This window comes from Poromitra crassiceps (assembly GCF_964638095.1).
Source record: "Poromitra crassiceps genome assembly, chromosome: 30".
NCBI lineage: Eukaryota > Metazoa > Chordata > Actinopteri > Beryciformes > Melamphaidae > Poromitra > Poromitra crassiceps.
The window spans coordinates 1,879,011-1,999,010 of NC_139652.1; the positions used below are offsets into that span (position 1 = coordinate 1,879,011).

General features: G+C 45.3%; 3 protein-coding genes across 3 annotated transcripts in view; 2 read left to right on the forward strand and 1 right to left on the reverse strand.

The window, feature by feature from the left end:
• ptprbl (protein tyrosine phosphatase receptor type B, like) overlaps window positions 1-4,410 on the forward strand; it is a 53,118-nt gene extending 48,708 nt beyond the window's left edge. Inside the window, exons 29-30 of the mRNA XM_083663246.1 lie at window positions 2,216-2,336; window positions 3,529-4,410. Coding sequence (XP_083519372.1) covers window positions 2,216-2,336; window positions 3,529-3,551 — 144 coding nt within the window. The 3' untranslated portion in view covers window positions 3,552-4,410. The remainder of the gene's footprint in view (window positions 1-2,215; window positions 2,337-3,528) is intronic.
• A 263-nt stretch (window positions 4,411-4,673) lies between these two features.
• On the forward strand, window positions 4,674-27,352 carry LOC310800477 (fibroblast growth factor receptor substrate 2-like). Its single transcript, XM_083663076.1, has 7 exons — window positions 4,674-5,066; window positions 5,839-5,927; window positions 6,187-6,278; window positions 9,072-9,258; window positions 16,901-17,047; window positions 18,185-18,348; window positions 25,717-27,352. Exons 3-7 carry the CDS (start codon window positions 6,213-6,215, stop codon window positions 26,839-26,841), a joined length of 1,689 nt encoding a protein of 562 aa, XP_083519202.1. The 5' UTR covers window positions 4,674-5,066; window positions 5,839-5,927; window positions 6,187-6,212; the 3' UTR covers window positions 26,842-27,352.
• Window positions 27,353-31,475: 4,123 nt separating this feature from the next.
• Window positions 31,476-90,366, reverse strand: nup160 (nucleoporin 160). The gene is made up of 34 exons (XM_083663070.1): window positions 90,275-90,366; window positions 89,190-89,298; window positions 84,474-84,684; window positions 83,255-83,477; window positions 82,432-82,622; window positions 78,335-78,571; window positions 74,712-74,809; window positions 74,518-74,602; window positions 74,118-74,186; window positions 70,649-70,732; window positions 68,299-68,469; window positions 68,085-68,184; window positions 65,418-65,583; window positions 64,604-64,737; window positions 64,283-64,443; window positions 61,044-61,180; window positions 58,030-58,100; window positions 57,580-57,742; window positions 56,301-56,370; window positions 52,836-52,934; window positions 49,572-49,691; window positions 49,044-49,139; window positions 47,512-47,606; window positions 46,253-46,349; window positions 44,808-44,913; window positions 42,797-42,957; window positions 40,363-40,423; window positions 39,679-39,789; window positions 39,030-39,153; window positions 38,571-38,672; window positions 36,657-36,798; window positions 35,080-35,205; window positions 32,547-32,642; window positions 31,476-31,964 (listed from the first exon to the last, which is right to left on the reverse strand). The coding sequence occupies exons 1-34, from the start codon at window positions 90,363-90,365 to the stop codon at window positions 31,884-31,886; spliced, it is 4,188 nt and encodes a 1,395-aa protein (XP_083519196.1). The 5' UTR covers window position 90,366; the 3' UTR covers window positions 31,476-31,883.
• Window positions 90,367-120,000: the final 29,634 nt, after the last annotated feature.

The window sequence follows — 120,000 nt, forward strand, 5'->3', positions numbered from 1 at the left end:
TATCCATGGATACGTAGAACATCACGTTTCTGAACCAAACTACGTTGCATATCACGTTTAGATATATATTATATTATATTATATTATATACGGTGGTGTAATTTGAGGTTATAATTTATCATTTGAGATTTTTTTCTGTTTGCTCTATCTTCTGCTGTTGATGTGATCATCGTGCTGCATACTTGCGCGAAGTCAAATTCCTCGTTTGTAATCTGATTACTCACTATGGCTACTGTAATCTGATTACTCACTATGGCTACTGTAATCTGATTACTCACTATGGCTACTGTAATCTGATTACTCACTATGGCTACTGTAATCTGATTACTCACTATGGGTACTGTAATCTGATTACTCACTATGGCTACTGTAATCTGATTACTCACTATGGCTACTCGAATTAATCTTGAATCTTGAATCTTACAAAGGCAGCAAGGTTTTCAAATGAACCTGCCGTTTTGTTTCAAATTCACGTTGAGATTGTACGTATCCGTGAATTGCACAAAAACGTACAATGCTGACAGGCGATTCGGTTGGTGTGTGTATGTGTGTGTGTGTGTATGTATGTGTGTGTGGTGTGTGTGTATGTGTGTGTGTGTGTATGTGTGTGTGTATCTGTGTCTATTGATGTAAATGTCAATTAAAAGTTGGGTAAACTACAATCTCCAGTTTGTGATGGAGAGATTATGAAAATATACAGAATGTCTGTATTCTATTTTCTTCTATAGACTGTTTTATCTGTTGGTGGCCCTGGTGGAAATTGGTTCCTGGTGGCCCCCTAACCAATGAAGCCAATGTGGAAGTGCCTTAAACCCACATTCTTTCCAATGGCCAGCAGGGGGCGACTCCACTGGCTGCAAATAGAAGTCTGAATATGTATAGAATTCAATGGGAATATGACCTTACTTCTCACTTGATTTATTCCCTCAGGCCACACTTGCCTAATGAGTTTATGGTCTCAATCACTAGTTTCAAGTCTTTTTCACTGCAGCATGATGTTCATTTTGTACGTTATGGTCCAATTTAAAGTAAAATAGATGACAAAGCAGACGATCTTAGCGGAAATCTGCACTGTAGCTATGTTGTTCCAAGAAGTAGAATACCTAAGTGGTGAGCACCACTTCTTGGAGCACCTGAAGATTTCTAGTTAAAAACAGGGTTCTTGTAAATGATGTCTTTTCAAGTCAACTTGACATCTCAGGGCTTGTGGAGACTTGGATTACGCCAGGTGAACAGTATGGAAGCATTTGACGTTTGTTTTTTCAGATGTTTTTTTTATTTTTATAAATTTTTGCTTGTGACCCTGTTCACACTCAGCAGGCAGCTCTACCTGCCTGATGCTCCAAACTGGGACCGTGCTACATTCTACTCCACACTGACTGTAGGCAAATACCTCAGACAACCCCACGCCAAAAAATAAATAAATAAAAAGATGAACTATTCCTTTCAAGAAACATGTCGAAGATGAAAAGGCGGAATTTGAACAAAAAGGAGGGGGAATTTGGATTGCATATGGCCCTATACTCATCCCTATGCCCCTCGCCCCCCCCCCCCCCCCCCCCCCCCAGGTGTAGTATGGCCCTATATTCATCCCTATCATGCCCCTCCCCCCCTCAGGTGCAGTATGGCCCTATTCACCGTATGTTCAGACCTACAGTGGACCAAATTCTTCCGGGTCCACCTAACACTTCCGGCGGTCACGGCGCAAAATAAAAGAGTTGTTTTTGGAGCGGACAGTGAAGGGGTAAAATAAAGAACGTAGCCTACTACTTTGAGCCGGTACACAGCAAGCAAGCGAGTATCCACTGTTTTCCATGTCAGATAACGTTATCGTCGACAATGACGAGCACTTTCTTGTAAAACATACCTGGACTCCAACAAAGAAAGCTTCGGATAGTTTTCTCTCCTCCGAGGCAGCGCGAGCCATTAACGTCAATAAAGACCCGCAGACGTTAACGTAATTCCCTGGAATGCGAGACTTAACGAGCCAGTTACATGGCGTTGCATTCTTAGACATTGCCGTTTGCTTTTATTTGGTATGTTACATACAATTGGCTAAATTATTAGTTAATTCAGAGTTAGATGATATTGCATTTTTTATTTTATTTTATTATTATTTTTAGCCGGAAGTCGTAGGACGGCCACAGAACCGGGTCAAATGGGCGTGGCTACATAAGGTGAATACTCATCCCTATGCCCCTCCCCCCCCCCCCAGGTGCAGTATGCTTACCTCCACCAGTGTGTCCGTGACGTGCTGAGAGCCAGGAAGCTGCGCAGCGAGCAGGAGAACCTCCTGTATCCCATCTATGAGAATGTGAACCCTGACGTCCACAGAGGTACGTGTCTCTCTGCAGCTGCAGGCCTCCCAGCTTCAAGTGCCTTCACACTTCATGTTGCACCTCACATAGCTCAGTATAGAGAGGTCAGAGTTCACCTCACATAGCTCAGTATAGAGAGGTCTGAGTTCACCTCACATAGCTCAGTATAGAGAGGTCTGAGTTCACCTCACATAGCTCAGTATAGAGAGGTCTGAGTTCACCTCACATAGCTTAGTATAGAGAGGTCTGAGTTCACCTCACATAGCTCAGTATAGAGAGGTCTGAGTTCATCTCACATAGCTCAGTATAGAGAGGTCAGAGTTCACCTCACATAGCTCAGTATAGAGAGGTCTGAGTTCACCTCACATAGCTCAGTATAGAGAGGTCTGAGTTCACCTCACATAGCTCAGTATAGAGAGGTCAGAGTTCACCTCACATAGCTCAGTATAGAGAGGTCTGAGTTCACCTCACATAGCTCAGTATAGAGAGGTCAGAGTTCACCTCACATAGCTTCAGTATAGAGAGGTCAGAGTTCACCTCACATAGCTCAGTATAGAGAGGTCAGAGTTCACCTCACATAGCTCAGTATAGAGAGGTCTGAGTTCACCTCACATAGCTCAGTATAGAGAGGTCTGAGTTCACCTCACATAGCTCAGTATAGAGGTCAGAGTTCACCTCACATAGCTCAGTATAGAGAGGTCTGACTTCACCTCACATAGCTCAGTATAGAGAGGTCAGAGTTCACCTCACATAGCTCAGTATAGAGAGGTCTGACTTCACCTCACATAGCTCAGTATAGAGAGGTCAGAGTTCATCTCACATAGCTTCAGTATAGAGAGGTCAGAGTTCACCTCACATAGCTCAGTATAGAGAGGTCAGAGATAACCTCACATAGCTCAGTATAGAGAGGTCTGAGTTCATCTCACATAGCTCAGTATAGAGAGGTCTGAGTTCACCTCACATAGCTTCAGTATAGAGAGGTCAGAGTTCACCTCATAGCTCAGTATAGAGAGGTCTGAGTTCACCTCACATAGCTCAGTATAGAGAGGTCAGAGTTCACCTCACATAGCTTCAGTATAGAGAGGTCAGAGTTCACCTCATAGCTCAGTATAGAGAGGTCTGAGTTCACCTCACATAGCTCAGTATAGAGAGGTCAGAGTTCAAACTATCACAACTAATTCCTCTCCCCTTTTTTGTTTTGGGCCCACAGATTTGGTGTACACCAGACGTTAAAGATTGTATTGACTACTGAGTGAGAGAAGAGAAAGAAGATTAATCACTTTTATATGTTGAGCACTACAGGGAGACATGGCAAATTTATTTTTCTACTATTTTTGTTTATATTTTTATCACCAGATATTGAATAAAGAAAAGATATATGATTATTTAATTACAACAGAAGATTCATTTCAACAGAATTGTATATACTTACATCATATCTGTGTGTGTGTGTGTGTGTGTGTGAGAGAGAGAGAGAGAGTGTGTGTGTGTGTGTGTGTGTGTGTGTGTCTCTATATTTCTATTATTGCTGCTTTTTTTTTTAATTATGTATTGTCACTGTTTGATAAGCTATAACATTTGCACATTATGGCTGTGACAAATCACAGAGAATTTTGACCAGTTATCAGTAAAGAGATTATGTGGAAGCCTTTCAGGTCATCCATTATTTCCCTTGAGCACATAAAGTACTTAGCCTTCTCTCGACTGAGGTGTATTTGTTTGATAAAGTAGACGTGTTTCAGTAGCCATGGTTGGTCCTTGTATTAACAAATGGGAAAGATGTTTACTTAATCATAAATCTACGTAAGGTATCATATTGTGTACTGTGTATTGTGTCTTTTTATTTGTTTCACTTGTGCTTCACTGTATAAGAGGAACTTGTTCAGAAAGAAGCATAGCATGTGTCAGCAACTAAACATCAAAGAAAAATGTAGAAATCTCTGAAATCTATGAGTATTCATCCATCAACGATGCATACCTGCTCAAACATGACTGTAGCACTCACTGTCAAGGAATGCTAGATGGGAATCATTGCACAAACAACCAATGACAGAGAATCCCATGCACATTGTAACAGTTAGTTCTCAGTCCCATATAAATGATCCTATGTATATGACATATCGTGACGCATTTTCTGTGGGTGTTTCAATAAAACAAGTAATTATGTTTTTTAAGATTGCATGACTGACATACCATTATTTTCTATTACTCATTCATTATGTCCCTCCTGGGAGAGGCCCTGGCTATCCCAAACCACACAGTCGCGCATGCGCACTGAGCAGAGCCTTCACCACATTGGAGAGATTCCTGCCTCGGAACTCTCGGGAAGTTGAGCCAAGTTGCAGTGATTTAGCCCAGCAGGCTAGCGGGAGAAAAGACGCTACGACCGAAGCAAACTGGCTTTTCAGGCAGATACAAGTGGATCTTGACGGACTTTTTTTGCTCTATAGTGAAACACGAAGGATTATCGGTGGATTTAAACCGTTTTCTATCGTTTTGTTTTCGCCAAAGTGAGCGTTAGCCACCTTTGAAAGAAGTTGTGATTGTTTTTTTGGCGCTCTGGCACAGCGCAGAGAGGAAAGATGGTGGCTCTGCTGGTGTAGCTAGCAGCAGGCTAGGCTAACGCTAGCTAGCTTGTTGGTTTACTAAGCTAGCGTCGTTTTGTCATAACTCAGAGCTGCTCAGTAACTAACTCTCCGAATGCCTGAAGAGTCTGGATGTTATCATTCAACATATTAACGCTGCCTCGTAAGTATCCCTGTATTAAAGGCGTTCGTTTATTTACAGGAAGAGACTGAGCACCAAGCTAAACGCGTTGCTGTGTTCTTCTCGGGAGCGCCGAGCTCATTAGTTAGCTGAAATCCACTGTTAGCTTATTCAACCAGAAAGACAGTCAGGTTAGCTTTGTGCTAACTAGCTAGCTGCCATTACACTTATCATAACCTTACCACACTGAGCGAACGGAGCTTAATGCTGTCTGGCTAATTACAAAGTGAATGTAACAGTACGTTAGCTAACTGATATAGCCAGTTTTATCAACTTCTACAGCTAAGCTAGCACGCCAACGACGGTAACGTCAATTAGCTCGCGTCTAATTTGTTTATTTAGCTAACTTGTGTTATTCGAGCTGGTAAACAGCCAGAAGATAGATGGCTAACTGGGAACACGGCTCAGATCAGAGAGCTTTATGTGTGGACCTGTGCAGCTTAATTGGATGTGATATTGATCAGGTTAATTAAATGACTGCATGTATGGACGCTCCTATCCACATATAATGAAACATGACAGGCGGACAACGCAAGGCATTTACAACAACATCACGTAGACTACAATTTGCACGCTTCACTGGCCGATGTATCCCGACCATTCAAATCACTTCCCACGATCACGTATAAATAATAGTAGTTTAGTTTGCTACTTTGAAGAAGCATAAACATTTAAGACAAAAAAGATGAATGTGTAAAATTCACCCCAAGTGCCACAAATCAATAATGGTGCATCCGAATTTTATTCTGTGCAGAATTGCTGTTCATGTTGGCAAAGCAGAAAAAGCATGAGTGTCCCTCAGGCTCTGAGGATGGAACCAGGGGTACGGGTGGCAGGATCTAGGTGAGCAAACCTTGACGGCATCATGTCAACACAACTTGTGTTGTCAACTGTGTTTTAAGCCCATGGCACCACACCAATCAAACATTATACAACAAAACACAGATGTTTGTTTGGTGTGCCATGGCTGTCTGTCCTTGTTTGGAGATGTTTGCTCAGATTTCGGCATGTTCAATCCTTTAGCCCATGGCACATCTGGATAATGTTGTGCTGCTGTGGTTAAACTCTGGTCTAACTGAAATGCTGTTTCCTTGGGTGTCAGACATCAGATGGTGCTCTGAAGAAGCCATGGGTAGCTGTTTAAGCTGTCCAGAGAAAGAGTCAATTCCAGATAACCATCAAAGCAAATTCAAGGTGAGTTCTTGCCTTGGCCTGTCTCAACACCAACCTTGTAGTCAGTAGAGGAGTCCCACACCCTGGATTATTCACTAATGATTGTGGTTGGGAGCTCAGCTGTCTGTCACAATATCTGCTGATTATCCTTGCTCAATTTCCAAAAGTGGTTTCAGAGACCTACATCTGAATACCAATTTGTTTTCTCAGATTCTTGTTTTTGCACAGTTACATTCCTGAGCCCTAGTTGATTAGTTGATGCCACATTCTGTGATTGATGGGTCAATGCATTTCAGGGAATTTATAGTCCACCAGCTTCCACCAGTGTCTAGAGGAGGAGAAAAAAAGCTACTTTAACTATTTTACAAGACAACAAGATTTTCTATTAGAATGTGCTCTTTAAATGCTGTTACCAGAAGAAAATGCCTAGTAGAGTAAACCAACTAGCAGAGATTTGACTTCTGGTTGGTGTTAATTTCTGACCCTGGACATATTTCATTCATAAACGCTGCTTAATATGTACTTGGTTTCCAAAAGAGAATTCAGGGTTTCCCTTACGGATGGCACCATCATATCCACACGTCATTGGTATCGGCCGATAAAGGCTTTAAAATGAAATGCCGGCATCGGCCCGAAACGAACATACAGGCAGATAAAAGGATGCTTTGATTATGCTTGAGTAAATCAGCCCAATGAAGAACATTTTACCTAAAAAATATAGCAGGTTTTACATAACCTAAGTTGAGCTAGTTTTCTTATTTTGGCCAGTGAATGAGTACATTTGAAAAGCATTGTATTTATGTCTGCATCTGCCAGTGGGCCATCATGATGAGTAGGCATCATCATGTGTTAATTCCACTACAGGAGAGACTTGATGTTGTCTGAAATTAGGTGGGGGGGGGAAATGCGTGCATATATCGCTATCAGCATCTGCTTCGGCCAAAAGAGTTGGAAAATATCTGCATGTCGGATACCGGCCCAAAAAATAAATAAACAAATCCAATATCGTGGGTCCAGTGTTTCCCACAGGATTTTGAGTATTTGTGGTGGGGGACCGGAGACCCCCTAGGGGGGTGCGGGGGCAGGCCCCCCCGCGAGATGTTTTTTAAACATTTTAAAGTAAAATGCATGAATTTGGTGTACTTTGAGAAAGCTTAAGAGCAAAATTAAAAGGCTAGATCTATGAAGAACATGTCATCATTACTGTGCTGTGGGTTTACAATGACAAACTAAATTTCTCCCTATAGGTCAGGGATACTCAACTTGCTTTGCCACTTTCGTGAAATGATAGAAGGCGAGGGGCCAGTTAATAAACAAACAATATACATTTTTCTGTAGCGGATTGTAGGATTTTGGGGTGTCAGCCGGAGTTTAGGCTGACAATGTTGTGCACACCGGATAGTTAGTTAAGTTAGTTAGGTTAAGTACATGCATAAGTGCCTGGGTAGCGAGCAGATGGCGTTATTGACAATTTAGCAGCTAAATCATAGATTATTGAAAGATATTCCATATTCCAGACTGAAATGCTATAACAGAAGTATTGGCCAGAATGACATGAACATTTGGACACTTATTCAGCGGGTATCTTGCATGTTGCGTTCAGGTGCACTGTAAAAAAAAAAAAGGTCAACCTCTTTTTGTGGTGGTCAAAATCCTTTTGTGGCGGTGCGCCACAAATTCCTTTATGTATGGAAAACACTGGTGGATCCATAGTTTCCTATTGTACAGGGTTCCCCACAGTAATGGAAAACCTGGGAAAGTCATGGAATTTTAAAATTTTGTTTTCCAGGCCTGGAAAACTCATTATTAAAATCCTTAAGTTCGGGAAAAGTAATGGAATTTTGTGTAATTTGTGTTATGAAATTAATTGTTACAGTAATCTTCCATGGATAACCTTCCATGTAATGTAACAGAACGGCAAATGTATTTATTTACACGTCTTTATATTGGATTTTTTGGATTTGACTTTTTTTATTTCTTGTAAATATGTCTATAAATATGGATACACTCCCCCCCCTGATTTCCCCCATTTTCTCCCCAATTGTACTTGGCCAATTTCCCTCCATGCAGCCCCGGTCGCTGGTCCACCCTCTGCCGATCTGGAGAGAGCCGTAGACTAGCACCATGCTTCCTCCGACACATGCACATTGCCAGCCGCTTCTTTTCACCTGAGAGCGGGGAGCTTCACCGGCAGGACGTAGCATGTGGGAGGATCAATCTATTCCCAGCAGTTCCGTTCCGCCCCAAACAGGTGCCACCGACCGACCAGAGGAGGCGCTAGTGCAGCGACCAGAACACATACCCTTAATCCAGCTTCCCACCCGCAGACTCAGACAATCATGCCTGTATGGACGCCCGACCAAGCCGGAAGTAACACAGGGCGCGAACCTGCGACCCTTGTGTTGGTAGGCAGGGAATCTACGGGTTTAGGTGTAGTAGGATACACCTCTTTATATTGGATGTTAGTGCTGCTTCTTCTTTAATGTTAATATTTTTGTGGAAAATCCATGTTTCAGGGTTCCCACGGTCATGAAATTCCTGAAAAAGTTATGGAATTTGAAAAACGTTTCCAGGCCTGGAAAAGGTTTGGAATTACAGTGCGTTTTGGAACAGTTTTGGAATTTACACTGTATTTTGGCCACCGTTAAAAATGTTTATAAAAATCCTAAAATATGTCTAAAAAAACGAAATACGTTTATTTTATTTTATTTCAATAGCTTGCTTCCATGTAATGTGATGTAGTGACTGTACTTGTTAAATCCTAAGGTCCGGTTGACGCCTCTGACTGTGTTTGGGGTGTGTGTGTGTGTCCAGGTGATCAACGTGGACGACGATGGGAACGAGCTGGGCTCTGGCGTGATGGAGCTGACCGATGCCGAGCTGGTCCTCCACACCCATCGGCGTGACGACGTGAGGTGGCCCTACCTGTGCCTGCGTCGCTATGGATACGACTCCAACCTCTTCTCCTTCGAGAGCGGCCGGCGCTGCCAGACAGGCCAGGGTACATGTCACACTGCTCCTCCTAGTGCTTCAGCGCCACTGGCTTCAAGACAGACATTGCATTGGCACAGCAACAACAAGCAACATAACAAAATAGCATCATAAAGCTGGGGGGCCTCCTGGCCTATTTACATAATAAATGACGAAATAATAGTCTCAACAGTTGGCACAGTAAAGGTCCTTACACACCAGGGGCGTTTTTTCCATGCGATTAATTCGCACGTCAATAATATTTTTCGAGTATTATCAGTCAATGCAACCGTGCATACCAACGGCCAAGTTTTGCTGAGCGTCATTGCGGTGTTTATTATTTCGGACCAAGGTCGATTTTTCAGAAATTCGCTTCCGATGTGTACACACACATCTGTTGCTGTGATTAACAGGTGGGTCAAAATCCGCACCGCAATTTCGTGCTGTATATTCCCATCGCTCTTGGTGTGTAAGAGGACCTTAAGACTTAAGTCATGAACAATAGAGGGTATGCACACCCACTGAAACACGCCCCCTCAATCGGGAATGAGTGTCAAAATGAGTGTCAAGTTCCTCCCTGAGCAGCAGGTGTCAGTTATCTAGGCTGATTACTGCATTCAAGCTCAGTCTTGCTGTGACTCAGTGGGCGTGACCCCACAGTGACTTCTGCCTCTGTGACATCACATGCATACCCTCTATAGAGGGTATGCATGTGATGTCACAGTGACTTCTGCCTCTGTGACATCACATGCATACCCTAGAGGGTATGCATGTGATGTCACAGTGACTTCTGCCTCTGTGACATCACATGACATCACATGCATACCCTAGAGGGTATGCATGTGATGTCACAGTGACTTCTGCCTCTGTGACATCACATGCATACCCTCTATAGAGGGTATGCATGTGTTGTCACAGTGACTTCTGCCTCTGTGACATCACATGCATACCCTAGAGGGTATGCATGTGATGTCACAGTGACTTCTGCCTCTGTGACATCACATGCATACCCTCTACTGTGACATCACATGCATACCCTCTATAGAGGGTATGCATGTGTTGTCACAGTGACTTCTGCCTCTGTGACATCACATGCATACCCTAGAGGGTATGCATGTGATAGGTTAGTAAGTAATAGCATGTGATAGGTTAGTAAGTAATAGCAGCGCCACGCTGAAACAGGAAGTTGGGTTGTTCTGCCTTCAGAGTAAAAGCATAAATTGTGTCACTTATGAGAAAAAAATATATTTTTGAGCTGTGCAGGGCAACAAATGGTTAGAGCAGTATAATAGTATTAAAAAATCTAATCGAAAATCTAATTTTGAGAGAAATTAGTTAATTAAATTTGAGAGTTGTTTTTTTTGCTGATCCTAAAAATCTGATCCATGGCTCAAAATCCGTCACGCGATCCGATCCGTGGATTTTCTGATCCATGCCAGCAGAGCAGGGAATATTTTATTTTGTGAAGCTAGATAGACACTCACATGCTGTAATCTGAATCGTGCTGAAATGAGGAGACTTCTCTGTTTGAGTCGGGCAGCAGAGTCGTCTTTGCATCACAATCTATCATGATGTCATGTTTGTGCTGCAGCCATCATGACCTGCCTTTTGTGCCATTGTTTTTGGATGCCATGCTTTCATACGGAGGAGGTGCAGAGAGCCGGGGCTTTGAGAGGGGGTCTGTAGGTTCCTGGGTACAGAGAGCTGGGGGTTTGTGAGGGGGTCTGTAGGTTCCTGAGAGCTGGGGGTTTGAGAGGGGGTCTGTAGGTTCCTGGGTGCAGAGAGCTGGGGGTTTGAGAGGGGCTCTGTAGGTTCATGGGTACAGAGAGCTGGGGGTTTGGGAGGGGGTCTGTAGGTTCATGGGTACAGAGAGCTGGGGCTTTGAGAGGGGGTCTGTAGGTTCCTGGGTGGAGAGAGCTGGGTGTTTGGGAGGGGGTCTGTAGGTTCCTGGGTGGAGGGGGTCTGTAGGTTCCTGGGTGGAGGGGGTCTGTAGGTTCCTGGGTACAGAGAGCTGGGGGTTTGGGAGGGGGTCTGTAGGTTCCTGGGTGGAGGGGGTCTGTAGGTTCATGGGTGGAGAGAGCTGGGTGTTTGGGAGGGGGTCTGTAGGTTCCTGGGTGGAGGGGGTCTGTAGGTTCCTGGGTGGAGGGGGTCTGTAGGTTCATGGGTGGAGAGAGCTGGGTGTTTAAGAGGGGGTCTGTAGGTTCCTGGGTACAGAGAGCTGGGGGTTTGGGAGGGGGTCTGTAGGTTCCTGGGTGGAGGGGGTCTGTACTACAGACCCCCTCCACCCAGGAACCTACAGACCCCCTCCACCCAGGAACCTACAGACTATGTAGGTTCCTGGGTGGAGGGGGTCTGTAGGTTCCTGGGTGCAGAGAGCTGGGGGTTTGGGAGGGGGTCTGTAGGTTCCTGGGTACAGAGAGCTGGGGGTTTGGGAGGGGGTCTGTAGGTTCCTGGGTGGAGGGGGTCTGTAGGTTCCTGGGTGGAGAGAGCTGGGGGTTTGAGAGGGGTCTGTAGGTTCCTGGGTACAGAGAGCTGGGGGTTTGAGAGGGGTCTGTAGGTTCCTGGGTACAGAGAGCTGGGGGTTTGGGAGGGGGTCTGTAGGTTCCTGGGTACAGAGAGCTGGGGGTTTGGGAGGGGGTCTGTAGGTTCCTGGGTGGAGGAGGTCTGTAGGTTCCTGGGTGCAGAGAGCTGGGGGTTTGGGAGGGGGTCTGTAGGTTCCTGGGTGGAGGAGGTCTGTAGGTTCCTGGGTGCAGAGAGCTGGGGGTTTGGGAGGGGGTCTGTAGGTTCCTGGGTGGAGGGGGTCTGTAAGTTCCTGGGTGGAGGGGGTCTGTAGGTTCCTGGGTGGAGGGGGTCTGTAGGTTCCTGGGTGCAGAGAGCTGGGGGTTTGGGAGGGGGTCTGTAGGTTCCTGGGTACAGAGAGCTGGGGGTTTGGGAGGGGGTCTGTAGGTTCCTGGGTGCAGAGAGCTGGGGGTTTGGGAGGGGGTCTGTAGGTTCCTGGGTGGACAGAGCTGGGGGTTTGGGAGGGGGTCTGTAGGTTCCTGGGTGCAGAGAGCTGGGGGTTTGGGAGGGGGTCTGTAGGTTCCTGGGTGGAGGGGGTCTGTAGGTTCCTGGGTGCAGAGAGCTGGGGGTTTGGGAGGGGGTCTGTAGGTTCCTGGGTGGACAGAGCTGGGGGTTTGGGAGGGGGTCTGTAGGTTCCTGGGTGCAGAGAGCTGGGGGTTTGGGAGGGGGTCTGTAGGTTCCTGGGTGGAGGGGGTCTGTAGGTTCCTGGGTGCAGAGAGCTGGGGGTTTGGGAGGGGGTCTGTAGGTTCCTGGGTGGAGGGGGTCTGTAGGTTCCTGGGTGCAGAGAACCCATATCTTCTGGACATTGCCTTGATGAAAAAACAACGTAGCTAAAAGTAATAAGTGCGACAGTGTCAGTGCAGACAGCGCACAACTTGAATCTCCAGCAATAGGCTACGCACCTTAATCTCTCCCACTCCACACCTGGCACCTGCGGCAGCTCTCCTGCACTCGTTCTCGGCTACCATTTGGCTTTATTTGTGGTAAGCATTTTGATTCATCTCTTCATCATACGAGCGTCAAGCAACAAGCGCAAGCGATTGATTGGTTGATTCGGCCAACGTAGGTAAAAAGGCTTTTTACCTCCGCTAAATTGACAGCCTACGATGGGTCTCTTTCACTTTTGACGGCAGCAGGCACGCTTCTGTTTCTTCTTGAGGAAGAATAGCAGGTGCGTGACGCTTTCCTGCCGTCTTGCTGGCCTCGGCTGAAGTACTTGTCGTTGATCTAGATTAAAAAAAGGACTTGCCTAGCAAGGGATGTGTGTTTTGACGTTTGGGTTTCCTCCTGCGTAAAGTCACAGCGGGTCCAGCGCTGGTCGGCGGGACTGATGTTGCGTGTGCGGCTGCACTACAGTAAAGAAAGCGTCTGCTATATTTTTCTTTTTCACCAAACACTCAACGTAACAGCAGGGGCGGAAAAAATATGATGTAAGTCTCTATTTAAGTCGTAGCTTATTGGCAACATCACTTAGGCTATAGGTCACACAATATTAGGCTATTTTATATAAGGAATTTAATTATCTGGCATATTTTCAACCGCCCACTTGAGCCGGTGACCTTTTAATTTGCCGGCCCACGGCAACAAATACCGGCTAACAGAATCCCTACGATACGTATCACGATACATGGGTCGCGATACGATTGTATCACGATACATTGCAATACAATACATATTGCGATATATTGCAATACTCTACATAATTTACTGAAAAAAAAAAATAGAGCTAAAAATACAACACGCTGTGTACCACCCAGGTAGTTTAATAATCACTTTATATTGACAACTTAGTGGACAAATTTAGTCAAAACTACTGAGTGTTGAGTGTCTGACTGAACGCACTGAAATAAAAAGTATTCTTAATGTGTCACTGAACACACGGCTGTGCAAAAAAATCGATATGGCGATATATCACGATATTTTTCTGAAATATCGATACAGTATTGCGGAAAAAATATTGCGATATATTGCCGTATGGATTTGATTGCACAGCCCTAGTTAACGTTAAGTGAATCAGTGAATAAGCTGCCTCGCATTACCTTAATGTCCCGGACACAGAAGACTGAGAGCTCGTGACGGTAACACTATTAATACAACACATGTTAACAACACATTGTCAATCTACGTTAAAGGAACACTCCGCCCATTTTCAACCAGCTTTGTATCATTAGAACATCAGTAGTATATCGGAAAACTGTAAACTGTTTTGAAGTCTGTCATTTAATTTGACAGTTATTGAGTGTTAAAGTGTGGACCAGTGACATCACTGGTCCACACTAACTCAAATTAATAACTCATTAACTCAAATCAACTCTCAATAACTGTCAAACTAGATGAATGATGAATAGTTTGACAGTTATTGAGAGTTGATTTGAGTTAATGAGTTATTAATTTGAGTTAGTGTGGACCAGTGATGTCACTGGTCCACACTTTAACACTCAATAACTGTCAAATTAAATGACAGACTTCAAAACGGTTTACAGTTTTCTGATATACTACTGATGTTCTAATGATACAAAGCTGGTTGAAAATGGGCGGAGTGTTCCGTTAACACATTCAGTGCCACAGCGCTTCAGTAAAATTGTCTGGAGCCTGTGCCAGATTCACTTCCATTCAGTTGAAAACAGCTATAGAATTTTTTCTATTATGGCTATATTAACGGGGCTGGACTTTAATGAAACATTGAACACTCCTGCTTCTTCCAAAGAAGAAATTTTGTTTCTAGACAGTTCCATTATGAAATTACAGCCTCTCAAAAAAAGTGCACTTTCAAGGGTTTTCTGTCGTTTTTTTTTTCTTTCCAAGATATAGCCCCTTTTATGAATACCTTTTGCACTCTAATTTCGAGCACATTCACTGACTCTGGCTGGTGTTTTCTGATGTGGTGGCGTGTGGTGTGGTTTCTGTGCAGCCACACACCCCTCTCCCCCCCCCCCCCCCCCCCCCCTCTCCACCTCTGAGCTGCGGGCTCCTCCCACACGCACAGAGTTTGCTTTCTCGACTCTGTTTTTGCCCCGGACAGATCCCAGCTTTGCTGCGCGCATCATTTCCTTGATGGGCATCAAGGAAATGATGCGCGCTGGCAAACGCGACTGAACGAAAAGGCTTGGCCCGTTCGGCTTCGGATGCTGGCTTTCTAGGAAATCGTGTGGAGATAGATAGAAGCATAAGAGCTCAGTTGTGAGCGCGGATGCAGCCGAGCCCACTCTCGCTGTAGACGGAGCAATATATACGGCTCTGGCAGAAAGCATGCATCGGTTTCCACGGCTTTCTCCGCTGTCTCCTGTACAAAGTAAAGGATCTGAGGTGGGTGGAGCAGCTCCTGTGACGATGTTTAAGGTGGCGCCGTGTGATCCCTTGAAGGGATTCATGCTCACTGGCTGGGTACGACCTTAAACAGCAGAATTATGGAATAATATGAATTATGATTTTAGGACGTCCACAGACGTCCTTGGCACTGAACGTTACTTTTTTTTAGGACGTGCACAGACGTCCTTGGCACTGAATGTGTTAACATGGATTGAAACTCACTCACATGGAATTCTTTGTAACGTTTACAACGGTGTTCTGCTTTCGGCTTCCCTTTTATTGATAATTAATTCCTCCACATCACATCTTCTCCCACTCATCTCCTCCTTCTGATGTTCCGTTTCACCATGGTGGTGTGGTGCCGGGCGAAACCAAACTTGCTGTTCGCGTCACTAGCACTGCCCATGTCAAGGGATATGATTGGCTGTTTATGAGCGGGGGCAGGTGCACTCGGAGTTTGTCTGTTAAATCATTGGCTGTTTCCGTGTTACTTGTAGTAACAAGGTACATGATTGGCTGTATGAGCCACGGAGCAGAGGGAAGCGCTCTATCGAACGTCCCTATCGAACCATATTTCTATTGTATTGATGACGTCTCTATTGCGATATATATTGCTATCGTTTTATCGCCCAGCCCTACTACAGTGGCCCATCTAGTTGCATATAACATGTAATGAACATGCTTTCTAGGGGTGGGGGGAAAAATCGATACACCATAGTATCGCGATATTTTGCCTGACGATATTGTATCGATATTTGGACGCCAAGTATCGATATTGCAACACAAAAAAAAAAAATGTTTTGCAGGCCATGCCATGCCAGGCCACTGGGCTGCTATAAACTTTAGTTCCAAGGCCAGCAGTAAACAAATGGTAGCATATTTTCATTTTGTTTTAACAGTAACAGTTTTGTCATAACAGTAATTTACAAATTCCCCAGTTACTGAATGGGCTGCACAAGATGTTTTGTGCAAGTGAAGTGAAGTTGCATTGTTCAAAAACTACCTAAGTACAGTAGTCCACACACACATCCAGTTAAGGTGGACTGTAAGTAGACTGTAACAAACAGTTCAGTTTGTCAGGTGCATGCAACTATGACATGACTTTATGAAAGTTGTTGGTCTGTCTACTTGACAATGTTGCTGCAATAAAATGGTTGAAGTCAGATGTACAGACTGGAAAATTGTTCTTATATAAACCAGATGTTGACAAAGTTTTCCTTTGGGGACATCATTTGCAGTTGAAAAAGTAAGAAATCGCAATATATCGGAATATCGCAATATTCAATATATCGCAATATCGCAATACTATCGTATCGTGACTCAAGTATCGTTTTAGTATCGTATCGTGGGCATCTGGTGATTCCCACCCCTAATGCTTTCTCTACAAGGATGATGTTTAGGGAGTAAACATGTTAATTCATATTGCCCACTGATTTACCACATTTGTTTTTGCACCAGGTGACCCCTGGGGGGCTCCACAGTTCTCCTTATTGCACTGTTTATAGATTAATAATGCTGCTGTGTGTTGAAAATTCACTCACTCATTCATTCAGCACAGAAATGTGCCAATTGCTTTTGTTGTTCTTGTCAATGGACTAGTTTTATCGAGAAATAGTGAAATAACTGGTGCGACTGTGATGGTGCAGTGTGCTGCCTGTGCTGCCTGCCAGCACTAGAGAGAGGGGGTGAGCAGAGAGGGGATAGAGAGAGATACTGTATATTATCTTCATTTCAATACAGTCTGTTATTCATCAGATCTCAATCATTGAAAGTATGTTTGTTGTTGTATGCGTGTGTGTGTGCAGGGATCTTTGCCTTTAAGTGTGCGCGGGCGGAGGAGATCTTCAACATGCTGCAGGAGGTGATGCACAGCCACAGCATCAGCGTGGTGGAGGAGGCCGTGCTGGAACCCCACCATCAGGCCACCGCACACACCCCACACACACCCGCAGGTACACACACACACTACACACCCCTGCAGGTACACACACACTACACACCCCTGCAAATGTCTTGAGTGGATTTTTGAATGTTGAGTCACTTCTGACTGGCTGCTGTCTCTTGACCTTGTGTGCTGTGGTAGGGCTGGGAGGGCTGGTAGGACTGGGAGGGCTGGTAGGACTGGGAGGGCTGGTAAATATAACAATATAGTGGTGAGACTAGATCTCATCTTAGATTTTGGATATCATAATAGTGATATGGCATAAGTGGTGTCTTTTTAGTGACAAGGTAATATCACTAAGAAAACATTTATATTATATTATTATTATTATATAAACAGGGGCCGCAGTTCATATAATTGAAGATGTACATTGTTAACTGTTTCAATACACACTTTACTTTGTGATTCAATCATATCCAAGAAGCTCCTTCCTCTCTTTATTGTTACTTTTGGCCTGCTGAGCTTTCTTGTGCCGAACAAAATGTGATGCTCATGTCTGTTCTGCTTATGACATCTGAGGCAGCATGCAGCACAGACACATCTGAGGCAGCATGCAGCACAGACACATCTGAGGCAGCATGCAGCACAGACACATCTGAGGCAGCATGCAGCACAGACACATCTGAGGCAGCGTGCAGCACAGACACATCTGAGGCAGCATGCAGCACAGACACATCTGAGGCAGCATGCAGCACAGACACATCTGAGGCAGCATGCAGCACAGACACATCTGAGGCAGCATGCAGCACAGACACATCTGAGGCAGCGTGCAGCACAGACACATCTGAGGCAGCATGCAGCACAGACACATCTGAGGCAGCGTGCAGCACAGACACATCTGAGGCAGCACAGACACACCTGAGGCAGCATGCAGCACAGGCACATCTGAGGCAGCATGCAGCACAGACACATCTGAGGCAGCATGCAGCACAGACACATCTGAGGCAGCATGCAGCACAGACACATCTGAGGCAGCATGCAGCACAGACACATCTGAGGCAGCATGCAGCACAGACACATCTGAGGCAGCATGCAGCACAGACACATCTGAGGCAGCATGCAGCACAGACACCTAAACCAGTGTGCCAGCTCTGCAGAACCGTTGAATAAAGTGCTTCCTGTGTGTGTGTGTGTGTGTGTGTGGTAGCTCTGGGCTACTCGGTGCCCACGGTGCCAAATGGGGTGACCAGGATCCCCTCGGTTGGCGAGGCCCCGTCTCACCCTTCCACCCGCCACCCGTCTGTTGCGAGCACCCGTCTGCCCTCGGTGGGAGAGGAGTCCACACACCCCCTACTGGTGGCTGATGAGGCGGTAAGAACCACACACCACTCGTTCTATTAGTACTACAACTAGTACTATGACACCTTTACTAGTACTACTTACACTACTACTACTACTACTTATTACTATCATTATTTATTCATCATCATCATCTTCAACCGCTTATCTGGGATCGGGTCGCGGCGGTCGCAGTTCCAGCAGAACCTCAAACTTCCCATTCCTGAGGTGTTCCCAGGCCAGCATCTGCCCCGTGGTCTCCTCCCAGCTGGACGTGCCTGGAACACCTGCCCAGGGAGGAGACCAGGTGGCATCCTTACTAGGGCTGTTGGAACAAATTTCGAGATTTGAATATAATTAGATTTGAATAAATATTAATAAAATTCTATAGGACGAATCAGTGTGACATCACCGCAACAAAAAAGTACCCGGAAATGCGGAAGCGCAGCAGCAGTTAACTACTATGAGTTGTGCTAAACAAACGTTAATATCCCAAAAACTACACATCACATGGCTTATATTTTGACATTTTATTTTATTTTTTTATCATATTTTTTTCCCCGATTTTGTATCCCATTTTTATCCCCCATTAGTGCTAATTTAATTAATTTATCCTGGTTGCTGCTCCACCCTCTGCCGATCTGGGGAGAGCCGAAACTGGCTCCATGCTTCCTCCGAGACAAGGGCAGTTAGCCAGCCGCTTCTTTTCACCTGACAGAGGAAGCTTCACCGGTAGGACATAGCACGTGGGAGGTTCACGCTATTCCAACCAGTTCCCCTCCCTCCTAACAGGTGCCCTTAATGACCAGAGGAGGCACCACATTAGCGACCAGGATATTGCATGTTTTGGTGAAGGGGTTCCTATATGAAGGAAACCCCCGGGAGGCACGGGGAGAACATGCAAACTCCACACAGAAAGGCCCTTTTGATGACCCCACCTGGGCGGTGGGCACTCAAGGACATGCGGACGGGCACGCATTCCTTCAGCGTTCACAGCGTCCTAGGTGGGAATCGAACCCTGGATCTTCGAGCTGTGAGGCGACAGTGCTTACCACTGCACCACCGTACCCCCATATTTTGACATTCTGAGTGAGAGCAGAAGTAGCTCAAGAGACTGATGTATAATATATTAGGGGTGTCACGGTACACAAAAGTCACGGTTCCGTACGTACCTCGGTTTTGGGGTCACGGTTCGGTACGAAAATGGTACAACGGAGAAAAAAAGCAACAAATCCCAAATTCTGTTTTTTTTCCCTTTGAATTTTTCTGCATTCTGTGTTTTGCTTTTTACGCTCATTTTACCATCAGAAATAATGTCTAATAAGTGGGAATTAATAAATGTCCACAATTGAATAAGATCTAGGCAATCCACACAAAAAGGTTTTAGTCAAGTCAAGTCAAGTCAACTTTATTTATATAGCACATTTACATACAGCGGCAGCCGAACCAAAGTGCTTCACAGGCGGGGAGTAAAGTGCACAGATGTAAATAAGTAAAGTGCAAAAATACTAATTGAAAGCAACATAATACAAAGTGCATATATGATGACAATTAAAATCAAAAAGATAAAACAATAAGACAATAAAAGCAATAAAACGATAAATGCCAGGGACCTAACGATGGCTAGGTAGGGGGGAAAGCCAGGGAGAACAGGTGGGTTTTTAAGAGCGATTTAAAAACCGCTCTGCAGTGGTTCTCAAATGGGGGTCCGGGGACCCCCAGGGGTCCGTGGCACTTTGCCAAGGGGTCCGCGAAAAGTTTTCAGGAAAATAAAGATTTTAACAAGGCAAGCACGTTACAGTGGAACCAATTAAGCTTAGCCCAAAATCACAAATCAGGATAAGGGGGTCCCCGGTATCTTTTCTATCTTGTAAGGGGTCCTTGGCTGAAAGAGAATTTGAGAACCTCTGCTCTAGAGCAGTGATTTTCAAAGTGTGGGGTGCGCCTCCCTCTCAGATGTCTGTATTCCAGCTGTTTGACAGGGCAAAGGCATTTCCCCCCACTTTAAATCTTTATTGTACACAAGTTTGTAAACAGAGCGCATGTGTGGAGTAGCCTAATACTCCCACCAACCCAGTGTCTGACAGACAGCGGGGTGGGTTTCACTTTCCCAGTAAGTACGGGAAAGAACCCTGTCAGTGCCTTAACGTTATTGGAGGCGAGTTTTGTTTACCATAATATGATTACGTTCGGTCATCTAATGGATTATTGGAACATGACAAGGAGTCATCCCCTCTTCCTCACCGCATCTTGCTCGTCATCCCACGCCATGTAAGTTTCTTGTTTACAAGTGAACAGCTTTGTCAGTGTTATGTAACGTTTAGCCGCAACGCGCAACTATAAAGGACTTTGTCGTGGCTACGTAACGTTACATTAGCAAGCTTACCTCGTTGGCTTGATGTTGACAGAATTTGCAAAGCAGCTTATCGCCTGAGTCATAAAAGTCATTAGCATACTGCTCTGCACTTTTTTGACGACTGTAACGGGAGAGCAGCTGGACTGGATATTGTTGTGGTTTGTTCTGTCTGTTCTGGAGCGACCCCCCCCCCGGTAATGTTTCCTCTCCACAAAACGTTCCATTCAGTGAACGTGGATTTCTATGGCCCTTGTGTTGTTTTGGTGTCTTCTTCTGTGGCGTTTAATTCAATTAAATTCAATGGCGTTCAAACAGCGTTTAGGTGCTTTACTACCACCTTCTGGGTTTGACGTATTTGTCGTGTCGCTTCACGTACCGAACCGTGATGCCCGTACCGTGAACTCACGGGAAGAATACATATACCGCGACACGACACCCATATAATATTTGTATGTCGTGTTAAAGTTGTGTGAACTGTCGCAGTTTTTAAACTGAACTGAATTTAGTAAACAGCACAGCCTGCTAGCGCGAGACACTCAAGGCTGGCTCCATAGGGTCCCATTATAAAGTTACCCCCAGTAAGCCATTTGTTTACCAACAAGCTGATCGGCTGATCCTGTGTATTATTATTTTTGGATTGATTTTTATTTTTATTGCATTTTTTTTAGCTGAGGGCAAATCTCGCCCAAATCAAATCCTCTTGTCACAGTTTTCTGAGTCTGAATCAATATACAGTAGATCAGTGGTCTGAATCACAATGATCTCCTTAAATCTCATGAGCAATGTCCTTCTCATGCATGATGCCAGCCAGCTAACGCTAGCCAGAACTCTTCTGTGCTGAAGCTGTAGTTTTGTCTCCCTGCATACAACACGATCGTCTGACCATTTTAATTCCATCTCTTTGTGACTCTGGTCGCGTCATCCAGCTAACCTGCTAACGTTAGACCTCTGCACTCCTGTGTTCCGCTAGCGATAAGAGCAATCATAAGGCTCTACATTAGAACAAAAGAAGAAAGAACATTATTGATTATTTTGCCAGATAAATCATATTTGACAGAGAAAAAAATGCAGTTTGACTATTTGAAAAGGCAACTACATGTTTATGCCTCCGCCGGCGATAGCCGGGCCTGAGGCATTATGTTCTCGGGTTGTCTGTCCATCCGATGTTCGTTAATGCGATATCCCAGGAACGCCTAGACAGAATTGCTTCAAGTTTGGCGCAAACGTTAAGATTTTGGTGGTCAAAGTTCAAGGTCACTATGACCTCACGGCCGCCATTTTCATGCTTGTTTACGCAATATCTCAGGAATGCCTTGAGGAGATTTCTTCGAATTTGTCTCAAACGTCCACTTGCACTCAAGGAAGGGGGGCGGGGCTAGTGAAATTAGTTGCGTAGCTAGGGATATGAAGGTTGTAGAGCCGGTAGGGGTTCGAGAGGTGGCTAGAGAGAGTGACTAAGGGGATGTGGGTGGTGGAAGGGGGCGGGGCTAGGGAAATTGAGCCATAGCTAGGGATCGGAAGGGATTCAAGGGGTGCAGTGTTGCATGAGGCGGTATTTCTAGTTCTATTATTATGATCTTTATTTTGTTGAAGAAAAATGCAAAAATGCCCCCAAGAAATCTCAGAATGCCCCTAAAAGCCATGATCCAGGGGCAAAAATTGCCCCAAGATTTCTATGATTTTCTTTTCATTCAATTCATTTAATTTCCATCTCTAACACACTCAACATCTGCAAGCTGGTTGCCAGAAGAAGATGAAGAAAACACACAATGTGCTGTTGTCCACACTACGCTTTAGCAACTTTATGCAGTAATTACTTTTTTTAAGTGCCCCCAAAATGTTGTAAATGCCCCCATTTTTTATACTGTGGGGGCAAAATTTGCCCCCAAAATATTTTTATGCCTCCGCAGGCGAAGCCAGGCCGAAGGCATTATGGATCCGGGTTGTCCGTCCGTACGTACGGCCGTCCGTACGGATGTCCGTCCGTCCGTCCGTACGGATGTTTGTTAACGCCATATCTGAGGAACGCCTTGATGGAATTTCATCAGATTCGCCTGAAACATTCACTTAGGCTCAAGGATGATCTGATTAGATTTTGGTGGTCAAAGGTCAAAGGTCAAGGTCACTGTGACCTCTCGAACGCCATTTTCAAGCTTGTTAACGCGATATCTGAGTAACGCCTGGACGGAATTTCATCAGATTCGCCTTAAACATTCACTTAGGCTCAAGGATGATCTGATTAGATTTTGGTGGTCAAAGGTCAAGGTCACTGTGACCTCTCGAACGCCATTTTCAAGCTTGTTAACGCGATATCTGAGGAACGCCTGGACGGAATTTCATCAGATTCGCCTTAAACATTCACTTAGGCTCAAGGATGATCTGATTAGATTTTGGTGGTCAAAGGTCAAAGGTCAAGGTCACTGTGACCTCTCGAACGCCATTTTCAAGCTTGTTAACGCGATATCTGAGGAACGCCTGGACGGAATTTAATCAGATTCGCCTTAAACATTCACTTAGGCTCAAGGATGATCTGATTAGATTTTGGTGGTCAAAGGTCAAAGGTCAAGGTCACTGTGACCTCTCAAACGCCATTTTCAAGCTTGTTAACGCGATATCTGAGGAACGCCTGGACGGAATTTCATCAGATTCGCCTGAAACATTCACTTAGGCTCAAGGATGATCTGATTAGATTTTGGTGGTCAAAGGTCAAGGTCACTGTGACCTCTCGAACGCCATTTTCAAGCTTGTTAACGCGATATCTGAGGAACGCCTGGACGGAATTTCATCAGATTCACCTTAAACATTCACTTAGGCCAGTGGTTCTCAAACTTTTTCTGTCAGGCCCCACTTTGGAGGAAGAAAATCTTTCGGGCCCCAACAAAATTGAAACAAAACGGTCCAAGTTTAACTTTTATTGACATAATGACCATTCATTTCTATATTCTGGCTGTTTTGCCCTGCACATCTTTTCAAAAACAATAACTATAAAGTGCAACCTCTACAAAACAAAATCAATTCAAATATCTTAATTGTGAGTTCAAGTCACTATCACTGTATTAAGGGCTGCAATGAGCCTGTTTTCCACTGCAAATCGTTTCAAAACAATAATAAGGTGCAACCTGCAGAAAATAATAAGTGCAGACATTTGTGAGGACTCAAGTTTTATCAGTATTAGTGGCTGCAATGAGCCTGTTTTCCACTGCAAATCTTTTCAAAAGAATAATAAAGTGCAACCTGTGCAGAAAATAATAATAATAATTGTGAGGACTCAAGTTTTCTCAGTATTAGTGGCTGCAAAAACCCACACAGTTCTCCCAATTCAGCCCGTGTTGTGTCAGGTAACTGTCCAGAAGCATAGCTCTTCAGCTGTTGCTCTGCTTGTAACGTACTTGCAAAACAGCAAATCCTCACTCAGTGACTCCGACGTGACAAAGCGAACATAGGCGATAAGCAAGCAGTCTTTATTGCTGTCCGTAGCCTCGTCCGGCGAAACGTGTGTCTGTCAGTTTTTCCGTGAGTTGTTCCTCGAGATCATTTGAAATGTCACATATACGTTTTGCAACTGTGTCATTGGACAGCGGGATAGTCTTCAATTTTGCAGCGCTGGTCTCATCCAGCATAGTTTACACCATATGGATAGCTGCTGGGAGTATGAGCTCCTCAGCGATGGTGTGCAGCTTCTTGCACTGTGCAATTCTGTATGCGACCTTGTATGACGCTAGTTGTGCTTTGCTGTTCACTGATGCCACTTTTACAAAGCGATTTTCCTGCTTGCGGTATTCACAGAGTTTCCTCTGAAATAACCAGAGTGGCTTATTGACGAAAGTGGGGTGTGTTGTCTCCAAGTGTCTTTTTAATTTGTTAGGCTTCATGCTGTCCGCTGCCAGAGTTTTCAGACAGAGAACACAGACTGGTCTCTCCTCGTCTCCTACCGCATTGACTGTGAATCCCAGAGCAAGATAGGCGTCATCATATTTTCGTCTCGGTTTTTTTAGTTGACTGCCGCCCTCCGACTCCTTGTTTGTCCCAGCCAAATGTCTCTTCATTGTGCACTAATCTAAAACACTAAAACAGCCTCCAGTCTGTCTGATGAATGAACGTGTCACTACGGAAGCGCGGGGTTTGTTTATTTCCTCACGGGGAAAAGAAGTCCGACCTAAAAATGGCTAAAACATTGGTTCCGCGGATTTCACCCGCGCCCCACCTGTAATACCACTGCGCCCCACAAGTGGGGCGCGCCCCACACTTTAAGATACACTGACTTAGGCTCAAGGATGATCTGATTAGATTTAGGTGGTCAAAGGTCAAGGTCACTGTGACCTCTCAAACGCCATTTTCAAGCTTGTTAACGCGATATCTGAGGAACGCCTGGACGGAATTTCATCACATTCACCTTAAACATTCAATTAGGCTCAAGGATGATCTGATTAGATTTTGGTGGTCAAAGGTCAAAGGTCAAGGTCACTGTGACCTCTCAAACGCCATTTTCAAGCTTGTTAACGCGATATCTGAGGAACGCCTGGACGGAATTTCATCAGATTCGCCTTAAACATTCACTTAGGCTCAAGGATGAACTGATTCCATTTTGGTTATCAAAGGTCAAAGGTCAAGGTCACAGTGACCTAACAAATGCCATTTTCAAGCTCGGTAACGCCATATCTCAGTAACACCTTGACTAAATTTCTTCACATTTGGCTCAAATATCCAATTCTGCAAAGAAACGCCTTGATGCAATTTCTTCCAATTTGGCTCCAACATCCACTTGGACTCAAGAATGAACTAATGGCGGAGGCATAAGTCCGCGTTGCGGTCGTTCTAGTTTTAATTTCCTACACTGTTTAGGTGCCTTAAATTTAGGCTGCAATGCCCAAATAAGTTTTTATTTATCCAATGCCAGAGTAGCCTTGCCTTAAAAATGACTTGATTCCAGGCCTGAGAGTCCACAGTAAGAGAACATCAATTGAATCAATTGTGTTTCTATTAATTCTACTATAGAGTCAATATGAGCTGATGCCCTTTGTGACGGCTGCTGTGTTGTTTGGCAGGTTCACACCTACGTCAACACCACGGGGCTGTTGGAGGAGCAGCCCAGCCCGCTGACGGTCACCACGCCCCTGGAGAGTCCGGGCTCTCCCCAGTCGCAGTGTCCCCCGACCCCTCCGCCTCCCCCGAGGATCCGCGCTGAGCCACCCGCCCCGCCCGCCCAGCCTGAGCCTGAGCCCCAGGTGCTGCTGGAGTCCCAGGGCGCCCGCTTCGTGCTGGGACCCACCCCTGTTCAGAGGCAGCTGATGGCCAAGGAGAAGGAGAAGCAACAGCTGGAGGTCAGGGACTCGGGCGAGGCCGAGGAGCCCAGAGAGCCCAACGGCCACACGGACGCTCCGCAGAGCGCCAGGGAGGCCCCCGCCCAGGCCGAGGCGGAGCCGGCCCCCGCACACTCCAACGGCTCCAACCCGGCCACGGCCCCCCGCCGGCACCGCCCGCCCCCGCTCACCCCCGACGTCCAGAATGTCAACAACTCCGCCCAGCGGCGCACGGCCCTGCTGGACTACGAGAACCTGCCCGCTCTGCCGCCCGTGTGGGAGGCCAGGAAGCCCAGCTCCGAGGAGGAGGAGAGCTGCCGCGGCAGCCTGAAGACACCCTCCCTCAACGGCTACAACCACCACCACCACGGTCTGCTGCAGCACTCCTACTCCCACCCTCTGTCTGCCCACCCTCTGTCCGCCCACCCTCTGTCCGCCGCGCTGGATTCCTCCCACAACTACGTCAACACGGAGAACGTGACGGCGCCGCTCAGCGCCCACCGGCCCGACACGGCCCGGCGGTCCCGCACCGACGGACCCACCGTCTTCAACTTTGACTTCCGCCGGCCGGCGCTGCCCGGTGCTCACCACCCGGAGCCCGCCAAGACGCTCAACTACATCGAGGTGGTGACGGACGGCAGCGCCGGCAACAAGGGCGCCTCGGACGGCAGCGACCCCCACACGCCCCGCACCCCCACCTCCCCCCTGCCCCCCACCACCCCCACGCGCCGCACCGAGCTCTACGCCTTCATCGACATCGAGCGCACCGCCGCCATGTCCAACCTGCAGAAGGCCCGGCCGCGGGACGACGGCACGTCGCGCAAGACGCGCCACAACAGCACCGAGCTGCCCACCAAAAGCACTGTCTGACCACGCACCTTTTCCTATTAACCGTTTTGTTTTTGTTTTTCTAAGTACGATACACAGAGGCACGAAGGCTGCCATCTTTATATTCACATAATGGAGAAGACATCGGAGATGCAAATAAGAGACTCCGCAAGTAAAAGTCTTAAAAAAAAATGAGTTAACTGACTTTTTTTGTGTGGTTACCTGTAAATGAATTCAGGTAGACCAAAAAAATAAATAAACCTAGGTACTTGCCATATACCAATTTATTCCTATGGTAATATAATACCTCTCTTCCTTCACTGCATTTGGGTTGTTTATTATGTTAATAAGACTGGACTGCATTCCTCCTCCTCACCCATTCCCTCTCCTTTAAGGTACAAATCAGTATTACTGAACAAAGCATTCCATTTAGCCTTTTTATATGATTCACTACATGCTGCTGTCATTTCAGTATCTAAGGATTACATGGTACACTACATTATGTTTCTGACTATGTACAGTAGATTCTGGCACAATAAATGTCTGTTCTGTTTTTATTTGTACTTGGTCGATAAGATGCGTTTGTCCCGTGTCGTATGTTCTCTCCGCACGATGTCCCGTGTTGTATGTTCTCTCCGCACGTTGTGCCTCTGCTGTTCCTTCAGCTTTGATGCTGGTTGCCTTGGTTTGGTGGATTTATTTGGGCCAAAGTCTTGGGAAGGTTTTGAGAGAAGTGAGTCAAGAAATCAGATGGATTTGACTCGGTGTCGTCTTAGAACAAGACTCTTTTTCACTGATGGGTTTGTGTGTTTTTAACAGTTTATATTTCTCTCTGGTCTTTTTCTGAAACAAAAATGACACATCCAGGCTCTGGCGGGGCGTCGAGCCATGATAATGAGGCACTGCTCTGATTGGCTGATCGAGAGGCGGGGGGGGTGCCAATGCGGAAAAACTCCAAAACCAACATGGCAACTCTTTGTAGAAGAGAAAACTGACATGTAAAACTAAATTGCAAATGGCTCCTGTTGTGATGTCACAACGGGAGCCAAATGAAAACTGCTTGTCGAACCACGTAGGAGGCTTGGGCAACAGGGCTGCCACTGACAATTATTTTCATAATCGATTAATCTGTCGATTATTTTCTCGGTTAATCGATTAGTTGTTTGGTTTATAAAATGTCAGAAAATGTTAGCAAATGATGATCAGTGTTTCCCAAAGTCCAAGATGACGCCCTCAAATGTCTTGTTTTGTCCACAACTCAAAGATAATATCAGTAAAGAAACCAGAAAATATTCACATTTAGGAAGCTGGAATGAGAGAATTTAGACCTTTTCTCTTAAAATTGTACTCAATGATTAATGGACTAATCGATTAATCGTTGCAGCTCTATGGGCAACAATACAGGCATTCACTTTTCACATGCTGTGGGGTTGAAGGGACATGTCCACACCACTTTTCAACACAAAGTGATGCCCTTGTGTAATAATTTTGAAATGGAAAATGTGTAAGAACCCTGATTTCAGAATGTGAGAGGACTTGGATCTATAGAGAGATGAAATATGTAGTATGTATGTATATCAGGACAGTACATCATTTCTAGGGGTGGGAGAAAAAATCGATTCACCTAAGTATCGCGATTTTTAATGTCACGATTTTTTGAATCGATCTTTTATTCCAGAATCGATAATTGCAACAAAAAAAATTATGCCCACAGTCAGGCCACTCACTGAACAGCAGGCCAGGCGCCGCCTACTGGTTTACTAGTGGTTTTATTACTTTATTAGTTAGTCTGAAGTAATAATTACACTTCAGGGTTAAAGTGGGTGCATCTCATTGTAAAATTGGACTTGGGCCAAATTGGGCTTCAAACGGCCCAAATCTGGCTTCAAACAACCCAAATTGGGCTTTTAACTATCGCCCAGCCCTACTCATGATATAATATACAGTCTCTAGTGTATGATTAAACTTTTCCCATGTTCTAATCTAGTGTAAAAAAGCAAACAAACTGAAAAAATAAAAAAATAAACAAAAATAGCAATAAATCGTAATATCGAATCACAATAATCGTAGAATCGCAATACTTAAGAATCGCAATATATATCGAATCGGCACCCAAGTATCGTGATAGTATCGAATCGGGAGATAAGTGGTTCGGCACAGCCCTAATCATTTCCCCATGTTTTCTGGACTTGTGCATCGTAGACATCGAGTCCATACCTGTGTAGAAACTTTGAATTGTGACGTGACTACTAGTTTAGTTTAATTTAACATCTAGAGTGTGAATGGCTGTCTGAACTCACACAGTTTAATTTAACCTCTAGAGTGTGAATGGCTGTCTGAGGCAAGAGGACAAGGCAGGAGAGAGAGGCAAGAGAGGACAAGGCAGGAGAGAGAGGCAAGAGAGGACAAGGCAGGAGAGAGGCTAGAGGACAAGGCAGGAGAGAGAGGCAAGAGAGGACAAGGCAGGAGAGAGGACAAGAGGACAAGGCAGGAGAGAGAGGCAAGAGAGGACAAGGCAGGAGAGAGGCTAGAGGACAAGGCAGGAGAGAGAGGCAAGAGAGGACAAGGCAGGAGAGAGAGGCAAGAGAGGACAAGGCAGGAGAGAGGCTAGAGGACAAGGCAGGAGAGAGAGGCAAGAGGACAAGGCAGGAGAGAGGCAAGAGGACAAGGCAGGAGAGAGAGGCAAGAGAGGACAAGGCAGGAGAGAGGCAGGAGAGCGGCTAGAGGACAAGGCAGGAGAGAGGACAAAGCCAACCGGTCCTCCACCATCCCTGTCTGACCTCCCTCCTATGTCCCTCCAACAAAATTCCCTCCTCTGCCATCTATCTATGTATCTCCCAGCCTCCTTCCTCTCACCCTGTTCGCACTCAACCACTCTACTACCATCTCTGCAGGGACTGACCCGCAGAGGAGAGAGGGGAGCAGGCACAGTCCCTGCAGAGATGGTGAGAGTGGTTGAGTGAGAACACGGTGAAGGAAGGAGACCGGGAGATGGCAGAGGAGGGGGGGAGGGAGGGGTGGGGGGAGGAGGCCAGGAGATGGCGGGGGAGGGAGGGGGGGGTGGGGGGAGGAGGGAGGAGGGGAGGAGGGGTGGGAGGGGGAGGAGGGAGGGGTGGGGAGACGACTTCAAATCCCCTGCAGGAATCGAACCTGCACCGGGGTTGTTAAGGTGACCGCCTTAACCCCTAGACCATCAGCCTAGGTAACTTACAATGGATCTCTAGGCAGTTTTGTTATGGCTTTCCCAATGAAAGACTTGAAAAGGTGTAAGTGTCCGTACCGGGATTCAAACCACAAACCTTTGGGTTGGAAGGCATGATCTTTCACCACTGGACTACAGCAAACACACAGAACATGCAGCAAGTCAAATAGATGTGGTTAAGATTAGGGTTTTCACCATGACCATACCCTAAAGCCTAAACCAATTGATAGGGGGGGGGGGGGGGGTTGCACCAAATTGCTGCAAACTATTTGGTGCAACACCCCCGGTGTCTCTTATTTCACCATACATGAGTTTGCATCCCTGGCTGATTGTGGTGCTTGGGCTCATGGCTTAATGGATAAGGTGCTTGCCTACCAATCTGATGACTGGGGTTTGATTCTTGGCCAAACAACGTATATATATTGTTTTTAATATTTTGTTTTCAATTATTAATATTATTTACTAATCATTAACCACTCTATTCAGGAATTGACCGACTAATCAGCAACTATCTAATGATTAACTAATATATTCACAAACTGACATGTATTAATCATTAAAGAAACAGTTAAGTACTCTGAGTCTGCACTGAATGCTCATAAGTGTCAAAATAGAAAACCAGATTCATTCAAACATAGGCAGAATGGTTCCAGGTCCATGTTTATCATGTATTAGCACAATACAAAACTCAGACCAGTGGTTTATTGATAGTATTCTGTTAGCCTAGGTAAACCCAGCCCCCACGTGACCTGCTCTCTCAGTTCCCAGTCACTAGCGACTGAGAACAGGTCTGAGAGCAGGTCACGTGGGGGATGGGTTTACCCAGGCTAGTATTCTGTGACATCACCACAGACATCTTGGTCTGATTGTAATCAATTAACAGGTGATTAACAATCTAATTACACACACAGCCAATGAGCTGTGTGTAGTGTAAAGTGCCATATTGGTCAGAAATGCATGTGACATCATGGGAATACTATGAATAGACAAGTCCAAGTGAATCAGTTGTTATTAAGCCTTATGAAGGCTACTTAAACAAGATAATTTAGGATAGATATAAATGTACCAAATGTTATAGCTATGTTATAGCAGACGTTTTGTCATTTCTAAAAAAATAAATTTTTCAGGTTCGCACAACATAGTATTGCATAAGGAGTTGTTCATAACTCTTTTTAAATCTTTAAAGTGTTTTAGTTGCTGTTCTGGGTATGGCATTGCATCCCTGAGAAGGCTACATCGGTACAGCTGGCTTTCATTCAGGTTCATGTGTAAGGATACTCATTCTACAGTGGGTGTTTATATGATATACTGTGCAAATCTATATATTTTTTTATCTCTTAACTGGCCCCTGGCCTATTATTTCACGAAAGTGGCAAAGCAAGCTGAGTATCCCTGGTCTAAGTGTTTTCTTCCTTGTTTAGGTCCACCATCCTCTCTTGTTCCTTCATGCACTGCACACACCAGATTACGCAAGGAAACTTTAATTTCACCACCATTTACAACAACCCTGACGGTAAAAGATCACGGGCAGAGTACAAAAAACAACAACGAAATAACGATTATTACAATGTCGTCCTATAAAAACACACATTCATACAGTGAGGAACACCTTCTGATTCTTACCACATGCACACAAACACAGTATTTACAATATATGTACTTTAAGAGCCATACGCAGGTAAGACCCGACCACGCTCCCTGATGCTTTTTACATTTCCAACCAAAAAGAAAACCATTTAGTACAAACTTTCTTAAACACAGGCGTAGAAAAATACAGTTTTTAAATGTTTAGTTCTCCTGGTGGCATTTGGAGGGTGGGCAGTGTTGAGTGGAGACTGGAGAAGCTGTGGACCTGCTAGAGACTGGAGAAGCTGTGGACCTGCTAGGCCAGCAGGCGTCGCCTCGTCGTCTGATGCACCAGCTTGTGGTAGTCGTCCAGTTTGTCCCGCACTCGGTTGTACATCTGGAGGACGACAGGTTTCACCCAATTATGACTAAACACTATATTTATTTATGTATTTGTGTTTTCCCCCTAAAAGGGGGCGGGATCATATTCCCATCTGATGTATCAGGATACAAGTCTGTTCAGGTTGTTAAACAGGATCTGATGAGATGAAACACACTTTGAGAGTCGTAATTAAGGCAGTTGAGCACAAGTAAACATGTCGTGGTGGTTGACCTTGAATTGAAAGCAGTTCTGGTGCCTTCCTCTTTTCACAGTGTATCTTAATGCTTCATTTAACTGCATCTAGTTTAATTTGATGTGTTTAAGTCTTAAATTCAGTTTTACAACTCTTAAAAAGTCTGAATTTCATGCCATATTTTTGATAGATAATTCAGTTTTCATTTTCATGTTTATTTGAGCTGCAAATCTGCTATTAAATTTAATTCTCGCATCTCAGGTTTAACTGTCAGACACATGGGAATTGAACCCTAAACCCTGGCAGTGTTGGTGCCTTGGCTCCACCTGTTGGGCTCCATTTACCGGACTTGGATCCACGTAAATAGAGAATTTGACGAGGATGAGGATGGAGTGGCAACTTACGCTGGCGGTGGTCTGCGTCTCGTTGAGCGCCTGCAGCAGCTGGTCGATGGCGGTGTACGGCAGCCAAACCAATGGAGCCGTGGCTGAGAGAGGCCTCTGCCAAACAACACAAAACAAACACCATCAGAACACACAACAAACACCATCAGAACACAAAACAAACATCAGAACGCAAAACACCATCTGAACACAGTTTCAAATTTATGAAAATGTCACATTTCTCACCTCAGATAATTCTCCTTCATGCTTTTCTTTTTATCATGCTTTTCTTTTTATGCTAAAAAGAAGCTTGTGGCAGCTACATTTTTACCAGTTTTAGATTATGGAGATGTTCTTTCTGCTCCACCTCACTTCATATACTGGACACTACCTACCATGGAGCTTTAAGATTCATCACTGGCTGTAGATCACTCACCCATCACTGCACTCTGTATTCTAAGGTAAACTGGCCATCCCTCACTGCCCGCAGGCTGCATCATTGGTATATCCTCATTTATAAAGCAATCACCGGTAAGCTCCCCCTTTATCTCTGCTCCTACATCTCCATCACATCAAACTCATCTTATAGTTTACGCTCTCAGGACTTCCTCCATGCCTCAGTACCCAAAACTCGCACAGAGTTTGGGAAAAGGGCCTTCATGTTTTCTGCTCCCTCTGCCTGGAATGAACTGCAAAAAACCCTAAAACTAGCTAACCTCATCACCTATCCTGATTTTAAAACTCTCAAGTCGTGGACTTTTTAAAGAATGTGATGGGTCAATGTCACTGCTTTTCTGTATAAAGTGTTTTAATATCTTGTATACAACCTGTCCCCACCCAACCCCCCTTTCCTCATTCCTACCTTTTACCCTAACCCCCTCTACCCCCCCCCCCATCTCATCTCCCCTTTTTCTTAACTGCTCCAACCCACATTCAATTCTTCTCATGACTGTATTTGCCTTTTATGTTCTTGTTGTGCTTGCGTCTTGTTGTTTTTTGTTTTTATGGATGTTGCCATTTTGGCCAGGTCTTACTCGAAAAAGAGATCTTGGATCTCAAGTAATTTTCCTGGTAAAATAAAGGTGAATAATAATAATCTCCATATATATCATAAAAGGTATGCTGATTCCCGCCCCCCGCCAAAAAAAGAGATTGCCACTCCCTTTTTATAAATGACAAACTAGAAATATTGCACGCTTATTTCTAGTGTGCCTCGCACGCCTCACCGAGCGGAGCGCACGCCCGCCTTGTTCTAGTAGTGAGATGCATGATAAGTAGTATCAGACCGCTCTAAGCAGCATTAAGAGTCTTAAGGAAAGACATGTATAAATAAAACAGCAGCAGAACGTTTGGTTCATACTGGTGGTTGTTGACAGACTGGAGTTGACCCGCCTGTGTATTAACCATTCATCCTGATGTCAGTATGAGAAAGGTGCCTTGAGGTCCTGTTCAGAGACGTCAAACGGCAGAACCGGCCCGCCAGGGGGTTCAATCCGGCCCACTGGATGACTTCATTTGATGCACTTGAAGCCTAAAGCCCAGTTTAGACTAAAGATTCACCACAATTCACCAGTTGCAATTTGCAACTACTTGCAACCAAACCAGCCGCTGAATTGCTGGCTGGAGTGGAGATGAGACGGGCCAGTTTACACTGACGCAACTTACCCTGCAACGTTCTAAAACGGTTTCATCTCATTGTGAATCATTGGTGTAAACTGGGCTTAGGAGCAAGTTAAATATTAGTAGCCTATTCATGTTTTCTGTATTCATCACTAAATGGTAAAATAGTTTCATTACACTTGGACTGTAGAGAATTGCACAGTTGGCGTCAATTTTTACACTACAAGAAGAAACAGGAACATTAGGGGGTGTTGTTATTTATAGGTTATTATTGATTTTCTTTTGTCTGGCCCACTTCAGACCAAATTGGGTCACATGTGGCCCGTGAACTCAAATGAGTTTGACACGCCTGTGTTACAGTGAAGCCTACCTCTATCCCAAAGTACTGGTGTCCCTTTACAGTGAAGCCTACCTCTATCCCAAAGTACTGGTGTCCCTGTGTTACAGTGAAGCCTACCTCTATCCCAAAGTACTGGTGTCCCTTTACAGTGAAGCCTACCTCTATCCCAAAGTACTGGTGTCCCTGTGTTACAGTGAAGCCTACCTCTATCCCAAAGTACTGGTGTCCCTTTACAGTGAAGCCTACCTCTATCCCAAAGTACTGGTGTCCCTTTACAGTGAAGCCTACCTCTATCCCAAAGTACTGCTGTCCCTTTACAGTGAAGCCTACCTCTATCCCAAAGTACTGCTGTCCCTGTGTTACAGTGAAGCCTACCTCTATCCCAAAGTACTGGTGTCCCTGTGTTACAGTGAAGCCTACCTCTATCCCAAAGTACTGGTGTCCCTGTGTTACAGTGAAGCCTACCTCTATCCCAAAGTACTGCTGTCCCTGTGTTACAGTGAAGCCTACCTCTATCCCAAAGTACTGCTGTCCCTTTACAGTGAAGCCTACCTCTATCCCAAAGTACTGCTGTCCCTTTACAGTGAAGCCTACCTCTATCCCAAAGTACTGGTGTCCCTTCCCTAGGAGAGCGTCCACGTACTCCAGCACCAACTCAGCGGCCGCATCCAGCAGGTCGTAGTTCAGGTAGAGGCGGAGCAGAGCGGCCGCGTCCACTCCCTGCACAAACACAACAACGTCACAGCACCACGGAAACAGCTGTCAATCAAACAACACAATGTCACAGTACCACGGAAACAGCTGTCAGTCAAACAACACAACGTTACAGCACCAGAGAGACAGCTGTCAGTCAGTGCTCTACTGTTTTGTAGATGGGGGCTCTAGTAGGTGTTGCAGTATTTTGATCAGCATTCTCACACATTTGCATCAATAAAATTTCAAAAGTCGAAAATCCATAATAGAACTTGCATGTAATGTGATATGAGGGGGTGAATCTGAATCAACACCAGATTACTACACTGGACAGAAAGGACACACCTCTTTATATTGGATTTGAGTGCTTCAGAGTCACTGCATCACATCACATGGAAGCTATTGAAATAAAACAAGAATCTTCCCACAGAAATATTAATATAAAATACAAGAAGCAATAAAACTCCAATATAAAGACGTATGTTCTATTTGTCCAGTGTAGCAATCATTTCTGATATTGATTTTCAGTCACTGCATCACTCATCACTATATATTGTACAGTTTGGCCTCCACTGCCAACAGTTGCTGCTATGTTTTTAAGGCCATTCCAGAGTCCCGGGTATTTTATCTGTCTTTCTGTCCCAAAAGCAAGGTACTGATGGGCTACAGTCTCAGGACACTTTGCTTATGACTAGGGGTGCACCGATCGATCGGCAAGCAATCTGTATCGGCCGATTTTGACCTCAAATATGCGATCAGCTGATTGCTGATATTTCGGCTGATTGTCGATATTTTTTTATATTATTATTATTTTTATATATATAAAAAAAAGCCCTATCACTAATCAGGCTTTCCAACGATATAAAATACAATGTCAATTGGTATTATTAAAGGGGAGAAATAATCAACCTAAAATAACGTTTCCAAACTTTCTTTGAGGAGTTTATATATCGGTGATCGGTGATCGGTGGATGATCGGTTGGGCAGATATTTCCCATAGGCGATCGGTGATCGGTGGCAAAAAACGTGATCGGTGCAGCCCTACTTATGACTGTTCCTAAAGCTCAGACTGGGCCTTGATGTTTTCTGCACCATCTGCTTGGACCAGCCTGCCCTGCAGAACGGGCTTCAACTACAGTACAGCACCTAGTGACTCTCAATGAATGTAAAGGCATTGTAAAGTCCTCTGACTATTAATCATTGTAAATGTTTCAATTGATCATGTGATCGTATTCTCCCCTGCAGCCTTATTGTATTGCTCTCTGAGCTGGATTGTTGTGCTGTTCAACTATTATATTTTCACCCATTCAAATTAAATGTCACTGAGACGAGCACGGCACATCATCGCAAACAAAATATGAATATTGTCCTGATTTATTTATTTAATGTTCCCGTCCTGCAGAATACCTTGACAGCTCAGTAGAAGGCCGTCATGTCTAATAAAACCTTTCCTACATTCCCATTGGTTGATGTCTCACCTTGTAGGCATTGACCAGCCAATCAGGCAGGGGGACACCGTGCGACAGCAGCTTGGTGATGACACAGCGGTAGTGCTGGGCGTTGGGGGACGGATACCTGTCCAGGTAGGAGGCCAGCAGCCGCCACGCCTCGTCTGCAGCGCTGGACACACGGAAAACAGTTAAAACTAGAGACCGCAGAAACCTGAACTCTTCTAAAGCTGTGTTCACACAGAGATATTTATTTTTCTCTCCGTCGCTCGATTCAACCCTTTGGAATCGCTCTGTTTAAATCGCTCGTCAACAGGCACAATAATTGAGACATCTGGGGGCTATAACGTTACACAATGTCATGATGTTTGTCCACTACGAGCCACCGTAGTGGTTTACAAGCTAAGCCTATCAGCGTGCTCCTAACGCGAGCTCTATACCGGTAGTACAGACTTCACTTCATGTCAGCTGTCAGCCTGTCAATCAGCTGTCAATGTGGTTTCTTGCCACACAATAAACCAGCGGTTTGTTCCAAGCCAGTGTGATCCTTGACTCACTCTCACACGGCAGCCAATCAGCGTTGAACAGCGAGCCACTGATGCCAGCGTAATTTCGCTCGAGTTGGGATATTTCATCTCGGGCGACGAGATGATTTTCTCCCTATTGCTCTGTCTCTGTCCCTCGGACGCCCAGCGATTTCTCTCCCGGGCGAATATACGCTCAATCACTCGTTTGCATTGACTTTTGACAGTTCCCCTCGCTCTGAACAGGCGCCCTTAACGACCAGAGGAGGCACCACATCAGCAACCAGGATATTGCATGTTTTGGTGAAGGGGGTTCCTATATGAAGGAAACCCCCGGGAGGCACGGGGAGAACATGCAAACTCCACACAGAAAGGCCATTTTGACGACGCCACCCGGGCGGTGGGCACTCGAGGACATGCGGACGGGCACGCACTCCTTCAGCGTTCACAGCGTCCCATAGGGGTGGGGGAAAAAATCGATTCACCTAAGTATCGCGATTTTTAATGTCACGATTTTTTGGATCGATCTTTTATTCCAGAATCGATAATCGCAAATTAAAAAAAAAAAAAAAAAAAAAAAAAAAAAATTTTTTTTTTTTTTTTTTTTTGGGTGCTTGCAGTCAGGCCACTCACTGAACAGCAGGCCAGGCGCCGCCTACTGGTTTACTAGTGGTTTTATTACTTTATTAGTTAGTCTGAAGTAATAATTACACTTCAGGGTTAAAGTGGGTGCATCTCATTGTAAAATTGGACCCAAATCTGGCTTCAAACGGCCCAAATTTCACGCGCGTTGGCCCATATCGGCCTGGCCTGCTTGGTATCTAATGCCCGGCCTGAATTATGATCCCAGTCCGCCCCTGTTTTTAACTATATCGCCCAGCCCTACTCATGATATATAATATACAGTCTCTAGTGTATGATTCAACTTTTCCCATGTTCTAATCTAGTGTAAAAAAGCAAACAAACTGAAAAAAGAAAAGAAAAAAATAAACAAAAATCGCAATAAATCGTAATATCGAATCGCAATAATCGTAGAATCGCAATAATCGTGAATCGCAATATATATCGAATCGGCACCAAAGTATCGTGATAGTATCGAATCGGGAGATAAGTGAATCGGCACAGCCCTAGCGTCCCAGGTGGGAATCGAACCCAGGACCTTCGAGCTGTGAGGCGACAGCGCTTACCACTGCACCACCGTACTCCCAAAAAAAGCCTTTTTGTCTAAACTAAATCTCCCAAGTACTGATAAGGTATGAAGAAATCAAGCTGGTCTCAAAGTACTCTTCCAAAGATTTACAAACGTTTGAAATATGGAGATATGTAGAACCCCAGAAATCCAACACTCTCGATAAACGAGTAAAGAAAAGAATGAATCACATCCCTGACTGGTTTTTGCAGCAGTGAAAAGCCGACCAACCTTGACTCTTTGGTGTTGACGACTGTTGACAGCTGGTTGGCAGCCAGCCAGCTCCAGGCTTGGTTGTGAGTGTCCTCTCCTCCATACTGCAGCTTGATGCACCTGCACAGAAAGCAGCTGTCAGACTGTGGCGCCTCCTGGAGGTGACGGCTACATAAACCCCACACAGCCCACTCTCCTCTCAGACAGCTTTAATATAGACATATAGAGAGAGACATTTAACCATTTTAAAGACTTTAAGAGCATTTAAATACCAGGAATTGACGGACAACCAATTACGTGTGTATATATATATATATTCAAATTGTTTTGAATTATTGTGCAGCCCTACAAGAAACACCTGGCGTGAGAACCTCGATGCTATTTGCTGTCATTCATTTACTTCAACAAGATTTTCCCAGCAGAGCTTTGAACCGCAGCTACCAGAAAGAAAAAGAACCATGTGGACGTGGAACTTACTTGAAGGCCAGGCCCTCAAAGATGGGTGTCAGGGGCAGTTTGAAGGGTTGGCAGAGTGAGAGGGCGCAGTCAAACAGTCCTGTTTGGACCAATAGGGCCACCATCTCCACAGCAGAGGCACTGCCTACACACACAAAACACTAGTTACAAACTCCACACAGAAAGGCCCTTTTGACGAGCCCACCTGGGAAGTAGGCACTGAGGACATGGGAATGGGGGACACACCCTCAGCATCCCAGGTGGGAATCGAACCCCGGACCTTCTTGGCGTGATGCAACAGCGCTCTACCACCGTGTAAGTTTGTGTGTCTGTTGTAGTCTTTGGATTGTGAGATTGTATTCTTTTCAATTGAGATGTTCAAGAGTCAAATTACAAAATATTTCTAAAGTAAGGGTATGAGGGTCTTCTGTATTTGAAAATGGGCGAAAGATAAAATTTCGAAGACTGTTCCAAACCCTTTTGCTCATAAATAATTTTCAGTGACTTGTCCATATATATATATATATATATATATATGGATATATATATATATATAAATTCCTGAAATCCTGAAATTATATATATATATATATATAATTTCAGGACTTTGACTAGGAATAAACCCCGTCATGTAACCCATCGTTGGTAGTGTAAGCGGAGGTGATGGTACCTGCGATGGCAGCAGAGGGCGGGTGCTGCTGGGCAAGGGTGAGGCGACTGCGGGACAGGATGTACTCCTTCTCCAGGTCCTTGAGCTCCAGGATGTCCACCTGACGTTTCCCTGCAGGAGGAAACACCCAACACAAACACTCCATTTAGCCATTCACAACAGTGCTGCTGTACAAATAGACTTTATCAATCCTGTGACATGGTTTTTATAACATAATAATGTGTCATCAAACTGCATCCTGTCTGCTCGGATGTAAACGTAATACATCTCCAGAAATTGTTCAGGTCTCATGTCATCTTTGTGTCTATCCTTGCCGAGTCACTGTTAATATTATGTAACGTATGTTATTATGATGTAACGTATGTTATTATTATGTAACGTATGTTATTATTATGTTATTATTATGTAACGTATGTTATTATGTAATTATGTAACGTATGTTATTATGATGTAAATTATGATGTAACGTATGTTATTATGATGTAACGTATGTTATTATTATGTAACGTATGTTATTATGATGTAACGTATGTTATTATGATGTAACGTATGTTATGTTATTATGATGTAACGTAGCCTCTTGCATAATGTGTTTTGCGTTGATGTGAGCTCATTTTAAATGGTGTTGGATGATAACAGGTCTCTCATGTGATTATAATGAATCAGCGGATCAGATTAACTCACCTGGATCAGCAGCAAACTCTCCGTCATAGTTCCTCTTTGGCGACGCCCCCGGACGCTCATACTGCAGGAGGGACAAACACATTCAGGTTCCTCTGGGGGTCCACATCATAGGGACACGTGTTTAAAGACTCCCTAAAGTCACATCGTAGGGACACGTGTTTAAAGACCCCCTAAAGTCACATCGTAGGGACACATGTTTAATGACCCCCTAAAGTCACATCGTAGGGACACGTGTTTAAAGACCCCCTAAAGTCACATCGTAGGGACACATGTTTAATGACCCCCTAAAGTCACATCGTAGGGACACGTGTTTAAAGACCCCCTAAAGTCACATCGTAGGGACACGTGTTTAAAGACCCCCTAAAGTCACATCGTAGGGACACATGTTTAATGACCCCCTAAAGTCAAAAATGTTTTTATTCTCGTTCCTTCAGCTTCTCTGTGCAGAATGTCTGTGCAGAGTTTGACACTAGGAGGCTGTTTCCACATTCATCTGCTGAAAGTGGAAAGTTTCTGAGCTCACTCAAAAGGCCATTTTACAACCAGCATGATTCGTGACATCACAAATACTGGGGCCAATCACTGTCCAGTATTCAGCAGTTAAAGTCCTTGTTTGATTGGCTAGTTATTTCCTAGATAGCCCTGATTGGTTGCGTTGGAATGTTTAATGGAGGCAGAAGGACGGGAAGTCACTTTAAGGATGAATAATTTAACCTTTCTTTGCGGGAAAAACCATCAGACACAAATTATTATTCAAAGTAGAGTATTTTATATATTTACATCTTAAAACATGACTTTAGGGAGTCTTTAAGTATATGTTTGTGTAGCTCCTTCTTAACGTGAACTCTGGATTATAACCATAGAATCAGGTCCAGCTATCCCCCACAGTTACCCTGTAAGACATGACTCAATAAACCTCTTTATCTGTTTCTAAACATAAGAGAAGCTGGTTTGGGGCACAGAGTGCTGCTGCCTGCTGTAGAGAACGTATGGAGAGTGCATGAAAGGAACAGAATAGGCTACAATTCTCTGCTCTGGATCTACCGTAAATTCCGGACTATAAGCCGCACCTGCAAAGTTGACTATTTTTTTCTTATATAAGCCGCACCGGACTATAAGCCGCGGGTGTTTTAATGGTATTTTTTTTTTTTTATTGTGTTTTAATGTTTAATTACCATATGTAAGGGTAGCTTACAGGTAGGAAGCTCCCATTTATTAACATTTCAACAAAACAACATAACACAACACCACCTGTGTTGTTTTTTACAGTGCACACAGTGTCATACAGTGTCATACAGTGTGGTGAAAAGAGGGCAAGAGAGGAAATTAAAACTTATTATAGTTATATAGGATTTATAGTTAGAAAGAGTGCTAAAAAAGAGAGATTTTTTTTTTTTTTTTTTGAAAAAATCCATAGATAAGCCGCACCGTTATATAAGCCGCAGGGGCCAAAAAAGGCCAAAAAACGGGAAAAAAGGTGCGGCTTATAGTCCGGAATTTACGGTAAATAAATGTTTCCAATGCATTTATTCCTCTAGTATTCTACTCTTACAGCTCTATAGTCGATCTTTATTCCAATGTTCTCAGAGATCGACTAAGCGAATCTGTAACCAAACTCCATTCAAAAACATGCAGTTTTAACGGAGGAAGACAGCGGGATAACAGGCGACTCACATCCAGAATTGACATTTTATTCACTTACAGTAACCTCTTCCTGGATTATATATATGCAGAATTGAAGAGTGGCGTCTAGTAATACATTTTACGTACCTCTGTATAATCAAGAACCGTTAAATTATTGTGATGTTTTTCATAGTGAGACAACGTGTAACGTTAGCAGCTCAGCAGAGGCAGACATCAGTGCGCTCTCCGTCACCAAACTTTCCATCATGATTTCCTCCACTTCAGTCTAAATATCAGGCTAGGATGTTTTCTCTTTACCTCACATTTATTCAGAGAACGGGGTTATGAACGAGGTTGTATATGATCTGTAGTCACGGGAGCGTGCTCACAACAGAGAATTGATTTTAACATGCAGCCCATTTGACTAAGGTTATGGTCAGGAGTTCACTGCATGGTGAGAAACTGCTCATAAGTAAAGGTAAAGTCCCACTGATTGTCAGACACCTGAGTGTGCGGAATTTGTTGTCCGCATTTGACCCATCCCCTGGGGGAGCGGTGAGCGGCAGCGTGCGCCGCGCTCGGGAATCACATGGTGATCTAACCCCCCAATTCCAACCCTTTGATGCTGAGTGCCAAGCAGGGAGGCAATGGGTCCCATTTTTATAGTCTTTGGTATGACTTGGCCGGGGATCGAACTCACAACCTCCCAGTCTCAGGGCGGACACTCAAACCACAAGGCCACTGAGCTGGTTGTGTAAGTGTTGGTGTAGTGTGTGTGTGTGTGTGTGTGTGTGTGTGTGTGTGTACGTACCACAGCTCCGGAGGTGGGCTGGACGATCCAGGCGTACTCTGGCCTGATGAGGCGGAGGCAGTTGAGCGCAGCCAGGTAACAGTTGACCTGCTTCTGGAGGCCAAGGCGAGTCCGAACCTCACGACCCAGACGCATCCCTAACTCAAACATCACCGTTCCCGCTGCGCGCGCACACACACACACACACACACACACACACACACAGGTTGAGATATTTGGACACATGAATAACACACAAAATGAAGACTAGAATATATGGATATATGCCTCCGCCAACAAGTGAGCAGTTGACATCCATGTCTGTCAAAACTGTGACGTTTGAGTCAAATGTGAAGAAATGCCGTCAAGGCGTTACCGAGCTTGAAAATGGCGTTCATGAGGTCAGTGACCTTGACCTTTGACCACCAAAATGCTGAGATTCTCACAAGTCATTTTTCGCAAGTCCAAGTAAAGTCTCAGGTCTTTGGACACAAGTCCAAGTCAAGTCTCTGGTCTCTTATGGATGATCGATTTATCATCTGCTGGATGCCTTCTGGTCTGCTTAGAACACTGCATAGCTAAAACTAATGAATTCAAAGCATGAACTGTATTATCCTCACTCCTTTATCTATTAGCATACAGTAGCAACCTTGATCAGATGACATTAGTAGACATTTCCTTAATGTTAATGCATCAAAGAAGATAATAAAATAAAATTTGTTCACAAGTCCCAGTCAAGTCTCAAGTCCAAGTCCCCATCTCTGACAAAATGTAGTCAGTTCATCCACGAGTCCAAGTGGACATTTGAGCCAAATGTGGCGAAATTCCATCAAGGCTTTCCTGAGAGAATGTGTTAACGAGCTAGGAAATGGCATTCGTGAGGTCACAGTGACCTTGAACTTTGACCCCCAAAATGTAATCAGTTCATCCCGGAGTCCAAGTGGACGTTTCAGGCAAATTTAATCAAATGACATCAAGGTATTCCTGAGATATCATGTTAATGAGCATGAAACGAGCGGTCGTGAGGTCACAGTGACCTTGACCTTTGACCACCAAAATCTAATCAGTTCATCCTTGAGACAGATTTTTCCATAACTTTCAACAACTAATTTGAAGTGCATCCATGACTGAAAAATGTTATTCATTCCTGTGTTTTGTTTTTCTAACAGGGTTATTAACACTCTGATTTCCACAATAACTTTTTGAAATAAAGTCTTTGTAAGACCTTCTATTTAGCCAATTTTATACTATACAAGTAATCGCAGATACCCAGAGTTGGAAATGTCTCTCCTTAGTGTTTTGGATCAGTGTGATATGGGAGAAAAAGAAACTTATAGTTGTTTTTCTAGCACTATTCATGAGGTCCTGCATGTCCTTGGGTCAGTTAGGACTGTGTTTTGCCTTCATTTAAAACATGTTGTAATATAAAATAGTCGACTATTTAGTGTGTCGCCACTTTTTTAATAGTGTCCGAATTCTCAACTCTTAATTTGATTCACTATTTAGTCCACTATAAAATAACCACAATGCACAGCGATTTCGAGTGAACAGCGAATGGACCCTACATTTTCACCGGTATACCACAATGCAATGCGGCTGTCTTTACCGAAGGAGAAGAAGGTTTTTAAGCAAGATGGCGGGAGCAGGAGAATTAAGGGCTGCCAGCGCTAATTTCGTTTATAAATGTAAGTAATAGCTTCCTTTTCTGTATTTAACACGTTAGTAGCCTAGCTTTGTGTACGTTTTTGTAAAGCCCATTAAGTGCCATTACGTGATACTTCGCGTGGATTGCTTCAGTCACATGAATACCCGGCGCGTCTTGTAACGCAATGATCTTCAGGGGGAAAAAATCTGTGTCCGAAACTCGTTTGATCGTTCCCCATAGTTGACTATATGATAAACACTATATGATAAACACTATATGATTAACATTATATGGGGAATAGTGAGTGAGTGAACGAGTGAACCATTCTGAACACGGCAATTGTCTTCATTTGGTTATGGCAGAGGTCCTACTCTGACATGACATTACCTTTCCTGTAGTTGTGTCTGTTGATGTGGAAGGCATACAGCAGCTCGTAGTAGTTGTGGGCCAGCAGGTCCACGGCTCTGGCCCGAGACTCGATGATACTGACAACCTGACAACAGCCCAGTTTACACTTGAATATCTCAACAGACACATACAAAGACTAAATATAAATACAGCTTCCTTGTTGGCTTTTATTATAGCGTTTGGTTGTTTAATGTGAAGTTTAATGCCGCCGTGACAAATCAAATTTGCCCTCGTGCAGTGGCTTTCAAACTTTTTGTGGCCAAGGCACACCAAAGGGCAAGCCAAAATCTCAAGGCACACCTGTATTCATATCAATCCAAAAGCGTCTGTAAATGCTTATTTACTTAACAAGCATATTCAACAAAATAATTCAAAAGTTAATTTGAAACTTTGTAAAATGATCAAAGCAGCGACATACCATTTAATCAATCCAATTACGGTAATTGTTTAAGCAGAATACAATTTAAACATTCTGTTATTAAACCTGTCAGTTTCTTATCTGACCTAGTCTCCATACATTTCCATCCACCCGTTACTCTGCCATCTGTGCTGTCTGACCCACTGACATATTCTTCATCGAATGCAGTTGTTCCCTCATATCATCCTCCTCTTTCTGTTTTCATGGGCGTTGAAGGGGAGAGAGTCGCTGCTCCCATCAGCAAACAACAAAGTCCATGAGGGGGAAAACGGTAAAAGTAACAAAACCGAAAGTAAAATGATTGCTGTACTTTCCGTCCCCCCTCCCCTTTGGAATCATTTGAAATGTGCCGTGACAACACTGTTAAAATGTTGCCATGTTGAAATGCACCACGTTACCAGGAGGAGTTCATGTTTGCTTCCCCGGCTATGAACATGTGTGTCTGTGCGCCTCCACTCGGGAGTCTGGCTTGACTTCAAGCGCTGCACATGCAAGCTCCACTATAGATAGAAATAGTCCATCGCTTGACAGTGTGTTGGGGGGGTGTCATCGATTGAAAAATATTTTTTATAAACTCTTTCAGACCCTTTTGCACATCATTTCGAGGTTTAATCAGTTAGAATAGTGACATAATTGTATGTTTCTGTTTCATAATAAATCTATTAGCTGTCTGAGGCCCCTTTAGTTGATGGCACCAGGCAGCTCAATTTAACGCCTGGTTGTCACAAAATCCCATGGCACACCTGGACTTGCCTCATGGCACACCATTTGGGAACCACTGCCCTCATGGATGGATAGACCAGTAGACAAATAACTAGGAGCATGCATGTATCTATCTATTCAATATCCATCTGCAGTGACAAACATATCTCCAAAATAAGTAACACAAATAAAAGTGTACATTTCTGAAACTGCTCAGGAGTTACATAAATAAATCAATAGCAGGGATGTGAACGTGTGACCTTGTGGATGTGAGGGGTCAGAGGGGGGGTCAGTGGAGGTTTACCTCGTCGTGCAGGTTGACGTAGGAGAACTGGACCAGGTCCTGGAGCTGGGAGCGTTCACACAGCACCACCACCAGCTGCCGCAGACAGTCCAGCTGCCTGGGTTTACACAGTTAACATATGGAACAATTAAGACTGATTTCACTTCACACTTGAAATGAAATACTTTACTAATTTCTGATGTCCTCAGTGATATCACTCGAGCAATTATTGTAATGTCATCAGTGATGTTACTCGGGCAACTGTGATGTAGTATGAGCCGAAGGCACACAGTTGCACGATGGCGCCTAGTGGAGGAGTGTGTGTGTGTGCATATATATATATATATATATATATATATATATATATAATATATAATATATATATATATATATATTATATATATATATATATATTAGGGCATTCACGACTAGTGAATTTTACTAGTTGACTAGTCGTCCCTAAAGGTAGTCGACTAGTCATTTTTTTTTTTTTTTATCTTTAAGAAAGAACATGGGGTATTTACACGACATACATGGACTATCATATCCTATATCCCCCACAAAGAACATCAAAACACAACAAAACAAAACAAGAAAACTGCATAAGATACACAATAATCCCAGAACAAAAAAGACTATTGGACAAACAACCAAACAAAAACTATGCATTCAGCTCCTATCCTGATAAGCCTAATGACACTGGGGTAAAAAGTTCTTAAAGTCAAACTCTGTATGTGGTTGCCATATTTTGGGGATGTCTAAGAATCTGCCTTTGCTCTTGTAGTAAATGTTATCCAACGTATGGTAGCTTGAGAGTTCATTCCACCAGTGAACTACAGCTGGCGGATTGGATGCTTTCCAATTTAAAGCTATGCATTTCCTAGCTGCCAACAGGGCAAGATCTATGTATTTACTTTGAATGCATTGTTTTTGTTTGGTTGTTTGTCCAATAGTCTTGTTTGTTCTTGGATTATTGTGTATCTTATGCAGTTTTCTTGTTTTGATGTTCTTTGCGCGGGATATGGGATATGATAGTCCATGTATGTCGTGTAAATACCGGTACCTCATGTTCTTTCTTAAAGATTAAAAAAAAAGAAAAGTTTTTTTTTAAACGACTAGTCGACTACTAAGCACAGTGTCGACTAGTGGTTTCTAGTCGACTAGTCTGTGAATGCCCTAATATATATATATATATATATATATATATATACACACACCCTCTCCTGCTTCCCACGTGTGTGTGTGTGTGTGTGTGTGTGTGTGTGTGTGTGTGTGTGTACCTGCTGGAGTCTGGGTTCTGGGTGAGAGCCTCATATGCCTGGCTGTTGTGGCCCAGATCCAAGTGGTGTTTGAATATGCGCGTCCACAGAGCAGCCTGCAGAAAACCACGTTTAATATACTGTATACAAAGTATTATAATTTATAATGAACTTATCTAACATCAAAGTTTTACAAAGAGCTTAACAAAAGGCAAATATTGAGGAATGAAAAATATTGGGAAATAGAATCATAAGAGAAAAAAACAGCAGTCAACTAAAAAGTGTGAAACGTTAAAAACGTCAGAAAGAAGCAGCCAATCAGAGTTGATGTAACATTCTAGGAGTAACTAAGAGCAGAGGTTTTTCAGCCAAGGAGCCCTTACAAGATAGAAAATATACCCCATCATTCTGATTTGTGATTTTGGGCTAAGCTTAATTGTTTCCACGGTAACTTGACTTTTAAATCGATAGGTTTGTTAGATTAGAATGTAATCCATGAACCATTTTAGATTTAAAGCATGAAATAATTTAGTTGAACTATGAAGCTTTTGCAACAAAAAAAAAGTTTTTATTTTTGGTAAATGGTAAATGGCCTGCATTTATATAGCGCTTTTATCCAAAGCGCTTTACAGTCAGTAGGTACATTCACCCATTCACACACCGATGGCGGCAGGTTACCACGCAGGGTGCTGGCACACCAACGGGAGCAATCTGGGGTTCAGTGTCTTGCCCAAGGACACTTCGACATGCAGACTGGAGGAGCCGGGAATCGAACCACCGACCTCTTTTATCCAAAGCGATTAGTGGACGACACGCTCTACCTCCTGAACTACAGCCGCCCAACTTATTTTCCGGAAAACCTTTTGCGGACCCCCTGGCAAAGTGCCACGGACCCCCATTTGAGAACCACTGACTGATCTTTCCACTCAGGAAAGATCGTCTGGTTTAGTCTGATCACTGCTGACTGTAAAGATCGTCTGGTTTAGTCTGATCACTGCTGACTGTAAAGATCGTCTGGTTTAGTCTGATCACTGCTGACTGTAAAGATGCTCTGGTTTAGTCTGATCACTGCTGACTGTAAAGATGCTCTGGTTTAGTCTGATCACTGCTGACTGTAGAGATCGTCTGGTTTAGTCTGATCACTGCTGACCGTAAAGATCGTCTGGTTTAGTCTGATCACTGCTGACTGTAAAGATCGTCTGGTTTAGTCTGATCACTGCTGACTGTAAAGATCGTCTGGTTTAGTCTGATCACTGCTGACTGTAAAGATGCTCTGGTTTAGTCTGATCACTGCTGACTGTAAAGATGCTCTGGTTTAGTCTGATCACTGCTGACTGTAAAGATCCTCTGGTTTAGTCTGATCACTGCTGACTGTAAAGATCGTCTGGTTTAGTCTGATCACTGCTGACTGTAAAGATCCTCTGGTTTAGTCTGATCACTGCTGACTGTAAAGATCGTCTGGTTTAGTCTGATCACTGCTGACCGTAGAGATCGTCTGGTTTAGTCTGATCACTGCTGACCGTTGTTGATGGTCATTCTTCCCAACTGCTTACCTGACTCCTGACATCACTTGCAGACTCTGCTATGGCCACAGTGGCCAGGTGGATGACCAGCTCAGGTAGACCAACATCCTCCAGCAAGCGCAGCACCTAAACACACGCACACCAAAGTATGAGGGTGGACATGGAAAGTATTTCAAAGGCCATTTTGCATCAAAACCTTCCCGTCTGGCACTCCAAGTTGAATAAAACACATCTTTTATTTTTCTTCTTCTTCTTTTAAATAACATCTAGCAAATCCATAGATAGACCATTAGGGATATTGATACTTTAAAATGGTCTAACATCTGTATTGTTATCAGAATTAAAGACATGATGGCGTGTTGCCTCGAGGGGATCATGTGTTTGGTCCTATGTTCTGGTGCGTAAGTGAGTGTGTGTGTGTGTTAACCGTCGCAGTTAGGTTTGGGTTTGGCCATGGTTAGGTGTAGCGTTCCCTGGTGGAGTTCTGCACTCTACCGAGTTCACTTTTCTAGTTATTTCTCATTCATGTAGAGAACCAGGTCATTCATAATTGTGTACCTTGTTGTAGTATTGTAGCCGCGGGGTGGAGGCTGCCTCTTCGTCCTCGGTGCCCGTCAACCTCATCAGAAACTCCTCCTTCTCCACCTCAGTCGCTGCCTCCTGGAAGCACTGCAGAGCCTGGAGGGGGGACAAGGGCAACCGATTCAAAACAAGCTTCTATTAAATCTGCTTCAATGTGTACAGTGGTCGCCAACCAGTAGATCGGGATCTACTGGTAGATCTCAGGGTGCTTCCGTTAGAGATCCCAAAATCACTTTTGGATAATGAGTGTAACTTTGTAGTGTCAGTGTCTCCCATTCAACCAGTCAGTCTGTGCATGTTTATTGCAAATGGACAATTTAAATAGACATGAACAATTACACTTCATTGCTCACTGATTATATTTCTTATTTAAATTATAAACACCATTTAATTTATGGTCATGTCTAAGCACACTTAAATGTAAGTACTGCAGATCTGAAGTGTAAAATTGTTGGGCAGCCCTGGTGTAGAGCATCATATGGCATTAACACTATCAGGGTTAGAGGTTTGAGCACTACTGGGCCTCACATGGGGCTGGTGTAGAGCATCATGTGGCATTAACACTATCAGGGTTAGAGGTTTGAGCACTACTGGGCCTCACATGGGGCTGGTGTAGAGCATCATGTGGCATTAACACTATCAGGGTTAGAGGTTTGAGCACTACTGGGCCTCACATGGGGCTGGTGTAGAGCATCATGTGGCATTAACACTATCAGGGTTAGAGGTTTGAGCACTACTGGGCCTCACATGGGGCTGGTGTAGAGCATCATGTGGCATTAACACTATCAGGGTTAGAGGTTTGAGCACTACTGGGCCTCACATGGGGCTGGTGTAGAGCATCATGTGGCATTAACACTATCAGGGTTAGAGGTTTGAGCACTACTGGGCCTCACATGGGGCTGGTGTAGAGCATCATATGGCATTAACACTATCAGGGTTAGAGGTTTGAGCAGTACTGGGCCTCACATGGGGCTGGTGTAGAGCATCATGTGGCATTAACACTATCAGGGTTAGAGGTTTGAGCACTACTGGGCCTCACATGGGGCTGGTGTAGAGCATCATGTGGCATTAACACTATCAGGGTTAGAGGTTTGAGCACTACTGGGCCTCACATGGGGCTGGTGTAGAGCATCATGTGGCATTAACACTATCAGGGTTAGAGGTTTGAGCACTACTGGGCCTCACATGGGGCTGGTGTAGAGCATCATATGGCATTAACACTATCAGGGTTAGAGGTTTGAGCACTACTGGGCCTCACATGGGGCTGGTGTAGAGCATCATATGGCATTAACACTATCAGGGTTAGAGGTTTGAGCAGTACTGGGCCTCACATGGGGCTGGTGTAGAGCATCATGTGGCATTAACACTATCAGGGTTAGAGGTTTGAGCACTACTGGGCCTCACATGGGGCTGGTGTAGAGCATCATGTGGCATTAACACTATCAGGGTTAGAGGTTTGAGCACTACTGGGCCTCACATGGGGCTGGTGTAGAGCATCATATGGCATTAACACTATCAGGGTTAGAGGTTTGAGCACTACTGGGCCTCACATGGGGCTGGTGTAGAGCATCATATGGCATTAACACTATCAGGGTTAGAGGTTTGAGCAGTACTGGGCCTCACATGGGGCTGGTGTAGAGCATCATGTGGCATTAACACTATCAGGGTTAGAGGTTTGAGCAGTACTGGGCCTCACATGGGGCTGGTGTAGAGCATCATATGGCATTAACACTATCAGGGTTAGAGGTTTGAGCAGTACTGGGCCTCACATGGGGCTGGTGTAGAGCATCATGTGGCATTAACACTATCAGGGTTAGAGGTTTGAGCAGTACTGGGCCTCACATGGGGCTGGTGTAGAGCATCATATGGCATTAACACTATCAGGGTTAGAGGTTTGAGCAGTACTGGGCCTCACATGGGGCTGGTGTAGAGCATCATATGGCATTAACACTATCAGGGTTAGAGGTTTGAGCAGTACTGGGCCTCACATGGGGCTGGTGTAGAGCATCATATGGCATTAACACTATCAGGGTTAGAGGTTTGAGCACTACTGGGCCTCACATGGGGCTGGTGTAGAGCATCATATGGCATTAACACTATCAGGGTTAGAGGTTTGAGCAGTACTGGGCCTCACATGGGGCTGGTGTAGAGCATCATATGGCATTAACACTATCAGGGTTAGAGGTTTGAGCAGTACTGGGCCTCACATGGGGCTGGTGTAGAGCATCATGTGGCATTAACACTATCAGGGTTAGAGGTTTGAGCAGTACTGGGCCTCACATGGGGCTGGTGTAGAGCATCATATGGCATTAACACTATCAGGGTTAGAGGTTTGAGCAGTACTGGGCCTCACATGGGGCTGGTGTAGAGCATCATATGGCATTAACACTATCAGGGTTAGAGGTTTGAGCAGTACTGGGCCTCACATGGGGCTGGTGTAGAGCATCATGTGGCATTAACACTATCAGGGTTAGAGGTTTGAGCACTACTGGGCCTCACATGGGGCTGGTGTAGAGCATCATGTGGCATTAACACTATCAGGGTTAGAGGTTTGAGCACTACTGGGCCTCACATGGGGCTGGGGCGATATGGAGAAAAGAAATCTAGGCTGAATGGCGATATATCACAGTATTTTCTACGAAGTGGGCAAAATGTTCACAAAATATTTACACAAAGATTTTGGATAAATAATCATCAGTAATGTGGACTAAGTAGCTAAAGACAAATAATAGAACAGCTGGAACAGTCTGGTAAGTTCAGAAAATGACATCACTTTACTAAAAATGTAGCCTTTAAAAGCAGGAAAAGACAACACTTATCACAGTATTACATTATCAAACATCTAAGATGATATCTAGTCTCTAAACACAATAATATTGAATATTGAGATAATATTGCAATATTGCCCAGTCCTAGCAACACATTGTTAAAGTATTTGACCTAGAATGGTATGGTAAGCGGTTTGTATAAAAGCAGCCACAAGATGGCATGTTACCCTCACTGTTGTAGCCACTCATTATCAAGCCAAACACAGCACTTTCAGATTGTTGTGACTATAAGTAGTTTTGATTTCACGGTTTCTTTTTGCTTCATATACATTTCTTATGTTATCCATTTGGGCAATTGTGCTGCCTTGTAAAACACTTAGTGATTAACTAATTTATTCACAGAGCGCGTATACAAATGCTTTGCATAAAAACAGTTTGATGTGACCAGAGGAGTGTGACAGGTTTCCCATACCTTCTGCCCCTCTCCGTTAGCCAGGTAACACTGTCCCAGCATGAAGCGACAGGAGCCCACGTTCATCTGGCACCAGGGCCCGATCAGCCTGACGTACCCCTACACAGCGAAAACACGTTACGGATTATTACTGTTACACTCAACTCCCTTTGTGTTCAAACTGTTACACTCAACTCACTTTGTGTTCAAACTAGTGTTCATTTCAATAAATAAATTAATTTATGTTTTAACAGGAACAATGAACCTAAACGTTGTAGAACAAGAAAATATGTACTCTAGCAGCTTTTAGCAGATTGCTATTTTCCGCCTGCAGTCCCGGGGAAAACTATGACGAAAAATGTTGAGTCGACTCCCTATTTCACAGATGAAAACTAGATGTTAACTAAATAACTAGAACGATGATATGTGTCTCCACCAACAAGTGAGCACTCTACATCCATGTCTGTCCAGACTTTGACATTTGAGCCAAATGTGAAGAAATTCCATCAAGGCGTTACCGAGCTTGAAAATGGCATTCATGAGGTCACAGTGACCTTGAACTTTGACCACCAAAATGTAAGCAGTTCAAATTTGATGAAATTCATGCTAGAGTACCATAGCCCATGACCAGCTGTAGCTGCAATGGTCTTTCTGCAACAGGCTCTGCCACCCAAAAGTTCAAATGCAGCAAACGTTTGACCAATTATGCTACATGATGGTTAACAATACATAATGTTTCTCTGATGATACAAGTTGAATGGACTTGCAGCTAGTGGTTTCTTGAGTTGCTTGTTGTGTGAACAGTTACAGTGTGGGGTGTGGCTGGACTTTGGAGAAACATGAACAGTTACAGTGTGGGGTGTGGCTGGACTTTGGAGAAACATGAACAGTTACAGTGTGGGGTGTGGCTGGACTTTGGAGAAACATGAACAGTTACAGTGTGGGGTGTGGCTGGACTTTGGAGAAACATGAACAGTTACAGTGTGGGGTGTGGCTTACAGTGTGGGTGTGGCTGGACTTTGGAGAAACATGAACAGTTACAGTGTGGGGTGTGGCTGGACTTTGGAGAAACATGAACAGTTACAGTGTGGGGTGTGGCTTACAGTGTGGGTGTGGCTGGACTTTGGAGAAACATGAACAGTTACAGTGTGGGGTGTGGCTGGACTTTGGAGAAACATGAACAGTTACAGTGTGGGGTGTGGCTTACAGTGTGGGGTGTGGCTGGACTTTGGAGAAACATGAACAGTTACAGTGTGGGGTGTGGCTGGACTTTGGAGAAACATGAACAGTTACAGTGTGGGGTGTGGCTTACAGTGTGGGTGTGGCTGGACTTTGGAGAAACATGAACAGTTACAGTGTGGGGTGTGGCTTACAGTGTGGGTGTGGCTGGACTTTGGAGAAATATGAACAGTTACAGTGTGGGGTGTGGCTGGACTTTGGAGAAACATGAACAGTTACAGTGTGGGGTGTGGCTTACAGTGTGGGTGTGGCTGGACTTTGGAGAAATATGAACAGTTACAGTGTGGGGTGTGGCTTACAGCGTGGGGTGTGGCTGGACTTTGGAGAAACATGAACAGTTACAGTGTGGGGTGTGGCTTACAGCGTGGGGTGTGGCTGGACTTTGGAGAAACATGAACAGTTACAGTGTGGGGTGTGGCTTACAGTGTGGGGTGTGGCTGGACTTTGGAGAAATATGAACAGTTACAGTGTGTGGGGTGTGGCTGGACTTTGGAGAAATATGAACAGTTACAGTGTGGGGTGTGGCTTACAGCGTGGGGTGTGGCTGGACTTTGGAGAAACATGAACAGTTACAGTGTGGGGTGTGGCTGGACTTTGGAGAAACATGAACAGTTACAGTGTGGGGTGTGGCTTACAGTGTGGGTGTGGCTGGACTTTGGAGAAATATGAACAGTTACAGTGTGGGGTGTGGCTTACAGCGTGGGGTGTGGCTGGACTTTGGAGAAATATGAACAGTTACAGTGTGGGGTGTGGCTTACAGCGTGGGGTGTGGCTGGACTTTGGAGAAACATGAACAGTTACAGTGTGGGGTGTGGCTTACAGCGTGGGGTGTGGCTGGACTTTGGAGAAACATGAACAGTTACAGTGTGGGGTGTGGCTGGACTTTGGAGAAATATGAACAGTTACAGTGTGTGGGGTGTGGCTGGACTTTGGAGAAATATGAACAGTTACAGTGTGGGGTGTGGCTTACAGCGTGGGGTGTGGCTGGACTTTGGAGAAACATGAACAGTTACAGTGTGTGGGGTGTGGCTGGACTTTGGAGAAATATGAACAGTTACAGTGTGGGGTGTGGCTTACAGCGTGGGGTGTGGCTGGACTTTGGAGAAACATGAACAGTTACAGTGTGTGGGGTGTGGCTGGACTTTGGAGAAATATGAACAGTTACAGTGTGGGGTGTGGCTTACAGTGTGGGGTGTGGCTGGACTTTGGAGAAACATGAACAGTTACAGTGTGGGGTGTGGCTTACAGTGTGGGGTGTGGCTGGACTTTGGAGAAACATGAACAGTTACAGTGTGGGGTGTGGCTGCACTTTGGAGAAACATGAACAGTTACAGTGTGGGGTGTGGCTTACAGTGTGGGGTGTGGCTGGACTTTGGAGAAACATGAACAGTTACAGTGTGTGGGGTGTGGCTGGACTTTGGAGAAACATGAACAGTTACAGTGTGGGGTGTGGCTTACAGTGTGGGGTGTGGCTGGACTTTGGAGAAACATGAACAGTTACAGTGTGGGGTGTGGCTGGACTTTGGAGAAACATGAACAGTTACAGTGTGGGGTGTGGCTGCACTTTGGAGAAATATGAACAGTTACAGTGTGGGGTGTGGCTTACAGTGTAGGGTGTGGCTGGACTTTGGAGAAACATGAACAGTTACAGTGTGGGGTGTGGCTTAGCGTGGGGTGTGGCTGGACTTTGGAGAAACATGAACAGTTACAGTGTGGGGTGTGGCTTAGCGTGGGGTGTGGCTGGACTTTGGAGAAACATGAACAGTTACAGCGTGGGGTGTGGCTTAGCGTGGGGTGTGGCTGGACTTTGGAGAAACATGAACAGTTACAGCGTGGGGTGTGGCTTAGCGTGGGGTGTGGCTGGACTTTGGAGAAATATGAACAGTTACAGCGTGGGGTGTGGCTTAGCGTGGGGTGTGGCTGGACTTTGGAGAAACATGAACAGTTACAGTGTGGGGTGTGGCTGGACTTTGGAGAAACATGAACAGTTACAGTGTGGGGTGTGGCTTACAGCGTGGGGTGTGGCTGGACTTTTGGGCCCAGCTCAATGGCCACCGAGATGAATCACTTCAATTTCTCCAGCACTATAAATGCAATGCTAGCAGTATGAACAGTTGGGCTGTGTTGTGGATGCTAGCAGTATGAACAGTTGGGCTGTGTTTTGGATGTTAGCAGTATGAACAGTTGGGCTGTGTTTTGGATGCTAGCAGTATGAACAGTTGAGCTGTGTTGTGGAGGGAAGCCCACCTGTAGTTGGGTGTACTGGCAGTTGGCCATCAGACACTCAGGGAACTGGAAACCCGGGTTACTGGGCCAACTGGAAGGTACTGGTTAAGGCACAACTGTTACAGGACATACAAGTAACCGCTGGTGAAGAGGGGGGATGTCACTGGAATAAAAATGATAGGGTTTGGTCACGTACAAACTGCTCTATCATGCCACTGGGCTTTTGAGCAGGGGTTTTCAAAGGCTGAGACTGTGGGCCTCCCCCAAGACAAAGCTCCACCCCTCGCTCTATTGCTGGATGGGAAAAACTGTCAAATTCCCCAACCTACTGTATCCCTGAACTATCTCTTTAACCAAATCACACACATCATGTAGGCTATTCTATGAGATCTACGTTTCATAACGAACGTCATATTTTTTCACTTCCATTCACCTCCCCTGAAACTGCTTGGAGCCCCCCTGGGGATGCCGCCTCCCACTTTGAAAACCTCTGCTTTAGAGCATGTCAACACACACGCTAAGATGAATGTCCAAACATCCTCTCTCTCTCTCTGACAGTGTTGCTCTCCCTCTCTCTGCCTCCTCTGACAGTGTTGCTCTCCCTCTCTCTCTCTGACAGTGTTGCTCTCCCTCTCTCTCCCCCTCCTCTGACAGTGTTGCTCTCCCTCTCTCTCTCCTCTCTGACAGTGTTGCTCTCCCTCTCTCTGCCTCCTCTGACAGTGTTGCTCTCCCTCTCTCTCACAGTGTTGCTCTCCCTCTCTCTCCCTCTGACAGTGTTGCTCTCCCTCTCTCTCTCTGACAGTGTTGCTCTCCCTCTCTCTCCCTCTCCTCTGACAGTGTTGCTCTCTCTCTCCCTCTCCTCTGACAGTGTTGCTCTCCCTCTCCTCTGACAGTGTTGCTCTCCCTCTCTGACAGTGTTGCTCTCCCTCTCTCTCCTCTGACAGTGTTGCTCTCCCTCTCTCTCCCTCCTCTCACAGTGTTGCTCTCCCTCTCTCTCCCTCCTCTCACAGTGTTGCTCTCCCTCTCTCTCCTCTGACACTGTTGCTCTCCTCTGGATTGGGCTTTTACATGTGTTTTACCTTGGACTTTGGCACAAGGGATAGTAACATCTTGTCCTGTGTATTTATGATGATTTTTTTTATAGTTTTTCTATCTAAGTGTGAATCATCGTCATTTATTTAGATGATTTTAGAAGTCCTATGAGGCGTCTTTGTATGTATTTGGTCTTTCATCATTTGAGTGGGATGTTTTTGATGCTGCTCTGTGTCTTGTCTTAGTGCAAAGTGTACATGGAGGATACAGGAGCTGTGCTAGTAGGTTGACCACGTTGGAGATCATGTGGGGCCAGTGGAGCAGGGCGTTGCCTGGCAAGGGGCTCTGCTGCTGGGTGTAGATCTGGGAGATGATGGTCTTCCTGGCTACCGTCTGGTAGAACAGCTCCACCACCGTCTGGGGACTGAGAACTGCGAGGAGAAGAAGTTGGACCTCTGTCACACACTGAAAACAATGTGAGGTTTTTAGCTACAAAATGAGAGACAACATTGGACAAAAAAGTCTTTTTGGAGGGAAAGAGTAAAGCATTGAGTCTAGCGCTGCTCTGGGCAGCTTAAGCATAAATATGGTGAGAAATGAAGTAAAACTCTCGGTTGTAACAGTTGACTGCCACACACACTTCTAGGACTGTGGATTGAATAGTGTGTTGCACGGTATACCGTGCATGCTAGCTGGGTAACGTCACTGACTCACTGACCTGATCTGTTGGTTGCGAGGGCCGGAGAGTCGGACAGTTCCAAAACTGCCAGGTGCTGCAGGTTGGCGTCTCTGGAGGAACACAGGAAGTATAACTGCCATGAAGACTTTTACTGCCATCATACTTCTTTCATGCCAAGCTGTAAGAAAGGCTCATAGGACAGGACTGTATGCCAATCATAGAGACGCCGCCCCCTGGGGGCCTAGACGTCACTGCTCCTGCTAGTACCGTCATCATAGAGACGCCGCCCCCTGGGGGCCTAGACGTCACTGCTCCTGCTAGTACCGTCATCATAGAGACTCTGCCCCCTGGGGGCCTAGACGTCACTGCTGCTGCTAGTACCGTCATCATAGAGACTCCGCCCCCTGGGGGCCTAGACGTCACTGCTCCTGCTAGTACCGTCATCATAGAGACTCCGCCCCCTGGGGGCCTAGACGTCACTGCTCCTGCTAGTACCGTCATCATAGAGACTCCGCCCCCTGGGGGCCTAGACGTCACTGCTCCTGCTAGTACCATCATCATAGAGACTCCGCCCCCTGGGGGCCTAGACGTCACTGCTGCTGCTAGTACCGTCATCATAGAGACTCCGCCCCCTGGGGGCCTAGACGTCACTGCTCCTGCTAGTACCGTCATCATAGAGACTCCGCCCCCTGGGGGCCTAGACGTCACTGCTCCTGCTAGTACCGTCATCATAGAGACTCCGCCCCCTGGGGGCCTAGACGTCACTGCTCCTGCTAGTACCATCATCATAGAGACTCCGCCCCCTGGGGGCCTAGACGTCACTGCTGCTGCTAGTACCGTCATCATAGAGACTCCGCCCCCTGGGGGCCTAGACGTCACTGCTCCTGCTAGTACCGTCATCATAGAGACTCCGCCCCCTGGGGGCCTAGACATCACTGCTGCTGCTAGTACCATCATCATAGAGACTCCGCCCCCTGGGGGCCTAGACGTCACTGCTCCTGCTAGTACCGTCATCATAGAGACTCCGCCCCCCGGGGGCCTAGACGTCACTGCTCCTGCTAGTACCGTCATCATAGAGACTCCGCCCCCTGGGAGCCTAGACGTCACTGCTCCTGCTAGTACCGTCATCATAGAGACTCCGCCCCCTGGGGGCCTAGACGTCACTGCTCCTGCTAGTACCGTCATCATAGAGACTCCGCCCCCTGGGGGCCTAGACGTCACTGCTCCTGCTAGTACCGTCATCATAGAGACTCCGCCCCCTGGGAGCCTAGACGTCACTGCTCCTGCTAGTACCGTCATCATAGAGACTCCGCCCCCTGGGGGCCTAGACGTCACTGCTCCTGCTAGTACCGTCATCATAGAGACTCCGCCCCCTGGGGGCCTAGACGTCACTGCTCCTGCTAGTACCGTCATCATAGAGACTCCGCCCCCCGGGGGCCTAGACGTCACTGCTCCTGCTAGTACCGTCATCATAGAGACTCCGCCCCCTGGGGGCCTAGACGTCACTGCTCTTGCTAGTACGGTCATCATAGAGACTCCGCCCCCTGGGGGCCTAGACGTCACTGCTCCTGCTAGTACCGTCATCATAGAGACTCCGCCCCCTGGGGGCCTAGACGTCACTGCTGCTGCTAGTACCGCCATCATAGAGACTCCGGCCCCTGGGGGCCTAGACATCACTGCTCCTGCTAGTACCGTCATCATAGAGACTCCACCCCCTGGGGCCACTCTGAAACTAAGGTCGCTGTGACATATCGGCCGTTTGGTCGCTTTAACCGCGCCAGAGTTTGTTTCCTCGGATAGTGCACTTTGTTTGGGATGGTGTGAAAGCGCAAACGAACTCTGTTGCGGAACAAACAAACTCAACTCTGGTCCGCTTGAAAACGTGAGTCTCGGTTCGTTTGCAAGTGAACTCTAGCGCGGGTTGTTTGTGGTGTGAAAGCAAACCGAACCAAACACAAGAGCAAATATAGGAAAGGCAGTGCATCATAGAGTAGAAGGCGGTAGAAGGAAGCAAAACACTGCAGGTCGGTGCGCACCGCGCTGCCTCCCTCGTCTCGTCTATAGAATATTTATTTGATAGTAACACCAAAGTAAAACCAGAAATCCCAAGATCACATAAAGGTGGTGTTTCTCTATGGGTTGTGTTTGGTGGATTCACTTGTGTTGTTCAGTCAGCCCTCAGCAGGCAAGGAGGCAGAAGAGGAGAGATTTCCCCTCTATATTCTGTCCAATAGACGAGTGACAGTTTGGACCATGTGACATTGTTCAGAAAGGTTGGTGCACTTGTGATAAATTGCTGTGTGAAAGTGAACCAGACCAAATGAAAAGTGAAACAATGTTGCAATTTCACCCCCCTGAATCACACCGAGTCCACCAGCTTATATGTGAAAGAGACCTAAAGCTGTGTTCACACAGAGATACTGTATTTTTCTCTCTGTCGCTTGATTCAACCCTTTGGAATCGCTCTGTCGTTCTGTTTAAATCGCTCATCAACAGGCACACGAATTGACGGACATGTGGGGGCTATAACGTTACGCAATGTCCTGATGTTTGTCCACTACGAGCCACCGTAGATGTTTACAAGCTAAGCCTATCAGCGTGCTCCTAACGCGAGCTCTATACCGGTAGTACAGACTTCACTTCATGTCAGCTGTCAGCCTGTCAATGCGGTTTGTTGCCACACAATAAACCAGCGGTTTGTTCCAAGCCAGTGTGATCCTTGACTCGCTCTCACACAGCAGCCAATCAGCATTGAACAGCGAGCGACTGATGCCAGCGTATTTTCGCTCGAGTTGGGATATTTCATCTCGAGCGACGAGCGTATTTACTCCCTATCGCTCTGTCTCTGCCGCTCGGACGCCCAGCGATTTTTCTCCCGGGCGAATATACGCTCAATCGCTCGTTTGCATTGACTTTGTATGTAAACTCGATGCCAGCGAAAAACTTTAATAGGTCGGTGTGAACGCAGCTTAAGTGTGTAAGAGTGTCTGAAGCGTGTGTGTGTGTGTGTGCGCGCGCGTGTGTGTGTGTGTGTGTGTGTGTCCTTCACTCACATGGTGTCCAGAGGCACGGTGGATGCCAGGCTCTGGCTGATGTGTTTGAGGAGGTAGTAGGAGGACAGGAGGAGAGAGCTCCGGGGAATCAGATCCTGCTGGAGCTGCAGCAGCTGAGCACCCCCACCCAGAAATACCTGGCGCACGCACGCACGCACACACACACACACACACACACACACACACACACACACACACACTATAAGGAGATGTGTATAGCAACTTTGATGTGTTAATTAAGCGGTTACTGCTGCTGCTTATTTTCACTGCTCAACCAACTACCTAGTTCTTCTTCTGTTGATTCGAAATCTGTTGTTGAAACTTATAACGCATCACTTCAAGTAGCAGATGAGACATTTATTTCTATGTAAACATCTACATACATGTATACATATATACATTTATATAATAAATGTGTGCTGCATGAAAACCATGTTTATGAGTATGAGATATTAGAACAGAATACATTTAACAAGTTTATAATTTATCACTATGTCTAAAAATGCAGGATTCTTTCTCTACAGCTCTTAATCATTTTGTCAACGAAGGACATCATTTACATACGATCCTTACAAAGTACTGTTTTTCTGTTTTGCTAAAATATGTTAAAGGGGAATTCCAGTCTTTTACAACCTGGACATTAGTTCCAGGTTTAATTATGATTTTTGACTCACTCTGAAAATAATTTTTTGAAATTGATGCACTACTGTACAGTGTTATCGATGCACTATAATGCGGCGAGCATCCTAAAAGGCATCCCCAACAAACTCATCCCGAACTCTGCAGCACAGATCATTACTGGCACAACATCCACTGATCATGTAACACCCCTGCTGATTCAACTACACTGGCTCCCTGTATCACAACATATCCATTTCAAAGTTTTATTATTAACATTTAAAGCTCTCCATAACCTATCCCCCTACTTAACCTCACAGACCTCCTCCAGTCTTACACTCCCTCTTGTTCCCTCACTTAACCTCACAGACCTCCTCCAGTCTTACACTCCCTCTCGTTCCCTCACTTAACCTCACAGACCTCCTCCAGTCTTACACTCCCTCTCGTTCCCTCACTTAACCTCACAGACCTCCTCCAGTCTTACACTCCCTCTCGTTCCCTCACTTAACCTCACAGACCTCCTCCAGTCTTACACTCCCTCTCCTTCCCTCACTTAACCTCACAGACCTCCTCCAGTCTTACACTCCCTCTCGTTCCCTCACTTAACCTCACAGACCTCCTCCAGTCTTACACTCCCTCTCCTTCCCTCACTTAACCTCACAGACCTCCTCCAGTCTTACACTCCCTCTCGTTCCCTCACTTAACCTCACAGACCTCCTCCAGTCTTACACTCCCTCTCCTTCCCTCACTTAACCTCACAGACCTCCTCCAGTCTTACACTCCCTCTCGTTCCCTCACTTAACCTCACAGACCTCCTCCAGTCTTACACTCCCTCTCCTTCCCTCACTTAACCTCACAGACCTCCTCCAGTCTTACACTCCCTCTCCTTCCCTCACTTAACCTCACAGACCTCCTCCAGTCTTACACTCCCTCTTATTCCCTCCGGTCTTCATCAGCAGGTTTATTGGCAATAGCCTCCATCAAACTCATCACAATGCATGACAGGTCCTTCTCCCATGCTGCACCCAAACTCTGGAACTCCCTCTATCCCCATATTTGTACACTGAACTCCATTTCTGAATTCAAAACACATCTCTTTAAACTTGCCTATTCTCTCTCATTCCAATAATGGCCCATTTCCACCGCAGGTAGTAGCGCGATCCGGCTCCGCTCGACAAATGGTCTCATTCCACCACTAAAAACTATCCCAGCCCGGGTTGTATTGGGGTCGAGTCGGGCTACTTTTAGTACCTGCCTCGTCGTGGTTCTATTCTGTGAACCCGGGTTCATACGGTGACGTGAAAACATTGTTGACGACTGATTGGTCAGGCAGAATCGTGTTTACTCTGTCTACTGACTGTCAATGCAGTGCAATGCTGGCGGCTGCATACCAGTTTAGTGGGCTTACCTTCTCTTCTGTTATTTATATTTCCATCAGTCTTTTGTGTTGCTGCCTTCGCCTCCGGTGAAATAAAATCGTGGCGGGTGTTCAATTGTCTGAAATTCCGCTGCTCAGGAAGCTCTGTAGCTGAGTGCAGGCTGCAGCGCTCCGCTAGGCCGCAGCGGGTGTTTGGTGAAGCCGCGGTCTTGCCTGGTGAGAGGCCGCGGGGTACAGGCTTCACTCTGTTGCGCCTCTCCCGTCCCCGCACAGCGCAGCGCATGCCTGTGAGTTTGACTAACTACAAAGTGATATCCATTCTCCTGGTCGATTGTCACATTTGCCCATGTACACTGTAGGTCATTTAGAGGCACCAGTATTTCATAAACAGTTTAAAAGTTCTGTGGATGGATTTAATTGTAACGTTATGTTATAGCCTACTTCGGCTATAAGCGAAGGACAGATATGCGGTCGCTATGACGACCAGTTGTGGGTGGGGGCAGTTGATCCGCGGTGGAAGCAAAACGTCCATCGAGCCGAAACGATTAGAGCCGAGTGGTGACGAGCTGTGCAGGGCAGTAAAATGTGGTGGAAATGAGCCATAACAGACCTTACTAATCTCACCAACCTCTCCACTCATAACTGCTGTTTTCTTACCGTTGTTTACATTGTTGTTTATTATATTACTATTGTGTATCTTGCTTGCTGTTTTATCGTTTTATTATGTATTCTGTTGTGGATGAAAGGTGACCTTGAGTGTCGTGAAATAAAATAAAATAAAATAAAATGTATTATTATTTATTATTAGCAGCGGCCTGGAACAGAGGAAATAGGGGAGTTGATTTTCTCATTGCCTCTATGCTATAATAAGGATATGAGCCGCTGCATGTCAGAAAATAAGCTATTTTTTACAGGACGTAAATACACACATTACACATGCCCCTATTTCCTCTGCTCCAGGCCGCTGCTCGGTGCGTTGTAGTCCATCGATAACGTTGTAGTGCATCGATTTCAAATTGTTCTTTTCAGGGTGAGGTAAAAATCATAATTAACCCATTGATACCTGATGCAGCACTTGTGTGTGTATCCCTTTAAGACCGCGAACCGCGCCACGTGGTCTTAAAGGGATACACACACAAATGAGGGATATACACGCAAATGCTGCATCAGGTATCAATTGGTTCAAGCTGGAAATAAGGTGCAGGTTGTTCTCCTTTCATGCATGTGTGTGTGGTGAACGTACGTTGTCTCCGAGGCGGAGGTAGAGCTTCTGCAGGATGAGCAGGTCTCTACAGAACAGTGCTCGTGTCATGGCCATGTGGCAGACGGCCTGGCAGACCACCGTCACCGCCACGCTGCTGCCATAAAGCTGGGACAGGCTGATCCGCACGTTCAGGCTCTGGCCTTAACAAAACCCAGAGAAATCCATTTAACCACCTTTTCAATGAAGGCTTTCATTTCAAAATGCTATTCATATTTTTTTATCTTTATAAGGGGAAAAAAGTAGTTTTATTTTTCAGATTTCTTGGAGCACCCAGCCAGAAGGCCAACAAGACGTTCCTACCTGGTGCGATGGGTGCTTCCCCCCCGGCCTCCGAGTCCACGTCCAGATCCATCTCCCTCAGCAGGACCATCATGGCCGTCGTGGGGTTACGGATGTCCTGCAGCTTGTTCTGGATGTCCTCGATCATGTTGTCACTGAGTACATGAGGGAGGAAATCGATTTACGGAATCAGAAGAAAAGAAGGTTTTAAAATCACCTTTTTCCCCTTTTTGTACTCAGACTAAGTTTTATAGTTATCCAACTTTTAGTCTTTATTCTCTAATTATTAGAGAGTAAAGTTTAATACTGATGACATAAAGAGGATGAAAATCAGTATCAGATCACAATCAACTTAATGACGAGGCACAATTAAAGTGTATTGAGGGATTAGGGAATTGTCTTGGTGATATTGGTGCAGACACATTATACACCTTAGATAAGTGCATAATGGTGCAACTTCATACATTTTTATTTTTATTTGTGAAATTAGTATTTAGTGAGTTTGCCAAGCATTATTAGTTACTGTTATAAAGATTTACTAATGTTAAAACAATAACAACGTGGCAGGGCAACTACGTCTTATTACTTGATAGAATATTCTTGTAAAACTTTTACAAGTTTTTAACTATAAAAAGCATTTAAAACGTTTTTCATACTTTTCAAGACTGGTGTAGGAAAACTGCATTATAGTCATAATATGAAAAACAAAAAGAAAACAAAATACTAATTCCAATTAACAAAATCCAATTAACACTTATAATAACATAAAAGCAAGCTCCGAGCGCAATAACTCGACCGTATTGGTCACAACATGTGTCAGCCAGTGGGTACTAACTTGTCATTGGCCAGCATGTTCTCCAGGACGAGGTCAGCGGCTCTCTCAGGTGACTGCAGGTGTTCCAGAGCTTTCTCCATCTCGTAGGCCATTTCCCCCGAAACCGTGTCGCTCACCAGCCGCAAACACTGGACCAGCTGCAGGACGTCCCGGCTTACCTCTGGCTCTGCAAACATGACAATAATAAATAAAATATAACAACAATAATATATACACACAATTTACCCACTGTTGGATGGAGGTGATAAGAATAAAATCTCCAGCCCTCCCATAAGGAGTTTTTTCTGACATACATTATTTACCGTAAATTCCGCACTATAAGCCGCACCGGAGTATAAGCCGCAGCAGCAAAATTGCCTGTTTGTTACATATATAAGCCGCACCGGACTATAAGCCGCAGGTGTTTTAATGTTTTTTTTTTTTTTTTTATTGTGTTTTAATGTTTAATGTAAGGGTTCATGCACAGAGGGGATTGTCGGAAAGAGATGGCTGTTTGAGGAAGCTCCCATTTATTAACATTTCAACAAAACAACATAACACAACACCACCTGTGTTTTTTTTTACAGTGCACACAGTGTCCGCGGTGTGGTGAAAAGAGGGCAAGAGAGGAGATTAAAACAGAAGTGGATTTATAGTTAGAAAGAGTGCTAAAAAAGAGATTTTTTTTTTTGAAAAAATCCATAGATAAGCCGCACCGTTATATAAGCCACAGGGCCAAAAAACGGGGAAAAAGCCGCGGCTTATAGTCCGAAATTTACGGTACTTGAAGGGAGTGGTGCATATTTAACGCCCTAAGCGTGAGACCTTATACAAGTATTAAACGTATATCATGCTTCATTTGAAATGTGCAAATATAAATGTGTATGCTTAAATGGGGGTTCAGCAAATATGAAGATCTTGACTGTTAGTCACAGTACAGCAGAGTGACTTGACACTCAGCAGGAAACATTTGCTTTCAGGAAGTTGTTTTTGTAAAATGGATGCCTATGGAAACTGTCGTGCTCAGCTCTTGCTCAACAGGATATTGCATAGTACAAATTATCTTACGTATGACTGATTATATCAAGCTGACTGATTATATCAAGCTGAAAGTACAGGTTTTATACTTTGTGGTTGCAAATGAAACTGCGTATATCAGGGGAACTTTCCACCGCCTATGTCAGAGGGACATTCCCCGCTTCATCAACTTTGGGACAGGAAGTCTAGAAGAAAGTCACAGTTTGTTGTCAAACTGAAACGTAGGGGTTAGTTTCGTATAAAAACTACATAGCTCGTGGAAGCTCGTGGCATGTCGCCGGTCTTCAGCTTTGCCGGTAGAGAAAGTGACGTCATTTAGGCGACAGTGCATGTAGTCTTTCTGATTTATAACTTCTAGTGCAACAGTTTGGCGACAAACTGCGACTTTCTTGACATGCAAAGTTACGTTTTAAATTGACAAAATTGGCGTTGGCACCCCGTGGCACAATTCAAACAGGATAAAAAAAGTAACCTTATTCTCCGTCCACCCCCATATTTTTCACAGCGCTGGTACAGGGAGAAAGCAGGAAGTGACGTTTCACTTTGGCCCTATATCAAATCATTGTAGATATTTGTATAGAACTTTGTAAAGCAGTTTTCAAGTTAGAGTTTCATAGTCATGCAAGTGGAAGTAAATACAAAAACAATTAATCTTACATCTAACAATCTATCACCAATTTATCACCAAATTCATTCATTCATTAATAAAATCGCAAATAAAAAAAACACCTTGAAAAACTTGATCAAAGTAAGTACAGTATACCGTACTATCTTTCTACCAGAGGGGGAACTGTGTCAAGTCAAGGCTTCAGTTAGAGACTTTAAAGTGCCACTCTGTGCTCTACAACCCCCCTAGCTACTGGAGAAGCTTGGGCCATAACTTACGCCCAGGGCAAGGGCAAGCGCAAGGGTCGTCTTTGCTAGTTTCTAGCACTCAAAATCTCCCTTTTTTATTTTCTTTACCACTGGGTCGCTGGAACATGTCCTTTGATGTACTGACCAGTGTTGGGCAAGTTACTTTCAAAATGTAATATACTACATATTACTAGTTACTTTCATTTGAAAGTAATAAGTTACTTTACAATATTACCTTCTGTGTAGAGTAACTCGTTACTTATTACACTACTTTTGCATTACTTTCACCAAAACAACAGCAGCAGCAGAATGACATCGCCGCCCCGGAACCATCCCGAAAAATAATTTCAACCATCTTGAAGTCAGTGTAAATAAATCCAAAATTCTAAATGTTATTATTTTCCTTTCTTATTGTCATCTATAGTGGTTATTTGCATAAAAACACACAGTTTGATTAGGAACTTATTGTATATTTTTTAAATATGTGCTTTGATTTAATAAAATGTAACTCAATTTGTAACTTGAGTTACTTGACAAAGTAACTGGTATAATATTACTGAAATCCTATAAGTAATAAGTTATATTACATTATATTAAAAGTAATATATTACATGTAATATGTTACTTTTGTAATGAGTTACCCCAACACTGGTACTGACCCAGTGGTAAAGAAAAAAAACAAACATGTTGAGTGCTAGAAACTAGCAAAAACCATGCTTGCCGTTGCACCAGGCCTAAGAAAGGGCCCGTTGATTTGTAAAAACCTTGTTTTTGGCAAACAAAAGGTTTTGTTACCTTCAGCTATTGGAGTCTCCTCCTCAGAGAAGAGGTACTCGTCAGAGGAGAGGTAGAGGTGGTCCACAGCAAAACAGGGGAGGAGGAAGGACACAAAACCCTGGAAAAGACCATTTGAATATGCATTTCAGACTGCAGTGTTACCACAGGTTAGTAGCAGAACGCTCCAACTCCATTTTCCAGGATAGAAACAGTGTGTTTTCTCCTTCTGTACCTTCTTGAGCAGGCAGGCCATGGCGCTGTGCGGGCTGACCGCCAGGCCCAGGGGCATGGCCAGGGCCTCCTGGTACTGCAGGCAGCAGGCGTAGAACTTGGACCAGAACTCGACCTGGAGCTGCCGGTACTCCTCCTGAGAAAACTCAAACTCTGTCACACTGCTCTGAAGCTGGAGAGAGAGAGGGGAGAGGAGGGTTAGTGCACAATCCCACGCAGTTTCATTTCAGCGTCCTTGTTAACAGGCCAGTCCATTCACACCAGCTGCACGCCACGGCACGCTGAAGCCACACCAAACCCATAGATTCAGCTTCTGTTCTATTTTCCAAGCGTGCTGCGTGCTGATCCTGAGCTGCCAGGCAGGCAAGTCAATGCAATTTGTGAAAGGTGGGGAGGGGCCGGAGCAGCAGCTCCGAGCCCAGCGCTGAGGAAAAGAGACACTGCTCCTGGTGTGACCGGTAAAGCGTCAGATCAGCTTGAGCCTGCATCAAGCTTCAGTTCTGCATGGCTTTGGCGTATGGTGTGTTTGGCCACTTAGAAACAACTTCTTGTCCCGGGGGGGGGGGCGAGATGGGTGAGGGAGAGGGGAAGACTTTTTAGGAGAAGCTTAGTCTCGCTAGCCAGCCTCTCTTCCTTTCCGTCAGAGAGTCTGGCGTCGTGGAAACAGGCAACAGGGATCAGCCCGCCCCTGCTCTAAAGCTGCTCTCCCATTCGAGCGGCTGTTTCGGTGGCAGCAGGATATCCGCTCCCCCACTTGCAAGCTCTGTCACGCTCTGTCATTGGCTCCGACCATGTCAATCAGCTCCCATGTGTGTCGCTGTAATGCTCCCGGCCGCCGAATGTGAAAACAACGACGCTAACTAGCTAGCGTAGAAAGCTAACGGCAGAAACCTACAGGCTAACTCGTTGCTACACGCTGAAAATGGCAAGTTTTGAAGAAAATTTGGATTGTGCAATAAAGAAGGCTTGCTCGGCACAAGTTTCACCCCGAAACTATTTTCCAAGGGCACTAACGCTAAGCACCGCCCAAGACGAGGATGATTGGCTAACCCAAACAGAGCATTTTTTTCGCAATCCCACAATGGAAACCTGCAGCGCCAGACTCTCTGACGGAAAGGAAGAGAGGCTGGCTAGCGAGACTAGGAGAAGCTAGATGGACTCGATTTTTTTTTAAACCATTAGAATCTTAATCAGTGTTTTTCTTTGACACGTACTTACGGTACCCTCAAAACCATGAGGATGCCTTGGTCATCTCTCTTTGGAGGTATTTTAGGAAAATCATGAAAGAGATCTCAAATGTTACTCATTTAATGAATGAATTAGGTTCAGGGCTCGACATTAACGGATGCCCGGTTGCCCTGGGTAACCAAAAAAAAAAAAAGGGCAAGTCCCGCGAGACTTTCCAGACGAGAGTTGTGTCTCACTGACCCGACAGGCAAAAATGGGCTGCCTGTAACTAGTGAAAAGAGCCCGGGGGAGAAATGCAGTCTGATCGTTCCTTAGGGAACAGTTTATGACGATATGCGTCGAAAACGGGAATAAAACTGTCTATTTAAATGGAGGAAAAGCATGCTGCCACTTGGCCCTCACGGTGCTCCATTCTAGGAGTGGCTTGGACGCTATTGATCTCAAAACAATGCCTAGGACGACAAAAACGCTGCGGAGAGCACTGGGTGAGTTGTCAGATCATAATTAATGTGAGGAGAGGGCTGCAGGTTAAAAAAAAACGAAATTCTCTTTTAATAAGCCACCAGCCAAATTTGAACGATGATGAACGTCGCAAAGTATATAAATTTAGGTTTGACAGTCATGGCAAAAGTCATGAGAATCAATTAGATTTTAGAGTGTATTTTCTCCCGAGGACTGTGTGGGCATGTCCAGTCTGCAGCAGAGGAGACCTGCTGGAGAAGACCTGCTCGGAGGAGACCTCTCTCTCCGTTAACGGAGAGAGAGAAAGAGAGAGAGAAGGAAAGAGAGATGGAATGTGTGTGTTCGCACGTTGCTCGACGCATAGCACAGACAGAGAGGGTTTACAGAGAGGAAGATATCTCTGCGCTGCGAGTGCACAGCGCTACTGTGTGTGTCTGTGTGTGTGCGCGCGTGCGTGCATGCGTGTGTGTGATTTGATTAAATCTTATGACGTGATAAGATCATGCATTTTAGCACCGCTCTCTTCAATGAGGAAATGGAAATCCAGACCTTGTAGAAAAGTGGCGATTTTAAGGCTTTGGGTTGAAAGTAATGGCTCATACTTTCTGAGCCACACAATTACTCACATAAGACCCTAAATAACAGTTAAAACGTTTTTGTGGATTTTGGTTTCCAGGGACTTTAAGCATTAAATTAGGTACCTCACTCTCCATGGCCACGGTCACCTCTTTCTTCAGAGCCTCCCAGGGCAAGTCCACAATCCTCTCTGAGCCTCTCTTGTAGATCTGACAGGCACAAAACACAAAATGGGCCATAACATTTATTATTATTATATTTTACCTTTATTTGTGCAGGTTAGCCTCATGTCTGGCCAAGAAAACCAGTATAAATTTAATCAAGTTACAGACGCCACAACAAACATCTCATCACCACATTACAACACTATACATGATCCACAAAAAAATCTGTGCTTCATAAACATTGGAGTTGTTTCAATATGGCCTTGTAAATAAAAAGATAGCAGTGACTACATCAGCCTGGTGCCTTGTAAATAAAAAGATAGCAGTGACTACATCAGCCTGGTGCCTTGTAAATAAAAAGATAGCAGTGACTACATCAGCCTGTAAATAAAAAGATAGCAGTGACTACATCAGCCTGGTACCTTGTAAATAAAAAGATAGCAGTGACTACATCAGCCTGGTGCCTTGTAAATAAAAAGATAGCAGTGACTACATCAGCCTGGTGCCTTGTAAATAAAAAGATAGCAGTGACTACATCAGCCTGGTGCCTTGTAAATAAAAAGATAGCAGTGACTACATCAGCCTGGTACCTTGTAAATAAAAAGATAGCAGTGACTACATCAGCCTGTAAATAAAAAGATAGCAGTGACTACATCAGCCTGGTACCTTGTAAATAAAAAGATAGCAGTGACTACATCAGCCTGGTACCTTGTAAATAAAAAGATAGCAGTGACTACATCAGCCTGTAAATAAAAAGATAGCAGTGACTACATCAGCCTGGTGCCTTGTAAATAAAAAGATAGCAGTGACTACATCAGCCTGTAAATAAAAAGATAGCAGTGACTACATCAGCCTGGTGCCTTGTAAATAAAAAGATAGCAGTGACTACATCAGCCTGGTACCTTGTAAATAAAAAGATAGCAGTGACTACATCAGCCTGGTACCTTGTAAATAAAAAGATAGCAGTGACTACATCAGCCTGTAAATAAAAAGATAGCAGTGACTACATCAGCCTGGTGCCTTGTAAATAAAAAGATAGCAGTGACTACATCAGCCTGTAAATAAAAAGATAGCAGTGACTACATCAGCCTGGTGCCTTGTAAATAAAAAGATAGCAGTGACTACATCAGCCTGGTACCTTGTAAATAAAAAGATAGCAGTGACTACATCAGCCTGGTACCTTGTAAATAAAAAGATAGCAGTGACTACATCAGCCTGTAAATAAAAAGATAGCAGTGACTACATCAGCCTGGTGCCTTGTAAATAAAAAGATAGCAGTGACTACATCAGCCTGGTACCTTGTAAATAAAAAGATAGCAGTGACTACATCAGCCTGTAAATAAAAAGATAGCAGTGACTACATCAGCCTGGTGCCTTGTAAATAAAAAGATAGCAGTGACTACATCAGCCTGGTGCCTTGTAAATAAAAAGATAGCAGTGACTACATCAGCCTGGTACCTTGTAAATAAAAAGATAGCAGTGACTACATCAGCCTGGTACCTTGTAAATAAAAAGATAGCAGTGACTACATCAGCCTGGTGCCTTGTAAATAAAAAGATAGCAGTGACTACATCAGCCTGTAAATAAAAAGATAGCAGTGACTACATCAGCCTGGTGCCTTGTAAATAAAAAGATAGCAGTGACTACATCAGCCTGGTACCTTGTAAATAAAAAGATAGCAGTGACTACATCAGCCTGGTACCTTGTAAATAAAAATATAGCAGTGACTACATCAGCCTGTAAATAAAAAGATAGCAGTGACTACATCAGCCTGGTGCCTTGTAAATAAAAAGATAGCAGTGACTACATCAGCCTGTAAATAAAAAGATAGCAGTGACTACATCAGCCTGGTGCCTTGTAAATAAAAAGATAGCAGTGACTACATCAGCCTGGTACCTTGTAAATAAAAAGATAGCAGTGACTACATCAGCCTGTAAATAAAAAGATAGCAGTGACTACATCAGCCTGGTGCCTTGTAAATAAAAAGATAGCAGTGACTACATCAGCCTGGTACCTTGTAAATAAAAAGATAGCAGTGACTACATCAGCCTGTAAATAAAAAGATAGCAGTGACTACATCAGCCTGGTGCCTTGTAAATAAAAAGATAGCAGTGACTACATCAGCCTGGTGCCTTGTAAATAAAAAGATAGCAGTGACTACATCAGCCTGGTACCTTGTAAATAAAAAGATAGCAGTGACTACATCAGCCTGGTACCTTGTAAATAAAAAGATAGCAGTGACTACATCAGCCTGGTGCCTTGTAAATAAAAAGATAGCAGTGACTACATCAGCCTGGTGCCTTGTAAATAAAAAGATAGCAGTGACTACATCAGCCTGTAAATAAAAAGATAGCAGTGACTACATCAGCCTGGTGCCTTGTAAATAAAAAGATAGCAGTGACTACATCAGCCTGGTGCCTTGTAAATAAAAAGATAGCAGTGACTACATCAGCCTGGTACCTTGTAAATAAAAAGATAGCAGTGACTACATCAGCCTGGTACCTTGTAAATAAAAAGATAGCAGTGACTACATCAGCCTGGTGCCTTGTAAATAAAAAGATAGCAGTGACTACATCAGCCTGGTGCCTTGTAAATAAAAAGATAGCAGTGACTACATCAGCCTGGTGCCTTGTAAATAAAAAGATAGCAGTGACTACATCAGCCTGGTACGACAAACACAGAATCCATTCCTCAAACTGAAGTGGCTTAACTGGGGGAAAGAACGATTACCTTTTTTTAAACTTCTTTATCTTGCTCTGAATCACATATTACATTTTTAGGCAGCTCATCAATGAGCACAACAGTCTCTCAAATTCCTACTACATCAAAGTCAAAAGCACTCAACAATCACACCCTCTACAAACAACAGATTTAACCAATATTCCTAAAAAGTTTCCAGCTGAAAAAACAGAGCCAGGGAGAAATGGTAGAGCGGCAGAGCGTTCCAGGTGGTGGTCCTTAGCTGTATAGCGTTAACTATTGCTCAGGTGGTGGTCCTTACCTGTAGAGCGTTAACTATGGCTCAGGTGGTGGTCCTTACCTGTAGAGCGTTAACTATGGCTCAGGTGGTGGTCCTTACCTGTAGAGCTTTAACTATTGCTCAGGTGGTGGTCCTTAGCTGTATAGCGTTAACTATTGCTCAGGTGGTGGTCCTTACCTGTAGAGCGTTAACTATGGCTCAGGTGGTGGTCCTTACCTGTAGAGCGTTAACTATGGCTCAGGTGGTGGTCCTTACCTGTAGAGCTTTAACTATTGCTCAGGTGGTGGTCCTTACCTGTAGAGCTTTAACTATGGCTGAGGCGGTGGTCCTTACCTGTAGAGCGTTAACTATGGCTCAGGTGGTGGTCCTTACCTGTAGAGCTTTAACTATGGCTCAGGTGGTGGTCCTTACCTGTAGAGCTTTAACTATGGCTGAGGCGGTGGTCCTTACCTGTAGAGCTTTAACTATGGCTGAGGCAGTGAAGCGCAGAGGGGAGAAGAGCACCTCCAGGTATGTCTCCTGTTAATGTACAACACACGTGTATGAAGAAAATGGCTAAAAACATAATCCTGATTATTTAGCATTCTGATATTTTATCTCAATAATTTGAAGGGGGAAATGTATCGCACCTTTGTCATTTTATGTGAATATCATTTTCAACTACACTGCTCATTTGTGATTTATTGATCCCTGAAGGAGCAATTTCTCTTTTCCCCAGAGGTCAGATCAGGGTCTGCTACAGAGCAGCAGCCCTGGAGCTGGCAGGGATGCAGTGCCTTGCTCAAAGACACCTCAGCAGGGTGGGTACTAGGTGGTTAAATGTGGGGTGATGGTACTGAGCTGATCTTACCCTGGGGTCCTGGTCCACTCCGATGTCAATCTCCTCCTCTGGTGGCGGCTGAACAAACACCTGGTTCCACTGGCCCGCTGTATTACTGAAAAACAGACAGGCAGAAGCTAAACACAACAAACATATTTCCCAAAACTATCTGTCCCAGAACTCATTTAAATTCTTAGTGATCGTTGTGGGACCATCCTACTCACTGTTCAAAGTTGATGTATTTGACAATGGTGGTGTTGGAGTCATCCACCCAGAGTGCCCAGATGTCAGTGGAGGTCAGGGCAAAGTCCACCAGCGTCTCCTGCTCAGAGAACATCAGATCAACAGACAATCAATCACTTCATACTTTCCCATTAAAACACAGACTGTTGGTCAGCACTAGAGAGAAAAAGATACTTTATTAAAACACACAGACTGTTGGTCAGCACTAGAGAGAAAAAGATACTTTATTAAAACACACAGACTGTTGGTCAGCACTAGAGAGAAAAATAAACTTTGTTTTCCACAGAAAACAAACATGCAATGTCTTTTGGTTTTGACCTCAACTGTGGAATGCATACAAGAGCCTTCCCCGAGGATGTCAGGCTTCACTAGAGCTCTTATGAGGTTCAAAGATTAAACCGTCAGGAGTTAAACTAAACACATACGAGGTTAAATTGGGAGTAGGTTGGGGGAGCAGCAGTGTTGTGAAGATCCTCAACAGCTGACCGGGCCTAAAAAAAAATAAAGTTTGGTTCCGGTTGCCGACCGACCCTGTCAATTTACGTGCGACCCAATTTATTTTATGAGCATGTTGATTTGACGGTGGCGCTATGGCTGGCTCACACTACAAGATTTTAGTGTGAGCTGTTTGCAGATCCAATCTTAACCCTCCCGATCTGCTCACAGCCTCATCGGGGCCTTCCCCGATCATATCAAACATGTTTGATATTTAGGACTGAAAATCTGCGCGAATACATCGTTCTGCTGCTGCGCGAGACTCCCGTCATTATCGTTAATTGACGCGGCTCATTTGATGCGCTGCACTGCACGCATCAGATAGGCTACCAAATACCAACAGCACAGAACCATGAGGATTTGGGGGAAAATGTCACTAATTTATATCACAATGAATGACCAATGAATAAAAAGTTGTTATATCGTAGTTTTGAGCCCCTGCAGTCAGAGGCTGTAATCTCCTACCTGTCTATCGAGCAGTGTGGGGGGGAAAAGGCATTGCTGCTGCGGGAAGCAATCCAGTCTATCCAAACTTTTGCCGATCTCATGGCATGCAGCAGGGGAATATATTTTGGTAGCCCATGTGTTTGTGTTCTTACTTGTACAGACAATAGACTCGCGTTGTTACACGCATGCTAACTACCGTGAGATTCATTTGTTTGGCGAGACGGGCATGAAAATGAGGAAAGAGAGAGAGGCGAGGTGGGGGCGGAGCGCTTTGGTCACTGCTGGAACCCCAAAAACGAGTATGGCCGGGCGTCAAGGTGATTATCCTGCCGATAATCTTAATAATATCCTGTAGTGCGTGGTGCGCCACATTTACAAATCTTGTAGTGTGTGCATGTTTGAGATTCTAGGGGAGATAAACGATAATGACGGGAGGCTTGCACAGCAGCAGGATGATGTAGGCTATTCACGCAGATTTTCAGTCCTAAATATCAAACATGTTTGATATGAAAGCATTCATATTGACTTAAATATTTTGTTCATATAAAAACGTGTGTAGAGCACAGTGGTAGAGTACATGTAGGCTATGTTATGAAAAAAAGTATCCATCGCTGCTGTAATTTTAAGGAAAATAAAAATATATATATATTTCCTATCTATCCCTTGCTGCCACTGGGAAAAAAAATAAAAAAATAAAATAAAATAAATTCCCTACCGACCCATCACCGAATTGACAACCAACAGGAACCAAACTTATTTTTTTTTAGGCCCCGGACTCCTAAAAGGTATAAAGACTAAAAACACGATTTCAGACGGCAGCCCGTCTTTATTGTCACTACAACACATGCATGCGGCCACAACACACACTCATGCTGACGGTGGCCGGTGAAATATGTCCTCTGCATTTGACCCATCCAGGCTTGTCCTTTCCTCCAGGGGGCAGGCCAGGAGCAGTGGTCGCTATTTCTTTCCAGCGCCCGGGGACCATCATTGGACCAACTTCAGATGTTGTCGTCACTGGTCGGATGACGATCTTCTGCATGTTTTTAGTGGGGGGTTATGTACGGAGGAACCCCCTGGGGGGTACGGGGAGAACATGCAAACTCCACACAGAAAGGCCCTTTCGACGAGATAGCCCACCTGGGCGGTAGGCACTGAAGATATGGAGGGGGCCACAACTCCAGCGCCCACAGCGTCCCAGGCGAGAATCGAACTCAGGACCTTCTAGCTGTGAGGCGACAGCGCTACCAACTGCGCCACCGTACCCCGTACTACTAGTAACATCATTACTAGATATGTTGGCCTGGACACTCAAATGTCAACATGACATGCCACCTCTCATGCTCATTAAGACTTCACTTTGTGTTGTAGTGAAAATGTGTGAAATTCTCCTGCTTTAAAATTGTGTATTTATGTGTATATATTTATGTGTATGTTTTGTTTTTTTGTTATAGACGACATGTGTATATTTGATCCTTTTTCTTAACTCAAGTTATATTTGTTCGATTTGTGTTTTTGTATTTCTAGTTGTTTACAATGAATATATTCCCAGTGAAGTTTACCGTTTTATTGCATTGATGTGATTTTGGACAATAAAGTTTATTGTCAAACGGTAAAATATCCTGCCTACATTGCATACCTCAAGTCCCGTCAAGTCACATCTTTGTCAAGCATTTGATATTTGAGGGGTCATTGGCAAAAAATAAAAGTAATATAATGTGTATATATAATATAAGAGTATCGGCCGATATATCGATATTGGAATTGTTTTACTCCCCAATATCGGTATCGGGCCCAAAAGTCAAGTATCGGTCAGGCTCTACTGTCAATACCACTCATCATTTTCCCCCCTGGTCTACAGTGGTTTGATTTGGTGAAAGCAACAGGGGCCGGTTGCACCAAGTGGTCTTAACTATGCCTGGTCGTAACTCCTACGTCGGTCTTAGTTAAGACCAGTCTTTAGAGTGGATTTACGCCTGTTGCACCAACACGGCTTACGTCTGGTCTTAACTATGCTGGTCGTAGCAATGCGCGTCCATGTGAATTGCCAGGGAATGCACCCTGATTGGATGATGTTGCAAAAATGTGCCTCGCGACCTGCTTGGAGCGTCACTGTGCCACTACGCTCTCTCAGCCACTACTGTATGTGCATCACTACACCCTCTTTCATCCCACCCTCCCTCGCTCCGGGGGAAAAATGGCGGCGATTGAGCCAGACAGACAGTCTGAATGAAATTGAATGTAACGTTCCCAATTCTATGTATTAAATTCTAAAAAATTAACGGCAACATTTGGGAAGGCTAAGCCACACAACTAGTTAGTTATAATCTAACATCGTGCTTCAAAGACGGAGAACTGGCTGTGTTACGACGATGACGGTAAGGACTCAAAAAGGTCTCAGCGGAGATCTCTGTTACAGGCAGGCTCTACGCCTCCTCCTGACCAGGCGTAAGAGTTACGCCTGGTCGTAGTGAAAATAAGGCTTAAGCCGTCTTGGTGCAACCGGCGTAGCTGTTAGGTCGTAAAGTTACGACCAACTTAGCTTAAGACCAGTGTAAGACCAGTTGGTGCAACTGGCCCCTGGTGAATTTCTGGGATTTGCGAGTCCCTGTCCCAGGCTGACCTGTGTGGAGAAGAGAGTGGAGATGTGCTCGAGGCTGACCTGTGTGGAGAAGAGAGTGGAGATGTGCTCCAGGCTGTAGCGGTTGTTGTCGGTGGCGACCAGCTGCAGAACGGTGAACTGTCCTCTCTGCGGCACAGCCAGGTAGACGGCCACACACAGGCCTGTGGCCGGAGAGAAGGTCACGCGCAGCCGGTGGCCTTGAGCCGCCACGCGCTTCACCCCTTTACAGGCGGGCATGTGCTCCAACATGTCCGCCTCCAGCAAACAGCTCTGGTCCTGTGGGGCAGAGGAGGCTTGGTCATATTATTTCATGTGCTACACAGTATGCTCGTCATTAAGAAGATATTCCATAAAATATCTAAATTAAAATACTTTCATAAATATAGTTACATTTACTAATCACTACATTTCATACAATTGCTACACAGAAACAGCAATACTACTACTACTAGTGACAACAATTAAGAAGATTTGAGGAACAAATTCCTTCTCAACTTTAAAACTGACAAAAGCAACAAAGCAAAGTTTCCTTTCAATCGGACTTAAAATAAAAAAAATTAAAGGGTCACTTTCCCCATTTTCAACCAGCTTTGAATCATTACAATGTCGCTCGTATCCAACATGTTTTACGTCAGGATTGTGCAAGGGACTTTCTGCAAGCTAACAGGTTGCTCTCGCTGCAGGCAACATGGAGGCAAGCTAACAGGGTGCTCTCGTTGCAGGCAACATGGAGGCAAGCTAACAGGGTGCTCTCGTTGCAGGCAACATGGAGGCAAGCTAACAGGGTGCTCTCGTTGCAGGCAACATGGAGGCAAGCTAACAGGGTGCTCTCGCTGCAGGCAACATGGAGGCAAGCTAACAGGGTGCTCTCGCTGCAGGCAACATGGAGGCAAGCTAACAGGGTGCTCTCGCTGCAGGCAACATGGAGGCAAGCTAACAGGGTGCTCTCGTTGCAGGCAACATGGAGGCAAGCTAACAGGGTGCTCTCGCTGCAGGCAACATGGAGGCAAGCTAACAGGGTGCTCTCGCTGCAGGCAACATGGAGGCAAGCTAACAGGGTGCTCTCGCTGCAGGCAACATGGAGGCAAGCTAACAGGGTGCTCTCGCTGCAGGCAACATGGAGGCAAGCTAACAGGGTGCTCTCGCTGCAGGCAACATGGAGGCAAGCTAACAGGGTGCTCTCGTTGCAGGCAACATGGAGGCAAGCTAACAGGGTGCTCTCGCTGCAGGCAACATGGAGGCAAGCTAACAGGGTGCTCTCGTTGCAGGCAACATGGAGGCAAGATAAACACTGTTCCTTTGCACATACCAACATTACAATGATACAAAGGTGGTTGAAAATCTGCAAAAGTGTCCTTTAAGGACTAATGCTAGTGCTAATAAAGCAGAAGCATAAAAGTCAAAAACAGCATTCCGTGAGTTTGTCGCATAAAGTGCTTTATCAGTAACCAGTAACACGCACAGCTTGAAATGAAGCATGAGCTTAGCGGCTGAACTCCCAACACTGAGAACCAGGGATGTCATGATACTAGAATTTCTACTTCAATACCGATACCGAGAAAAATATCGACACTCTTATACCATTTTCGATACCCCGCGGTATCGAAAAATAAACAAAGACAGATATAGCCTAAGCCTATATCAATTGTTTTTAAGCTCAATAAACACAGATTTAATATGTGTCCTGAATTTATCCCACTTGTCCTGTATTTGAAATCTTAAAGGACACGTTGTCCTGCAGCTGTTTTGTCTAGCGGAAACTAGGGGTGTCACGGTACACAAAAGTCACGGTTCGGTACGTACCTGGGTTTTGGGGTCACGGTTCGGTACGAATACGGTACGGTATAACGCGGGAAAAAGCAAAAAAAACAAACATCTTTTCATTTTTTATTTGGAACCTTGGGCATTCATTTTGAACAGGCAGTACTAGTGCTCCACCTAGTGTCACAAACTGGTACAGCATGGCCCTGTTTCAAGCAGTAAACAGTACATTAACAGTGAACATACACTCTCTTGCATTAGGTTATATTTGATGTAGGGCTGTGCTGGGTTTGTATGTAGGGCTGTGCTGGGTTTATGTAACGCTGGGCTGCTACTGCCTCTTGTAGCTTCTCAGCTAGGTGGGCGCTAGTGTGCTGTTCATACACAGGTCTCGTTAGAACAGGATTCTTCATTTCCCACTCACTGTTGATGTAGTGTGCGCTCATGGTGAGGTAGCTTTCAGTAGCACGGGACGTCCATCCATCAGTTGTTAATGCAGCGGCGGGTGCAGTGGACAGGCCGTTCTCAATCACTGCTCGTGTGCGCGTGTACAGACGTGGGACCACGGTTTCGCTCATGTGTGAACGGCATGGGACCTTGTAACGAGGCTCGAGTACCTTTAATAAATGCCTGAAGCCGGCTTGCTCTACCACTGCATATGGGCACATATCCATGGAAATGTAGACGCCAATCGCCTCTGTAATCTTCTTGTGTCGGTCTGTGTTGGCATTCAGAGGATGGTTAAAAGCAGCAGGGAGAAGCAGTTGTCCCGTTTTATTTACCCTGTCTCCGGTGATCGGTGCATCTGGGTGATGTCGCCTGAGATGCGTTAGCATGTTGGAGGTGTTTCCACTGACGTACCCAACAACTGCCGAACAACGCCGACACACTGTCTTTGTTTCGATCAATCTCTCGCACTCCATCGCTGTTGTAGTCGACTGGGAAGCCGAAACTCTCCCACACCGCTGATTTAAAAGAAGGTGGCGGCTCTTCAAGCTCTTGCATCTTGCATGCCTCGCCTCTCGCCATAGCGTTAGTTAAAGTGACTGGCAAAATGGACGGCTTTCTCGTGTTGTTTTCGCATGTCTTCTTCTGTGGTGTTTAATGGCGTTCAAACAGCGTTCGTTTAGGTGCTTTACTGCCACCTTCTGGATTCGGCGTATTCGTCGTGGAGCTCCATGTATTGTACCGTGATGCCCGTACCGTGAACTCACGGGACGAATACACATACCGCGACACCCCTAGCGGAAACCCTGATCATACCACAGCAGATTACCCCTGCTCTAGTCATCAGCCTATCATAACACAGCAGATTACCCCTGCTCTAGTCATCAGCCTATCATAACACAGCAGATTACCCCTGCTCTAGTCATCAGCCTATCATAACACAGCAGATTACCCCTGCTCTAGTCATAAGCCTATCATAACACAGCAGATTAACCCTGCTCTAGTCATCAGCCTATCATAACACAGCAGATTACCCCTGCTCTAGTCATCAGCCTATCATAACACAGCAGATTACCCCTGCTCTAGTCATCAGCCTATCATACCACAGCAGATTACCCCTGCTCTAGTCATCAGCCTATCATACCACAGCAGATTACCCCTGCTCTAGTCATCAGCCTATCATAACACAGCAGGTTACCCCTGCTCTAGTCATCAGCCTATCATAACACAGCAGATTACCCCTGCTCTAGTCATCCGCCTATCATAACACAGCAGATTACCCCTGCTCTAGTCATCAGCCTATCATAACACAGCAGATTACCCGTGCTCTAGTCATCAGCCTATCATAACACAGCAGATTACCCCTGCTCTAGTCATCAGCCTATCATAACACAGCAGATTACCCCTGCTCTAGTCATCAGCCTATCATAACACAGCAGATTACCCCTGCTCTAGTCATCAGCCTATCATAACACAACAGATTACCCCTGCTCTAGTCATCAGCCTATCACAACACAGCAGAGTACTCCTGCTCTAGTCATCAGCCTATCATAATACAGCAGATTACCCCTGCTCTAGTCATCAGCCTATCAGAATACGTTGAACTTTTTGAAGCAAAGATACCCACCAATGACAGGGAGGGAGAAATCGGTGGTATGTTTGATTTCTCATTAAGAGAAAGCACTGCTCATATTGATACAGATGCAAATGAGTATTGTATCAGTTTAACATTTTTAGTAATGACTTTTATCGATACTTTTGACAACCCTACTGAGAACATGTGAGTGAGTGAGTGAGCGAGCGAGCGAGTGAGTGAGTGAGTGAGTGAGTGTGTGAGTGAGTGAGTGAGTGAGTGAGTGAGTGAGTGTGTGAGTGAGTGAGTGAGTGAGTGAGTGAGTGAGTGAGCGAGTGAGTGAAAAGTGTCTGACCCTGAAGGACCACATGCGGAGTTTGTGATCCTGGCAGAGGGCGAAGATGAAGCAGTCGTCCTCCAGCTCCCGCACAGCCAGACTGACGGCCAGGTCCCCGGGGCTCTGCTCCCCCCGCATAGCTGAGGGCATCCAGCCTGCCAACCTCTGCATGACCGTGCTCCTCTTCAGCTCCACCACACACACACTCCCTACACCACACACACACACACACACACACACACACACACACACACACACACACACACACACACACACACACACACACACACACACACACTTTCTTTTTAACATTGACATATAATCTGATGTTAATATTTGAGTGATACAACAGGAGCACCTATATGAAGAAAACTGCCTTGGAGATTAGGGGTGTCAAAATGAATCGTTTAATCGATGCGGACGTGTGAATCGAATTGAATCGTTGACAGATAATCGCTGAATCGTTTACGTTTAAATTTATGTTGACATTCAGATTTTAAAGCACTTTCCAAGTAAAAAAGGGAGTTGATATTTATCTGAATATGAATGTGAATCGATGCCTAGTATACTATAAATTCAATACCACTTCTGAAAAGATTGTTCTTTTCAGTACCTCACTTTGTTTAATGAAAGCACGTTTCATTAAATGAAATGAAAACATTTTCTGACATCTAACTTTCTAAATAAAATCAGAACAAACTCAACTGATTTGATTACTTTTCCAAATAGGAGAACATTTAGGATCCAAAATGTGGCACTTTGAAAATCGGTTCCGATACCAAACAGTGCCAGTGTAGAGATGGGTATCATTGTTGAATGGCGCGTTACACATCCTCCTCACCCTGTGTGTCGTGCGGTGGCATAGTGATGACCATGATGCCGCCGGCAGGCGAGGCCAGGGCGTAGTGGGACTCCCCCTGGTGGCTGAGCCAGGCGGTGGCGGCGCTCGGACCCCCCGTCTGCCCTGGCGCTGTGGGGATGACGGCGCTGTGGGCGGGGTCCTGCAGGCTCAGCTTGCCCATGTCGGTGAAGATGGACTGCATGTGGAGCTCCGTCACCAGCTCCTGGGAGAGGATGGGACGGACGGTGGAGAAAGGTTGGAGGAGGCTTTGGTATTGTGGGTCGGTGGAGACGAAACTGCCATGTTTCCCTTCAGAGCAGTTATTCTGACATCTGTCAAGAGCTACATGGCAGTATTTCCTGCATCTCCACTGTACAGATATTTTTCAAATGATTTGTTCTATTGTTATTAATACCTCTTCTTTGCTGCTGCAGACCCAAATGAACACTGCTTTCCCAAACGTTTCAACACTTTTGCCAAATTCGTTTTCCGCAATTTCCCATTCTTTCCCCACCTAGAGCCCTGCACACGCATCACTAGCATAGCAGACAGAAAGGGTCACTCACGCTGCGGTACATGCGTGTGGGGTGAGGCAGCACCACGCGGTGTACAGTAGTAGGGATGGGCATCGAATTTTGAATTTTCGAATAATCGTTGTTATTATCAAGGTCGACTTTTATTATTGAAAGTCGAAATTCGAATTTTTTTTTGTGAGTGAAATGTTGCATTGTCTCCCCTGATTCTAAGTATAGTCAAATCGCTTGGTTTGAGGAAGTAAAACAATTTTTATACGCATTTTAAGCAAGGTTTATGGAAAAATGAATGGCGGATGAAATCCCATGAAGAGGGAGAGGGGGTGACTTTGGCACCCCTTTGGCACTCAGACCTGAGCCTACTAAATATTTAATGAACCACTCATGATTGTCAAAACTGTTTTTTATTTTTGAAAATGTCAATGTCATGTAACATGTTATTTACTTCAGTGGTGCAATGCTTGTTTGAGCTAAAAATCCACAGCAGAAGCTTTTTCTATTAATTAATAAAGCCTTAGACTTAGAATCAGGGAAGACAATGCAACATTTCACAGTTTCACTCACCAAATTTTTTTTTTTTTTTTTCGAATTTCGATTAAAAGTCGACTTTGGCCAGCGAATTTCGAATAGTGTTTTTGCTAGAAATGCCCATCCCTATACAGTAGCAGACAGAAAGGGTCACTCACGCTGCGGTACATGCGTGTGGGGTGAGGCAGCACCACGCGGTGAACACTCTGGTTGGTGACGATGAGGATGATGACATTGTTGAGGGTCTCCTGGATGTTCACGCCTCCAGGAAGCACAGTACAGTGGATGAACTTGAGTTTGACGGCATTGTTGAGCAGGTTGGTGTCCAGACTCTGCTCCACCAGCTGCACCGTATCGCCTGACGTAGACCTACAGCCAACACAAAGATCAGAACTTTAGGTCCAGTCTGACGTAGACCTACAGCCAACACAAAGATCAGAACTTTAGCTCCAGTCTGACGTAGACCTACAGCCAACACAAAGATCAGAACTTTAGGTCCAGTCTGACATAGACCTACAGCCAACACAAAGATCAGAACTTTAGGTCCAGTCTGACGTAGACCTACAGCCAACACAAAGATCAGAACTTTAGCTCCAGTCTGACGTAGACCTACTACAGCCAACACAAAGATCAGAACTTTAGGTCCAGTCTGACGTAGACCGACTACAGCCAACACAAAGATCAGAACTTTAGCTCCAGTCTGACGTAGACCTACTACAGCCAACACAAAGATCAGAACTTTAGGTCCAGTCTGACATAGACCTACAGCCAACACAAAGATCAGAACTTTAGGTCCAGTCTGACGTAGACCTACAGCCAACACAAAGATCAGAACTTTAGGTCCAGTCTGACGTAGACCTACAGCCAACACAAAGATCAGAACTTTAGGTCCAGTCTGACGTAGACCTACAGCCAACACAAAGATCAGAACTTTAGGTCCAGTCTGACGTAGACCTACTACAGCCAACACAAAGATCAGAACTTTAGGTCCAGTCTGACGTAGACCTACTACAGCCAACACAAAGATCAGAACTTTAGGTCCAGTCTGACGTAGACCTACTACAGCCAACACAAAGATCAGAACTTTAGGTCCAGTCTGACGTAGACCTACAGCCAACACAAAGATCAGAACTTTAGGTCCAGTCTGACGTAGACCTACAGCCAACACAAAGATCAGAACTTTAGGTCCAGTCTGACGTAGACCTACTACAGCCAACACAAAGATCAGAACTTTAGGTCCAGTCTGATGTAGACCTACTACAGCCAACACAAAGATCAGAACTTTAGGTCCAGTCTGACGTAGACCTACTACAGCCAACACAAAGATCAGAACTTTAGGTCCAGTCTGATGTAGACCTACTACAGCCAACACAAAGATCAGAACTTTAGGTCCAGTCTGACGTAGACCTACTACAGCCAACACAAAGATCAGAACTTTAGGTCCAGTCAAATGTACTTATAATGTGACACTGCCAGATGATTTCTTTTCACATAACCATCTGGGAATGAGTCGCACGGGAAACCAAAGGGCGGACACTTAAAAAAAGACTGGCAGGTGATTGTAGGGCTGGGCGATATAGCTAAAGAGTATATTATAGATATAAAAATTTTCATATCAGTCCAGTGTTTCCCCTACCATTCTAACAGCGCCTCCACCAGGCCAGGGGAAAAAGAAAAAAAAAGGTTTTTCCCCTGCTCTCCCCAAAATTTCGATAAACCTTTATGTCATATTATTACAATACAACAATACTGGTGTTGACAGTGTTGATAGTAATAGAAGATGTCAAATCATTCAAAACAATAAGCATTTTGCTTTTAGGAGCATCGTGCCAGCGTGCAGCGCTGTTCCAAAACGTGTCAACATGTCGTTGCCTGGGAAATGCACATCCCATAATACAACTGTTTGCATCGCATCCCATAATAGGATGATGATACTTGGGATGCCATTGCCAACATAGATGTGAACAGGTTAGCTAAAAGTTTAGCGTCGCCAGCGAGGGCCTCCACCGTTGCGGCCGGGGTACGTTCTGAAATCCCTCCAGGCCTGAAAACTGTTCTAGGGGAAACACTGCAGTCGATATAGATAATTATTGATCATTTTTAATGACCCGTTTTTATTAATAAATAAAACATCAGAAGAAAAAGAGGTTTGCATTTAACCACTTTATTTTCAACCACCTTATTTTCAACGCACACAGGTAATAATTGTAATGCTAACACTGTCATACATATTGAGTGCAAGCAGTAATTTACAGACATGGTGACGTTTTATTTTGATGACAAAGCCTAGCGTTGCCAGCCTTCTCAACCAAAAAATATTTGGTAATGTGTGTTTCAGGGTTGTTTAACGTGTGGCGATTCAGTGAATGAGCTGCCCCACATTCCATAAAGTAATGTTGGAGATGTCCGCATTTGTGAAATTGGTGTAACAGTAACGTTAGTCTACCGTAACGTTAATGTCCCGGTCGCACAAGACTGCAGGCTTAACACGCTGTCAATTTACGTTAACATGAATTGAAACTCACTCACATTGAATTCTTTGTAATGTTTACAGACAACAGGGTTCTGCTTTCTGCGTCCCTTTTATATGTTCTCCTTCTTCTGTGTTGTTGTTTCACGTGTGTGTGGTGGTGTGGTGCCGGGGTGAGACCAAACATGCTGTTCGTGTCACTAGCACTGCCCATTGTGTCAAGGGATATGATTGGCTGTTTATGAGCTGGGGCGGGTGCACGCTCGGGGTTTGTCTGTATATGATTGGCTGTTTCTGTGTCACTCGTAGCATGCTGTATTAACAAAGGACATGATAAGCTGTTTATGAGCCACGGAGGAGAAGCGCTCTTGTTTTTTTCATGCGGTTTATCAAACGGCTATATCGAGCCATTTTTTTATTGTATTGATCACGTGTCTATCGCGATATATATTGCTATCGTTTTATCGCCCAGCCCTAGGTGATTGGCTGAACCATCTGTCTATCATGGGCTCACTTCTCGCTGTCGTCACACTTAAATTCCACCCATAGCTGCCTCATAGGACCAGTGTAGGAATTAAGCCCCAATATTTTGATTTTATTTTCATTCAATTCATCTCTAACACACACACTCAGCACCTGCAAGCTGGTTGCCAGAAGACGACGATGAAGAACACACACAAACAAATGGCGCTGTTGTTTACACTACGCTTTAGCAACTTTATGCACTAATTAATATTTTTTAAAGTGCCCCCAACATTTTGTAAATGCCCCCAGTTTTCAGACAGCGGAGGCAAAAGTGGCACCCAAAATATTGTTTCAATTTCCTCCACTGCAGAGGACACTGATTGGTGCGAACCACTGGTGGTTCAGATTCAACCACTGGTGGTTCAGATTCAACCACTGGTGGTTCAGATTCAACCCCATGATTGGAGTGTGGCAGGATGGATTTGTTGTGTGATCGTGAACTCATGACCTCATGCGAATCCAGCTGCCTCGCAAGGTGAAGTTATTTATACGTCGTTTACATGTTCACGCTCCGATGGTTTGAAGGTAGGGCGATATGACGATATATATCGTTTTCGCAATAGAAAATGTATTTCATTTCATATGATGCTCTATCGTTTTTATCGTTGTGTTGCAAATCACACTCTTTACGACAATATTGTCCGTCATTTGGGTGACGCTGTGCTTTTGTCATTCCGTTTCCTTTTTTACTCACGTCCACACACACACACACGTTTACTCACGTCCACACACACACACACGTACCAGACTCTGTCAACAATGTTTTTTACTCACGTCCACACACACACGCACCAGACTCTGTCAACAATGTTTTTTACTCACGTCCACACACACACGAGACTCTGTCAACAATGTAATGAGTGGCACAAATGAGTAGAAAGAGCAGGGAAAAGTTACCTCCACTCTAGTCTCATCAAGCTTCCACGGCTGGCACTGCAAGACTACCTCCACTCTGTCCGCCTAGTCTACCCAGGCATTTGCGCTGGGTTAAGTCCGCGTTTGATCCATATTTGCCCATGTCCTTGTAACGTTAAACCTGGCAAAACATCTCCTCTCGTCATCCCAAGGAAATCAATTAAGGAGCAGACAACCAAACGTCTAGCTTGCTAAAGCAAGCTAGTTAGCTTTACCTTCCTTGGGTGAGAGTTGTGTTGGATAACCGGGAAATCCCAGAGTGGAGTATTTTTGTTGAGTGAACTGAACTGGTAACATGGAAATCCCGAAGTCGAGCATTTTTGTTCCTTTATAAACAAATTGAGAGAAGTGGACTGTACTATAAATAACTTATTCTACCCGTTTTGCTCTAATGTAATCTTTGAAAATTGAACTGGTGGTGTGGTTCAGTTTGTGTTTCATTCTACTGCCCTGCAACTAATTATACATTTGTTTGTGTTGTAAAGAATAGCCATGCTTATCTGTATTCTGAATGCTTGTATCCTTTGTGGGGTTTGAGATTGACACATTTTTAACTGGTTTAACCGCTACATAAATAAATGGCCATGTGGTCATTTTATATAAACTATAAATTGAATTTACAGAAAATATGCTATATCGATATGTATATATCATTATCGGGATTCGGGATATGAAATGACCTATATCGGGATATGAGATTTTGGTCATATCGCCCAGCCCTATTTGAAGGAAATGGAAAGCCATACGCTTCTTGAAAAAATGTATGGAGCAAATTCATATGATGGAGGATGATTTGACAGACAGCTGGATCAAAGTGAAGTGTTTTGTAAATGAGTGCTACTTGGTGGATTGGGTGTATGACATTCTCTCCTAGTTGGAGAGGGAAAAGGACAATGGTGAAAGCAGGGCTACCTGTATGCTGTAGCATAGCAGAGAATGGCAGGAAAATGTCAATGTCACTCACCAGTGTATGAATCTGTTGCTGGCGATGGATGGCAGCTTCCCACTGTCCACATAGTGGAACCCTCCGGCACTGTCTGGGAACTTGACCCCACCAGGAAGTGCATTGAGACCTATGGATCATGAGAACCACTACCTTTATTATCAAACTCTCACTTTCCTGTGCCATCAGACTTATGAGCATAGTGCGCTGGTTAGTCGCTATACATTCTGTTCTCTCTTACAGAGAAATTCAAACCAAAATCCATTCAAAAACATGTTAATTTAAAATCACATCTCATTGGCAAAAGGACAACTTTTTCCAAGCCGTTATGGCTTTCTGATAAACTCGGCATACAGATGATCCGCCAAGCAGCAGTTTATCTGAATAACATCAATTTTGTAAGTCGTTCACACTGCTCGCAACTTATTGGTGGAGGAAGAGTGCCTGAATAACAGCCGATTCAGCTTTAACGTGACATTTTATTGTAATAGAAGAATAAGATGGTTGGTGTGGCAGGCAGATACCGAATGGACGAGTCAACTGCAATGATGCGTAATAAAAAGCCTGGCTTGGCATACTTTTCATATACAAGATACACAAGACTATATTAATATAAATTGATACACATATAGTTTGCTGTGAGTTCTCAACATAGCACAGAGCACGGCAAGTTATTGGGACTAGGGGAGGTGGTACACATGTAACGTTATTGTATGTGGTTGCAAGACTGGCCAGATAGCGTGCTGTTCTGTTTGACAGGTGTGTAAACGCGCTAACGTTACCTCCTAACCATTACCTGCTAATAGCTGCTAACTGATACTAAAGCAGGTAACGTTAACGAAGTTCAAACATCGGCAACTGTCATTACAGAAGAGCTAACAATTAGCCTTTTTCACTCCCCATCCAAATAAGCAGAACAGTAACGAGGGCCAATGATAAGGCCCCGTTATAACGTTACCGCTACTAGCTAGCCTGTTAGCTGTGTTAGCCGTGCTAGCATGTGTCAATGAGTCGTGATGACCCCCGCCGCCCGCTTTGTTGTTACATGATCCAGAACACAGACTGTGGAGCTGTAACGTTTGTGGTAGTTAGTCGTAAAGCTTTACCGAGGTTTACTGTTATCTCTCGGAACCTCTGAAGACTTTCCCTCTCAAATCCACAGATCTCTATGAAGCTCCGCTCCAAAACCACCGCCATCTTTGCCTCATGGAACTGTGGGACAAAGAGTGTGGAAGGAAAGAGCTGACAACTAAAATGCATTTTTGGAAACAGACGCTAGAGGCGCTGCGGTAGCGCCAAAGCTGGCCAAAGCAGCCTCGCCGCCATATTGGCCCCCTTGAATTTGTAAATCTCAACCAGAATGAATGTTTACAAACATGTTTTATCCATGGTTTTAGCCTACATGTTTCTGCTTTGATTCTTTCATAGCTTGAATAACTGAATAAGTGTGTGTGTGTGTGTGTGTGTGTGTGTGTGTGTGTGTGTGTGTGTGTGTGTGTGTGTGTGTGTGTGTGTGTGTGTGTGTGTGTGTGTGTGTGTGTGTGTGTGTGTGTGTGTGTGTGTGTGTGTGTGTGTGTGTGTGTGTGTGTGTGTGTGTGTGTGTGTGTGTGTGTGTGTGTGTGTGTGTGTGTGTGTGTGTGTGTGCAAGGCTGGATCTACCAGGGCAACCTGGGCAGATGCATACTGTATATTAATCTAGCAGAAAGGGCCCTCAGATTTTGAGATACCCCTACCCGAGGTAGAACAAATGACAACAATGATTTTTCTTATCTTTAGGGTCTCCCATTAATGAAATTGATTGTTGTCACACAAAAAAATTTGGGGAAAAAATGTTTTTTTGTCTGTTCTTTAGAACTACCCCAATCCCTGAAAAAGAGCCAAATTAGGCCAGTCCGAATAGGGGAAAGGTGACAAAAAAGCCAATAACTTGAGAATGCTCACTCTTTACCTCATCAGATTTGCTGAGGTATGAACCAGGTGGCTGCCCTACATCACCAAATAGTCAGAAAATGATTTACCTAAAAAGATAATGAATTATAGTCCTGTAAATATAGCTTTACTTTAGGCGGAAATTGTACTTTGTGGTGATAGGAACATAGGACTCCATCACTTTTCTCTCATTTATCAGAAAAACTGAAATCCCTGAAAAATATACCATTACTGAATTGTCTAGGGTGCTATTGAACACTGACCAGTAGTTGTATGGAGATATCTGGTACAGTTCTATTGTAAATGAAATTTCTTTAGACATAGGCCTACTACCTCTTCAATGAAACAGTCAAATTATTGTATCTCATCTCGAATGGGGGATAAGTGGCATAAAAGCCCATAACTTGAGAATGCTCACTCTGATGGTCATCATATTTGGAGAGGGAAATACCAGGTGGCTGAACTAGCCTACATCACCAAATAGTCAGAATGTGAGTAACCTAAGCAGGTAGGCTATCACTGTCCCTGATTCCTGAGGGTAAATTGAGTAATGCTGCAGAGAAGAGGAGAAGATACTGAATAATGACATCACAACAGTATAATCCTAATGTTAATTTAAAATTAAATATTCCTCTAAATATGGCTAAAAGTCCAAAAAACGTAAAATTTTCTTCGGGGCTGCCCTTGTGGGCAGGACCGAGAGTCCCTTCCTCACAGCACCCCCTACTTAAAAGTACTTCCAGCGCGGCTGCACCTGGATATCCAATATTCAGACTTCGAAAGATCCCTGCCGGAAGTTGTAGCTCCTTGTTCCTCAGCCTACTTCAAATCAAGTGATCTCAAAGTGATTATCAAGCTCTAAATTCAATGTCTCAAGCTATGTCCCTGGATTTCCTTCCTTCTCTCCCCTCTCTCCCGATGAAGTGCTTAAACTCATCAGCTCGAACCAAGCCACTTACTGCCCCCTCGATCCTATCCCTTCCTCTCTCCTCCAAACCATCTCACCTAACATATCTCCCTTCCTCACTACCTTCATAAACTCCTCTCTGTCCTCTGGTCTTGTTCCGCCTGCTCTAAAGACTGCAAGGGTCAAGCCTCTGCTTAAAGGTCCCAATTCGTGCAGCTGTAACCTCTTAAAAACGTGTGTCTCTGGTCCATAAAACATGATTCTGGATTAATCTGTCGAAAATATAGCAACCCCGTTTGTTGTGACGGAGTTCTCACTTCCTCATCTCGTCGCTTCCCAAGAATGGCCTGTTTCTATAATATATTCAGAACTAACAGTTCCCATTGGCCGCTGAGGGAGAGCCCGCCCCAGGCTCCCAGCGGCCAATCAGATTAGCGTCTGTGGACCAGCACGCTAGGTTGCGAGTTATCGTTAACTTAACGGTACTACGCTAAAGAGGACATCTCAAAATGCCTAGACTTACCGAATGCACCTCTGCAGTTGCTGGATCACGTACAGTTGGCGTCGCTCCAGCTAGAAGTGTTAATTTTGTGGCTATAGACTAAATGGTGCAGGTAGCTTGTGTGAGAGAGACCCGCGCAGTATGCAGGAGGAAGCTAGTGACGTCCCAATTCCCCCAGATTCCCCTCTGGGCAAACGAAGCGTTTGGGGGGGTGGCTTGGAGGAGACTGCAGGGGGACGCTGGATAGGGACAAATCCAACTGTGGCAGTTCTGAGCGTGTGACCACTCATTACAGGGAGGGCTGACAGCAGTATATATGCATTTACAAGTAAAAACAGCGTTTGCACGGAATGGGACCTTTAAGAAACCCTCCCTTGACCCTACTGCTATTCAGAACTACAGACCTGTCTCTCTTTCCAAAACCCTCGAACGAGCAGCGTCCGAACAACTTTCTCTCTATCTCTCCCAAAATGACCTCCTGGACCCTCTGCAGTCCGGTTTCAAGGCCTCTCACTCCACTGAGACAGCTCTTCTTGCTGTCACAGAGGCCCTTCACACTGCTAAGGCCTCATCCTTCTCCTCTGTCCTTGTCCTCCTTGACCTGTCTGCTGCCTTCGATACAGTCAACCACCAAATCCTTCTTTCCACTCTGTCTGACCTCGGCATTTCAGGTTCTGCACTCTCCTGGTTTGCTTCCTACCTCTCGAACCGCTCATACCAGGTCTCATGGAGAGGGTCCCTCTCCAGCTCCTGTCCTCTTACCACCGGTGTCCCCCAGGGCTCAGTCCTGGGCCCCTTACTTTTCCTTCTCTATATCAGATCTCTTGCCTATGTGATCTCTTCTCATGGCTTTGCACATAGGTGCACATGACATGTGCACCTATGTGCAGTGAATATGCCACTGTCTCTGACTTGTCTTATCACTCTACTGCCTTATTGCTTGTTGTGTCTCTTGTTGTTTTTGCACTCATATGCCCTGTTATATTTATACTATGTTGTAAACGGAGTCCACAGCACAAGAATTTCACACGTGATACTTGTACTACGGAGTGACAATAAAAATCTTGAATCTTAAATCTTGAATCTTATCACTGCTATGCTGATGACACCCAGCTTTTCCTTTCCTTCCCTCCCTCCGACACTCAAATCGAGGCTCGCATCTCTGCTTGCCTCAAAGACATTGGTGACTGGATGTCTGCCCACCACCTCAAGCTCAACCTTGGTAAGACAGAGCTACTCTTCCTCCCAGGGAAAGACTGCCCTCTCGCATATCTCTCCATCTCCATTGACAACACCACTGTACTTCCCTCCCAAACAGCTAAGAGCCTTGGGGTGATCCTTGACAACCAGCTGTCTTGCTCAGCCAACATAGCTGCGACAGCACGCTCCTGTAGGTTCTCTCTCTACAACATCCGCAAAATCCGTCCCTTCCTCACAAGAGAAGCGACTCAACTCCTGGTCCAGTCTCTTATCATCTCCCGCCTGGACTACTGCAACGTGCTCCTGGCCGGCCTACCTGCCACCGACATCCGACCGCTTCAGCTCATTCAGAACGCTGCAGCCCGTCTGGTATTCAACCAACCCAAATTCTCTCATGTCACTCCCCTCTTCCAGGACCTCCACTGGCTTCCCATCTCGGCACGCATCAAATTCAAGACACTGATACTGGCCTACAGGGCTGTACACCAGTCAGCTCCCCTGTACCTGCAATCTATGGTCAGGTTCCAAACCTCTCAGCGCTCCCTTCGCTCCTCCACCAGTGCAGGTCGCCTCGCCCCTCCTTCGCTACGGGGGCTCAAAAGTCGCTCATCCCGATCTCGACTCTTCTCGTCCCTGGCACCTCAATGGTGGAACGAGCTTCCACCTTCGGTCAGGACTGCTGAATCACTGCCGATCTTTCGGAAAAGACTAAAGACACACCTTTTCAGGCTCCATCTGGGCCCTTCTTGATCTAACTTCGTTCTCTCTCTTTCTAAAAAAAAAAAAAAAAAAAAACTAACCTAAACTTGTACCACTAACCTAAACTTGTACCACTGTTCCTTCAGAAGTTGTAGTTGTCATAGACTGTGTTGCATAGTTGATTGCTCTATTGCTGACAAAAATGTGTTATTGTAAGTCGCTTTGGATAAAAGCGTCTGCCCAATGACGTAATGTAATGTAATGTAATCTATAAGTTTGTTTAGCAAGCGCCAAAACTGCGATAGCAATTACCCTCTGATCGCACGTAATACGGCATAGCTGTGCCCGGCCAAAATTTTCGAAACAAACAAACAAACAAACAGACAGACAGACAGACAGACAGACAGACAGAGAGACAGAGTCCACATTGCCAAATTTAAAGATAATAAGATAAGGTAATTTGTATATATAAAAACATAAAAACTTTTAAGAGATAAGGACATTTGTAAATAATAATAATAATAATAATAATAATAATAATAATAATAATAATAAATACATAAATAAATAATCTTTGATCAACAAGTGACTCCTTAAATTCCCCCCCAACTTTCAACATTTAACAATTTGTAACAATAATAATGCAAATACAAATAAATTGTTTGATCAACAAGTCACTCATAAGAAGTAAGGGAATTTGTAAAAAGAAAAGAAAAAAAAAAGAAAGTTTGATGTACACAGAGGCCCGTTGAATCTGAGGGGGCAATTGCCCCCTCAGATTAAAAAGAAAGAAAAAAATTATGACATCATTAGTAGTAGAGCATCAATCCCTTTTTCAAACCTGTGAAAATGAAATGCTGTTAGTTATTATAGGCATAGTTTGCATAGCAAGTTAGTTGGCTACTTATACCTACCATGCAGCTAAAGTTAGCATTGTAATGTTAGCCAGAGCTGTTATGGCAGTCAGCTGTTAGTTTTTACCACCACTAGCACATGTTATACTGTAGTTAGCAGTAGTGAATTCTATTTGATGTCTTCAGGTCAAGATGCAGTTCTTTAAAATAATTAGCATTGTGGATATAGTCTTTTTTATGTGAATAACATTTTGGGTGAAGCAAGATTTGGCTATATTTCAAGAAAAGGGGCCCTCAATTTTTTTTTTTTTTTTGTCGGGCTCATGTCGGGGTCCACAGAACTATGACACAAATCTAACACCAATCAGAATAAAATAAAAATAGTTTCCAAGAAGATTAAGTCTCATGATTGAGTGTCCTTGGATGGCTGTGGGCAAGTGATGATCAGGGGCATGGGAAGTGGAGGTGCTTATGGTGCTGCAGCATCCTCTGCTGTTTTGTATTGGAATTGCAATGTCAATTAAAACTAGAACGACCACAACGCGGACTTATGCCTCCGCCATTAGTTCATTCTTGAGTCCAACTCGCCATTTGAGGCAAATTGGAAGAAATTCCGTCAAGGCGCTCCTGAGATGTTGTGTTACAGAGTTTGGAAATTGGGTGTGTGAGGTCACAGTGACCTTGAACTTTGACCACCAAAATGTAATCAGTTCATCCTTGAGTCCAAGTGGACGTTTGAGGCAAATTCGAAGAAATTCCATCAAGACATTCCTGAGATATCGCATTAACAAGCTTGAAAATGGCATTTGAGAGGTCACAGTGACCTTGACCTTTGACCTTTGATAATCAAAATGGAATCAGTTCATCCTTGCGTCCAAGTCGATGTTTGAGCCAAATCAGAAGAAATTCTATCAAGCCGTTCTTGAGATATTGCGTTAGCCAACTTGGGAATGGCGTTCGTGAAGTCACAGTGACCTTGAAGTTTGACCACCAAAATGTAATCAGTTCATCCTTGAGGCCAAGTTAATGTTTGAGGCAAATTTGATGAAATTCCGTCAAGGCATTCCTGAGATATGGCGTTAACAAGCTTGAACATGGCATTGGAGAGGTCATAGTGACCTTGACCTTTGATCACCAAAATGTAATCCTTTCATCGTTGCGCCCAAGTCGACGTTTGAGCCAAATTGGCAGAAATTCCATCAAGCCGTTCCTGAGATATCGCGTTAACAAGCTTGAAAATGGCGTTCGAGAGGTCACAGTGACCTTGACCTTTGACCACCAAAATCTAATCAGATCATCCTTGGGTCTAAGTCGATGTTTGAGGGAAATTTGATAAAATTCCGTCAAGGCGTTCCTCAGATATCACGTTAACGGACGGACGGACGGACGGACGGACGGACGGACAACCCGGATCCATAATGCCTCCAGCCTGGCTATCGCCGGCGGAGGCATAAATATATATATATATATATATATGATTAAAATGTGTTTATGTTTTATACTGCAATATTTAGGGTTTAGTTGAAGACTATGAGCAAAGCAAAGAGGGTGGAGATGTTATTTTTGATGTTTGGTTGATAATAATAAGATAATAAAATATCATAATAAATAAGTTCAGTGTTTCTGCCTGTGTTGCTGTCTGTTGTAGTGTAAAACGACCTAAAGGGAGAGCAGGTGGTGACATGAAAGTGAATGAGAAAAGGAGAAAATACTGAATAATGACATCACAACAGTATCCTAATGTTAATTTAAAATGAGATGTTCCTCTAAATATGGCAAAAAAAACATCCAAACGCCCTTGCCCTAGTTCACTATATGATAAACACCATATGGGGAATAGTGAGTGAGTGAATGAGACCAGTGAACCATTCCGAACACAGCTTAGGACTCAACCTGCTCTCACTAAAGGCGCTGACAGGGTTCTGCGCAGCCTCGACTTGGAGCCTTGCCGCCGACTAGCGGCGACAGCGAGACTGTGCATACTTGAACGTAACTCGAACGTAATGCCCAAACACTAGGTGGCTTGTGTTACACTCATGTCCATTATGACGTTATCGTGTGTTGTTTACCAAGAACTTGCAATCATGTCGGTTGGGGGACATTTTATTGTCCCTCCATTTCAAAACTCATTCTGGTGAGCCTGCAGAAGGCTTTGCTAGATGAGGGACAAGCACTGTTAAATTATTTCCTCATTCCTCACAACAACTACGTCAGCAGATATGTGCACGGCCCCAGGCAACGGCCAATCACAGCTCTCGGGCTGGTCACGTCACGTCCGCGTTGACGCCGCCTAGTCACATTTTCGTGGAGCTGCCCCTCCGGCGACCCCTCGGCGCAGTCGGGCAGCGGCGCTGGTGATTTCACGTAAGCATAAAACCAGTTTAGGGTTGACTAACCTAATCTCTGTCTACCATGAACATTAAAATGTTGTGGTAGGCTACCAGAAAATTTTCATGGGACCAATTAGTGCAGACTCTATTTTTCTATTTTTTTTTTACTTGTACCTCGTCCAGCACCGAGAATTTATCATTTTTTATGTGCGTAGCTACTTTTGTCTACTTTCTTGTAGGCTATTACCTGGACTCAGGGCCGATTTTACACTTCATGGGCCCCTGGGCTATTCGGGCCCTATTCTCCCACAAGCCTTCGGCGCTAAAACGGGCCTTAAACGCAAAAAAACGTGCCTTGCGCCTGTTTTGGGACGATATCAATATGGCTTTACGCTGCCAAATGCGCTTTAGGCCGAATGGGCGTGGCGCAGTCCCAGAATGGGCCAAAGTGGGCGTGTCGGCCTTAAATACCGGCGTACTGCTATCTTCGCACCTGCCGTAAATTTAGCGCTTTGCGCCTTTGAAAACCAGGCCTATTCAGTGCGCCAGTGCACTTGTGCCTCTCCCCTGTCACCCTTTTCTGTCTCTCTCTGAAACCAGGCCTATTCAGTGCGCCAGTGCTCTTCTGCCTCTGAGTCACCCTTCTCTCTCTCTCTCTGACTCCCTCGCTCAAACAGACACAACACATAGCAGCACCCAGCTTCCCATAGGAAATCGCCGTTGTAAGTTTACTGCCTGTGAATGTCCACTCCCAGCATGCAATTGGGTCCTCCATTTCGCTACTAAATAGCAACCAAATGAGCCGAAATAGATATAAAAGGTAGATCTAAAATAATGTGTAATGGTAAGACAAGCTGCAATTGTAGAACATTTCAATATTGGACCAAATAAAACATTGAAATGAAACACCACCCTATGTGAAACATATATGTCCTCTTGAGCCTATATATATACCCCTTGTGGGTTTAACGCAGGGGTGCCCACACTTTTTCAGCTTGCGAGCTACTTTTGAAATGACCAAGTCAAAGTGAGCTACCAAGCATATTTATTTATATATATATACACTGAGTATACAGTGGAAAACAGTGGAACAGTGGAAAAACAGTGGAAAAACAGTGGAAACAGTGGAAAAACAGTGGAAAAACAGTGGAAACAGTGGAAAAACAGTGGAAAAACAGTGGAAACAGTGGAAAAACAGTAAAAAAAAAAAAAAAAAAAAAAAAAAAAATCTTTTTTTTTTTCCTTCCTCAATGCCATGCGATCGACCACACTACCTTCGCGATCGACGTATTGGGCACCCCTGGTTTAACGTGATTTAGATAAGTGACAGCGGAACGCGCTTCCGTGATGTGCTATACTGTGATGTCCCCCAATAACTTGGCCCTACTTCACATTTAGTTTTACAATAAAAACACATTTATGCAATGACTTTACATAATGTAGGGTATATTTATGTGCATCATTCTACCTGCAGCAGGGGAGAGAAAACGATATCTTTCTGGACAAACTTTCACCAATCTAATAGGCTATATTTTTCTAGCTGATGCATTTAGTACATTATTTTCACTTTGATCTTGCTATAGTGTAGCGTATTTACATGCTTGCAGTATTGAAACTGCAGTTAGATTGGTTTGAGAAGCATAATAATATGGAATAATAGCCTATAATGCAGACAGACAGACTGGATGAAGGGAGGGGGGGGGGGCAGAGCGTTTGGCTTTCGTCTGGTTTTGCGGGATCACTGGAATTGGAGCTAAAAAGGCAAGCGTGCGATTCGTTTATTGCAGTTATCCAATGAGCATGACGGTGCATAATTTTACGCTTAAAAGGCGTGGTTGTAATGGTTGAGGCTGCGTCTAGTGCCAGCACGACGATATCAAGTGCGCTGGTCCACGCCCACTGATTTGAGCTGCGCCAGCCGCTCGGCCTAGAAACAGCGCCGATGCAACGATAGGGACCTTCATCTCTGCAGGGCCCCCCACTCAAGCGGAAGGGGGACGTACGTTTTAATGAAAAAAAATTTGAGTGTTTTTTTTTAACCTTTATTAGCCGTATTTAAAGGAATATCTCATTTTAAATCAACATTAGGATTATACTGTTGTGATGTCATTATTCAGTATCTTCTCCTTTTCTCACTAACTTTCATGTCACCACCTGCTCTCCTGTCAGCATTCTAACTTACAAACACAAACTGTAGGTTTAGCCATCATGTTCTTTCATAAACAGCCTGATTGGAAAGAAAACATTGCCACTGAGATGTCACAACAAGCACTTTTATTATTATTATTTAGTATTTATTATTGCTGTTATTATTACAGTGCACACACACATTCTCACAATTATTGCACAAATCAATCAAGCAGTATTCAAGTCTGTTCGTACCTGAAATGTCTTCTTCCTGACTTTTGCCGTGGCAAAGCGTTTGACTAGAGTGGTGAAGTCCAATGTTCTAACAATGTCACTTTCCAATGACATCAATGTCAAGTGGGTGAGCCTTTCCTCCTCTCGCTGTTCCGACCTCCCCTCTCCCAGCCCCCATGCCTAAACCTAACCTCCCCCAGACCCTAACCCAAAACCTAACCTCTCCCACCCCCACGCCTAAACCTAACCTCCCCCAGACCCTAACCCAAAACCTAACCTCTCCCACCCCCACGCCTAAACCTAAGGTCGGCATTGCGAGTGGTCGGCATAGCGGGTGGACACCATCTCACAGTGGAAAAAAAATTGAATGGCGTCAGTAAAAAAAGCATTTTTTGCAAAGACCCTGGACAGGGGGCCCAAAAAAAAAACATCAAGGGTCCCCCAAAAAAAAAAAAAAAAAAAAAAAAAAAAATATATATATTTTTTTTGGGCCCCTTGATGTCCCGGGCCCCGGGCTTCAGCCCGGGTAAGCCCGTTGGTAAAATCGGCCCTGCCTGGACTGGTGAACATTCACACCTCACACAACACGACTAAACACGAGCAATGCCAAGCCAGCATCTAAAAGCTGGTTTTGAATTTTGGAACTGAAATACCGGTAGCCTATCTCAGCTTTCAAAGGGTCCCTCAATGAATTTCCCTAAACATACTTTCAAACAAGGAAATATAATTCTAACTATAATCCTCTTCTTTTCTTTTTTTTCATATTGCCATTCCCAAATCCCTGGGCTTTTCTAGTGTTTAGATGATTTTTGAACCCTTCACTAAAAACTTTCACATACTGAAAATCCCCCAGGCTATTTAAGTTCAAGTGTTTGTTGATCAGCCAAACTTACCAGAAAGGTTATCTGTTTCCATAGCATCACCACCGCAACCCAACTTTTATCAGAGTAATTTTGATACTATCATCACACGATCATCACAGGAAAGCACCGTTCAGTTTCCCCCACTCTGCATCTTATCGTTTTTCTATTTAATCTTGTAGTTAGTGTGTGTGTGTGTGGGGGGGGGGACATATTTTCCATTTTCTTGATGACTGGGCTGAGGTATAGTTTGGATAGAGAAAATATGCAGCATATCCTGTTGGTGTTGATGACACACTCTGCACCCCCTACTTAAAAACAGTTCCAGCGTCCCTGGTGGTGGTGACTGGTCAGCCATTCATTTTTCCATAGCCCATTCCATTTATTTTTTTTATCTGGGTTTCCCCTTGTGTCCGAGTGTAAAGTTGGGGAGGAAGGGGGGTAGGGGAGAGCCCTAGTTGCTTCAGTGCCCAGGGGCCCCTGGGGGTGTTAATCTGGCCTTGGTCACCCCCAGAACTTTGGCTTGCATGACGCCCCTGGATGTACAAGTGACTTCTTAAAACTTTCAGAGATGAGGGACACTTTACCCCCTTATAATCACATTATAATGCATTATAACGATGATTATAATGCCTTATAAAATGATTATAATGTATTATAACTGTAAGATTTATAATGCATTATGATCCATGTGGAAAAAAAATTCCATGAATGACCCGGTTATAATGTATTATAACACTTGACTTTATACGTGATTATAAGATGCTTTATAGTGTGTTATGATAGTTATAAAGCATTATGAATAGTTATGAGTGCTTATAACTATAGTTATACAGCAATGCATTATAAGTCATTATAAGTATGCTTATAATGCGTTATAGACATGGGCTTCATAGAAAGTGTTACCAACATTTCTGTCAGTGTGACGATAAAACATGAAGTTTGACTGCTATGTTTCCTCCATTTTCATAGCAGCATTCGGCAGGTCAATAGAATAGAATAGAAAGAGCATTAGCTTTCAACAGATGCTGTTATAAGCATAGCGCCTCCTGCTGTTTGTAGTAGATTACTGATGGCCTGTTTGAAGTGCAGAGCTCTTTTGATAGTTAATATCTTTAACTTTCAGAGTGTGACTCAGCAAACTGTAAAAATGGCTGCCGTGCTGCACTGACACCAATGAGAATCACCACACTGTAAAAACATGGCTGCCATGCTGCATTGAAACCAATGAGAATCACCACACTGTAAAAACATGGCTGCCGTGCTGCATTGAAACCAATGAGAATCACCACACTGTAAAAACATGGCTGCCGTGCTGCATTGAAACCAATGAGAATCACCACACTGTAAAAACATGGCTGTCATGCTGCATTGAAACCAATGAGAATCACCACACTGTAAAAACATGGCTGCCGTGCTGCATTGAAACCAATGAGAATCACCACACTGTAAAAACATGGCTGCCGTGCTGCATTGAAACCAATGAGAATCACCACACTGTAAAAACATGGCTGTCATGCTGCATTGAAACCAATGAGAATCACCACACTGTAAAAACATGGCTGTCATGCTGCATTGAAACCAATGAAAATCACCACACTGTAAAAACATGGCTGCCGTGCTGCATTGAAACCAATGAGAATCACCACACTGTAAAAACATGGCTGCCGTGCTGCATTGAAACCAATGAGAATCATCACACTGTAAAAACATGGCTGCTGTGCTGAATTGAAACCAATGGGAATCAGAAGGCAGATTTGTACGGACACACAGACTGACTTCCTCCGCTGCAGAAAGGCTGGGACACACTCAGAAGGATGGACACTTCCTTTGCCTCAAACACTTTTTCTCTTTATTCAGTTTTTTTAGGTTTACAAAGAACAAAAATCAAACCAGAGAAAATATACAATCAGCTGCATAAGGAGCCGTGTCCACAGAAAGCATTTTTTGAGCTGCCAGTGCCTTTCTGCAATTCAGGTTTTCCGACCAACCAATCAAAATCGAGGAAGAGGCGAGACTAAAAAGATCAACAAACATGGTGGAGGAGTGATATCTGCTTGTTTGGGGGGTTCCGGGTGAGAATGATAAATTGTATTATCTTGTTGGGTTGATGTCAGGTTCTTTTGCTAGCTAATGTTAGCTACTAATGGCTCATTTCCACCACATTTTACTGCCCTGTACAGCTCGTCACCACTCGGCTCTAATCGTATCAGCCCTATTGACGTTTTGCTTCCACCGCGGATCATGTGCCCCCACCCACCCCCGCCCACAGCTGGTCGTCTAAAAATAGCGACCGCATATCTGTCCTTCGGCTATAACATAACGTTACAATTAAATCCATCCACAGAACTTTTAAACTGTTTATGAAATACTGGTGCCTCTAAATGACCTACAGTGTACATGGGCAAATGTGACAATCGGCCAAGAGAATGATATCACAGGCATGTGCTGTGCTGTGCGGGGACGGGAGAGGCGCAACAGAGTGAAGCCTCTACCCCGCAGCCTCTCACCAGGCAAGACCGGGGCTTCCAAACACCCGCTGCGGCCTAGCGGAGCGCTGCAGCCTCCTCTCAGCTACAGAGCTCCCTGAGCGAGCAGCGGACTTTTTTCTCAGACAATTGAACACCCGCCACGATTTTATTTCACCGGAGGTGAAGGCAGCGACACAAAATACTGATGGAAATATACATAACAGAAGATAAGGTAAGACCACTAAACTGGTATGCAGCCGCCAGCATTGCATTGACAGTCAGTAGACAGAGTAAACACGATTCTCTCTGACCAATCGGTAGCCATCAGAGTTTTACGTCACCATTTGGGACCTACTCGCCAGCCCGAAGTACCCCGACGAGGCAGGGACCAAAAGTAGCACGACTCGGCCTAAAATCAAACCGAGCTGGGCCGGTTTTTGACGGTGGGATGAGACCAAAAGTCGAGTCGAGCGGAGCGGGACCGCGCTACTAGCTGCTGTGGAATTGGGCCATTTCTGTCAGAGTCAGCACTTTGGAAGTGCTCTGGGCATTCATATTTTTGATATCCAAAGTGCTCCACTATAGGGGGGATGGGGATTTTCTGTGGACACACCCCCTAACACTGTTTTCTTTAAAATCTCATTTTTCAGCAGTAGAAAGTTTGAGGTCTGAGCTCATCAAGATCAGACCATGCAAACTTTTCATTCAAGCAAAATCTCCAACGTGAAAATATAAAGTTGAAGTTACACAACGTGTTTATATGACAGGATAAGTAAGTAGCTAGTAAATAAGTAATAAGTAATAAAAATGAATAAGAACAAAATAAAGCAATATACAAATGATGAGTTAGATGTGTTCAGCATTTAGCTAACAGTCTTATCCAGGTCTGGCTGGGACCAAAACCAGCAGACGTCTCCTCCTCTCCTCTCTCCTTGTATCTCTCTCTCTCTCTCTCTCTCTCTCTCTCTCTCTCTCTCTCTCTCTCTCTCTCTCTCTCTCTCTCTCTCTCTCTCTCTCTCTCTCAAACACTCATGAACAGCTGTTGTCATTGCCAAAGTTTCCTATGTTGTCAAGTCCCTCTGTGTCACTATACTGAGGTTCAACCTGGAACTGAACTTTTTTTTTTTTTTTTTTTTTTAGCTTTTATTTATACAGGGGGAGTCTCACTGAGAGCAATGCTCTCTTTTTCAGGAGTGCCCTGTTCACATTCACACACACATTCATACCTGGAAGCTGACCAGTACAACCACCAATGATTGAGATGTATCAAAGCAGTGCCTTGTTTCTTTGTATCTGTCATGTGTTCAATAAACACACATGGGGGGGGGGGAGTCCAACAGAGCTCGTGTCTTAAATCGACACCACTGCAGTGCGACATTCAGAGAAGCCAGGCATGGCTGTAACGGTCGGGGAAGGCGGAGTGAAACACTCGTCTTTCACGCCGGACACCGGGTTTAGTTGCTTTAACTTAACCAATGCAGCAACATTTTAAAATTAACTGACGTGACATTTTGTCAAAGGAATCAGCATGATGATTTCAAATTGGGGGGTGTCTGAGCAGAGCAGTCTGCACGATAGCCAATTAATGAATTAACAATGATGCACAAAAGCAGAGTTTTTTGTTTTCTTCAGTTTCTGAATTGGACCCTGATGAATTATGTGTGACTCTTGTGTCTCATTCTTCTTCACAATCCCTGAAGGCTTTCTCCACCTCTTCCAAACCTCATATTGTAGATATCACTGTGACAAGAAATGGACCTGAACTAACTGGAAAACTGATAAACTGAATAAAAAATGATTAAAGTCTAACTGAAATGACAATTCAATCAAACCAATTAGACTCTCAGTAACTTTGACAGGGAGTGTTGTCATGAATATTCATGTCAAGGAGTCATCTGATTTGCTGTGAGCCTTCATTTCTGACAACTGATTGGCTGCATTATGATATTGATGGATAGACAACAGCAACATGTCCTGACTTCCTTTTCAATGATTCTGTTTTTCCTGCTGTGATTTCAGTGGGACTTTGAAGGGAACTCTGTCACTACCTTCACTAAGGTGATGTTACAGCTGGCTGTGTGAGAGCTGAGACATCCATCTGGAGTTAGATCAGCTCCTTGGAGATCCTACTCTGTTCCCTGGGCTGGTGCTTCTTCACCCAACCCGCCTTCAGCACTAGAACAACCCAGATCATCTTAATGCAACTCAATGTCCTCCTCTCTTCTTTCAGCACTGGGACCATCCAGGTCATCATAATCCAGCTCAATGTCCTCCTCTCTTCTTTCAGCACTGGGACCACCCAGGTCATCATAATCCAGCTCAATGTCCTCCTCTCTTCTTTCAGCACTGGGACCACCCAGGTCATCATAATCCAGCTCAATGTCCTCCTCTCTTCTTTCAGCACTGGGACCACCCAGGTCATCATAATCCAGCTCAATGTCCTCCTCTCTTCTTTCAGCACTGGGACCATCCAGGTCATCATAATCCAGCTCAATGTCCTCCTCTCTTCCTTCAGCACTGGGACCATCCAGGTCATCATAATCCAGCTCAATGTCCTCCTCTCTTCTTTCAGCACTGGGACCATCCAGGTCATCATAATCCAGCTCAATGTCCTCCTCTCTTCTTTCAGCACTGGGACCATCCAGGTCATCATAATCCAGCTCAATGTCCTCCTCTCTTCCTTCAGCACTGGGACCATCCAGGTCATCATAACCCATCTCAATGTCCTCCTCTCTTCTTTCAGCACTGGGACCATCCAGGTCATCATAATCCAGCTCAATGTTCTCCTCTCTTCTTTCAGCACTGGGACCATCCAGGTCATCATAATCCAGCTCAATGTTCTCCTCTCTTCTTTCAGCACTGGAACCACCCACGTCATCATAACCCATCTCAATGTTCTCTCTTCTTTCAGCACTGGAACCACCCACGTCATCATAATCCAGCTCAATGTCCTCCTCTCTTCTTTCAGCACTGGGACCACCCACGTCATCATAATCCAGCTCAATGTCCTCCTCTCTTCTTTCAGCACTGGGACCACCCACGTCATCATAACCCATCTCAATGTCCTCCTCACTCCGTTCAGCACTGGAATCATCAAGGTTATAATAATCTGGCTCGATGTTCTCTCTTCCTTCAGCATCTGAACCAACAAGGTTATAATAAACCAGCTCAATGTTCTCTCTTCCTGGCTGGTGCCTCCTTCTGGCCTGGAAAGACATGACAGCAGCTGTTACTGGATCACACCTCTCTTCTAGCTAAAAAATGTACAGTCTAACTGTTTCATTTAACCAATCGTCTACTGAGTAAAGATGTTCAGTACCTTGCAGTAGAAACAGAGGCCAGTGACGAGCAATATCAGAGTCAGCAGTGGGACAAGATGTCTGACGGTGAGATCTGCTGGAGAGGCTGAAACAGAAACATCTCATCAGATCAGCTGACATCATGAGAACAGCTCCCATTAAACATAAAGCTTGTGTTGTCCTTAGTGATGCACAAATGTATCGGCTAAATATCGGAAATTGACGATTTTTGCATTGTTGATTACAACTGTCTCATCAGTCGATAAGATTAAATACACAGATGGCAGTGGTTGATAGTCATTGTATATTGTGTCACCATCACTAATCTGTTCCCATAGATGTTCCAAGTTTGAATGGAAGGACAGCGTACCAACATAAGGTAAGAAAAAGACGTTCCTTAAACCTATATGTTCATTTACTTTCTAATTCATTTATTTAGTTTAATTTCAGAAAGGGCATTTTTTGTTACAAAGTTGTTACAATATAAACTGAACGTCTGTACTCAAGTAGAAATACTGTTACATTACTGAAATATTACTCAACTACAAGTAAAACTACTGGTGTTAAAAAATAAGGCTGGCTCTGATGACCACGACTTGTTTTCATTTACCATATCGGAGTCCAGAGGTAAGTTGGTCGAGTCCAAACTGCTGATGATTGTAATAATGCAAAAATCCCCAAAAGTTCATCCATGCAAACGCTAGTTTCACAAGTCGCCACAACAGATGATCTGAAGAATGAAGATGATGTTTTTAACTGATAAAAATGCTCATTGTTTAGGCCATTACGCACAGTGCACCTGCTACGGGAGCTGCTTTATCAACGAGGGCAAATCCAGCCCAAGACCACATGCGTCATGTGGCAACCACAGGGGCGCATACCTGGGTTGGAGCTAGATGGGCTACAGCCACGGATGGAGTGACACAAAATAGTGGCAATTGTTATTCCATTCCATTTGTGTTACTCCTTCTATAGTATAATACAAGTATAATACTGTGTGTGTGTGTCATGTGTGTGTGTGTGTCGTGTGTGTGTGTGTGTCATATGTGTCGGATCAGCACCAAAATAAATCTAATTAATTGAAAGATGTTGGGCGTTTTTTTTTCAATCAAAAAAAAAACATTCAAATAGGGAATGCAAACAGTGCAGACTATGAATTTGAATAAACAAATAAACCCCTCCTGTTTGATTGGCCCTCGCTTTGGCCCTTGCCCTTGAAAATGGAGCCACAAGGAGTTGAAAACAATTTCCTAGGAAATGGGACAGCACTCATTATGTCATCATTTTGCCAAACTGGGATAATAAAGCTATTTCTGGTTCAGATTGAATGAAGTCTGCAGATTCTCATAGATAAACTATATTGTCATATTTCCCAAAGATTAATTAAAGAAGTGCTTGATAACTTATTAATATTTAAATTATACTGTTTTATGAGTTGCCTGGTTTGCTCAGGAGTCACAGGAAAACATGATTATAAAATGATAGGGTACTTTAAGATTAAAATGTACGTTGTAATTGTAGCCTACATCTGGTTTTCAGACATGTAGTGCCAACACTTTATGTAGGCGATTGGGTTGCTTCATAATCAGGAGATTAAACTTTCCCATGTGGTTGTTGTGGCTGTCAGGTGTCCACAAATAATCTCATTTATACTGTAGCTCCATAGTGACGTTTCAGTGTGAAATGCTCTTTACACAGACCTGCTTGCGGGAAGTTGCAGCTGTCTTCTGTGACTCTACTCCCAGGTTGGAAGCACAACCATACCGTCGTGACAAAATACCTATAACCAAAACTTACCAAACGATGTGACTGTCTTGCTTTAATGTTGATACAAAGGATCACTGGGTCAGAATGTTGAAGCACGCATTTCAAAACTCAGTATTTGTAAAGATCACCGTCGGGGAAGGCAGATGTGACTGGCAGTATCGCGTTGTATTAAACTGCATAAAGTTGACAATCTTGTGATCTATTTCAATGATGACAAAGCCCAGTTTCTCCACTGAAAATGTCTGAAGTCACAGTCACTTACTTGAGGGGAGAGGGCGGCTTTAATCAGTCGCTCACTGTTTCCCCCCCTCCCTTCACTGCTACGCTGCATCACTGCTATGCTGCATCACTGCTACGCTGCATCAATAGCTAACATTGATTGTTGTGACTGTAAAGGGACAGCGGCAGTAAACTGTATCACTGATAGTTAAACGTGCAATTAAATTAATCCACCGTTCACATGCGTGGCAAACTGAACCGTGGAGAGATACGCAGGTACGGGCGTGTTGCTGTGTCTGTGTGTGTCTACGTGCGTTCGTAGTTAAGGCAGCGCCACAAGTGGGCGGGGGTGAACATTAACTCATTGAGTGCCAATGACGACTTTAGTCGTCAATTCAAATAGTGACGTAGAGTGCCTGAGACGACTAAAGTCGTCAATTGCGTTTTTTGACGGGGGGATGTCGATCTAAGCCTCTTACATCGCCTCTTACAATATGGGAGCTATTGAATGTCTCTAACCTATTTTACAGAACCCTTAGGTGGCGACAGTGCTCTCCAGATAACAGAAAGGCAAGGAAAAAACAAAGAAGAAGTCGTTGGGGAAACGGAAATCGCATCGCATCCGTATGCATTGATATGCATGAAGCATAACGTTACTGTAGCTGTGCCTGCAGCAGCCAATCTGCTCCCACAATTGAGCCGCTCCGTGTCCGTTGCGACAGCACATCCGCATGATCAGCCGTGGAGTTGTTATTATTCTCAACTGGAAGCATGGTTGCCGGTGACAAACACACGCGGAACGCTGTAAAAAAGCTGGATGTCGCGCACCCTTCACTGTGCACAGCAAACTCAGCAGAGAGCCACCAGAGACACTCCCATACGGAGGAGGAGTGCGCAGTTGAGGCAGGGGGGGGGGGGGGGGGGCACGCAGAGCAGCACACAACACCCAGACAGACCCAGACAGCAGGACAGGATTGGCAAACGCAAGCCAGAATATCCGATGCCCACCAGCAGCAAATCAAGACCAGCAAGAAGCTGCAACCAGCAGCGCACGCAGGGGCCAGCGCTGCTGGTTGCAGCTAAAAAATATTATTCTGCCAAACAAAATTCCCTGGCCTTCACTGTTTTATTGAAGGAAATTATTTTTGAGGTGTGACTACATTAGAACATATTAGCTTCAGAGTCAGTGATGTGCTTGAAATGTTTAATTTCACAAAAGGCTCATTATCTCAGCTTCTAGAAAAAAATTGCTGTTTTTGGTTAAATCAAGCTATCTTCTCCGGCTCATAACTAAAGAACGGAAAATGGGATCAATAAACTTTTTTTTGCAGATGATAGAAGAGATCTCATCGTTCTTTGTGCGTGTTCAGTGTTTACATAGTAATATCACACAATATTCTGTGGGCCTCGAGAAATCACTGAAAACGCTCTGAAACTCTGGCACTGGGAGCGTCCGTTCTCCAAAAGTGGCTGGCACTCAATGAGTTAAGCGTTGAAACACCACCCCGTCGGGAAACGAGAGGGAATGTCACCAAGCGACCCCGAAATGTCCTTTCTGTGACACGACTGACTGAGTGAGTGACTGAGTGAGTGAATGAATGAGTGAATGAATGACTCACCCCAAAGAACGATCAACCTGACGACACGCTGCGCACGTGGTAAAAAAGTGTGCCCTGTTTCCTGCAGTTGTATCGGATTGAGGTCGGTTCACGTTCTCACGCAACCCAGTCTCCAAAAAATAGTGAAATAGAAACATTGGTCCACAGCCCAAAACGTTACAGTTTAACAATAACGGCTCTAAAATTGTTAGATGGTAACGTTTTGGTTGAACTTTTGGGGGATTTATTTTTATTTTAACAAATTTCTAAATTCGGTACAGCTGCACCGCTCGGTATGGTTTCGGTACGAATGTGGTACGGGACAAATAGGCATATTTTTTACACCCTATAATGTGTAGGTATGTTCATGCACCCTAACAGCCATTACATTAATGGCAGTATGCACTGCTGCATGTAAACAGGACTATTTGTGGAATATTGTCTTTTTCAGAATAAGGGCAAAAACTGGAATATTCTCCATCAGGTTACCTGAGACAGTGAGAGAGAGGGGCTGGCTCTCAAAGGAGAAGTTATGAGAGAAAACATAGATGTGATAAACACATCTGTAGATCCCTTGGTGGGCGTGGCTTGCAGCAGGAAACAAGAAGTGGGCAGTGAGATTGCCAGGTGGCTGGGTGTGGTTGTCTGCTGTGTTGAGGGCAGAGTGATTGACAGCTGGCTGGGTGTGGTTGAGGGCAGAGTGATTGACAGCTGGCTGGGTGTGGTTGTCTGCTGTGTTGAGGGCAGAGTGATTGACAGCTGGCTGGGTGTGGTTGAGGGCAGAGTGATTGACAGCTGGCTGGGTGTGGTTGTGTGCTGTGTTGAGGGCAGAGTGATTGACAGCTGGCTGGGTGTGGTTGTCTGCTGTGTTCAGGGCAGAGTGATTGACAGCTGGCTGCGTGTGGTTGTCTGCTGTGTTGAGGGCAGAGTGATTGACAGCTGGCTGGGTGTGGTTGTCTGCTGTGTTGAGGGCAGAGTGATTGACAGCTGGCTGGGTGTAGTTGTGTGCTGTGTTGCTGGAGGTGAGGTGGAAGAAGCCTCCTGGGTACTGTGGCTGGATGGAGCAGCTGATGGTGAAGCTGGAGCCCCTGAACACCTGAAACCCCTGCTGCTGGGCCTCAGAGACCCCGTCCATGGAGGAAGAGAGGGAGATGATTGGCTGGACCAGCAGATCTGTAAACAGAGAGGGAGATGTTTGGCTGAACCAGCAGATCTGTAAACAGAGAGGGAGATGATTGGCTGAACCAGCAGATCTGTAAACAGAGAGGGAGATGATTGGCTGAACCAAACTGATGAATGCTGATGGTTGAAAGATGACTGTCTGTTATGCTGCCTACACACTAGAGGATTTTCAAATCTTAACCAATTTTTAAAACACGAGAGACTACAGACATAAGGACAATTTCATCAGATTTTAACATTAAAATCACCTGAACGCACACACTAGACGATTCGGCCAGACTGCAAGACCACACACCAGCCGTTTGAAGTACCGACTCACAGCGATTCCAGCAACTAGACTGTTTAGGCTGTTTATATCCCACAAAACCGCAATTTATTCCCACAGACAACAGCAAATGGCTCTCCAAACATGTACCGAGCGGTTTGTTTACTTCAAGCAGGCGGACATCTTCTAAAATGAGCTAAAACAACGTCCTGTCTGAGAGCTCATATTACAACATATCCGCTTCCTGTTACGGCTGTCACTCATCTACATCACGTTAATTCTGCGAGGGATATATATACCACCTGGATTACATATATGTTTCACAGAGGGTTGTGTTTTGATTCTATGTTTTATTTTGTCCAATATTGAAATGTTCTACAATTGCATGTTGTGTTAACAGAAACATTATTTCTATCTACCACTTAGCCGATTTAGGCTGATTTGGTTGTCGAAATGTATTCGCCTCAATGCATGCTGGGAGATTTCACATGTGGCTCAAAAAAATGCGGTCCACCCTGTTTTAAGCTGCTGTGAGAATGCAGGGAGAGAGGAGCTACTGCATAACATGGCACTGCTGTTGCCACAACTCGACGAGCCTATCTTCTTCTTGTGTATTCCATTGGCATGTTCGGTTGGTTCGGTTCCTCTTTGCTGCCATGTTTGTTGTGAGCGCTGCATTAACATCCGGGTATGACGCGTCGACGCGTCCCGGTCTGCTCGCTCTCATTGGCTATTGCAGGTATTCCGTCGGGAGACAGCCATCGTAAATATCAAACATGTTTGATATTGTGGGAGTTAGGAAACAGTGAGACAGCAGACGTAGGTTGGTCGAGGTAGTTTACTTCTCTCCACATAAAATGTTTTACATTCACCGCGGTTAGCAACCAGACATAACAAACTTAACCCGGAACCGGAAGTACGGTAACATTAACCCCTCGCTCTTAAAGGCACAAGCCTCCTTTGGTGAATGTCTCTCATAGTGTCTCGATGTGGGTCACCACACAGGCCCCCCCAGAATTCACCAACACAAAAAGTGCAAAAAACAAAGATAGTCATCAACAGTCCAACAGAACAGGCAAAAGGGACAGTTAACGTGGCGGGGGGCGGATCACGCGGCCGCAACGGCTGCGCTTTGCAGGAGGGGGATTAAGGGCGAGAAACGGGACCGGAGCCCGGGCCATGGAAGGGGCCGGGGCAGGGACAGGGACAGGGGTCGGAGCAGGGACATGGACAGGGGTCGGGGCAGGGACATGGACAGGGGTCGGGGCAGGGGGCCGCCCCCGCCGTGGGGGTAGAGCCAACTGAACTGGCTCGTCGATTTCCAAGTGAGCAGGCTTGAGACGGTCTATAGCGACCCGCTCTGGCCTGCCCCCCATGTCCACAACAAAGTGCTTAGTGCCCGCCTCCAGGACACGGAAAGGCCCGTCGTAGGGGGGCTGCAGCGGAGTCCGATGGCTGTCGTGCCGGATGAAAACGTACTTGGCCGATGGCAGGTCCCTGGGGACGTAGGACTGGGGGAGGCAGTGGCGGGACGTCGGAATGGGAACGAGGGCATCGGCGATGCCCCGGGACACAGCTCGATGAGAGGCGGCCGACCAGGGAGCTGCGGCATCTGGAAGAAACTCCCCAGGGACCCGCAGGGGCTGGCCATACACCAGCTCGGCGGACGAGGCCTGGAGGTCCTCTTTGGGGGCGGAACGAAGACCGAGCATGACCCATGGGAGGCGGTCCACCCAGTCACCGTCCGTAAGGCTGGCCCGAAGAGCGGCCTTCATGTCCCGATGGAACCGCTCACAAAGTCCGTTGCCCTGCGGGTGGTACGCCGTAGTGCGGTGGATCTTCACCCCCAGGTGCTCAGCAACTGCAGACCAGAGCTCTGAGGTGAACTGGGGGCCCCTGTCGCTCGTGATGTCACCCGGCGTGCCAAAGCGGGCCACCCAGCACCCGATGAACACCCGGGCCACCTCCGCTGCCGTAGTGGAGGACAGGGGAACAGCTTCCGGCCACCTGGTGGTCCTGTCCACCATGGTGAGGAGGTAGGTACATCCGTGGGAAGGGGGCAGGGGGCCCACCAGGTCCACATGCACGTGGTCGAACCGCCTCTCTGGCACCACAAACGGTGCCAAAGGGGCTCTGGTGTGGCGGTGCACCTTAGCACGCTGGCACGCCACGCACGAGCCCGCCCAGGTCCTAACATCCTTCCGGAGGCCTGGCCAAACAAACTTCACCCCCACCAGCTTAGTCGAGGCTTTCACACCCGGGTGGGAAAGGCCGTGGATGGTGTCGAAAACCCGGCACCGCCAGGCAGCAGGCACCATAGGGCGCGGTTGGCCGGTGGAGACGTCGCAGAGGAGAGTGGCGTCGGCCGCGTCGAACACCACGTCCTCCAGCCGCAGTGCAGTAGGAGCGGCCTGGTAGGCCTGAATGTCAGAGTCTGCGGCCTGGTCCGCTGCCATGGCGGCATAGTCGAGACCCAAGTGGACAGACCCGACGAACGCCCGCGAGAGGCAGTCGGCGACGAAGTTGTCCTTGCCCGCCACGTGCTGGATGTCCGTGGTGAACTCGGAGATCGCCGAGAGCTGACGCTGCTGACGCCCAGACCACGGCTCTGAGGTCTTGGCCATGGAGAACGTCAGTGGCTTGTGGTCCACGAAGGCAGTGAACTGGCGGCCCTCTAACAGGAATCTAAAGTGTCTGGTGGCGAGGAAAAGACCCAGCAGTTCCCTGTCAAAGGTGCTGTATTTGCGCTCGTTGTCGCGGAGCTGTTTGCTGAAAAAGGCCAGCGGCTGCCAAGCACCGCCCACCCACTGCTCGCACACCGCCCCCACTGCATAGTCGGAGGCGTCTGTTGTGAGGGCGACCGGGGCCGTGGGAGACGGGTGCGCTAGCAGAGCAGCGTCGGCCAGCGCGGTCTTAGCAGCACCGAAGGCTTTGTCCATCCCCGGGGACCAGTCCAACACGTCCTTGGGCCCCTTGCCCCGCAGGGCCTCGTACAAGGGACGCATGAGGTGGGCGGCATGGGGAATAAAACGGTTGTAGAAATTCACCATGCCCAGGAACTCCTGTAGAGACTGTACAGTGCGGGGACGAGAGAACTTGGTGACGGCATCCACCTTGGCGGGAAGGGGGACGGCTCCCTGCGGAGCGACATGGTGTCCGAGGAAGGTGATGGACGACTGGCCGAACTGGCACTTGGCCGGGTTGACAATGAGGCCGTGTTCACCGAGTCGCTCAAACAACAGCCGGAGGTGTGTCATGTGCTCCTCTACAGACGCGCTGGCTACGAGAATGTCGTCCAAGTAGACAAACAAGAACGGCATGTCTCGGAGCACAGAGTCCATCAGGCGCTGAAACGTCTGCGCCGCCCCTTTGAGGCCAAACGGCATTCTCAGGAACTCGAAAAGTCCAAAGGGTGTGATGACAGCCGTCTTGGGCACATCCCGTTGATGGACCGGCACCTGGTGGTACCCGCGCACCAGGTCCACCTTGGAAAAGACGACGGCCCCTGCCAGGTGGGCAGAGAAATCCTGTATGTGTGGGACGGGGTACCGGTCGGGGGTTGTGGCGTTATTCAGGCGACGGAAATCGCCACAGGGGCGCCAACCACCGTCGGCCTTAGTGACCATGTGTAGGGGGGAAGCCCACGGGCTGTTTGAGCGGCGCACAATGCCGAGGCGCTCCATGGTCGAAAACTCCCCTCTGGCGATTGCAAGTTTGGCCGAGTCGAGGCGCCGGGCCCGGGCATAGACTGGGGGGCCCGCGGTGGTAATATCGTGTTCCACGCCGTGCTTAGCCACCGCAGCCGAGAACGTGGGTGTGGTGAGGTCAGGGAACCCGGCGAGCAGGCGTTGATACGGATCCCCGGTGGCAAGCGTGTTTGACAGGCAGAGTGCTCCAGCCCCCCCCAGCGTACAGGGGTACGAAGCGAAAGAGAGGGCATCGATCAGACGACAGTTCTTAATGTCAACCAGCAGGCTGAAGGCACAGAGGAAGTCTGCGCCCAGGAGCGGCGTGGACACCGCAGCCATGACGAAGTCCCAGCCGAAACGCCGCCCGCCTAAACGCACCTCCACATACCTGATGCCGAATGTCCGTATAGGCGTGCCGTTAGCGGCGTCCATCTGGGGGCCGTGTCCGCCGGCCATGGTGTCCACGGCCTGTGCTGGCAGGATGCTGCGTTGAGCGCCCGAGTCGACCAGCAGCCGCCGGCCCGATAAGGAGTCGGTGACGAACAACAGCTTGCAGTCACGGCCGGCGCCCATAGCCGCTAACGAGCGCCGGCCCTGGCGTTTCCCTGTACTCTGAAACTGCATGGCTTGCGACACTGCTTGGCCTTGGCCCCAAACCTTGCATGGTAGTAACAGAGCCCGTCGTCGGGTTGGCGGCGGGCCGTCACCGCAGCCGCGGTGTCTGTATAGTCCTCCAGGGGCGGGGGTGGGGTCGAGGCGCCCTGGTGGGCCAGCAGCGCATGGACAAACTGCTGCCGGTTAGCGAGGAACACCCTGTCGGCCTCCGCAGCCAGAGAACGATAGTCCTTGGAGGAGGAGAGGGGGGAACTGGCCAACGCTGTGCGCACAGGCGCCGGGAGCTGCCGCAGAAAAACGTGCGTAAAAAGGAACGAGGGATCAGCTGATCCCAGCACAGCCAGCATTTTGTCCATCAACTCTGACGGCTTGCCGTCGCCGAGGCCGTTGAGTGACAGCAGGCGGTCTGCTTTCTCCAGCTCCGACAGTTCAAAAAGTCTCAGAAGGAATGTCTTTAGTGCATCGTACTTGCCGACAGCCGGTGGAGCCTCCAACAGCATCATCGCTCGTGCCGTCGTCGACGCATCCAACGCCGACACAACATGGAAGTATTTGGTCACATCCTGCGTTATTCCTCTCAGCTGGAATTGAGCTTCGATGTGTTGAAACCACGGCCGTGGGTTATGCTGCCAAAAGTCGGGCAGTTTGACGGTTGCCGCGTAGATGTTAGCCTGAACGTTAGCCGCGTCGTTAGCAACGTTCGGTGCGGGCGCTGCGACGTTGTTGTCCTCGTTGTCAAACATTGTTCGGATTCACGGGGTCACCAATGTGGGAGTTAGGAAACAGTGAGACAGCAGACGTAGGTTGGTCGAGGTAGTTTACTTCTCTCCACATAAAATGTTTTACATTCACCGCGGTTAGCAACCAGACATAACAAACTTAACCCGGAACCGGAAGTACGGGAACATTAACCCCCCGCTCTTAAAGGCACAAGCCTCCTTTGGTGAATGTCTCTCATAGTGTCTCGATGTGGGTCACCACAATATGCCCGATTCAAGATCGGGCAGGCTCCGATTCAATCGGGAGCATTGCAATAATCTTATTGACACCACACACTTGACAATTATTTGGACAAATAATCGGTTGAGATGAGCCTCGAATCGGGCCACACCCCCCCGAGGGGAATCAGGCATTAAATCGGGGCTTTTATCCTCGAGTGTGTAGGCACCATTAGCAGCCACTGTCCAAGACAGAGAGCTGCTACATTGTAACACAGAGAACTGCTACATTGTAACACAGAGAGCTGCTACATTGTAACACAGAACTGCTACATTGTAACACAGAGAGCTGCTACATTGTAACACAGAGAGCTGCTACATTGTAACACAGAGGAGTCAGAGAGCAGCCTGGCACTGTGGAAGCAGCTGAGGATGTGATGTCACTGTTCAGTATTACCTGAGCAGATCAGCTCCAGGCTGGAAGAGCTATTATATGATTGTGACTTTACGGAACACTCCCTCAGTGCAGACTCAGACCCATCACAGTCAGAATCAATCGCCCATGTAGATCTTGATGAGTTATACTCTCTCCGTTGTGTTGAAACAGCAGAGCCACATCCCAGCTGTCTGCACACTACAGCTGCTGACTTCAGGTTCCACTGAGAGTACTCATGACCCAATGTTTTCCAGTCTCCATTAGATGTTTTAATCTCCAGTTCACCAGCACACTGGCTGGCTCCTCCCACCAACCTGACATCATCAGGCTCTGAACAGAAACACGAGTCATTAGTAAAAGAAGTAAAGTCACTTTGATTAGAACTGAAATGAAGCCAAATACAAACTGCACTTCCTCTCCTACCTGAGCAGGTGAGTCCAACAGCTTTGCCAGGTGAGCAGGTGTTTCTAGCTGAGCCTGAGCTTCCACAGTCCAGGAGAACAGACTCACTGCCTTCACACTGGAACTCTTTGGTCCACATTTGAGTCTCCCTGTCTCCATAGAGCGCCCCCTGGAGGACTGAACTAGCCCCACAGTCAAGCTCCCTACAAACCACCTCTGCATCCTGCTGGTCAAAATCAGCTTCACACACTGAGGACCACGACTGGTTAGACTTCACCTCCAGTCTGCCTGAGCACAGACTAGTACCATTCACCAGCCTCACAGAGTCTGGAGAGAGAGAGAGAGAGAGAAAGGGAGAGAGGGAAAGAGAGAGAGGGAGAGAGGGAGGGGTTTAGTGACAGGGAGAGAGGGAGAGAGAGTTTGAGTTTTAACAAGGCTTTATTGAAACATCTACCTACGACATGTACATCTTCAAATCATCACATCATGGCAGAGGACAACCAAGTTTCACAAAACAAGAAATCAAAACCAATGCAACTCCAACAAATAGTCAACAAAGCAACAGCAATCAAAAGAAAACAGATCAGTCGTACACATTGTCAAGCCCTCCTCATCCCAGCCGTGTGTTAAAAAGCAGCTCTCCTCCCTCCAGCCTGCACACAGCTTCCCCCAGACACCAGCTGCTCTGAAACACTCCCATGTCCTGCATCCTTTTGTAGTACTCAAAGTCTATGGTTACTCTCACCCTAACCAGAGCCTTCAACACAGGGCCGATTTCAGCCATGGGCAGAGGTGGGTATTGCCCACCCACACATGAGTCTTGCCCACCCAATCAAAAGTTAGCAAAATATGTTTATTTTCACCCCCAGCCAATGGAAAAATTGCACAGAAAATACCAGTAGCGATTCTAGCTTCTGATTGGGTGGGCACTGAGCTTCAGCCCGCCTCCAGAGTCCTCTCGACTCATGTATTGAGAAACACAGAGCTCTGAGACAGACTCGACTGTCGCCTCCGCTGCCCAGACTCAACTGTGGAGAAATGATGTGTCTGTCAGCAGACCCCTACCCAAAGACACGCCCCCAGCAATGATTATTCTTCCACACACACCATGGTGACTTTTCTAGGAAGTTAGAATAATCTTTCTCTCAGTTCGTGAATGCTGTGCTGCTAGCGAAAGCTCATAGCTTGACGTACATTACATGACATTCATTTACTTCATCCAAAGCGACTTACAACACTCTTGCAGCTGCTGTGTGTTCATGATGTATCGGGGTTTGTTATACCAAAGCCCCGTGCTGCTTCTGTCTCTAGTGATGCTGCTGCCAGCACATCAGCAGAGGCTCCGGATAACGTTAGAGCTCCTGTACCGTCCACAAGCACTGCTCCGACTTTGAATAGGACTACAAGTCTTGTAAATATAATAGTTTTGAAGGCTAAATGGCAAGTATAGTTTGTTGTCTCACTGGTTTAGTCTTAATTTGATTTGAGAAATAAGCTCATCAAATGAAAATAAATGTTATGAAGTTGATTATTTTAAACTGGATGAAGGATTTTTTTTTTTTTTTTTTTTTTGTCAATCTGCTTTCAAAGTTGTTTTCTTTGTCACTTTTCATTTTGAGTTTGAATAAGACTAAAAGTCTTGGAAATATAGGAATAGTTTTGTAAATAGTTAGTTTGTAGCCTACATAGTTAGTTTGGGAATAGTTTTGATAATTATAGTCTTGTAAACATTGGCCTGTCACCTGAGTGAAAGTTCCTACTTACAGTTTGGTGACCCAAAACAGAATGGTGACTCCTACTGGAACAATTTGGTGTCCCAGTTACACTTAACTCTGGAAATGGCTTCTACACCCTGCTTCAAATCATTCTTTATAAATGAGAATATAATGCAACTTAATCCCCATCCCCAAACCCACAACCTCTGGCAACCTACCGCCAGTGGTGTAATGTAACTAAGTATAAATACTTAAGTACAGTACTTAAGTATTTTTTCTGAGTATCTGTACTTTACTTGAGTATTTATATTTCTGTCAACTTTCACTTTTACTCCACTACATTTCCCAAATAAAATGGATACTTTTACTCCACTACATTTCCCCCAAGCATCTTAGTTACAAAGTAAAATTAGAAGAAATTGCGTAGCCTGCAAGCAATCAGGTTTGGCAAATCAGTGCTCCTAGTTCGCAAGTTACGTTAATCACGATCCACACGCCATTCCATTTGGTGGCTGTAATGCAACATAACGTTGTTTGCCAGCGGCTATAAAAGTCAAGAAGAAGAAATAGACTTCCACTCAAGCCCATGGCATG

What these genes read in the sequence shown, in the direction of transcription:
- LOC310800477 (XM_083663076.1), top strand. Translation starts at nt 6,213, where the DNA reads ATGGGTAGCTGTTTAAGCTGTCCAGAGAAAGAGTCAATTCCAGATAAC. An exon ending in ACCATCAAAGCAAATTCAAG is followed by an intron (nt 6,279 to 9,071) that starts GTGAGTTCTTGC and finishes GTGTGTGTCCAG; the next exon opens with GTGATCAACGTGGACGACGA. An exon ending in TACTGGTGGCTGATGAGGCG is followed by an intron (nt 18,349 to 25,716) that starts GTAAGAACCACA and finishes GTTGTTTGGCAG; the next exon opens with GTTCACACCTACGTCAACAC.
- nup160 (XM_083663070.1), bottom strand. Translation starts at nt 90,365, where the DNA reads ATGGCGGTGGTTTTGGAGCGGAGCTTCATAGAGATCTGTGGATTTGAG. An exon ending in CCACACGCATGTACCGCAGC is followed by an intron (nt 83,478 to 84,473) that starts GTGAGTGACCCT and finishes ATCCTCTCCCAG; the next exon opens with GAGCTGGTGACGGAGCTCCA. An exon ending in GCCACCGCACGACACACAGG is followed by an intron (nt 82,623 to 83,254) that starts GTGAGGAGGATG and finishes TGTGTGGTGTAG; the next exon opens with GGAGTGTGTGTGTGGTGGAG.